Raw genomic sequence first — 132,227 nt, 5'->3', positions numbered from 1 at the left:
GGACCCGCCCCTGAGTACATATTTTTACAAACTTACAAACATTGCAAATGTAGTATATTACGTTATTTACATAGCATAGAGTGACCTGTTTGAGTATTTGTCTGTTGGTTAAAATTATTTTGGTATGACTGTTTTATGCAAATAGGTATGCTGTTTCACTGAACAACACCGACTTTAAAATAGATTTTCAACAGTTGCTATGCAATTGTTATTGTTGTGCAAATTTCACTTATACATGTACTTGCTTAATTGATTGGTTATTTCTGTTTGTTTCATATTGAATGTATCTTAAGATTTATGTAATGACAGTGTATTTCATTGTAGAACCATCTGAAAATAAAGATGTTATTATTATAACTATTATTATAAAAAAAACAAATGTCCACCATCCCTGAACAATAATGCCACCTGTACAGTACAGTACTTGCGTGTTTTCAACTTTTTAAAAATTGAGAAAAAATCATTAATATGAGCGCATATTCAATGTATACCTTTTTTCAAAACTTGTTTTAATTAAAATTCGTTTTGCCAAGAAAGGGTTAAGTCATCTTGTACATATATTAGGTTACTGCTCGGAGCAATAAGTCTTCCGGTCTTTCATAGTTTCAATTGCATTTATAAAACGTACTTTCATCAAGGACAATAATAGAAAATAGACAGTGAACACCACAGTTTCACAAACAATTTAAGATGAGTAATCTTGTTTGATGTATATTATGTTTGTTTTTTATCAAACCAGGCCCTGAGCTTCATCCACCCGGTTATCGTTTTTTTTAGATCGGTTTCAAAAGAAATTTGTTCATGAATATTTCTCGAACATGGCGGATGCTGGTGCAGTTCAGACATATTTTTACATAACTGGAATGCTTGAAAACTGGAATGGGATGGCCTCCCGTCCGACATGATATAATGAAATAAACTAAGGAACGTAACTGACCGTCGTCATCGCTGGAGGTTGCATTGCCGCTACCACCTGTGGTGGATGTATCGTTACCGCCAGTCGGAGAAGCAGTGCTGCTTGAGCTGGCAACTGGGAATAGAGATACGTTCGGAATTTTACATTTTCATGTTAACGCTATATACTGGACACAATTCATGCACTTTATTTAAGGACTGATCGCATTTTATCTTGCGTTTATGCTGTATGAACGCAGTACGGCACACAAGCAAATTCCATTAAGCGCGGCTAGCCCCAGGGCTATTATTATTCCTACTGGGGCAATTATCAACCAAAAGCCATGGTCAGCCATGTATTATTCTACAAATATTATTCTATAAAATTTGGAATATCACTTACAAAAATGACGTTTGTGATTGGTCAAATGAGGTTTTATTACGATAACATACATGTGACGTCGAGACATGTGACGTACATAACACTGCCGCTGTTCCAACAGCCGAACTAACGCTACGTTCAATTGTCTTTGTAGCTTTGTAGGTGTATAAATTTAGAGACATTTTGCACATAATGAGATAATGAGTGTAGATATAAACATTGAATATTTTAGAAGAAGAAGATGGATGGATGGATGGATGGATGGATGGATGGATGGATGGATGGATGATGGATGGATGGATGGATGGATGGATGGATGGAAGAAGATGGATGGATGGATGGATGGATGGATGGATGGATGGATGGATGGATAGATAGATAGCTATATTAACAATAACGTGGTGAAGCGCTACACGTACCTGTGAGTTGCATCGCCGCAAACGTCAAAATGAACAGGTAGACACGTGGCTGTAAATTAATAAGAATAAATCTTATACGAGCTGACATTCATATTTAAGTTCGGCAAGAGGAAAGTATAACATAATAAAGAAATTATATTAACTAACAATAATTTATTAAATTAGTTATATTTCCTGCTTAACTATATATGTTTCCTGCAGCATGCTATACATCCAGTGGTAATATGCCAAAAGAAAGTTTCATAATAATAAATATATGTATGTATACAGTATATATTATCACTATTTATCAATTATTATTTTTGTATCACTAAAATAATATTCGCTTTAAAATGCGCTGTATAAAATATATCATAACTGCTTAAAATGTTGAAACTTTACCTTAAACATCCTGGCGTGTTTTGGGATTAGATTTTGCCCATCATTATATATAACAGGCCAGCCCAACAACTGATAATAAATTGTCCTGTTTTTACGGCTAAAATAGGGGACGTTCACAAATACATGTCGCCAAATGTTGGAGTTTCAGCTAACCACAAAAGAAGACATAAATATTACTGGTAATTTCCAAGTCAAGTTAAGAACGCTCTATTGAATAGCTCAGACTTCTTTATGTGGCATCCTGACCAATACATCTACACAAAACCACTAGCGGACCTCTAAAATCGTCAAAGTATACTTTTAATTTTAATATAGGATGAAAAGGGAATGGAATACACCTAAAAATGCACCATTTAGGATTAGAAGTTGTTTTTTTTCTGTTGGGAGTACCCCAAACCGCCATGCAAATACATTAAACCATATCAATTTCTGTTCTCGGTGAGGGGAGCAAGTCAAAAGGTTACGCTCATAAGTTACGACCCCTCTAACGTGAAATCCTGGATCCGCCCCTGAATTAAAACAGTATTCTTATTGGTCATTGCAATGTTGCTTATTTGTTCATCAACATTGATGTTCAACGAAACTTCTTTAAAGCCCAACATTCGGAACTTCTCGACCATTTTTATCGAAAACAACCTCGGATGTATTCCGGTACATCAGTAGAAGTAGTCCGTAAATTTTTGAATTATATTATTAATTAAATGCCGTGTTTAGCTTGTATTTATTGATCTAAAGTTAAATTGATTGTCAGTCAAGTGTATTATTGCAAACAAAATTAAGATTCCCAAGGTTAGAGTCATTAAGTTTAAGTGCTAAAATAAATTACTACGCGAGCTACTTGCAGCTGACTTAAATATACCGATTTCTGTGTACATGTATGTAAACCGTCCATATACATCCGAGGTTGTTTTCGATAATAATGGCCGAGGAGCTCCGAATGAAAGCCCAAGAGAACTCCATTCGGAACTCCTATGCCATTTCCCACCGAAAACAACATCGGATGTGTTTGGCCGGTTTACAATGCCAGAAATCTTTACATATAACTACGCTGCAAGTAGATCACGTAATAATTTCAATTTAGCAGTTAAACTTTATGACTTTAATCTTGATAATCTTAATTATTCATGCAATAATACACTTCACTGGCATTCATTTTAAACTTAGATATACAAAAAATACACGTAAAACTCTACAAACAATTATAACCATTATTTAAAATTTAACGAACTACTTCTACTAATGTACTAGCATACATCCGAGCTTGTTTTCGACGGAAAATGGCCGAGGAGTTCCGAATGAAGTGAACTCCTCTTTAAGATTATTATTATTATTATTATTATTATTATTATTATAATTACGTCGTAACGTGGTGAGGCGATTACTGGGGATCTGAGTTTTATGAGAGTTATGCGTGTATAGTCTGTATGTTGTTTTGTGGCGCTAATTTTCTCTCGTTTAGTTGCATTCGTAACTTCTCGTTCATGTCAAGCAGGCCCGGGATATACCTTGTAATATATTTAAGGTTATACCAGGAGATTAGTTTCTGCAAACACTTCGACAAACCTGTTACCAAAATACTGTTTGACAGTGCTCCATCAGGCGGCGGTTTTGTGAAAAGGTGTGTTGTAGTGTTTTAAGAAACTAAACTCTCAATCAAACTCTAGTAAAAGACCTAATGCGGGGCAATGTAAGCGGCGTGGACAACGCCATGTTTCATTTGTATGGTGAATGAATAGTAAAGTAATCTTTGTTTATACTTTATAGTCTTTATTTGAAGCAAAACATTGCCTTCCGACGTAGCATTTATGACGTAATTTATCACATGGTATACATATACTGATATATCATACTCTTCCATATATGTATGTATGTATTTCTTTAGACCTAGCGGTCAATGATAACCCGTGAAAGTGCAAGTATCTATTTCCAACGGAGTCCTTTTTTGCTTTTGCTGAAGGGACAGCACGCGGAAGAGACAGTGATGGGATACAAGGAAGTCCGGGTGCGATACCCTAGCTCTTTTTCGAAGAGACCCCTTGTTCTTTTACAAGCTCGGTGTAAAACACCGACACACGGGATACAACCTGGGTTAAACCAGTACTGAGTACACCACTTTTCCAAGCACTACCCTTTAAATGCCGAGCGCCAGGCAAGGGAGCTACTTGTACACATTTTAACGTCTTCCTGTATGACGCGGCCAGGGATCGAACCCTCGACCTCCCACTCCGTAGGCGGACGCCTTAACCACTAGACCACAGAGACGGTAAATCTGTACCAGAAACGTAGTTACCCATGAATATAGGAAGGCTAGACGAGTTCAGATTAATAATAATGATGTCAGTGTTAATTACTATTAAACGAGCATAGTCCAGGACATTTAACGTCTATGCTAGTATAGGGTTAATCGGAGGGTACGAAATGACTATGGTATGAAATGACTAGCTCCCCATGCTAGTATCCGAATTATATATATTTAGAATACAACCTTCATTTTCAGCCAATGATATTGCAGATAGGCAACCATTAAGTAGTAGACTTAATCATTCAGACTTTCGCGCGTGTATAAAGGTCCGCCTAATGTCAATCATCCGGTACGCACTCCCTACGTCAGAGTTTGCGTTGACAATGTATCAGCCGCTGAGGTTTTATTCTATTATAAAGTCAGTTAGATGACATGAAGTGAATTCTTAATGATTAAAAATGACTCGTTCGCTACGCTCACTCCGCCCATTCTTAATCATTAAGAATTTTCTTCATGTCATCGAACTATTCAAACACACTTTTTGATCGACCCTTTTAAGAGGAAAGGACAAGTCTATACATTTACAGTGGGGTACAGGAAATTAAAGGATTTGATGATTTAATTAATCACAAAGGGAAATTTATTCCGCCTTATCAAGACTGTCAAATGACATCTCACGTGCCTTTCACATTAAGTCCAAGCTTTTATCAGATGAACGTTCGGGGTTTTACTAAACGATTAACTTTCATGATATAATGCAAATCTAAATGCATTTTATGAAAGCATTTCTTTAAGGAAGAATTAATAACAATTACATCAAAAGAATATCAGATACGTAGATCTATGCTGGTCTGGTCATTGGATAACAAAACCCATCATTTGAACAATACCGAACATTCCAATTTTCATGAATCATTTCACTTCATTGTAGATGTAACATGCAGACTGTTTAATAGCGAGCTCCAAATAAATCAAAATGTTTGATAATTGGCCCCCGTAAACAAATTAGGGAAGGTGGTGAGTCGCGTGTTTTGGGAAACATCCCGCGGTGGAAATGGATTTGTATATCCGAACAAGTATGCCGAAAATGGATGCGAACATGGCTACATTCTCGAATAAGAAAAACATTCTATCGTGGCTTCTGTTGTTTTTATCAAGATATATTTTAGCCAAAAGGTTGCCATTCGTATTGAACTGAAAACTCAACTACTCCATATATATGAAGTTTCGTGTGAAATTCAACAAAAGCAATCAAAACACGTATTGTTTTGATTTAGCAAGTATAAAGTATTATCTCGACATTTTAATTACTATCTGGTACAGTTTATCTTTTGTATTGTAATTTGACTGGTGGGGGGGGGGGCTATATGGGAAATTTCCTTGCTGATAGTGCAAGGTCACGGTCCTGAATGATAATTAAAATACATTGTCAATTAATTATTTAACCCACTAGCGGATCCTGGGGAGGAGGCGCAGTCGGCGCACCACCCCTAAAATCGCCCAAGTTAATGTTTAGTTTCAATATAGGACGAAAAAAGTAATAAAATACGATCCAAATGAACCATTTCGGACAAGAAATTGTTTAAAAAAAAAATCTTGTGGAAGTAACCTCAAACCCCCCTGCAATCAATTTTAACCAATAAATTTCAGTTCTGAGGGACGCCCCTTAGTAACACCCATATTAACTCAATATGCTCGATCCGACCCTAAAACCAAATAAAGCAAAGGCCCGTATAGGACCTTTATTGTTCACCTGATTACCAAAGCATTTACAGGAAAAGACTAAAGCACACCGCACAATTGGTACTCCTCGGCCATGTTCCATCCAAAACAAACCTTGGATGTATGCCGGTATTTCAATGGAAGTAGATCGTAAAAATTAAATAATAGTATGAATTAATAGTAGTGTTTTATTCATTAAGTTTTAACTGCTTAATTGAAATTATTACGCGATCTCTTTACAGCGTAGTTAAATGTATATTTCTTTTTGAAATTGCAAACCATCCGAGTTTGTTTTCGATGGAAACTGTCCGAGGAGTTCCGATTGGCACATAGCGTTCTTCTATATCTAACGAATACGGCGTATATATATATTCACTGTTAGATGCACAACTTTCTTGGTCCTAATTACGTCACACAATATAAACCCCAATTTTCTTTCTAGATAAACCTGTCGAAATCAAACGATTGATAACAATTGGTCATCCCAAGTGAAGGAAATCATGACAAAAACATCTTCTAGTGCCTTAATCCATGAGGATCTCCTTACTTTCGGTAACAACATGTGATTTGTCTTTAAAAAGTACGTGCTATCACTAAGAAAAATGTATGGATTTATCAAATCGCTTGTTGAGAAAGCATTGCCTAAATTTGATCAATTGTTCCCTTAACAAGAAACTAGCAGCTTTTATTCATACACAAATCAGGAACGTGACAAAATTTTAATCCCCCCAAATGGCAGATAGCCATTAGTTTTTTGGCCTGTATGGAAAGATAGCCTTGGATACATGTACATGTGTGTATGTAACATATTTTAATGATGACATACACATCCTTTTAATTAAGTTTTGAAATAGAAACCTGCAATATTTTAAAGAGAAAAGTGTGTACATAGAAATGAGTCACTGCAAGGTGGAGAGGATGCCAACTCGTCTGTGAGCCTTTACGTTCTTTTGTTATTGATCAGAAACGGATTTGAGCTGGAGATTACCACGACCTTGACCTTTGACAATCTGGCCTTAAAGGCCTTAATCTGTTGGTCATTGCCAACATGTCTACCAAGTTTGAGATCTATGGGCCTTAGCGTTCATAGATAATGACCGGGAATCGGATTTTCAGCACAAGGTCACAGCAACCGTGACCTTTGAAACACAAACCTATAAATAAATAAGGTTCACTTCCAGGTCAGAAACCGTGGGGAGAGATATACGGTCGTACTACAGTTCCTTCCTTTGGGGCATAACAACCCATATAAACACGGTATATGCTGATAGGTTCAAGACAATACAACAACATTCTAATGAAGTTAGATGAAAGCTGTGCAGCTGACATAGTGACCTACTTACGGATCCTAAAACAAGGGATTAATTAAACCCCACGAAAGCTAACTATTTAGACAAATACAATTTTGCAGCATAATGTATGTTACTAAAGGAATAAAGTATGTGCTGGTGATAAATAATCACACTTGCTCGACCTAGTTTTTTTATCCCCGAGATGACCCATATCCGCACTGGTCCCTAATATCAAGCTTAGAACTGATGCAGTTTCTTGAAAACTGGATAAACACTTATGTCTTTATGAAAGAAATAAGAAACTTTAACAAAAACATGTCTTAATATTTGACAACATTTTTTATCCGAGATGATCCATATTCACACAAAGCCAAAATATCATGGTGATACATATTCTGACCTGAGTTAATGAAGAATGGTTCAACACTTAAGTTCAAGAAAGCATTTTTCTCGATTTCCTAAATATCATGCTGACAACCTGTTTCATGAAGATGAAGATCGCATAAAAGCAGTTCCATCTATGACGCATAAACCCCCAATTCAAAGTAAAATGTTAACTACACATGAAAGTCTTTATTTCGCCAATCTTTAAACAATCTTTTCCAAAACAGATCCGGCTTATAAACATTATATTAAAATTAAAATATTAACACCATGTTCATTTTGTCCCAAGTCCCATTTTGCTTGGGTAGGCAATGGACAGTACCCCACCATGTTCATTTTGTCCCAAGTCCCATCTTGCTTGGGTAGACAATGGACAGTACCCCATCATGTTCATTTTGTCCCAAGTCCCATCTTGCTTGGGTAGGCAATGGACAGTACCCCATCATGTTCATTTTGTCCCAAGTCCCATCTTGCTTGGGTAGGCAATGGACAGTACCCCACCATGTTCATTTTGTCCCAAGTCCCATCTTGCTTGGGTAGACAATGGACAGTACCCCATCATGTTCATTTTGTCCCAAGCCCCATCTTGCTTGGGTAGGCAATGGACAGTACCCCATCATGTTCATTTTGTCCCAAGTCCCATCTTGCTTGGGTAGGCAATGGACAGTACCCCATCATGTTCATTTTGTCCCAAGTCCCATCTTGCTTGGGTAGGCAATGGACAGTACCCCATCATGTTCATTTTGTCCCAAGTCCCATCTTGCTTGGGTAGGCAATGGACAGTACCCCATCATGTTCATTTTGTCCTCAGTCCCATCTTGCTTGGGTAGGCAATGGACAGTACCCCACCATGTTCATTTTGTCCCAAGTCCCATCTTGCTTGGGTAGGCAATGGACAGTACCCCATCATGTTCATTTTGTCCCAAGTCCCATTTGCTTGGGTAGGCAATGGACAGTACCCCATCATGTTTATTTTGTCCAAAGTCCCATTTGCTTGGGTAGGCAATAAACAGTACCCCATCATGTTCATTTTGTCCCAAGTCCCATCTTGCTTGGGTAGGCAATGGACAGTACCCCAACATGTTTATTTTGTCCAAAGTTCCATTTGCTTGGGTAGACAATGGACAGTACCCCATCATGTTCATTTTGTCCCAAGTCCCATCTTGCTTGGGTAGGCAATGGACAGTACCCCATCATGTTCATTTTGTCCCAAGTCCCATTTGCTTGGGTAGGCAATGGACAGTACCCCACCATGTTCATTTTGTCCCAAGTCCCATCTTGCTTGGGTAGGCAATGGACAGTACCCCATCATGTTTATTTTGTCCAAAGTCCCATTTGCTTGGGTAGGCAATAAACAGTACCCCATCATGTTCATTTTGTCCCAAGTCCCATTTGCTTGGGTAGGCAATGGACAGTACCCCATCATGTTTATTTTGTCCCAAGTCCCATCTTGCTTGGGTAGGCAATAAACAGTACCCCATCATGTTCATTTTGTCCCAAGTCCCATCTTGCTTGGGTAGGCAATGGACAGTACCCCATCATGTTTATTTTGTCCAAAGTTCCATTTGCTTGGGTAGGCAATGGACAGTACCCCATCATGTTTATTTTGTCCAAAGTCCCATTTGCTTGGGTAGGCAATAAACAGTACCCCATCATGTTCATTTTGTCCCAAGTCCCATTTGCTTGGGTAGGCAATGGACAGTACCCCATCATGTTTATTTTGTCCCAAGTCCCATCTTGCTTGGGTAGGCAATAAACAGTACCCCATCATGTTCATTTTGTCCCAAGTCCCATCTTGCTTGGGTAGGCAATGGACAGTACCCCAACATGTTTATTTTGTCCAAAGTTCCATTTGCTTGGGTAGGCAATGGACAGTACCCCATCATGTTCATTTTGTCCCAAGTCCCATCTTGCTTGGGTAGGCAATGGACAGTACCCCATCATGTTCATTTTGTCCCAAGTCCCATTTGCTTGGGTAGGCAATGGACAGTACCCCACCATGTTCATTTTGTCCCAAGTCCCATCTTGCTTGGGTAGGCAATGGACAGTACCCCACCATGTTCATTTTGTCCCAAGTCCCATCTTGCTTGGGTAGGCAATGGACAGTACCCCACCATGTTCATTTTGTCCCAAGTCCCATTTTGCTTGGGTAGGCAATGGACAGTACCCCACCATGTTCATTTTGTCCCAAGTCCCATTTTGCTTGGGTAGGCAATGGACAGTACCCCATCATGTTCATTTTGTCCCAAGTCCCATTTGCTTGGGTAGGCAATGGACAGTACCCCATCATGTTTATTTTGTCCAAAGTCCCATTTGCTTGGGTAGGCAATGGACAGTACCCCATCATGTTCATTTTGTCCCAAGTCCCATCTTGCTTGGGTAGGCAATGGACAGTACCCCATTATGTTTATTTTGTCCAATGTCCCATTTGCTTGGGTAGGCAATGGACAGTACCCCATCATGTTCATTTTGTCCCAAGTCCCATCTTGCTTGGGTAGGCAATGGACAGTACCCCATCATGTTCATTTTGTCCAAAGTCCCATCTTGCTTGGGTAGGCAATGGACAGTACCCCATCATGTTCATTTTGTCCCAAGTCCCATCTTGCTTGGGTAGGCAATGGACAGTACCCCATCATGTTCATTTTGTCCCAAGTCCCATCTTGCTTGGGTAGGCAATGGACAGTACCCCACCATGTTCATTTTGTCCCAAGTCCCATCTTGCTTGGGTAGACAATGGACAGTACCCCACCATGTTCATTTTGTCCCAAGTCCCATCTTGCTTGGGTAGGCAATAAACAGTACCCCATCATGTTCATTTTGTCCCAAGTCCCATCTTGCTTGGGTAGGCAATGGACAGTACCCCATTATGTTTATTTTGTCCAATGTCCCATTTGCTTGGGTAGGCAATGGACAGTACCCCATCATGTTCATTTTGTCCCAAGTCCCATCTTGCTTGGGTAGGCAATGGACAGTACCCCATCATGTTCATTTTGTCCAAAGTCCCATCTTGCTTGGGTAGGCAATGGACAGTACCCCATCATGTTCATTTTGTCCCAAGTCCCATCTTGCTTGGGTAGGCAATGGACAGTACCCCACCATGTTCATTTTGTCCAATGTCCCATTTGCTTGGGTAGGCAATGGACAGTACCCCATCATGTTCATTTTGTCCAAAGTCCCATCTTGCTTGGGTAGGCAATGGACAGTACCCCATCATGTTCATTTTGTCCCAAGTCCCATCTTGCTTGGGTAGGCAATGGACAGTACCCCATTATGTTTATTTTGTCCCAAGTCCCATCTTAGACACACCCTGTATGCTCAAGTGTTCGCAAGGACTTTCGAACATTAGGCCCAGTTACCTAAATGTTCATAAAATCAATGTCCCCCCACCTTATAAAAATACATGTAAATCAATTGTATTCAAGATATCCAAAGACACTGCAAGCCTGTCTCTGACTTCTCAAAACGTTTTAAGCTTAACAGACTTCAGTAGTTTATCTTGTTAAATACAATTTCTTACATTAACCAGTTATATTTTTTTGTTTTGTTTTATCAAACAGTTAACTTCAATAACTGTCAAATAAAAACCAAAAAGTTACAAATTTCACAAATTATATAAGAACAAAATAGCATTAAAGGTTGTTAACCGATTTAAGTAAATTTGAAAAATTGGCCCAGTAAATAGAGTCATTTGACTTCACTGAGCAGGCAAGATGGCTAACTGCATGGTTCATATCATGGTTTCACTGATTAACTTTTATACCAGGATAATTTTATGTCCTATTGGCGTATGACCCAGTTCAATTATGAAAACAACAGAAAAGGACAGAGAGTAATCAATAAAATACAAATTTTATTTGAGCGTAAGTTACAAAATGCTTAATGTTAAATGAAGAACTTCTTCAATCTATTGAATATAACAAAATACATCTGATAAATGAATATGCATCAAACTGCGACTGCCACAGAATAATCTTTACATTTTCATAAATTGAATTTAAAACACAGAAATACTTTTCAAAAAGTCATGTCCATTCAGCATAAATTGCAGACCGAGATAAAAGTTGCACTCCATCCTTTGGGTAATTCCATATATATTAATTCACTTTTTTTCTATGTATATATGGGCTATAAAATCATATTCATCATAATTATATGGGAGAATATAATGTGTTCAGTTGCAATCTTTAGCATTTATAATACTACAATCTAACAAATTGTACACATATCAATTTAGCTGTTCTTGACACAAACGAAAGCTTACATTTTTCTCTGACAAGAAGACATGTAAAAATGAACACATTCGGCTTGAAACAATGCATTGATTGGGCATTTACTTTCAGATTGTTTGGTTTGGTGCATTAAAAAGTCACTGGATTTTGATGCACAACCGTTGGTATAGCACACACGTTTCTCAGTCTAATCACTTCCTGGTATTAAATAGTTCATTCAGTATTTTCCATCATTTCATTGGACTACAATGTTCTGTTCATCAGTTGTATGGGAAACATTGGCACATACATGTAGTTAACAGTGTTTGTTTTATTCTGAGTGAAAGCCTCGTACTAACTGTCCTTGCTTGATCCTGCCTCTATGTCTTTACTGCATCTGAAAGAATCAAGTCAATGTTTTGTTTACTGTGTGATGTCATTGTACACCATTCAAATAAACATAAGCTTATACCATGTATAGCCTATTAATATTATCGACAAAATAAGAAAACAAACTGAAATTATTTGTAGTAATACTAAACAAACAGATATGTACATGGGGATCATATGCCATTTAAATTCTATACTGGTAGACAATAGTGGTTACTTAAGGATTGACAGCAATTTTTCATAGGTTTCTGCTTTATGAACGCAGTAGGGCACGCGATGAAATTCAATGAAGTGCTTTTTGCCCTTCTGCATTCATACGCATAAACGCGAGAAAAAATGCAATCAATTCTTTATAATTTTACATTATAAATAATAATTCATTACGACTAAGAATAAGCATTATCTTCTGCAATTAAGTATCTATTCTTAAAGAAATGTAACTGACAACAAACGTTTGTTTTAAGGAAAAGCTGATTTTTGCTACTTTGTATATCATCGGTTTAATATTTGACATAGCGCTAATCCAATCGAAGGGCAATATTGAAATAAACAATGACGTCATAACCCCTTGCATTTTATACAATATAAACGTCAAGTTCTGAGGACTAGACGAATGTAAATATATGTCTATAAATATTATACATCTTGGATTTGCAATGTCGTAAGGGAACTATTTTACATGTACAAATAAACATCGCTATTCCCAACACTGTTTATCTGAAATATTGCTATTCCGAAATAATTTTTTGGGTCCCTACGATTTCGGATTAACAGTGTTCAACTGTATACCACTAGACATAGAAGAATGCTTTTGCTCTCAGTGCAAGAATGTTCTAGAACCTGATTTAACAATAGTCAATTTAAGTACAAGCCCTCACTGGTAAAATATTAACTGTGCTAGCTTAGCAGATAAATTTAAACAATTTGAGTACATGTACTAGGTACAAATCATAATTTGAAGCGCAAGCTAAATCCTCTTACAGACTAAATTAACCAACACTTGACTATCCCCAAATACCCACCCTGCCTCACTAGATCCTGTAATTTCTACATCATCACTGGGTTGAGCATTCTCTTTGTCCACTTTTGACTTTCCAGGTGATAGGAAGGAACCAATTCCTTTCTGCCAGTCAGGGGTGGGGCGCTGGATTGCTGGGTTTCCACCACCATATTTAGCATTTTTACCTGAAATACACATAAAAATATGATTTAATAACTACTACAGGCACAGCATTTCGAACATCAGAGAATTATCAGTTTTAGTAATGATTACCAGATGATCACAGTGCACTGACTGTATTTAATATATTACAATTGTTGATCCAGTAACAATTTAATAAAGGACCTGGATGAAATAAGGGATTTGTAATTCCTTTTTTGTGATATCTTTTGTGTATGGTCTATGAACTTGTTGTTTTACTAATTTTTTAATGTTTTATACATCGACGATCGTATACATTACAGAAATAAATCTTTTTTATCATATTTGCGAACTGCAAAATGACAGTTGAATTTTAACTGTACTCTTCATATCAGACTTCACTTGGAATGATTCACATAGTCATATCAATCAGGGTAGCAAAGTATGATTTCATCAGAGCTCCAGATAGATGGGTGAAAAGGTATTACAAATTATGAAAACCTAATGGATTTTCTATTTTTCCATATCAAAACAAATTGGATTTTGTCTAATTGTCTGTCTTGTTGATATGTTAACCATATCCACTTAAATATTTATTGATATCATTTTGAATAATTACTAACATTTACTTACCTGATGGCGATGCACCAGCTGAACTTGATCCTGCTCCACCAAGTGCTTTTCTCGGAGCACTGCCTCCAACAGCTAAGGATAAACAAACTTTTATTAGAACTCCATCATTCAAAGGGTTCAGGGTTGTCAATAAGTTTTTGTTGAACAGACTGAAACAGAAAAGTAGGCGGCCAGCTAGGGGGATCTGTGGGCTTTATCGATAGCTTCATAGATATGTAATTCTACGTACCGTACTCGTAATGTAGGGTCATTTATTTTCATATCTGTTGCTTGTTTAATTGCTATAAATTAATTTCCATGAAGTATAACCATCGCTAAATACATTGCACTTAAAAAAAAAACTATGTAAGTATAATGTTACTATTTTAAGAATTTTGAGATATCGCAAAATAAGGTTATTGGTATCAAAGATGCGTAAAACGTTGACTGCGCAGATTTGTGGGCATTCCTGTTTTGTTTTCCTCTTGGAAATTTACACAATGCTGCAAGTTATAATTAACTACCAATAATACAACTATATTTTATTGATCACGCGCCTGACGTCACGGTTCAGAATCGTGTCAAAATGTCGGCAATGTTGGATAAAAAATCGTCTACTGCGTCTACAAATTTGCCGAATCATAATATAAGATAATGAATCAGATTATCGGAAATTTTTAAACCAGTCAAGGCGATGCTCTAAATATCAACAAAAGATGTTATAGGCGAAAAGGGCCGTTTTGAGAAGTAAGGATCATTTATTACCAAAAAAAACCTCGCGATCATATATTTTTTTCTTGGTCCCAGATTTACAGATATCGGGATACTTGATAAACAATTGACACATGTAAGTGTTTTAAAATATCTAAACATGTTTTTTGGCATAATGACATAACAAAGTATGTTTTTAATAGTAGGCAATAATATTTTCGTAGAAATGTGAATTTATAACAGAGATAATTTCAAAATTGTAGCCGCGAGGATTCTCTGCGCAAGGACCATTCACTACTTTTTGCTGGGATGGTGGACGTCATGAGTCTGCCATAGTGAAAAATATCGTCAAAAGACTATTTGATGGCCATTTAGGTGGACTAGACACAAGGGGTCCACATGCATGCCATATCCCCCGGAGGGAAAAAAATCCCCCGAAATTTCGACCCATCCCCAGGTTTCCCGTAGGGGGATAAAAAAACCCCCAGAATTAAAAAAAGTGTGTTTAAAATTACGCAAATTTATCACAGGGTTTAATTATATATATATATGCCTGTTTACAGTTATAATGCCCTTCCTGTCCTGAAGCTTAATTGGATTATCAACTGATGGTGTGTTTTAACAACACCTTTTGGTTGACACTTAATAAATCAGCAGGGCACATTTCATGCATTGTTTTGATTGAAACTGACAGAATTTGCGTAAGAAATGTCAATTAGACTGGTCAGATAAAAGGTCGGTTTTCATTGGTTTAACTTTAATTTTTATCCAATCAGATAGGATGTAACAAATTAAAGAGTTCTTCAAAACATGTGTCATTGTCATCAAAAGGATTAATAATTTAAAGATGACAGTAAATTATTCGGTAAAGAAAAGGATTAATATAACTAATAGATAATGCTGTTCTTTGTTATGCCTCACTTACATGTTAACATACACGACATTGACCTTCATCGCAAATATCGGAAAAAACAGAACTTCAGAAGAGAAAGTAGACAATACGGATGAAATGACTTTTATTTATTTATTTATATGGCAGGGTTCTCAATAAGTTTCAGTTTAACCGTCTCAAATAGTAAAGTAACCGACCAGCTTCTACTTATTCTACTTAAAATTCATTTAGTTTTCCAAATTTGAACCGGCCCAATTGCCATTTGAACCGTCCATTTTGGCCGGCAGCCGCTTCTTATTGAGAACACTGTATGGTGATGTTTTTATTTTTTGATGAATGCCAAAAGAAGATTATGAACTTAAACAATAAATTATGCATTTGCTTTTTATCAAAAACAAACAAATCTGACTATTTGGGAATTGAAATGAAAAATTATGATCATAGGCAGCAGATTTTGTATCCAATTTTAGAAGGAGGTAAGCCCATTAAATTGTCTCTGAAAGTGAAATATATTTTTCTATAAACTTTATATAACTTTATATAATACTTTATTAAAGTATTATATTTTGCAAGTGAGTGCTTTTATTATGCAATTATAATGGCTGTGCCTCATAAAAATATAGATGAAGTGCTGGAAAAAGGGTTAAACGAGGTGAATTGGCACGTGCGCCATGACCGTAGTGCTACATGGCGATGATGAAAATCCCCTGGTATGTGTCCCAAATCGGTCCTACTAAGCATGCCATGGCCAAACTGTTCCAAGCGATTTAAAACAGTGCCCTGAAGCCTTGTATGTGCCCTTCATGTATATATCGTTATGTTTTGACAGAATGAAATGAAGAAAAGCCGTCAAACTCATAATTATAAGTTGGATATTTATTTTTTGTGTACTGAACTAATATAAACATTATCTGGTAATATTTCTTGTTTTTATGATATTTTATAGACGCTATATGCTTTAACCAGGAATCCTGATCTGAACAACTACCCACTTTTGATACTATACAATTTGTACGTGAAGGATTTGCCATATCAAAAATCTAAAAAAAATCCGTCAACTTACAATTATTTGGAGTACCAACTAAGCTAAACTGTCGGCTGGTTCTTACTGACACTCAATCCATTACCACTTGTCCACCTCCACTATTTTTAGAGCGTTTTATTCCTTTCAAAACGCATAGTGATAGCCTAAATAAAAAAGCCAAAAAACAATGGGACTCAAGTGCTACTATATGTTACAAAACAAAAAACCGGTCACCTACAGAGCTCTTCCATAGCTACAATAATGAGCGATCAGGGATACTTTTTTATTATTTTGACATTTCATGTGTATCCCTGTAACGCTACAACTCTCTACCATTTAACACTGGAAGAAACAATATATAGTAATAATATGCATCGATGTTGAATAATAATGATATAATTGTTCGAAATGTACCTGACAGTGATCTTAACTGGGTTTGATTTGTCGTTAGAGTCGTTATTTTCACATAAATATACTCTGGGTCACGAAATGAGCGTAGCAGGCCACCATTTTTATACATGTTGATTTTTATCGAATAAATTTGTACCTATCCGTCAATGATGGTTAACCCTGTGCGCAGTCACAGTTATCCTCCCTTTTCTATGTATTGTGCAGAGCAACGCAACAGTGTTCAAAAATGGTGATACCTAATCATCATCATCATCATCATCATCATCACGAACATCATCATCATCAACTTCTCCCAACTTGACCCATCAAACACGTTAGCTTTCAGCGCATTGAAATGGTTGCATTTTTAATAGTGTTATTTAACCGAGCCTATTAACGACCAAAATATTCGAAATCCTCTAACTCGTTTCATACATGTACACAACCTGTCAGATTTGTCCTAGATTTACAGATTAATGGATACAATCGATGCATGTAAGTGCATTATGGTATCTGAACATGTTTTTTCGGCATAATGACATAAATAAATGTGTGTTTGATAGTAGGCAATGATATTTTCGTAGAAATTTGAATTTATAACAAAGATAATTTAAAAATTGTGGCCGCGAGGATCCTCTGCACAAGGCCCGTTTGCTACTTTTTGCTGGGATGGTGGACGTCACCAGTCTGCCATAGTCTAAAAATTGTCAAAAGACTGGTTGACGGCCATTTAGGTGGACTAAGCTCTTCCAGGGCTCTTCGCCGACTTTATTTCTAGAAACCTCTCGTTTACAAGAAAAAAACGCTCACCTTTCCTTGAACCAGAGGATCCACCACCACCGTCTGCTTTAGTGCGCACCATTTTGTTTTTAAAATAACGCAATGTTGTTAAAGATCAAACTATTTCAATTTTTTTGTCTCTCTTCCCGCGTATATCGGCGTCTGAAATCTTTCTAACTTGTAAAAATTGAAAAACGCGCTCTGAGTTTATTAGTCAAAACGGCAAATTGCAATCCGAAAGAGCATCAAAATATATATTTCACGAGTGGTGTAGCCACGTGTGAAGTTAGTTCATGTGAACGGATACTAAGACATTTATAAGTTGAATGGTACAACATAATTATAAATATTAGTAAGTGCAAAAACACAAAGAACTATTTTATAAAGTGCTAGTATCTTGTCTTCATCTGTCTTAATATAATCACGTGGCACTTTGGATGACAGGATCTTATACTTTTGTGGAACTAGTTCAATTACACTTTCAACACGAATCCGGCTGTTGGCAATCCCGCACGTTTTCTCCACATCAAAGGCACTTTCCCTTTTGCAAAAAAGCCCCAATCAACCCAAATGAGGTATCCGGGAACAAGTGTTTCAAGTATGCCAGAGTTTTCAGTAATTGTTTCATCATTTGATCTGCCATCATCTAGCCATTTGAGGGACGTAAAACTGGGGTCCCGTGTGACAGTGCACTGGTGCACGTTAAAGAACTAGGGTAGCTCTAACCAGGGTTACATTCTGTCTGTGCACTATGCTCCAAAAACCTAAAATGACTAATAATCTTAACGTAGCATTCGCCGAATGGGCAAGGCCCGAGCGCTCGTATAAATAAGCTGACACACCACCGCCCACATGCTGTGTCCGCCCGGTTAGCTCAGTCGGTAGAGCGTTGGACTGTTAATCGGACAGCCCGGGTTCGATTCCCGGGCGGACCAGCTAGGTCACTTCTGTTGTGATTGGTTATGAAATCCTTTCTACGACAATTCGCACTGTACCACTGCCCCTGGCATGTACAGAAGTTGTCAGTTCCTTGCAGAAGTGAAGGCACCTAGTACTGGTTCACCGCCCAGGATAGGTGTGCGGTGGTTGAACTGTCACTCTGGGACCCTTCAATGTGCTCACGCCGGGACCCGGAGTATAAACTACTAACACCACCACCGCCCACATGCTTTGAGATTTGAAGGTATTTCCATAAACACTTCAAAGCAGTCAATAATCACAGATGCTTTTGTTCCAAAGTGAGTTCTGATACTCATTGGCATTGTTTTCCTCAAGGACTCTCTGTCAGGCCAGTGGATGAATGGCCATATTCAGGACTTGAATTATAACTTACTGAAAAGGGAAAAATGTAAACCTCTTTATAACATTTGTGATAACTCTGGCCTGGAAAATATTATCTCTGAACCTACATGCTTTGAGAAAAATTGCAAGTTGAGAAAAACTTATTGATGTCATCTTCAGCAATGCAAAGTCTTTCACGTGTAAAATATTAAACTTTAATTGCAGTCTAAGCGACTGTCACAACCTCATAGCTACTTGTTTAAGAGAACAAGGTGAGCCATTTATGAAAAAGAAGGTCACTTTAATCTTTGGGGACATGGGCGATATTTATTGGGCTCACTAACACCTATTGAATCAAGTTGTTGACGAGCATGCCCCAGTAAAACAGAAAACCCCAAAAAGGAATCCACCAGCTTATATGAACTCTAGGTACCGTAAACTTATTTACAAGGCTCGTCAAGCAAGAAACATCTATAACAGAAATCAGAGCATAGCCAACTGGTTAAACTAAACTAAGTTCGTAAATATCAAAACCAATGTGAAAAGAGAATGTATAACCGTTTATTTCAAAGAACAGTGTAGTGGAGGACCCGAATCTAAGGACTTCTGGTCGACAATCAAACCTTTTCTCTTACAGAAACCCGCAAATAAATCAGATAATCCAATAATACATAAAGACAACATAGGGAATATGGTTTCTGATCAAAAACTAGTGGCCAATAAAATAAACTAATTTTATATTAATATAGCCGAAAATATTGGAATATCTTGAACTCAGCTTGAAGATAAATTCCCTTAGTCTTGACAAAATAAAGGAAACTGCCAAATGTCACCTGACTTTCACTTGACCCCTGTCACCGATAAAGATATTTGAAAATGCATTAAATGGTTTAATCCCCCAAACTGGTATAGATATATTTCTTCAAAAATTCATCATTGCTGGCAAAGATACTTTACAGGTTCCCATCCGAAATATGGCCAATGGAATTATTAGCCAAGGATCATTTCCAAATAGTCTTAAGCTAGCACAAGTTACCCCTACTTTCAAGAAAGATGACCCCTTTATTGAAAAGAACTATAGACCAGTCAGTCTTTACCATCAATGTCCAAATTATATGAGCGGGTCATAAGTGAGCAACTGATTAGTCGTTTTGATAACATTTTGTTATCCTCTACTGGCAGCATTCAGAACCACATTCGGATATCAAACTACCTTGTTAAGGCTGGTGGAAGACTTGGAAAAAGCCCAACATGTAAGTGCAGTTCTAATGGATCTCTCAAAAGCATTCGACTGCCTGCCCCATAATCTCATCTTAGATAAGCTTAATGCATATGGCCTCTCAACCCCAGCATGTAAATTTATGCACAGCTATCTTTCAAACGGAAAGCAACGTGTCAAACTTGGTTAATTTACCAGTGAGTGGGACTCCATCCTGAAAGGCGTACCACAAGGATAAATATTAGGACCTTTAGTTTTCAACATCTTCCTAAACGACATTTACTTTATAAATAATGCAGCTAATTCAATTATGCAGGTGACAAATACTCTCTGTGTGTGATAAAAATCTTGATGTTGTTAAGATCACTCTTGAAGAAGAATGTTACATTTTGATAAACTGGTTTACTTCCAATCAAATGCAGGCTAACCCTGACAAATTTCAAGCAGTTTCAGTTGGCTCCGAAAGACTGTTTAAGAAATAAAACAATTCAATATACATTGTACTTAATCACACCATTGTTTGTAAAGAGCAAATGCAACTTTAAGGTGTTGAGGTAGTTTATTAAATGTTGATGCCCTGTTTTCTAAAATGTGCAAAAAAGCAGCTAAGCAATTGACTATTTTTCAAAGACAGAGCAAATTTTTGACAACCAATACTAATTAAGCTTTTTATCTTTAAATCTTTTATCAGATCCAATTTCAACTACTGTCCTGTCGTTTGGCATTTTTGTAGCAAGACCATCACAGAAAAATTGGAAATGATTCAGTACAGAGCTTTAAAAAATGTTTTTAATGATTACACCTCAACTTACGAAAATATTCTTCATAGAGTTCATTTACCAATTACATTTGAGCAGGGTAAGATACATTGCTATTAAAACTTACAAATGTTGGTATGGTATCTCACCAGAAAATGTTCCAAACCTTGTAACTTTTTAGACATGCAATTTTAATCTAAGATAAGAAAACTGTGTAGATGTTCTATTAGTAAGAACAAATAAATCTGGGGAAAACTATTTCCGCTGCAAATAATACCTTTTCGCTTTACTAAATAGAAGAAATTGAGAATAATAAGATGTTTCACTGAATATATTTTATCCTTTGTCTTCACGGAAAAGGACGGTTTTGTTTTCAGTGGGATGGCTTACACCCACAGGAAAAGATATGGCATCCAAATACCAGAAAAGATTTCAGCGGACTTTCTAAATAAAATAACAACTTAAATTAAATAACATGGGCTAATATCTATTTATGATTGTTTCAAATCTATATTACATCTGTAGAACACTTACAACTATGTGTGTGTTTTTTTCGGCAAGTATTTATTTTAGGTGTTACGACTTCATTTTTTCTATTAACATTATTTTACAATAAAAGGTGTAATATCAAAATAACATGATAAATATAATACCTCCTCTGAGCAATAATTTCCGAAGATTTTTCCTATCAAGTTTTTTACCAACTACACATCGATGTACAAAGCTGTTGTTCCCTTGTATATTTTGCTACTTACAATTTTGCTATTTCAATGTATATGATTACCCTTCAGTTATACTTTTTGAAAGAACTAACCGCTTGTGGTATATCAACTAGTGGAACCGTGCGCGTGTGGACTGGCCGTACATCCGGGATAACTTGATGGTGTTATCACTGTTTTGATGCTCTAATCCAATTTTACTACTTGAATGTGTATGCATGAATATGATAACGAACGGCTTTTGTAAATACTTGCTCCAGTATGTGTTCATTTTAACATATACGCTTTCATTTCAAGGTCACAAGCTCACTGTTATGTTTTATATGTTATGTATGTCTGTTATTCATGTCGGAAATTAGCCCATTGAGCTCTGTTCTTGTTAACACATACCCGACTTTAATTTAATAAAGATTCTTCAATCTTGTATCTTGTACATCGCTCACTGATTAAAAAAACACACTCTCGAGACAGCTGAGTCTGATACACCAAATCGAATCGCAAGACCAAGGTTTGAAGTGTTCCGATGAAGTTTCATTAATACTATTATAAGCTGCTGAAATTTGATAAGTGCACCTTTGTGGGTCAGTGTTATGTCTATGTTTGGTATACAACTAAAGAGTTGTTACAGATCATTCACACACTCAACTGTGTAATGTGTTTAATAGGTGTATGTTTGGTGTAAGGTTACCTGAAGAATCGTTACAGATCGTCCACACACTAAACTGTATGATGTGTTTAATAGGTGTATGTTTGGTGTAAGGTTACCTGAAGAATCGTTACAGATCGTCCACACACTAAACTGTATGATGTGTTTAATAGGTGTACATGTATGTTTGGTATACAACTGACGAGTTGTTACAGATCGTTCACACACTCAACTGTATAATGTGTTTTGCAGGTGTATGTTTGGTGTACAACTGAAGAGTTGTTAAAGATCGTTCCAACACTAAACTGTATAATGTGTTTAATAGGTGTACATGTATGTTTGGTGTACAACTGAAGAATTGTTAAAGATCGTTCACACACTCAACTGTATAATGTGTTTAATAGGTGTACATGTATGTTTGGTGTACAACTGACGAGTTGTTAAAGATCGTTCCAACACTCAACTGTATAATGTGTTTAATAGGTGTACATGTATGTTTGGTGTACAACTGAAGAGTTGTTAAAGATCGTTCCAACACTAAACTGTATAATGTGTTTTGCAGGTGTATGTTTGGTGTACAACTGACGAGTTGTTAAAGATCGTTCCAACACTAAACTGTATGATGTGTTTAATAGGTGTACATGTATGTTTGGTATACAACTGACGAGTTGTTAAAGATCGTTCACACACTCAACTGTATAATGTGTTTTGCAGGTGTTTGTTTGGTGTAATGTAAACTGAAGAATTGGCATGAATAACGTTTTTATTTTCAAGATTTTCATTTTGCAAATGAAGTGTAAACATCAGTATCAATATAACAATTTTCAAATGTAAGGACAAAATTACATATCCATAATGAATGTACTATATCTACAAATACAAAATCAACCATTAACAAAGAACACTATAATACAATTATAAAAGGAGCAAAGGAGAACTTTAACATAATTCTAAGGTCCAAAGATAATTCTTAAGAAAAAAAGGTCTGAAATTCTTTTCCAGATTAAAAGAAAAGAGCACTAACTATCAAATTACACCCATCCTTATTTGGTGATATTAAGTGGTTGTACATTAAACCAAATTTAGAGATATTAATTTGACGATATTAAGTGGTTGTATATTAAACCAAATTTAGAGAATGGACTCTGTAAAGACTGCATTTACCAATTCAAGGGCCATAACTCAGGAGTGAATGAGGAGTATCTTTTAAAACGGGCATATAAAAATTCATGCGAATGGACTGATTTTATTCTTTTGTTTTAATATTTCCAAATTCTTAATGGTTCTTGAAAAGGACAAATATGTAATTAAATAAAAGATATAGGCGAGGAACTTTTTAGACTTGGGAAAGCGAAAATGAGGATGAATTTTTTCAATAGCCTAAATATGCAATCTACTAGCATTTTCCATGTGTTATCTCCTTTCTCTTCTACTTCTTCGAACGTCCTGTCTGTTCCTGTCAGATCTACAAGTATCTGCACTAGTCCCTGAAGTTGAGCTGATTTTTTCTGCTGGTCCCTGATTTAGATCCCCGCTAAGTCTGTACAGGTTGCAGATAAATTTTCCAATTGTTGGTTTCACAAAATGTACAATAGTGTCCAAATCAAAGCACGTGTTGTTTTCATAATCCTGAAATACAAATATTTTGTTGTTGAGAGTGGAAGGAGCAAATAAACACTGCAAAATCTCGACCTTATCTTGCTGAATCTACCTATATATCACATGGATTTCTGTTTTATATGAATATCATTGTAAATGAAAAAAATGCAAAGATGCATTGTACATACACATTTTATTTAATTTTATTGGATATTCATTTCAAATAATATTTATAAGAATAAGAGTAATCAAAACTGAAAGCCCCCATCAGCAAAAATTCTGATATAGTTCATGTACAAGAAACACAAAATAAACAAAATATTTTAGTTTATAGTAATCACTTTTAGCTTGATTGTGAAAAAAGCTGAAACTTTATAGAATCACTCTCAATTACGTGTATGCTTCCTGGCTAGAAACCAATACTGATGTCACTTTTGAGAACTCATGAGAAAGTACTCCTGTTGGGGATCGAACCTACAACGTCTTAATTAAGAGGCAGAAACCTACACGCTAGACCAAACTCTCTAAAATTGAGTTTGAAAACCAATGTACTGGTTCGTGTTACAACTTACAATATCACAGGATTCCCTCATGTCGAGTCTAATCTTTCGAAGGAGGGCGTTGCTCTGGTTGTCATAGAAACACACCATGTTGGATGGCTCTGGGCGTAGTTGGGTTGCAGAGGTCCATGTGAGATCAAGGTCATCTTCGTAATCAATGTTATGTATTATCTGTGTTGTAAAGAGGTAGTATTAGTGATATTAATTTTATACCTTTCGGACAAATTTTGACTATTGACATTAAATTTTGTGCATGTTAAAAATGAAAGAAAAGCATCTGATGAACCATTAGATATACAAATTCACAAGAGATGTTTGTGCTTTATGATGCCTTAGTGCTGCTGTGTAAGCAATATGTGGAATATTTAATAAAGGTGTTTAAGAGAAATGCATTAATTATTAATGATTTAACACAATTTTCATGGAAATGAAGGCAAACATTTCAAACTATGACCTTGACCTTTAACCTTATGATCTCAGAAACAATCAGAATTATCTGCTGGTCATCTGAGGGCAACCTACCAATGATGTTTGATGGTCTTATGTCACACCGATCTCAAGTTATTGTGTGAACAGTTTTTATAAGACTGTTGACCATGACCTCAACTTTTGACCTATTGACCCAAATAAAATTGAAGCTTGATTTTCCTTATTCATTGCATTAAAAAGTTATTGTGAAGACAAAGTTTTCATAAAACTGTAATATTTTTTCAGAAATTTTTCATTAAATAGATTAAGAAAAAGAGATTTAAGTTCATAATAATTAGTTTAAATGTATAAAGTCAAATTCATTATACAATGATTGTGAAACAAGTATTAAACAATAATGTATATTAATGACTTTCGCTGGCACTCGATGTAACATTAAGCAAACGTATGGTCTTGTGTTGTGGCTAAAAACCGGAGGTAACTCAATTGTCCTGATTGGTGACAACAAACCCAACTCACATACACCTAGGCCCAGGTTGCCTTAGTGGGAGGGGAGTGCACTAACCTCTGTTCAATGACACATTTTATAATACAAAACAAAAGATAACAAACCACATCAGTTTCATAGCTAATCTCATCCTGAGACTGTGACCTCTTTACTGTTCGACCAGATGATGTCATCATAAGCCTCTCCTAGAAAATATAAGAAAGTTAGTAAGCTGTTGAGAATTACTCATCTTAAAATTCTGATACATACTTAATTTTCTGTTTAAATAATCAATCAGTATTACTAAGTAGTATGGAAACAACAAGAACTGAAATTGGTAAAGAAATTAAAATTAACTAAATTTTATCCATTCTACATATCCATTCTGTACATTTGGCCTTTTCTTGAAACAGGTACATCAATTCTGCTTTAGAAAAAAATAATACACTTTTGGTACATCATATTTTCTGACACTATTTTATATATAAAGGTGCTGCATATGAACACCAATGCTAGTCTTCTATTTTTTTAAGTTGAAACTTGGGCATAAACTTACATTATTAAAGCTAGAGTTATGGGCCTTGCTGTACATGTGTGTATTGTCTCTGGCATCATGTATACCAAGTGTCAAATAAACATCTTGAGCTCTACCAAAGTTAAAGTGTATACACGAGGCTACACATCAAAGCTAAAACAAGAAAGCATCTTTTTTCTATGAAAAACAGAGTAAAAAATATGAAACCTGTTTTGGTGGTCTATGGTCAAGAACTTGGTTTTCCACAATCTCGTATTTCCCTGATGTCTCTGAGAGTTCCTTTATCTCCAACACCCTGGAAAGTCAAATTGTTTGCTAGATAGAAAATCAAAATAAAATCTTAGTTTCAGTTTATATACCAGTAAATTGATGAAGAGTGATCAAACTGATCATATGGAATTCACTTCTGCACGTTTGTCATATATGGATATAATGTTTAAACTTACGTTGACATATATACGTATATATGCAACTGAAAATGAAGTATTTTATGGCTTTTACAAATATTAAGTACACTTATGTACTTATGACACTTATGGCCAATTCACAAAAACGATTTGTTTCTATGTGTACAACATAACAAATTGATCCATAGTGAATTATGGTATCAGCCTATCATGTAATGGGCAATGATTTTGTACACAATGACTGACAATTTTGTAACCAACTCATAGGTACTTGGTACTCGTTTTAACCAATATGGCATCATCTATCTGGTATCATGGTTAGAGCCACAGATTATCTGACAAATTCATTTAAATGTCTCCATAATCATGCATTGGAGATGTTTCATTAACAAGAGCACTTCAAATGGATGCCAATGCTCATCTGTTTTTCATTTTTTTAGTTGATCCAGAAGCACTACACAACAGCAATAAAAATCTGAATTATTATCATTGATACTGTAGGCTTAATGCCTCAAGTTAAAGTTTTTGCACCAAACCTTTTAAGACAATCAAGGGAGATCACTCCACAGTTATTGATATCACAGTTACTGACCTTTCAATACATGTTGGTATTGCCACCGATAACATATGCACTCCAAGAATAAAATATTTGCATAAAAGTGACAGAAGAACAACAATTGCTTGACAATTATATCTTTTTTCAAACAGACAAGCTTTATGAGGCTATAAAAAATACATTCAAATAAAACCAATGTTAAACCCTTCCCACATTACCTGATGCTTCCTGATGCTGTGGCCATATAGAGTATTCTCCCTGAGTTGTCTGGATGAAATTGACACCAATCTTGCTCCAAGTCAACTGTATCATCCACCAAGGTGCCATTTTGAGCCTGTTAAGACAATGATACAAACTCAGGGCTCATCCTAGACAGAAATTTTAGGGAGAAGTGAGAATGGGGGAGGGTGCGGGAGGGGGGGGGGGGTCCCCCCCTGCATGTCGGAAAATTTTGAGATTTTAAAAGTCAAATGGTGGGTTCTGGTGTGTCCTGGACAGCTTTTCTATGCATTTAAATAGGTGTAAAATAAATAGGTGTTTAAAATGTTTTCAAAATAGTCATACTGGTTGTTTTTAGTTGGAATTAATTTGTTGTATATACCTTTAAAAAAAAAGTCAAGTTTCAAACATTTTATTACATGCAAACCTATCATGCACACATACATATATATCAGAATTTAAATACATGATAAATAAATAAAATAAGCTTATAAATACAAACAAAACTAGCTGAAATCAAACAACATGACATCAATTGTAAAAAAGAAAAGAAAAAAAAAGGTCAATATATCATCACATCATAGTTCTCAAAACAAGAAGCACTATACACTCGATCAGTCTACACAATGTAGGTCTCAAGGTGAGATTCATCAGAGAAGCACTATATGATATACTAACAGTCTACATATGATATAGTTTTCTTTGTTTAGCACTTTTCCACTTCAGTAGGGCTCTATTGAAATCAAACTGATTTAGGGGTGGTCCATCCTCCCTGATTCTCATCAGAGTGTCCAGGTTCTTGTTATTGAGCGAGGTTCGAAGTCTTGTCATTATGCGATTCTGTGTGGAGAACCCACGCTCACACTGTACACTACTCATGGGGACAACTGCACAGCACTTCAGGATAATTACAATGTTAAGTAGTTTGCTGGCAAACTTACACATACACACTTGCGTAATATCCAGTAGTCCAAGTGTAGTGTAGGCCTTGGCCACTAGTCTCTTGTACTCAGAGTACTCAGACAAGCACATCTCAGGACTACCTATGAACGGTTTAAAGTGTTCAACAAGGCATTTAAACTGGACTAATCCATACTTGGCGATTGACACAGAACTGGCAATATTGCTTGGCACCAAAACACTCATACTATCCACAATCGGTATGTCCTGGAAACGGTCCCGCACATTCTCGACAACTCTGGATATATACTGTGGTCCCAGTCTCCCTAACAGTCCTTTCTGTTGTCTTAGCTCCGGCTTGAATCCTGCCTCATCCTGGCCCTCCAGTATCTCCTCCGGTTCCTCCTCAGGCTCCTCGACAGGATCAAATCCATCAAAGATGACGTTGCACTGTATAGTGTCCAGCACATTCCCGCTCTCTGACTCACACACTGGTCTGTCATAAAAGGTCTTCCCATCGACTTCCTTCACAAAGCCTGCAAGTTTATCAGTGAAAGCACCATCACACTCAATTAAGTCCTCTAGGCTTTCACATGTGGAACTCACTTCAGTGTTTACAGTGCCGAAGTCTAGGGACTTTTGATTGAAATTTCAATGACATTCGGGTTAGGAATGGAAGGACATCCATTAGTAGATGAGTAAGGGCGATGAATCTGAACTGAGACACCTCATGAAGAAGGCCTTTCACTGTAGGTTCTGTAGTGGCATCAGCCTCTAGGCACATGACTAGAGTAGGGTAGGTCCTGTAGATTGCCCTCACAGCTGCCTCAAGACTCAGCCAGCGAACCGAGTGGACTTCAGCAAACTTCAACGTGGGGAGGTTCAGTACTGTCTGTATGTCTCGGAAACAGTTCGAGCGCAGGGCAGAGTTGTGAAAGTACCTGAAGACATTGGTGACCGTCCTTGAGAAGTATTTACTAGGTTTAACACGATTGGCTGTTTGTCAATCGAGCTGACAGGCGGGAGGGGGAGTCGCTCTGTTTTGACAAGCGTTAGTTCTTAGCGATATCGACTTCTTGATCTTTGAAAAAGTCGGCGAAGTTGACTTCGCTTTGATCTTAGAAAATATTGAAGTCGCCGCGGGCAGGGCGACTTAATCACCTAAGTCGCCTGGTATGATGAGCCCGGGTACTATACAAACATTCATTGAGAATTAGAAACTGTGATAAAATCAGAAACATACGAGGGATGATCTAAAATAACAAGGATTTTTCATGTAACTTCATGTAACTTCATGTAACTTCAAAATTATTCATGCAATTTGCTTCTTATGTATACAAAACAAATTTCAAATCTGCTACCACTATGTAAAGTTTCATCAAAATGTTTTTTTTATTGATGGTATTTTTAAAAAAGTCATATCAGGGTATCTGGAGAACGTCAATGCTGTGTTTTAAAGTCAAATTCAGATAATGTTCAGGGTGATTGAAACTTTTCAATATATCCACAAATTGTCTGTTCTCCCACTTCTGCATTATGTAGTGATTCCGTTTATATGTTGGTTCCATGTATTCTATTAAAACCCCAGTACTTATAGTACTTTGCTCTTGATAACAGTTTTCTTAGTTGTGTATATTGTGTATGAAATACAATCCTTATTTGCTTGATTCGAAAAAAAAAAACCCAACAAATGAAGTCCAGTCAAACAAGGTGCATAATGGCCTTTGGGCCAAGAGAAGGCAAGAGATCGTTAGGTCAAGAATAGAAAGTTTTACCTGGAAAATAAAATAAACATTGCCTGAACTGAGGCTATTAATTTTGAAATATGTAACTAGCTATTCAGAAATATCAATTTGAAAGATCAATCGTATGATATCATTGATATGTGTGTTGATATATTTTAAAAGATGAGTCCTTTGTGTATGGCATACAATCTTCATTTGCTCCATTTGAATCAACAAATCTATCAAATGATGTCAAATCTAACAATTATTCTTTTTAATCACAGACATGCCTAGAAAAACAAGTAAAATGCTTTCAAAAACTTCAGTATCACATGTTGTTAACAAATTTCAAACTGTACAGAAAATGAATATCTGCAGAACAGAGGGTTAATTCACTGAGCAGAGTACATGAAATTTACATGTTTATTTCATGTACATACATTTACCTGAACATTACAGAACACATTACCTTTCATACATGTACCTTTAATTTATCTTTGAGTGAGGCGACTTGGAAAACCCCCCTTTGACCCATTGGTGAAAAGATACAGTGCCAGGGATGCCCTCCGATCTTGACGTCATGGTGAAGGCATTGGACCTCAAACAATACTGGTGGACACTCTGTAATACAGCAAGGTCCTGTTTCAATAATTTATCTTAGTTGTAAACCTTACGCTGTTAAAGAGTGCTTGGGGACACCTGTAAAGCTACAGGCAGAATCTATGCAATAAATGTCCTTACAATATTTTTTATCAAAGTGCAGTTAACACCTTAACAGGGTTACGCCTAGATTTCAATGGCCTTACGATCTTTATTGAAACCGGCCCCAAGACAAAAAAGTAGTGCCATGCAATGTGCTGAAACAGTTATATACTGTATAATTTAAATCGTCAATGGTCCTTTTATGCAATTTCTATATAATAACCAATTTTATAAGTTCTTAAAGGCCTAGTTTAAACCCTTCTATAAGTGACCCCCCCCCCAAAAAAAACGTAGTATTTGTACACAACCTCTGTTAATTGATCTTAATCTTATTGCCTAATTGTCTTATCAGATCTCCAATCTGAGTATCCTGCTGTGCAATTTTCGATATTTTATTATAAAAATGGACCCTAAATGGCCCTGAGCCAATAAACGAATACACAGGAAATTGGCCCCTTCTGTGACACCAGTGCAATTAACAAGAGATGCACAGCAGGCCCCAATTTCTCGAAACTTCTTAAGTTTAACAAGCTTTAGTAGCTTATTTTAAATGGTCAAGACACATACTTAAATGTCATTTTGGTAAATGAAATATGGATATTTGTGAACATCATACAAGAAATTTCTATTAAAGTTTGAATAACTCTAGATGAAGTTAAAATTACACAAATTATAGATAAAGAGAAATAGTGAGATTAGATTAATCCTGTTATAAGGGACTTAAGAAGTTTCGAGAAATTGGGGCCAGGGGATTATCATGCCAAACAGGCCTTTATACGGGAGCAATTATGTATTGTAAGCAAAATTACTTTTACATTCAAATGATTAAATAGTGTGATAATCTACCTATAGCATGGCTTCATCGTAATTATTGAAAGTATTTCATCACAAATGAACATGAAACACAAATAGTGTACTAGTATATATTTTAAAGGAAAAAACAATAAATATACAAACAAGACCTGTCACAGAGACAGCACACTCGACTTTTCCACCCAGTTTAAGGATTGCAAATTTTTGTTGAAACATGCATGGATCACTCTTAAATTAGATATCATGCAAAACCTTCGACAGAATTTCCAAGTTGAAAAATAAACGGCCATAATTTGCATTATATGCAAAAATAAAGTTATCTTACTTAATCAAATGAGTATGATGGATGGTTGAGAACTCTTGTATAAATTTACAATGCAATACATGAAGAACCTGTACGTGCTGAGAAACTGTATAACTAGTATGTGTGCTTAAAGCCCAATATTTTGTATTATAAGCAACAGTGTTATCTTACTTGATTAATTAGGTAGGTTGGATGTATGGGAACATATGTGTAAAGTTTCAATCAAATACATGATGTATTTGGTGAGACACTGACTTAAATGAACTTCCATGCAAGACCTTAACCAAGGTGTGACACCGACCCTAGGATGAGTAGTATAGCTGTCTTTTTTCTTTAAATATTCAAGCTAAAAAATGAAATTTAGTAAAGAATGATCTAAAAACCATGGCCAACTTGTAATGCATCAAGACATGACAACTTTCTCTTACCAGTTATTTTGATATTCATAGGCAATCCTTCCAAAACAATTCCATTGGAGCACATTCTAGGTGAGTCAAGGTCATGGTCATACAACTTGTACTGAAACAACACGCAGAAAGCAATAATACTTTAAATATATTAGAAAGTATATCAAATGACTTTTTATTTTATTTTTACTGATAAAATATAACTTATACTTTTGAAATAGATCTTGGAGAAATTAAGTAATAGTTACAGAAATTAGGTAATAGTTACAGAAATTAGGTAATAGTGACAAGACTTTTTAAATTATTATTTAAAAAAAGAAAAAGAAAAGGCAAATACTTAGTAAACATGACACTGAACTACATTGTTTGAGCCCGCATCCTCTTTTGTGAGAGGTGAACACCTATACAACTAGACCACACTCACCCTGGTCAGGATTGACCATGACCATTTGTGTTGGAGGTGGACACCTATACCACTAGACCATTTTCACACAACGAAGGGCAAGCCTTAACAGATCATTATACATATGCATAAAAGCTTTATACATTCAGCATAGTCAAATAGCCGTCAAACTCACATGCTCATTGATGTACTCAAAGCTGAAGAATCTAATGATTCCTTTCCCGTACATGACAAACAGCATCCCGTGAGACAGACTGGCACTTATAATGCCAGGTCCAAACACCTGAAACATTAGATATTTAGATTATACTAACTCTTTTTAGCTCAAATGCAAGCATAACTAATAGTTTAAAGAACCACACTCAAGTCTGTTTGCTGATCAAATACCAGTACTGACTACTGAGTTTGAGAGGCCACGGGAAAGTTCCCTTGGTTTGTATAGAACCTGATGTCTTGGGTGAGAGGCTAATATATATTCATCTAGATCCCTCTTACCCCTTTATTAAATATTTATCTGTAAAGTTTGTAGACAAGATATACATGTATATGTAATTTTATACAACATGCAACTCGTAGTTCATGAAATACATACTGGGGTACGGAAGACCTTAGGTTCAGTTTAGTGAAAAACAGGAAGGCGAAAATTGACCTTGACCTTTAACTTACTGATCTCGAATCAGTTGGGGTCATCTACTAGTCATGAACAACTGGCATATCAAGTATGAAGTTTCTGGATCCTAGCGTTCTCAAGTAATTGAGCGATATAAAGTGTGATCTACGACTGACTGACTGATTGACAGAGAGAGCAAAATTCATTAGAGGAGACATATATACCTACTTACTGAAATGGAGTTGAGCACAACATGTAAGTTTTTCACATCAGTAATTAATATCTATACATAAATGTGTTTACAAGAACAAGTGAAAGTGTTTTTTAGGATGTAAATCATTAAAATTAATCTGATCTTGTAACCTACCCTTTTGTCTACTTCAAACATGCCAACAAATGTAAGCGGGAAAGCATCGAAGACAGCCATTACTATCGAGCTTGTCATCAGATTACCTGTCTAAATTGAATGATGAACAAAGATGGATAAAATTGTCAATAACAGTGTTTAACATTACATATGACTCAAGCATTGCACACACACATTTCCTCATCTTTATCTAGAAATCGTAAAAAAATGTTGGTGAGTCAGATGTGTGATACATGTGTGTGTGTTACATAACAGAATTTGGTAATTTCTCATATAAAAATATATTTAATTTAAAAAAAAACATGCTAAAAACTGAAATTACAATTATAACTGTAACAAATGTTCCACTCAGTGTATAATAATGCAGCGACCCAGTACATAGACATGTGGAACAGTGGTGACAGTGAAAAGTGTCCAAGTACATACACTAAGTAAGTTACAATGTGGGACAGTAGAACATGTCATACGCATGTACATACAATTCTTTGAAAGCGAATGGACCTCTCTGGTGAAGAGGAGACAGACTTCACCACAAACCTTCTGTTGGGGTCTATCCACGATAAGTATCTAAAACCAAGGATTAGAGTGTGACTTTTCACAAGCATTACCATGTATATATAACCCCTTTCTTCCATAATTAAAAGAAGAAAAGAACAACAATTATGACCAACAAAGAGTCTTTAAACCCTTTGGGTCACAGGTATTTTTGCGAGTTTGTCAGGAAATATCAAACTATTAATTACTTTTTCTTTTTTTAATGAAGGTAAAAATAAACTTTAATGAAGGTAAAAATAAACAATAGGACTATTTTAGAGTTTGGGTTCACTTGTGCTAAAACATTTGGTCAGAACACACATAGAAGGTAATCATGACGTCCTTCTGACTTCAGATACCTTGTTTTCATACACTGATGAACTGCAATACAAAAACATTTAATTCTTAAGTAAAGCATAACAATTATCAGTACATGCACACATACATACCGGTACTTTGTGCTATATTAACAAACTTACTTAAATTTGACCAACTGTGAAAGGAAAATGTCCTTGAGAAGTTGCCCTGTGTCAAGGTCATAAAAGCAGATACTTTCCCCTTTTCTGGCTGATTGCAGTGTGACTAGGCAGGGGCGGTTCTCAAATTCAGTGAAATTGTCCTGAAGCAAGATAAAGGAAACTTTAAGTAGGCACATTGTATGATTTTTTATTTGATAAAAGCACGCACAATAATTTAGATACAAAAAAACTTTAATTGGTCGTTTATGTAGTATGAGGCTATGGTAGCCTAATTAACTACAATACATCATTTTTGTTTGTTTATGTATTACACTGTTTTAATGAGAAGATTTTAAGTATTAAACTCATACACTGTGCTCCTGAAACAACAATAGATATGAATAGTTCTGGGGACCGCTTCATCCAGATGCAAAGGAGCAGATCTTTCAACAATTAAGTGGCCATGTCATCAAGAATCAAGATAATGCGATACTACATTGTTATAACGAGAGACTAAGTCATTATATGCCTAGAGGTCATTATGATGTGATTATTTATAAGTAATTATTATAAGATACTAAGTCGCTGTAACAAGAAAGTAAGACTTATTAAAATAATAATGCTTGACACTTCCTTATATAAGTTTCTGTACACTAGAATCAATATGAAAAAAACTTAAATTTAGTTATCACGATTGTTGATGAAAGTCTCCACCGTCATGCTTTCCCAACATTTTACTTACATGGAAACATCTATATATCAAAGCATCTTCCGTCTTCCCTGTGTCTGTCTTGGGAAGTTTGTACATCTGTCTTGGAATGTTATCTCTTCCATATCTTACATTAAAAAGAAGATCGGTTTCAAAATAAAAATGCACGAGTATGTTATAAAAAAATAAGATCAATTGAAAAGCAAAAAGTTAAAGCTCTTATTACAGAATTTTAAGCAAAAAGTTGGAAAGCTCTATTTTGTAAAAAGAAAGCAACCTCAAAAAGGTAAAAATATAACTTATAAATAACAGTATACATTACTTTTTACTATTCTTTTTTATTAATTTTTACCCAAAATGACAGACTTTGTAGTTGTCACTCAGTATTCTTCCACTGAAAATACAACATAACAATTTGAACTAGATTTTTAACATCTATATTAAAGTTACATTCATTATTATGTCAGGTTACACAATCCAAGCTACTGCACTATCATCATTATGAATTATCATGTACATGGCACAAGGTATTTACATACTATATAAAGACAGTTTACAAAAAAAGTAATCTTTCAAACGATGTACAACTATATAACACATAAAACTATTTAAAGTAAATGACTGTCTGTTTAATTAAACAACACTCTGAAATTTATTAATATACAATAAATAATTACTTATTAGTTTCACTTTTCTTCAGAAACCACTGGATAACATTACCCTTCATATTTAAAAAAAAAAATCTTTCAAAGATGTACAAGCTTTTTTAAATACTATATAAAGTAAATAACTGTCTGGTTAAAAACATTCTGAAACATATATACATACAATAATTACTTATTAGTTTCACTTTTATTCAGAAATCACTGGATAACATTACCTTTCATATTGCCAAGCTTTATTTGAAGATCGTGTCCACACTTTCGTGAATTCTCTATTCCCCTTAAACAAGAAACAATATAACCTTATTTTAGTGATTCTGACATCATGACAACATTGTACAAGGTAACAAGATTTAAAACACTGAAGACGTAACATCTATATCCTGGAAAAGACAGCTAAGAGCCCAATACGGCGGGGCCTTTGGCATCCTTTCAACAATCGCACATGTATAAACCAATACAGAAAGAGCTAGGTCCATCTAAGATTCCACAGGGAGTCAAAAAGCTTGAAGCTCTTTTTTTTCCATTTTGAAGCCACTGACTTTATTTATTCCTCTGTATGTTCAAAGGTCCCCCAACAACATTTACACTTATGAAAAAGAAAAAAGGATGATATATTTTGTGTATAGAATTATTTTAATGAAATATTTCTATTTAGTCATTGTTTACAAGCACTCAATAACTATATCCATTTGCCATATGCTTAACATGAAATGAAATATTTAATATTAAGGTATGAAAAAGGGAATCATGTACATGTATGTTATCAAAGGTACAAATCTGAGAACCTTTATCACTTCAATTGTGTTAACTTACAAAATGGAAAAAAGTAATAAAAAAGGTTAGTTGCACATTGCATACTGTTGTGGTACAGTATATTGTTTTTCAAAGATATGCCTGATCAAAAGTAATGTTTTTTAACCCAAGCTGAACATGTGACTGTGCTGAAGCCTCAACATTTCATGATCTGCTGCAATGTATTTACGTTATTTAAAAAAAGAAGGGTATTATTAATGTAATAATTTACTCACCTTGCAGATTAGTGTTCTGAGACATCTAAATGTATTTCTTCTATAGGTGTCAGCACCAATTTCTCGATTCCGAAAGGTAAACACAACATTCGTCATATTTGTTTATAATTACTATCATGATGAAATTAAACATAAGGGAAGTAATCCATACATTGCAAATTTCGGGTTGCTTATGTTCGTAAAGTTGTTTCCCTTGTTTGTAAAAGCGCCATGAAGAAAAATAACGTTTCTGAGTGGCTGGTTATTATTGTATGGGGCGTTTTCCACTTCAGTTTATTTTTAGTAAGGAAACTACATGTACTAGTATCTGACAGAAGAATATACGACAACATTGATGAAAACAAGATGGACATTTCGAAAATAGCGAAGCAACTTGTTAAGTCAGTAGCGTCAGCAGAGGTATAACTATTTCCTTTTACATTTTATCTAAGTTTGAGAAGCTTTTGACCTTTTATCAACACTTTTCGTCGTTTATCAAAGAAAATGTTACATAACTTTAATATAAATGGTATATACATGTACTGTGATATGTCATGTGCCTCTAATATATATATATATATTGCATTTGATTTTCCGGCGAATGGAAGATACAAATTGAGATGCAATGAGGTCCTGATGCTATACCCGACTATCCTAGCTGTTTTCACTTACAAATTAGTTCTTTTTGCTTATTAAAACAATATGAATATCCTATAAGCGTAGAATATGAATGGCAAATACGCTATATATGGCAGCAGTTGAACCTAAGCAGTCGAAATATATTGGGTTGGTGTATTTCCCAACAGCTTATCCTGGAACATTATTTTGATCACTGTAAAGACAATAACACCACAGCTTGTCTTAGATGCTACCAGTCATTATGTTCAAGGTTGTTAAGACCCTTAATCGCTATACCAAGATAAGTTAAACTTACAAGTTACACACCCACAGTTAGTTTCAACAAGGGGTCACTGCAGGACGGTACCAAAGGAGTTATTCTTCCCCCTTTGGATGCTTTCAAGGCTGGGATTGCGGCTGCCCTAAAGTTTAACAAAAATACCGACTTTTTATCATGTGGATAAATCTATCTGAATACATGGCCCTGCATCAATACTTGAAGAAGTCTGGCTGCTCTGCAGGCTCCACTTCAGCTTACACTCCCTGTCAGTGTTTACAGGAACATGACATGGCGGACATGTTTCCATGGTTAACCCACTAATATATAATGCAAAGTGCCAGATAAGGGAGTCATTGCCATCTGGGACCACCAACCATTTTCATATTATGCTCTTTGGTATGACAAAGTCAGACAGGTCATTCAATCAGGGACCTTCAAGTTCAAGGCCTAAAAAAAAAATTGTTTGGTTAGGGTTACATCCTTTTCAAAAATAGGTAGGGTAGGTAGGCATTTTTTTTTTTATTAGGCTACATTTAAGAATGTTATTTTCATCATTGGAGAATGGTGTTAAAGTTATCTCCTGTATAAGCATTTAAGGTTTTAAACTACACATTGAAAAGCAATTAAAAAAAAAGAAAAAAAGAATTTTTTTTTTTTTTTTTTTTTAGTTTTTCATTTTTTTTTCAAACTGACTATAAAAACGGTAGGGTCGGCGCCTATTCCGTAGGTAGGGTTGGGTAACCCGAACCAAATGTATTTTTTTTTTAGGCCCAAGCACTTAGGTTGACACTGTACCATTTACACAGGTTGCTCTCTGACTCCGAGTGGTTGTCAAAGTTTAATCTTTTACCTTTCAGAATGTGAAAATTGGTTCATTCTGGGAGAATAGCACATGCATCATCGTGTTCCTGCGTCGGTTTGGATGACCCTTCTGTCGCCTTAGTTCAAGGCAAATCTCCGAGTTGAAACCTCGGCTTGATGACAACAATGTTCGCCTTGTTGGAATCGGCCTTGAGGAACTTGGAGTAGAAGAGTTTGTGAAAGGGGAATTTTTCAAAGGAGGTGCAGTATAATTTTTCTTGTTAAAATAAAGAAAAGGATGTTACAAGTATAATATGTGTACCTTTAGTTTTGTTAAAAATGAAACATAATTTGAACAAGTAGCTAAACAGATTTTGAATGAATTTGAAAGTTATTCCCTTGTGTTAGTGTAATATGATGTCAAACAGATTTTTCCTTTATTTTTTCATCTTCATTTACTACACCTTGAAGATTATCTGGTTTGATTTTGCTTTTATAATTTTTAAAGTCAATCAATATGAAGTCACCTACATATTGTGACTTGACAAACCACAAGGAATTTGTAAGTCTGAATAGTGTGGCATCATCTCTCAGTGTATACAGTATTATTATTTCTTTTCAGAATTGTACATAGACATGAAAAAAGAAGCATACAAAGCACTGGGCTTTAAGAGGTACATATATATACATGTATATATACATATATTACAATTATTTTCCCAGTAATGTTGTGATGAAATCTTAGATTTAAAGGCTAAGAGTACATAGAAGAATAAATTTCAATTTTGATATGCGTCATGTATATCTTCTTAAATGTCATAAACATGACAATGCAGATAAAACAGTTTGAACAATTAATCTGAAAACTTGATTAACTTTACTTAACTAATTGTTGTCTTAAATTAATGCTTGATCCAATAAGCCTTTTATTTTTTTGAAATTGTTGATAAGTGTTGGGACAAGTGTGAGGTTGGGTACCTATATACAAGTTCCCTCATCCCCATCCTCCCAGGGATAAGGTACCCATTCACCAATCTTGCTTACTGTTCCGATATGGTTCAACCCCGCATTAAGGTATTTTGATGCATATGTGGTCTGTCTGTGTTGTTTGTACATTGTGTGTCTCTCCTTCAGTGTCTGTTGAGTCTTGGCCTTGTGCCTTTAAATGGGATCTTTGTTAAATCTTACACTCCTGACCTTGTCCCTGTATCTTCCATCAGAAACTCTTTCTCTAAACTCAATTTTACATTACAGTTCTTCTGGTTTTCAATGATCTTTTGGTAATTTTGCATGGAGTGTGTTGAAACTCCTTAAAAATGAAAACATCATTGGTCAAAACAAAAAATTGTGGGATAAGCTATCCTTGTTATTAATATGAATTACTGATACAAGAGGTTTAAACCCATTAAAGTACACAGCCCCATGTGATTAGTAAGGGTTTGGGTTAGTCACCATAAATGAATAATGATTTGCACTTGAAAACTGATTATGTACTCTAAATGAACTTCTTTGTTTTAGACTAAACATCTTCAATTTGTGGCCATCAATCTTCGGCAAGAAATCACGGGAAATGAACAGTGAGGTACATGTACATAAACTCAAAATTACCAATATGTAATGTCTAGCGAGTAACAGTGTGAAGTGCTCCTAATGCAAGACATCAGGGGGGCGATTCATAAGTCGCTACTTGACCCTGTAGTGGACACTTGAATTAGAACAAATTATTGTTTTTACAACCAAATAGACTTGAGTGTGAAAGTATGCTTGTTCTACTTCCAGTATATTACCATAAGTTTAGTTTAATAAGTGACGAAATACATACCCTTAATAGTATATATCAATTTGTAAGGGCCGTTTTAGGTTTGGAAACAAATTTTGTGTAACAATGAGACATTAAATACAAAACTAGTGTTGCAAGTGAAATTTATGAGAAACCTATTAAAACTCTCTCCCTAAATGATTAATATGATATGTTACAATATTAAACAGGCTTGTTCATGATCTGGTAGTAAATGGAAGCAAACCATATTGACACGTATTGATGGGCCCATAGTTAGAAGCAAACTCTGTTAACATTCATTGAAGGATTGGAATAAGAATTGAACCATATTAAAGCTCATTGATAGGCCTGTAGCTACAAGAAAAACATATCAACATATTTATTGATTGGTGGGTAGATATTAGCAAACCATATTAACGTTCATTGATGGATCTGTAGTTAGAAGCAATGCTAGATTATGTGTATTTTGAAGGAAATGCTATTATGTTCTTTATGATTTAGAATTATTTTGCATTTCCAGGCGAAGAAAAATGATGTTGGAGGAAATATGGCTGGGGATGGGATGCAGAATGGTGGGGTGCTGATTGTGGAGAAGGGTATGTTTCTAGTTCTTGAGCTCAGTCTGGTACACTTCCAATGGGTCTTAACAGGCCAATGTCTTGAAACTTCTTATTTAAAGCTTAACAGGCTTAAGTAGCTTATTTCAATAAGTCAAATTACATTCTTAAATTGGACTTTAATTAATGAAAAATAGTTTGTGATAATCATGAAGATAATTCCTATCTAAAGTATAAAAACTCTTAAAGAAGTAGATATTACTCAAATCATTATAAGACAAAAAAGTGAGCTTAGCTTAATACTGTTATATGGTACTTAAGAAGTTTCGAGAAATTGGGCCTGGAGTAGAAAGTCAAACCAGACTTGTTTAACTATTAATGCCTTCCCGTGGTGGTATTCATAAAACAAGTCATTTAAGTTCCTAATTTTTTCATAGTCAAATTAAAAGAAAAGTTTTAGTGTTTTTTACATGAAGGTATGTATTTTGAATCAAATCAGAGATAATATGATTTTCAGAAGTTATTATTTCATATGATAAGCGAGATACGAAAATGATTTAAGTAAGGAACTGACTTAAGAGGTTTTATGAATACCACCCCTGGACTGGAGATGTGTCTTATACAAGCCAAAAATTGATCTGCATTCAAAATAAATTTATCTGATTACTGTTTACCCCGGTATACATGTACACCAATTTGTTATCTTTTTTAAAGGAGGCAAATTGTTGCTTAGCTTCAAACAAGAGAATGCTTCAGACCATGTGGAAAACAGTGAAGTCCTGAAAGCACTGGGCTTATCAGCTGAGGATGGGGCCTCAAGTGGGGGTGAAAAAGGTGCTGAAGGAGGGGCCACAGGGGGGCCAAAGGTTGTGTGCGAGGAAGATGTGTGCAGACTTGAAAAGTAGATACACGTAACATTGTGTTCAGTGGATTTAATATGTAGATCGTCAGTGTTGAGAAAGTTTTCAAAGATGGTACTATTTTGCTTTTTATGTACATTTAGTGAATGAACAAACTATTATGATTGTAAACTCTGTGTTTGGTATACATGTACTCATTCAAAATACACATTCAGCATCTAGAAAGAGTTGAAATAAAAGTTAGTTCTGTTTTATTTTTAACAAGAAATGTGACTTAAATTGAAAGAAACAGTTTTAATCAAATCTGTTGGAAATATACAGTAATTCAGTGTAATATATTTTTGAAACATTTCTTAAAAGCAATCTAGAAGTAAAAATAATATACAAATATTTTACTTATTAGCTTGGAAATATGAGCTGCATTTAAAAGTAAATTACTGTTTTGTTACATGATACTGCATGATATATAATGACGTCATGTGATAAACTGTTTCCAGTCTATAAAAAGACCGGTCAATATGGCTTTTTATTCTGTGTTCAAAATTTGCTCTTTGTCCAATCATGGGCTGTTTATTTATAGATCATGTAATAATAGCTATTTTTTTCTAATTAGGCATAATCAATTTACTGTTTTGAATGCTCATTGTTTGCAATTTCTTAAAAAAAGTCTTATATATACCAGTATACAGAGTTCGCAGTATAATGTAATACCAAGTTTTATGTTAATAAAATTGATCATGATAAGGCTTTGAAGCCAGATATTATATAGCATTGACCATTATAATGATTCATAGTATAAATCATTATAATGGTCAAACCTATACTCTAACATTTGGTCAGCTCATAAAACTCAGTGTATGAATTTCATACCGTTAGGAGTTTTATGAGCTGACCAAATGTTAGAGTTTCCAGCATGTTGGTGCTCATTGGTTATAGGCAAAAGCTTTAGTTGAAATGTCGGAACACCAACTTACCCAGTATACTATTTTCTAAAATAATGCTCATTTTATCTGCTGGATAATAATCTATTGAAATTTCATTGAATTGTCTCCCTTTTTGTATGATCACAGGGCTTGGTAACACTGGTCATGACCTGCTTTTATTGTAACGCTTAGGTAGGTGTTGTTAGTTTAATTATTATTTTTCATTAAACTTTTGACAAATATATAATGTATATTAATATGTAAATGTTAAGTTTCAAATTCCCTTGATAATTACAATTGTCTTCATAAGATGTGCCGTGTGATGCTAATTTCTGTAACCAACTTGCTTGGTGGAAATTTGGTTGATGTTTGCCTTCTTAAGACCTTTGTAAATTGTTGATGTAAATTAGAAATTAAATTGATTGTTTTGGGCATTATTTCATATTATATTGATTTTGTAATAAACCCAATGGACACGGTTTATTTTTTATTTTATAAAACTGGTTCAAGAGTTACACTGTGCTTTTGAAAGGTGACCTTATAATTTCAAAATATACTGGCTCAAGGGGCACTCAATGCTATTGCACGGCGACCTATTAATAGCAATGATTCTAGTTCAAAGGTGGCATAAGGCTATTGAAAGGTGATCTAATAATATCAAATCATACTGGCTCAACAGTGACTCAATGCTATTGCAGGGTGACCTTATGATATCAATGGTACTGGTTCAAAAGTGGCATAAGGCTATTGAAAGGTGACTTAATAATTTCAAATCATACTGGCTCAACAGTGACTCAATGCTATTGCAGGGTGACCTTATAATATCAATGGTACTGGTTCAAAAGTGGCATCAGGCTATTGAAAGGTGACCTAATAATTTCAAATCATACTTGCTCAACAGTGACTCAATGCTATTGTAGGGTGACCTTATAATATTAAGTGGAACTGATTCTAGGATGACATCAGGCTATTGAAAGGTGACCTAATAATTTCAAATCATACTGGCTCAACAGTGACTCAATGCTATTGCAGGGTGACCTTATAATATTAAGTGGAACTGATTCTAGGATGACATCAGGCTATTGAAAGGTGACCTTATAATTTCAAATCATACTGGCTCAACAGTGACTCAATGCTATTGCAGGGTGACCTTATAATAGCAATGGTACTGGTTCAAAAGTGGCATAAGGCTATTGAAAGGTGACCTAATAATATCAAATCATACTGGCGCAACAGTGACTCAATGCTATTGCACCATGACCTTATAATATCAATGGTACTGGTTCAAAAGTGGCATAAGGCTATTGAAAGGTGACCTAATAACATCAAATCATACTGGCGCAACAGTGACTCAATGCTATTGCACGGTGACCTTATGATATCAATGGTACTGGTTCAAAAGTGGCATAAGGCTATTGAAAGGTGACCTAATAAAGACTAATAATAATAAGACTAGCTCAAGAGTGACATTATGCTTTGGAAGGATGACCTAATAATATTAAGTGGAACTGATTCTAGGATGACATTAGGCTATTGAATGGATATCCTCAAAGTTGACATTATCCAGATTTTTGCTCTTGTACAGAGAACAATACAGTGTTTTGTTCAAGCATCGCATGATATGTTGCAATATAAATGGAATATCTTTAAGATACGTGCTTTAATATTTCCTCTCTTGTCACCACGTTCTAGAAGTGTTGTTGTTTTTCGTGAGAACATGAAGATTAGATGTTCTAGATTTATATGAAGAACATGTACATGGCTACTTGTATCATATGGGGACTCTTTTCGATCTGATCCATACCTGACAGGTGATATATGTAAAGACAAGAGCATGCGTAGTGACACAAATGCTTGTTTGTATTTTTATCCAGTGAAACAAGGGACAAAACTAGACGATAATTAAAGCTAGATTTAAAAGCCTTTATAAACATGTTAATAATGTCTCTGGCAAGATGTCTCAGTTAAATATACTACTCAAAATTTGATAGGGATCATGTTTTTAGCTCCACTGGCCTAAGGCCATGGAGCTTATGTCGTCACAGATTGTCCGTCGTGAGTGCGTGCGTGCGTGCGTGCGTGCGTAAACTTTTACTTTAAACGACATCTCCTCTGAAACTGATAAGCGGATTTCGACAAAACTTCACAGGAATGTTCCTTTGGTGGTCCTTTACCAAAATTGCTCAAATGGTTCCGGTCCATTGCACAATATGGCCGCCAGAGCTAAAAATAGCAAAATCTTTAAACAACATCTCCTCTGAAACGGTTCGGCAGATTTTGATGAAACTTGACAGTAATGTTCCTTGGGTGGTCCTTTATTAAAATTGCTCAAATGGTTCTGGTCCATTGCACAATATGGCCGCCACAGCTAAAAATAGCAAAATCTTTAAACGACATCTTCTCTGAAACGGATAGGCAGATTTTGATGAAACTTGACAGAATTGTTCCTTGGGTGGTCCTTAACCAAAATTGCTCAAATGGTTCCGGTCCGCTGCACAACATGGCTGCCAGGGCAAAAAAATAGAAAAACCTTTAAAGAACATCTTCTCAGAAACCGATGATCAGATTTTGATGAAACTTAACAGAAATGTTCCTTGGATGGTCCTTTATCAAATTTGCTTCAATGGTTTCGGTCCACTGCACAAGATGGCCCCCAGAGGTAAAAATAGAAAAACCTTTAAACGACTTCTCCTCAGAAACCGATGATCGTATTGCAATGAAACTTGACAGAAATGTTACTTGGGTAGTCCTTAACCAAAATAGCCCAAACAGTTCTGGTCTGCTGCACAACATGGGCACCAGAGCTAAGAATAGAAAAAAACGTTAAACTACATCTTCTCAGAAACCGATTATCAGATTTTGATGAAACTTTACATAAATGTTCATCGGGATGCCCTTAAACCTAAATTGCCCAAATGGTTCCGGTCCGCTGCACAACATGGCAGCCAGAGCTAAAAATAGGAAAAACCTTTACACCACTTCTCCTCAGAAACCGATGATCAGATTTTGATGAAACTTGACAGAAATGTTCCTTGGGTAGTCATTAACCAAAATTTGTTAAATGGTTCCAGTCCACTGCACACCATGGCTGCCAGAGCTAAAAAATAAAAAAAAAACTTTATACGACTTGTCGTCGAAACCGATGACCTTTTTTCGATAAAACTTGACAGAAATGTTTGTTTGGTGCTCCTTTACTCAAATTGCCCAAATCATTTCGGTCCACTGCACAACATGGCAGCCAGAGCTATTAAAGTAAATTTTTTTTTTAAATAACTTCTCCTCAAAAATTGATGATTGTATTTCTATGAAACTTGACGAAAATGTTCGTTAGGTGGTCTTTGCTTGAACCTTTTGGCCAGTGGAGCACAGGCACTGATGTGCCTCTTGTTTAATATAAACTACATACGTATTTCAAGAAAACGATATATCAACACTAAATGTTATCAAATGGCATTGTTTCAGGTTTCAAATGTCATAAGATATCAGTACCAAACCAATTTCGTTCGAGCGTAACAGACTCCTAAACATGATAGGGGTCAAAAGCAGGCGTATATCAGGTTGTCAACAAATTTGGAAAGTCAACAGAATACCTTTGAACTTTTCTTAAACCAATGTTAGTAGCGTGTGTGATGTCCACGAGTGTCAATAACAGCTTGACATCACCTCCGCATGTTGCTGATAAGCCTCCGGAGCTGTTGCTGAGGGAGTCTGGCCCATTCCTCCTGGAGCGCTGTTCTGAGCTGATGAACCGTTGTTGGCTGGATTGGACGAGCAGAAACAGCTTTCTGAAGCATGTTCCAGGCATGCTTGATCGGGTTCATGTCGGGGGAACGAGCTGGCCAGTCCTTTCTCTCGATGGTAGCATTTTTCAGAAATTAGTTTGTGATGTTTGCTCTGTGTGGGCGCGTATTATCATCCATGAGAATGAAATCAGGACCGATTGCACCTGCATACGGTCGAACATAAATGTCCAGGATCTCGTTACAATAACGAACAGCCGTCAACGTACCGTTTTCAATTACGAGTAAGACTGTTTTCCCGTGCATGCTGATTCCGGCCCATACCATGACTGAGCCCTTGCCATGACGGTCATGTTCGGCGACACAAACAGGAGCAAAACGTTCATTACGTCCCCTCCACACTCTGGAACGTCGATCTGTAAAGTCATTACAAAACTTTGACTCGTCTGTAAAAAGCACTGTGGTGCATTCGTTTAACGTCCATCCAACGTGTTGACGTGCCCAGTCCAAACGCTCCTGGGTGTGGTATTGGGTCAATGGGATGCGAATTGCCGGTCGTCGCGCCATCAAGCCAGCACTTTGCAAATGATTTCTGATGGTTTGCGTTGAAACTCTTACGTTTGTGGCCTTCTGGAAGTCATTACGTAACGAAGTGGCGTTACGAAAGCGGTTACGTCTGGCTAAAACTGTAATGTAACGATCCTGAACGTCAGATGTAGCCTTTGCACGACCACCACCATGTCGATGTTGAGCATTTCCATTCGTTTGATAACAATTCCACATCATGCAAACTACACTTTGTGACACATTCAGGTGTTCTGCCACAGTCCTCTGAGACAACCCTGCCTCCAGCATTCCAATGCCAACATGCATTTCATCAGGAGTTAACGTCTTCTGTTTGGCATTTTGAACACAATGTGGTAGATGATCCGAGCAAAAATCGAATACACGAAGCGAAAAACAAGAAATGACCACATGTTTAAGTTGTTACTTGTATGCCAAAAAGCCTTATTTCGTGAGTATGCAGTTTTCCGTGCCGCCCGTGCACGCGCTGGTAGCAATACAATCAAAATCATCGAACATTCTAGAGGCCTACGAAGGGATAAAACTAATGCTTTGAAATTAAATAAGCATGCTTATTTGGTTAAGTTTTTACAAATAACTAATCAAGTGATCCTTATCAAATTTTGAGTAGTATATCTTCAATGGTTTGAGTTGTACCCATGGTTGAAATTTTCAGATGACCCTGACAATTACATCATCTTTAATGATACTAATAAGCCATGTTCATATAGTGTAAAAGTTTTTTATTGAAACAATCACAACAAGTCTTTGACATGTAGACAAAATATAATGTTAAAGTTACACTCTTATTCAATTGCATTACATACGCATGTAAAACAAACATAAATTTTGATTGATAAACCTTTAACTGCTTACAAAACAATGCATTTATGGAAAATATTAATTTCTCATAACAAGATTGTAACTGTGTATTTAATAGCTGAAAACGCAAAAATGTTAAATGATTGGTGAGTGCTAAAAGATTAACTGTGATCTACTATTGATTCATAGGGAAGAAATCCTGAGTTTTCTGCAACTTTCTTTCAAATTAAATCGGTTTCCTTCAGAAGAACTATTTTCAACATTTATTCATCCCTGATATATTAAAAAAAATATATAAATTGTGGTAAATCTTAATTGAGAGTAAGAGTGCATCATTAAGAGAAGTAATTTATGATATGAGGCAAGAAGATGAGTGTAAGTACATGGTACAGTCCAAATGTCCAATTATACTAGTACAACAATTAATACAGAATGAGTTCAACTCACAGTAAAACAGGTTTACTTTAAAAGCATTTTGCCATTTAAATTCTTAAAGTGATAGAGGATATTTTCTTTTTTTAACTTGTTCTTATGATGTTATATTATAGGTAAATCCAATTATTATCTTGTGCTTCAAAGAGTTTTTGGTGAATAGTGTACATCTGATGTATAAGCTAAAAATAAAATAAGTCAAACAATAATTTGCTGACGGCTGTTTGAAAGGACAACAGTATATGAAAATAATACCCAATATATTTAAGAGATATAGTTGTTCTTACAATATAATGCAACAAAATAACAATAGTCTGACAACAAACAAGAAATGAGGACAGTTAAATACATGCTATTGAGCGATATGACACAAAGTTAGTGAGTGAGTTCATAAGTTATATTAAGTACTAGGTGTTTAGCTAGGTTTTTAATGGCCGGGTGCTGCATAAGAGGAATATGGGGCATACTGAATCTGGCTAGGAAGAACCTGAATTATGAATTTGACAGAAAATGTTTGAGGTTGTGTTAAATTGAAGTAATATCAGGGATTAGAACTGCAAAATAAGTTTGTATTATACAAGCATATTATAAGTTAAAATCAAAGTAACAGAATTATCTGACAGACTTAGGGTGGACTATACCAAAAAGCTTGCTACCAAAAAATGACAGGGCTCTGCACCCTGCCTAACTCTAGCTAAAGACCCAAGTACTGATTAAATCATGCAAAGTTTATAATGGTTAAAATACATGGGCTTTACAAACACATATGTAAGTTTTTTATGTTAGTAAAATTATGCTTGTGATGTTTAAACCTAGAACATTTATTTTACTTATGTGTAATACACACCACATACAGTTATAGCTAATGTAAGTTTCACTGATGTTTGTCAAACTTGATGGATAGGAATCCCTTTGATGTTATAAAAACAGCAAATCAATTAAAAGAGACAATATAACCCTAAAGGATGTCCCCTGGTATTTGGGGAATGGGTAAGACAAACACTGTGTATTAGAATTTCTAAATTATTTACTGATAAGCTGTTCTGGACCGAAATTTAAAAAAGGTGCAATTTTTGTACATATTTTTAGCACTTTTCTGTTACTGAAATCCGTCCGGCAAAGTCAAAAACGGTCCAGACCGGCAAATTATCAGTCTGTAGAAATCCTCGAAAGAACATGTATTAAGTTGTTACATGTAAGATTTGGAGATGGTTTAACTGACACACCTCCTTCATGTTGCGCAGGTGTAAAACTATTTAAATCATACATGTATTGTTAAATTCAAACACACAGAGATTTAATCTTGATAACGTTCTCTGGAACTGTCATATTTGTCAATAACAATGTAGTTCCTGGTATGTTAAAGCATAACATTTCATTAGGTCAGTTATATGTGAATTGATCTATGCTTTTTCAACAATAAACTTCTTGTTCAAATGAACAAGAGGCCCAAAAGGGCCTATGCTCTACTGGCATGGCTTTTGTGGTCATATCAATCCAGAGCATGTATGTATGGGTAAAAGGCAACAGACATATAGCTTATGTTTTGTGTTTGGGTTACCTGAAAACGTAGCACGTTCAACATCTGAGCCCAGAAAGTATTGTAAGCAGATTAGTTGCATGAACTATTTTAATATGTGCCAAGTAAAAGTCATCTGACAAAAAAAAAATGCTTTCAAAACTGTACTCATAGTAAAATTTTCTGTAGTTTTAAAAGTTAAAAAAAGTTGGTCAAAAGGTCAAAATCAAGGGCATCCTAGGACAACATTGATCAATTTGAACAAACATTCACAATCAATTGTGCTGAGATGGATGCACGAACACACAAAAAGATTTTCAAACCTTTCCAGATTTATGTTTACCAAACCTGTGAACCCAGGGTGTGGCCAGTAACGACACCAGGTGCATAACATTCACAACCAATTTTGTTAAGATGAATGCGCAAACTACAGAACCTAAAGCTAAAAAATGGCCTTTGGGCTTTCAACAAGAACAAGGCAGAGTAATTCACAAAATCAACTGCAGAAGCAAAAAAGCAAATTGTCTCTCAAAATCCTAGACTTGCAAATTGTCTCCCTTAACTCTAGACTTGAATTTACATGTACATGTAAACTTGGCTAAAAATAGAATTCGCTCATGCAGACCTGGCTAAAAATAGAAAGCATTTCTTTAAAACTTTCATGGCCCATAATCTAGGCATTCATGGGCAGATCTTGCTGGTTTTCGAAAGGAACCGAGCTGATATGGATATCTAGATACTGTACAAGTTTCATCGCGATACAATCAAAACTGAAGACTGTATCGTGTTCACAAGCAATTGTTTACAGACGCACGACCGCACGGACGCACGGATGCACATACTACGTACACATTACCATCGCATAAGCTCTTCTGGCCTTTGGCCAGTAGAGCTAAAAATCATAATTGCATTAATGATTATAAGTGAGTAATTACATTGAAACTACAGTCTTTATAACCAGTCTTCTCAGGTCTTCTAGTCAACTGTAAACTGTTCAACAATGACAAAAACTTAACATCGTACTTTAATTAAAGCCCAAGTTGGAATAAATGTTATCCACCTTTTAACCAAATATTAAAAGACACATATTAAATATCAATCACTATTGCTCCTTCACTCCTCAATTGTCATCTACCACACCAGGAAAGAATAGCAGTTTTTTTGTGAGTGAGGACTCAAATCTGGCACACTGTGTGGCGTCCCGGGGGGCTAGGAGTCCTCGATCTGTCGATGTCCGCCCTATAGCTACAAGCCGATTGACCTGAAATTAAAGATTTTATGCTTTCAATTTATATTTTAACTTTCTGAACAGCACATTACATTACTTAGAAAAATGGCTTAAATGTCAATGGAGAAGCATATTGTAAATATTTTGTCTATTTCTAATACATGGTTGTACAAGTTTTCAAAATTGCAACACATAGATATACCAGTGTCAGTAGATCGAGGATAGATTCTGTTGCAGCAAACTTTTGGAACACATAGATCACAGCCTGAATAAACCATGACCCAAACTGCTCATTCCGGAAGGACACAAAATCTGAATTACAAATTTCATTCACTTCAGCTATCATATTTAATCATGCAACAAAGAAATAACAAAAGTAAGAAAGTATAGTTGCAGTAAATATGTCATCCTTGCATTTGACTCCCAGATGGTTTGGCTTTATGTGGCATCAAATAAGAAACAAAGTACTAGTTATTACATTTAAGAGGGTTTACATATCTGCTAGCTGGTAGCAGTCTGTACAATAAGCACAATCTTAATTGGTATAACTAATAAAAAACATTAATCAGGCTAAAAAATGGTTTGATTAGGGTTACATCCATTTCAAAAACTGGTAATGTAGGTAGGACCGGAGGGAACTGAAGATTTACCCACCGTCCATCTGTCCGTCTGTCCACAAAAGTCTCGGTCCTGGGATAACTCAAAAAGTATCACAGTTAGGTTCATGAAACTCAGTATGTGGATAGAGGGCAATATATCAAAAGTAGATATGGGTGATCTGGTAGGTTTAACGGGTATGGAGATTCTCTTGAGACACGCTCATCTTTTTCACAAGGCTTTAAACCGGTAGGGGACACTTGGCGCCAACTGCGCTCTTGTTTTTATTCGGTTTTATATATTGTCATCATTGGAGAATGCTGCTAAAGTAATCTTCTGTTAAAAGCTTTCACACACACCCCCAAAAAATCATTTTTTACCAACTGACTATAAAAATGGTAGTGTCGGTGCATATATCGTAAATGTTTTTGTTATTTTGGTCTACATTGAGTATTGGTTGGAATAGCAAATAAGCTATCTGCCTTCCCTTTTGTCATATCTTCATAAAACTAACATACCAGGATGAGTGGCACATGCCACCAACATGTCCTGTTTTGAGGGTACACTTCGTTCCTCAGTATTGCCCATCACCGCATCAGTTCTGTCAGTCGGCTCCACAAAAACCTGTGGTCGAGGTGGTTCGGGGCCTGCATCTGGTTGACATCCATCTTTGATGCTCACACTCTTCTTAAACTGTCTGGATAGAGTTGAGAGATCCTGGCCTAAGTCCCCTGTTTGGCCAGACGTGCGGTCCACTTGGTCTTTCAGGAAATTAAAATGCCATGTATGTACATATATACAATGCTACAATAATCTTGTCAATTAAATGCTCAAATGTGTGGTTATCTGCACAATGTGTTGGTGAAGAATAATCTGCATCACGTTAAATACAGTTTTATACATAAAAGTTAGGAAATGAAATTATAAAACATATGTAACATATGTGGTAATATGATTATGATTTTACTCTCTGTATCTTTAGCCATATCTTTTTTTTAACATAAACTAGACCTGGGGCCATTAATACAGACTCAGGCTTAGAAAAGCACTTTTATTAAATATTAAAAACATCATCTAAATTCCATTAGTATTACAAAAATAAATATTAATATTTGTACAATTTAAAAAAGGAACTAAATTTAGCAAATTTCATCATCAAAACTCAAATAGAAAGAAAGCAACAATGAAATGAACAAAATATTTGCAGTATTGCCTCTTGAATCTCACTTCAAGACTTGAGACTGTTTGTAACCATGGCTACAGTTGTACAAGAACATAATTTACCTCCTTGACAAGCCTGTATAAAGAACAACTTTGGTTTCTGCATGAGATACGGACAATGTTGACCATCAAAGTACGATGTTACTTCTTCCAGTGTGATGACTCCTCCGTCTGTCCCATATATCCCCTCCCGCGTCCCATGGCTGCATATCACACATACGTAACACTCCATATCTCGTAGGGACATATTCGATGATTCTTGAAATAAAGCAGTGGACATTTCCTGAAAATTATAAATAAAGAAATTCACATCTATTCTTTGGCCATTTTCTGTGTCATTGAAAAGCACAGAAAATCAATATAATGAAAGACCAATTTTTAAAATTATTTGCAAAAAAAAAAATGAAGTATATTTATTTTTACAAGTTATCATTGACTTTCAGACAACTTTGCTTATATTCATAGAGAGCACTCTCAAAACAGGAAAACAATTATGTTTGCATCATCTTGTTCTGTTTCACTTTCTATAAATTCAAGCCCTAACTTTTGAAGCTGGTCTGATAATAATACACAAAACATGCATTGAAAACTTTGTTTCAAGTACCTAAGGAATTTGACAAGAAATCTTAGGATACTGACAAGCAGTTGCATGACTTACATCCTTCTTAAGATCTTTCTTAACATCAACTTGAAAGTGTAGTTGTTGAAACAGCTTTTTAAGGTCTTCTACATCCTTTTCTGTGCCGTAACGGGTCCCCAGTTTACTCCTTGCCACACCTTTCTCATCAAGTTCCGTAGCATAAAACATTTTGTTCGATATAATGAAGCATCTTCCTCTGATCTGCTTTTTCATGTTGTACACCTAAAGTAAAGATGATAATTAAAAGAATAAACAGAATAACCATAAAACTACATAGTGCATTACATTTCATAGTTGGCACATCATTTAGATTGATGTAAACCATGAAGCTACATAGTGCATTACATTTTGTAGCTGGCACATAATTTAGATTCATGTAAGCCATGAAGCTACATAGTGCATTATATTTTGTAGCTGGCACATCTTTAAGATTCATGTAAACCATGAAGCTACACAGTGCATTACATTTTGTAGCTGGCACATCATTTAGATTCATGTAAACCATGAAGCTACACAGTGCATTACATTTCGTAGCTGGCACATCTTTAAGATTCATGTAAACCATGAAGCTACACAGTGCATTACATTTCGTAGCTGGCACATCTTTAAGATTCATGTAAACCATGAAGCTACACAGTGCATTACATTTCGTAGCTGGCACATCTTTAAGATTCATGTAAACCATGAAGCTACACAGTGCATTACATTTCGTAGCTGGCACATCATTAAGATTCATGTAAACCATGAAGCTACACAGTGCATTACATTTCGTAGCTGGCACATCATTTAGATTCATGTAAACCATGAAGCTACACAGTGCATTACATTTCGTAGCTGGCACATCATTTAGATTCATGTAAACCATGAAGCTACACAGTGCATTACATTTCGTAGCTGGCACATCTGCACATCTTTAAGATTCATGTAAACCATGAAGCTACACAGTGCATTACATTTCGTAGCTGGCACATCATTTAGATTCATGTAAACCATGAAGCTACACAGTGCATTATATTTCGTAGCTGGCACATCTTTAAGATTCATGTAAACCATGAAGCTACACAGTGCATTATATTTCGTAGCTGGCACATCTTTAAGATTCATGTAAACCATGAAGCTACACAGTGCATTACATTTCGTAGCTGGCACATCATTTAGATTCATGTAGCTGGCACATCATTTAGATTCATGTAAACCATGAAGCTACATAGTGCATTACATTTCGTAGCTGGCACATCATTTAGATTCATGTAAACCATGAAGCTACACAGTGCATTACATTTTGTAGTTGGCACATCATTTTGCATTACATTTCGTAGCTGGCACATCATTTAGATTCATGTAAACCATGAAGCTACACAGTGCATTACATTTCGTAGTTGGCACATCTTTAAGATTCATGTAAACCATGAAGCTACACAGTGCATTACATTTTGTAGCTGGCACATCTTTAAGATTCATGTAAACCATGAAGCTACACAGTGCATTACATTTCGTAGCTGGCACATCATTTTGCATTACATTTCATAGCTGGCACATCATTTAGATTCATGTAAACCATGAAGCTACACAGTGCATTACATTTTGCAGCTGGCACATCTTTAAGATTCATGTAAACCATGAAGCTACACAGTGCATTACATTTTGTAGCTGGCACATCTTTAAGATTCATGTAAACCATGAAGCTACACAGTGCATTACACTTTGTAGCTGGCACATCATCATTTAGATTCATGTAAACCATGAAGCTTCATAGTGCATTACATTTTGTAGCTGGCACATCATCATTTAGATTCATGTTAACCATGAAGCTACACAGTGCATTATATTTCGTAGCTGGCACATCTTTGAGATTCATGTAAACCATGAAGCTACATAGTGCATTACATTTCGTAGCTGGCACATCATTTAGATTCATGTAAACCATGAAGCTACATAGTGCATTACATTTCGTAGCTGGTACATCATTTAGATTCATATAAACCATGAAGCTACATAGTGCATTACATTTCGTAGCTGGCACATCTTTAAGATTCACGTAAACCATGAAGCTACACAGTGCATTATATTTCGTAGCTGGCAAATCATTTAGATTCATGTAAACCATGAAGCTACATAGTGCATTACATTTCGTAGCTGGCACATCATTTAGATTCATGTAAACCATGAAGCTACACAGTGCATTACATTTTGTAGCTGGCACATCTTTAAGATTCATGTAAACCATGAAGCTACACAGTGCATTATATTTCGTAGCTGGTACATCATCATTTAGATTCATGTAAACCATGAAGCTTCATAGTGCATTATATTTCGTAGCTGGCACATCATTTCGATTCATGTAAACCATGAAGCTACATAGTGCATTACATTTCGTAGCTGGCACATCATTTCGATTCATGTAAACCATGAAGCTACATAGTGCATTACATTTCGTAGCTGGCACATCATTTAGATTCATGTAAGCCATGAAGCTACATAGTGCATTACATTTCGTAGCTGGCACATCATTTAGATTCATGTAAACCATGAAGCTATATAGTGCATTACATTTCGTAGCTGGCACATCATTTAGATTCATGTAAACCATGAAGCTACATAGTGCATTACATTTCGTAGCTGGCACATCTTTAAGATTCATGTAAACCATGAAGCTACACAGTGCATTACATTTTGTAGCTGGCACATCATTTAGATTCATGTAAACCATGAAGCTACACAGTGGCACATCTTTAAGATTCATGTAAACCATGAAGCTACATAGTGCATTACATTTCGTAGCTGGCACATCATTTAGATTCATGTAAACCATGAAGCTACTTAGTGCATTACATTTCGTAGCTGGCACATCATTTAGATTCATGTAAACCATGAAGCTACACAGTGCATAATATTTCGTAGCTGGCACATCATTTAGATTCATGTAAACCATGAAGCTACATAGTGCATTACATTTTGTAGCTGGCACATCATTTAGATTCATGTAAACCATGAAGCTAAATAGTGCATTACATTTCGTAGCTGGCACATCTTTAAGATTCATGTAAACCATGAAGCTACACAGTGCATTACATTTCGTAGCTGGCACATCATTTAGATTCATGTAAACCATGAAGCTACATAGTGCATTACATTTCGTAGCTGGCACATCATTTAGATTCATGTAAACCATGAAGCTACATAGTGCATTACATTTCGTAGCTGGCACATCTTTAAGATTCATGAACACCATGAAGCTACATAGTGCATTACATTTCGTAGCTGGCACATCATTTAGATTCATGTAAACCATGAAGCTACATAGTGCATTACATTTCGTAGCTGGCACATCATTTAGATTCATGTAAACCATGAAGCTTCACAGTGCATTACATTTCGTAGCTGGCACATCTTTAAGATTCATGTAAACCATGAAGCTACATAGTGCATTATATTTCGTAGCTGGCACATCTTTAAGATTCATGTAAACCATGAAGCTACACAGTGCATTACATTTTGTAGCTGGCACATCTTTAAGATTCATGTAAACCATGAAGCTACACAGTGGCACATCTTTAAGATTCATGTAAACCATGAAGCTACATAGTGCATTACATTTCGTAGCTGGCACATCATTTAGATTCATGTAAACCATGAAGCTACATAGTGCATTACATTTTGTAGCTGGCACATCATTTAGATTCATGTAAACCATGAAGCTACACAGTGCATTACATTTCGTAGCTGGCACATCATTTAGATTCATGTAAACCATGAAGCTACATAGTGCATTACATTTTGTAGCTGGCACATCATTTAGATTCATGTAAACCATGAAGCTACATAGTGCATTACATTTCGTAGCTGGCACATCTTTAAGATTCATGTAAACCATGAAGCTACACAGTGCATTACATTTCGTAGCTGGCACATCATTTAGATTCATGTAAACCATGAAGCTACATAGTGCATTACATTTTGTAGCTGGCACATCATTTAGATTCATGTAAACCATGAAGCTACATAGTGCATTACATTTCGTAGCTGGCACATCTTTAAGATTCATGTAAACCATGAAGCTACATAGTGCATTACATTTTGTAGCTGGCACATCATTTAGATTCATGTAAACCATGAAGCTACATAGTGCATTACATTTCGTAGCTGGCACATCATTTAGATTCATGTAAACCATGAAGCTACACAGTGCATTACATTTCGTAGCTGGCACATCTTTAAGATTCATGTAAACCATGAAGCTACATAGTGCATTATATTTCGTAGCTGGCACATCTTTAAGATTCATGTAAACCATGAAGCTACATAGTGCATTATATTTCGTAGCTGGCACATCTTTAAGATTCATGTAAACCATGAAGCTACATAGTGCATTACATTTTGTAGCTGGCACATCATTTAGATTCATGTAAACCATGAAGCTACATAGTGCATTACATTTCGTAGCTGGCACATCTTTAAGATTCATGTAAACCATGAAGCTACACAGTGCATTACATTTCGTAGCTGGCACATCTTTAAGATTCATGTAAACCATGAAGCTACATAGCGCATTACATTTCGTAGCTGGCACATCTTTAAGATTCATGTAAACCATGAAGCTACATAGTGCATAACATTTCGTAGCTGGCACATCGTTAGATTCATGTAAACCATGAAGCTACATAGTGCATTACATTTTGTAGCTGGCACATCATTTAGATTCATGTAAACCATGAAGCTACATAGTGCATTACATTTCGTAGCTGGCACATCTTTAAGATTCATGTAAACCATGAAGCTACATAGTGCATTACATTTCGTAGCTGGCACATCTTTAAGATTCATGTAAACCATGAAGCTACACAGTGCATTACATTTCGTAGTTGGCACATCTTTAAGATTCATGTAAACCATGAAGCTACACAGTGCAAATTACATTTTGTAGTTGGCACATCTTTAAGATTCATGTAAACCATGAAGCTACACAGTGCATTACATTTTGTAGTTGGCACATCATTTAGATTCATGTAAACCATGAAGCTACACAGTGCATTACATTTTGTAGCTGGCACATCATTTAGATTCATGTAAACCATGAAGCTACATAGTGCATTACATTTTGTACATCATTTAGATTATATCATTTAGATTCATGTTCAGTCTGCAAAATAACATTTTTAATTTGGGAGTCATTTGTTGAAAATTTGAAATCTGAATAGTTCCAATGATGAATGGGTTGTTGTTTTTTTTAAAAGAATTTCCTTTCAGAAAGTCAATATTGCTCACAATGTTCTAAATTCTATACTGCCTCAAAGTCATTTGACTATTGAATGCTCTAACTTTAAAAACTACAAGTCTGCTTCATGTTCCAGTTGTCTTGGATTTCCAGACTACTTGATACATGTATTTCACAGACTGTATGCAACAGGGTCTGAACCTCAGTAATTCATAGTCTTCTAACTAATCTTAGATACACATTAAAGCTTAAATCATTTATATTTTACTACATACATTAGGGTTTCTCCACTGTGTTCGTACTTGGTCTCCATAAACATTACATGGTTTTACTTCAATTGGTGCTGTCATGTGCGCCTCGCTTGGCCATTCTAAAGAAAATAGAGAAGCCACTGATGTGATTAAAACTGCACACTCAGCCATAAAACATTAATTTTTGGACAGAAATATTCAAAATCTGCGATCTGATCTTTTGTCAGCAGTCTAATGTCACTGGTTTGCAGATATTTACGCAAAAATTGGCTCATTCTAAGACAAAAAAATGAATAAAAAAAATGGTGAATCTGTGAGAGTGCAGCTCTAAAGCCTTTGTTCTACTCTCGTCTCATTAGGTAGAAATACCATTTTTTATGCTCATTTCTTTCAAATTTAACTTGGTATCTTTCATACGAACCATTGTTTTGGAGATTAATTTATCCTTTTTGGAATATTAAAACAATATTATTATTGTGGTTAATATTATCTTGGAGTAAGAGTGCATCTTTAAAATCAATTGTTATCCCCCCCACTACCTGTTGGCAAGGCAACATCCTCCTGAGGAATGGCCACACCCCGGCTATGCCCATCCCCCATCCCAGATCCGCTGAGTCTTGCTGCTAGGTCAGTATTATCTGTAGCATGCAACACTTCAAGAAATATTCCAAAGGCTCTTGGACCTCTTTTTGGAACAGTGTCGATAATTTTCCGAACTTTGTCATTTGGTGTTTTTTGAGCCTGAAATATAACAGAATAAATCAGACAATAATACTTTCCCCAAACAGGAATGAATGATTCCCAACACAACATATACAGTGTTCTTATTACCATTTTTTTGAAAGCAGAATTCTTATTCATTCTGATAGGTACGTTTAAACACATTGATTTGTCTTAACTCTAGAACAAATCAGATTTTAATTTTGCCCATGCATGTGTAACCAACCCACACAATCTATACATTTAAAAGTACTCGTTCATGTTTTATAGGGTCAGACATAAAAATATTGTGTGAAATGGGAACAACGGCTTGTAACTATGATAAAACTTTATCAAAAGTTCAAATAATAGCTCTATGATTGACAGATATTTTTAAATGAGACATAAAAAAGCTCCATTATATGAAAAAGTTAGGCTATATTTATTAAGTAATGTTAAGCTTAAAATGACAAAAATAGTTTAATGACAAAAAATAGTTTTTAATGAGTATGTGCCAGTTGCTGGTTGTTGAATGGTACTAAAACAAGTTTAAATACATTAATATAAAAAAATAACAACAATTGTCACCAATATCAAACTGTTGGCGAGACCCTTCAACATTAAACCATAATCTTGTATTTTTCAGAGATATATGTTTAACAGAGATATGTCCATCAATGTGCCTAACATAAAAAAACGGTATGAAAATTAACAAAGGTCAATAACTAAAACTGCAGCCAGAGTTATGGCACTTCTCATCATTGAGGTCTATCTGTATACATATGAAGTTTGAAGTCAATACCTCAGACTTTTTAAGTAAAGCTCCAGACAAAAATAAATAAGTGTATTACAAATGAACAAAGATAACAGAGGATAATACGGCTCCTGTGCAGTTCACTTCTATTCAATGTGCTTTATCTGTATATGAAGCTTTAAGTCAATATCTAAAAGACTTGTTATGCTCCGCACCAAAAACAAATGAAAATTAATAAGATAAATTACAGATAGTAAAAAATTCTGCACCAAGAGTTATGGTTCTTGTGCACTGTACTTCCCCTCAATTAGATCTATCTGTATATAAAGGTTATTTAGTCAATACTTCAAACTTAAGACCTTTTAAATTATGCAGACCAAAGGGCAATAACTAAACAAATACCACAGCCAGAGTTATGGCTCCTGTGCACTGCACTTTTCCACATCGAGGTCTATCTGTATATTATGACGTTTGAAGCCAACACCGCAAAGACTTCAAGTTATGCTTTGAACATGATAGCTTGTGCCCACACTCACACACACACATGCCTACTGTTACCAGCCTAAATCCTCTTCACCTTACAGTGGGGGAGATAAAAGCCCAAGGATGCACATGCTTGTCTCCATTAAGGCAGAGCCGTGCTTACAAAAAGAGACAGGGTGCACAACCCTCCTTTAACTCTATGGCTAAATCCCTACAACTCCTTACCTCAATTTCTTGCCTCATGCCTTCTGTAAAAATATCTCGCTCAAACAACCTCTCTGCCACCTCTATCGGGTTAGCTATGCTGTCTATTATAAATGTCCTGTTCTTCTTCAAGATATCTCTGTGTGACTGATCCATCGTGGTCCTTCAGCAGTTGTATGTACCTTTAACAATTTGGATATTTTATTTAAAGATCATGTCTTAAATATTCGTGAGTCTGAGAAATATACTAGATGTTCTCATACAAAACAAAAATCTATTGAAAGCCTTTATTATCTCATTTCTATAATCTTTAGCTTACTTGGTTAGAGAATAGAAAGCCAAAATAATTCATGTAAAGGGACACTTCCATATGTGATTGTATGCATTAAAGACCACTTGGAAACATATAAAAAATAGATGCTAACATGTTTAATATAATATATTATATGTTGTAGTTTAAAAGTTCAGATAACATCAAATGATTAAATCTAGAAGAGAAAATGCTACATGTCAAGATTGTAACATATCTTGGTGGCAGTGGTGGGATTATGATGTTTCAGAAGGAAATTTTTATTTATGTATTTGTTACACTTTAATGTGATCTAATATATATATGCGATATCTGCCGTAATGCTTATGGTTTGGCTTGACAACAATTTTAACACTACAGTGCAAGCTCTCTATTTCAATTAAACATAGGCAGGTTTCAACTTCTGGACCAGATTGAGTCATTTTTTTACCCTTGTCATCTTGTAGACTTGTACCCTCTATATTTTGGTCATTTCATAGCCTAGCCATGGTAATTTTGTACCCTTCTGAACAATTAACAGATAAAATTATGAGTTGCTAATTGAGCTTGCACAAGGTGCATAGTCCGAATAATTGTACATGGACGGATTATATATGGTGAATCTATCAGGGATTTAACGTCTATTATTTTAGACGTAAGATATGAATAACTATAACTTGATGGGTCAGTCGGATTCAAAGTAATCGAGTCCTGCGAAATTTATTATGCATCCTGCAATGTTGTGTTTTATGTTTAAAACACATGTATTACTGACCTGACATTCCTATAATTTTAGTAAAATAGTTGTTACCATATTTAAACAGAACAGAAAAAACTGAAGAACACTATTGTGTTCGTACAGCACAGTCGGAAGTTACAACCTCATAATCGTCATTGTCCTTATGAAAATACCATAGATGACTCACTGCTGACATAATGATGACTGGCATAATACCCTTATTACTGATCAGTTCACAGTTGACAGTAGTTTCATTTTAAAATACTGCACACAATTTTAAAATTTCTAAACCGATCAACAATAAATACAGTACTGTATTAGTCTAAAATAATAGACGTGTTATACGGGATTCTTCCAATCCCTAACGTCTAAACGGGAATGTGCAAAAAACGGGGGTGTTTTAAAAATATTGAAATTGTTTTAAGTAAAGTATTTTATGGTTGAAATTGATCATAAAGAGTTATATTCATATTTTACCATGTAAGTGAAATGTTATTTTGCACTAAACAAGCATTTAATGCATTAAAACAAGTTGTTTACCTTTCCAATAAAACGAAAGTTGACTGACACAGACAACAATTATGCGAAGGGGAACAACTCGATACAATCGTAATAACTCGGCCTCCTCCGACAAAGCTTCGAGATAGACCTTGTTATACAATCGTAACAACTCGGCCATGGCCGAAATGTTCCGAGCGATTTAAAACAGTGCCCTAAAAGCCTTGCAGGTGCCCTTCATGTATATATCGTTATGTTTTGACAGAATGAAATGAAGAAAAGCCGTCAAACTCATAATTATAAGTTGAATATTTATTTTTTGTGTACGGAACTAATATAAAATAACATTATCTGGTAATATTTCTTGTTTTTATGATATTTTATAGACGCTATATGCTTTAACCCGGAATCCTGATCGGAACAACTACCCACTTTTGATACTAAACTACGTGAAGGATTTGACATATCAAAAATCTAAAAAAAATCCGTCAACGTACAGTACAATTATTTGGACTAAGTACTGTATATGTTTATCGATCATCTGATATATTAAAAAAATATACTGTTTTGTTGTTACTTACCTTATTAATGTATAGTTAGTCAATGACTAAAGCAAAACTTCATAAAAACATCGCAAGATTATGCCTAAAACCCTGCGAAAAGGAAACAAGAAACTTCTTTGATTTGCGATTTCTACATGAAAAAATAATATTTTAGTCTCCTTAAAAGAGTTGCTCCCCTTTGACCGGTAAAATGTGTACATTCTCATTCCTCTGTTTCATCAAAAGTATACTTTAAAAGCACAAAATGTTATTGCCAGCAGTTGCTTTTGTTTGCTTCGTAATTCCCTTCGTCGTGGTACTATTCAAAATCACAAGGTAATGCCTATAATCTTTCGAAAACTTTAAAACTTTTAGCTGTTCGGATTGAACATTTCGGACATATATATTGGACAATATTGAAATTGTATTTAGAGAAGTATTTTTTATTTGAAATAGATAATTAAGATTTATATTCATATTTAACTACGTAAGTGCAAAGATATTTTGCAACAAACAAGCATGAAATGCACAGCCATTCAATGGCTTCATCTGTTCATGTATAAAGTTGTTATAACTTTATGAGATATTTGGTTTGTTACTATGACATATATATGCACGAATAAATCTATCTATCTATCTATCTATCGTTGTTTTTAACAGTATGAAATGGAGAAAAACACATCAAACTCATAAAAATTGGTTAATTTTTTTTTTTGTGTGTACGGAACTAATATGATATAACATTATCTGATAATATTTCTTGTTTTTTATGATATTTTATAGACACAGTATGCTTTAACCTGGAATCCCTATTGGAACAACTTTCCACTTTTGGTACAAAACAATTTGTATTTGTACGTGAAGGATTTGCCATATATATCAAAAATCTTAAAAAAAAATATGTCACTGTACAATTATTTGGAATAGACAATCATTAAGAACTAAGTGCATACTTTGTATGCATTAATAACAGCATTTGTAGAAGTAAACCACCGATAAGTGGTGGAGCTGGTGTTGGTTGTGTGCATGAAATGTCTTAATCTTTTAAAAGTTTGTATCAGTCTCTTATTTTCCACAATTTCCCATGTATGATTTAACAATGTTGTACATGATTATTGCAGACCCCGTTTTCCAGCCAGAGTCAACTGTTGGTTTTGTGGGGTAAAATCTTCTGTTCCGTACAGTAACAGAAACTCCTGGGACTGCTCCAAGTGTGAACAGTATAATGGGTTTGATAAGGTATACATGTTTAATAGGCATGTCATTGGTACTGTTAGGAATATGTTTTAGAAGTAGCCTTACAGTTACGTGAGTGTTAATTCCTGGGATTGTATAATAGCTAAATAATTAGGAAATATGGCTGTTTTCATGTATCGATGTTTCATGCTTTCTGTTCTTGATGTGATTATTAATACAAAACAAATAAAAAAAATTGGTATGATAACACATACATTTTTTCATCCCAGAAAAAGTCGAATACACTACTTGTATGTATTTTGAGCAACGTGGGTAAGAGTAAACCAAATGCGCTGTAAGTGATAGTTTAACAATTCAATGGGCCTTTGTTAAAAACTTTGTTAATGTAATCATTGTAAACGTACAAATCATTAACTGAAGTTTAATGAATACACTTGTGATCTGCTGTATTTCTAACAAGAATTTAGGAATTAATTTCAGCTGTACTTGTTTATATTCAAATAAGTCAGCACATCAACTTTTCATGTTTAAAAATAAACAACAATGTTCTTTATCCCTTTGTTAACTTTTACAAAGTTCTGAACAATCAGCCCAGTGCCATTCAATGTATGGTAATGGGTAATTCTTATTATTCAGTATTCTTCATATTTTTATGACTTTTATCACAGGATGGGAATTACAATAAACCAATCCTAGCCCAATATGATGAGAAGTTGAATCGACCATTCAAATGTAAGGAGGCAGAGTTTCTGGGAGGTCATGACCTCTTGTGTGACAGGTGCTCACAAAATCAGCTGCTCAAGGTCAAGCAGCTGGCTAACTTCACTCCGTATGATGAGGTTAGTTCTAGCCTTGCAATGTTCTCAAATTGCTCACAGAATAGTTAAGTAAAGCCTTCCTTTTAATTTGTTTAAAGAAAATTTGCATGATCTTGCTTATAAATAGAAGTGGCCACCTTTAAATGTTATTAATCAATTCATCTGTTTTTCAAAGCAAAACATCCACTTTTCATCATAATGTTTTTCATCATAATGTTGATGTTGTTAATCATTGTTGGTGATGATATAACTTAAAAATATTATCAAACTTGGTACTATACATGTGCACAATGCCAGTACATTATGCCAGTAACTCCTCAAAATTTGAACAGTTGCTCAGCATTGGCATCTGCATTTGGCACTCTTTGATCATCGGGACCCCAATATATCAAAAATACTGAAATCCTTTCTGAACCTCGAACTCATGATACAACATTGTATGGTTCAAATTTTTATATCTGTATGAGAATGACGATAATTCTAGTTGAAGTGCACTTGAGCAATTGCTAAAAATAATAAGTTGTACCCAATTGTTTTATGCAATATATTGTCATTTGTTTCCGAAATTACAGAAGAACTTTAACGCAGAAGTGGAGGCATTCAGCAGACATCTGGAGAAAGTTTACCGCCTTTGTCAGCAGTGTGAGATCAATGTCGCCCAGGAGCTTGAAACTCAGGATGAGGCTATAGCCATGCGTCTCAGTCACCTGGATGACTCACAGAGGAATCTGATAGGATTAAATTCTTACAGAGAGGAGCAGCAAACTTTATTGGTAAATAAATTATTATGATCTTGTCTGTCATAAAAAGTAAGACACTTATATTTGTCAGTTTGGTTTCGGTATTTATTTTTTTCTGGGAATTAGAAGTCTCAGATCATCATTATCATAAAATGAAACTTAAAAGAATATGTGGAATTTCCGACAGATTTCTCAAATTATGGTACATGTTTTTGTAAAAAATACATAGAATATGTGCTGGGGAAAGTTTAATCAAGATGTTTTAAGTGATTTTGTAGCTAGTAGAGACTTTAGACAGAGGAACTCCCCTGTTGAAAAACTACTTGGTATTAACTCACTGATAAAATTGGCGCCCCTTGTTTTTTTTGCCCAAGATGCATTAATTGCATTTTTGTTCTTCAATTTATTGATATGATAATTATCTAATCAGTCACACATGTACTTTAGAATAATATTATATTCAAAATTTCAGCATTCAAGCTACCGAGACCATTCATGGAACAAGAGTATTGTGGCCAGTGTGGTGTTACATGGTGTCTCACTTGGATGTGCTGTCTTGCTAGCTGCCAGAGAAGTAAGTAAACCTTCAATAGCACTTAGGCCAAATAAAAAATAGGTCTGTTTCAGGTTACCCGACCGACCCTATTTTTTTCCGCCGTCCCTAACCTATTTTTCCCTGAAAAAAATGTGATTTGGGTACGAAAAGCATTTGTTACGAAATGTATACGAAAAGTTGACAATATTAGAGTTGGATTTCTGATTGTATTAACCGTAATTCACCTTAGAGTTCGGACACCTTAAAAATAATGATTTTTTTCGCTGTCCGAATTCATCGAAAATAACCATTGTTACATTTTATCTCCATGTATGTTAAACCTGCCTTTTTTCTTCATGTCTGCATTTTACCACTTATTAATTTATCCATAGTTATCGATGGTTATAACGCCTTTAGGTGTTACTCCTTCATCAAGTTAATTAAAATCCCATTCAACACCATTTTATACATGCACTGAAATGAATAAACACCTTCTATCAGCTTAAGATCAAACAGTCACACTGTGTGACATCACATAACTCACAGTTATACCCACGAGGATCTCCTGTTATGCAGGATTAATGCGTCTGGGTGGTGTTTTCGATTGTAACTTAAGTATTGCATTTCTAACTTTAAATCATCACATTAAATCATTACCTGTATCATTGAATGTGTTGTTTTTTATTGTTCTATTGATGTTTCAATGAGTATTACTGTACGATTGTTGCTTCATAGGGTCTATATTAAAAGTGTGGTACAAGTTTCAAAGTTTATTGGCGGATCGTTTTACAAACATGTCATGTCTGTGTTTTCTTAATCCCTTGATTGCCCTTGTTGTTTCTTTAATCCTCCATTACATATATCACACTTCCTTTTCAACAGGCAATAAATCGTTTAGGATGGGTAGTAACTAATTAACTTGTCACAGTGATGTATACGGTGAGGTAATCTATCCAGGCAAATACATTCTAAGGATAAAGATCAATAATCTTTGTCTGTGAGACTTAGTAACTGTAAAAGTCACTTAGTAACTGTAAAAGTCATAATCGATGTCCTTTGGGTGTCCGAAAATTAGGTAGTCACTACGCAAAATAAATTATTTTTGAAATTAATAATGGGTGTCCGAATTTTTAGTGTCCAAACTCTAAAGGTGAATTACGGGTAGTTTGTGCTTGTGTGACAGGTATATTTCAATTCTTGAACTTTATTTTCTTGTCAGATACAAATGTGTCAGATACTGATTTCGGATTGATATGTCAGACTTAAGGGTGCAATTTTGGCAATAAAACCTGCATGTTACTTGTTCTTCAAACCAGAACCTCCATGACCTCTTGACAGCATTGAGGTTTTCTTGGCTGATGGCTTATATGGTAAATTTGCTGTCCCACTCTCCATGTAATTATGTAACAGGCAGGTTAGCATACTACAGTGGGTGATTGAAAGCAAAAGGGTGCATAAAGAAAAGTAAAACCGTTCCTGGAAAGTCTTTAATAATAAAAGAGTGGTGTACCATAACTTAGTTGAAATCCAACCATCATTGTCAAAGTATTTAACCAGACAAATAAAGATTGTTTCCTTTGAAGCATGGAACATGTTTAAAAGCTGCTGATAAACCTAAAAATTGATGACTTTTATTTTTGGTACAGTCTGAGTCAACAGTTACTGAAATCGATATATCGAAAAAAATAAAAATATTCCGACCTACCTACCCTATTTATTTTTGGCAGCGTTACCTGAAACGCACCTATTTTTTATTTGGCCTTATATGGGAACAAGGGAATATGTATCATGTGTTGTAAAGATACTAGTGGAATATGTGCACATATATGTCTTACAAATTCCCATGATGCTATCTTATTATCATAAATTGGATTACAGTTAAGTAAATGACAAACAGACAAAAAAATTGTGTCTTGTCAATACTTGGTACTTGTACGGCACAAAATATTTGTTAAATACATAGAAGCTTTTATTATTTGTTTGGATTGTTTTCTTGGGATTCTGATTCTGTTCCAATTTCATTGTATGCTCAGAAAATCAGAATGCCATCATGGATATTGTCTCAAGCAAACATTTTGTCATACTATTAACATATGTAACTGTACACATTTGATCCACCGTCAGGTTGACCTGACTGGTAAAGCTGACTGGCAGAAGCTGCTACTACCACTGCACCCATACCTACTGTGGCTGGATCTTCATACTCAAACAATCACTGCTGTAGGGCTTACATCTTGTATACTGGCGAAACTCATCCTTGGCAAATACAGGTAAATAGTACCATTTGTAATGTCGGTTATTTACAGCTTTGCTATATGGGTAAAACATGGATGACCATTAATTTTAACTGGCTATCAATTCAATACTGATAAGATTGTTAGAAGAAACAGTGAAATTATCTTACCTCTGTTTGTATCCTGATTACCTATCCTGGCTGGACTGGGTGCTAATGTTTGTGTGTGCAATGTTTCAGGTAGCACATGTGAAATGTGCTCGGCTGCCCAGTGTGGTTAGTACTGCTATTGTTTGAGACTGGTTACCTGTGTTTGTGTCTTAAATACCTATCGAGACCTTCTCGCTGGCTCGACTTGTCACTAATGTTTTGTGTGTAATATGTCAAGGTTCACATGGTTGATGTGCTTGGCTGCCCATTGTGGCTGGTACTGCTATTATTGGAGACTGGTTACCTCCGTTTTGTATCTTTATAAACAGCTGGACTGGTTGCCAATGTTTGTGTGTGTAATGTTCCAGGTTACACATTGTTGATGTGCTTGGCTGCCCATTTTGGCTGGTACTGCTATTGTTGGAGACTGGTTACCTCCGTTTGACATCTGATTACCTGTTATACTTCCTCGCTGGACTGGTCGCTAATGTTTGTGTCTGTATTGGCAGTCTAGTCACTAACAGAAGGAGGAGAAACCAGTCTGACATCACATTGACAAGGTAAATGTTGCTGTATTGCAAGTACTGAGATTACACCAGATTTTTCTCGGAACGCTTATGTAAACAATGGTTCAATTGTTAAGAGCTTTATTAAATTTGTTTACAGCATTGTTGTTAACTTTCAAGTTTTACACTTCTCTGGAAGATTAATTGACAGACTTACGATCTGCAGTTCTATTTACACATTGTGATACAATTGTTTCAGCTCTGCCTGTTTCATTTAAATATATGTGCTCATCATAGAATAGATTACGTTTTAAAGATAATAACAATGTTCATTCAACCCATTGTTTCATAAAATAAAAAATATACATTTATTGAATTATATGCTGGTACTGGTAGTTGACAACACTTGTAGCAATTACACAGATAGATATACAGCTTTAAAAAAAATGAGACTCTTAATAAAAATATGGGAACAATATTGTTAAGTGGTATGATACTGTGCTCCAGTACGGTATTTGTTTTCAACATAAATACACTAACCCATTTGTCAGGGTATAATAAAAATATTGTATGCTCAGTTTTTGAAATATTTTTCAGACAACAACTGGACTCCAGTTTTTCTGACACAGCTAGCAGCGTTTCTCCTTTATCATCCGTTAGCCAGTTTCACAGTGATGTCACTGATAGGTCTGGGCAAAATGAAAGGTCAAGGTTAGAATGTGATGATATGTCAGGGTCAAGGTCACCTGATTATCCAAGGTCAGAAGTCAGAAATATACAGGACAACGAGGTTACCACATCCAGGCCTCAAAGTAAACGACAGAGAGTTATGAAATCAAATGAGCCAAATGAAAATGGCCTTGACCCAAACATTAAGGTGAAAACTGAGCCAGGTTTAGATGAAAGTGTACATGAAACTACATTTGAACTGCATGCCTGCAGTCTTGGGGAACCAGGCTTAATTCCAAGGAACAACTCTGGTAAAAAAGACTTCCTTTATTTTGAAAATACCCATATAATGTATAAAAAAACAACAACAAAAGAAACAGTCACCGACATTACATTTTTAGATGAACAAGTCTGAATTCTGCTTAACATCAATTTTTATGCCCCCGAAGGTGGGCATATTAAAATCGCACCGTCCGTCCGTCCATCCGACTCTGTAACTTTCCCTTGTATGGACAGATTTAAAATAACTTGCCACATGTGTTCCACATACCAAGACGACATGTGGCGTGCAAGACTCGTGTCCCTACCTCAAAGGTCAAGGTCACACTTAGTGTTTATTCACAATGGAGGGCTGCATATAAGGACATAGAGTATAGGTTGTCGTGTCCGGACTGTAACTTTCTCTTGTATGGACAGATTTTAAAATAACTTGCCACATGTGTACCACATACCAAGACGACGTGTTGCGTGCAAGACCCGTGTCCCTACCTCAAAGGTCAAGGTCACACTTAGTGTTTATTCACAATGGAGTGCTGCATATAAGGACATAGAGTATAGGTTGTCGTGTCCGGGCTGTAACTTTCCCTTGTATGGACAGATTTTAAAATAACTTGCCACATGTGTTCCACATACCAAGACAACGTGTCGCGTGCAAGACCCGTGTCCCTACCTCAAAGGTCAAGGTCACACATAGTGTTTATTCACAATGGAGTGCTGCATATAAGGATATAGAGTATAGGTTGTCGTGTCCGGGCTGTAACTTTCCCTTGTATGGACAGATTTTAAAATAACTTGCCACATGTGTTCCACATATCAAGACGATGTGTCGCGTGCAAGACCCGTGTCCCTACCTCAAAGGTCAAGGTCACACTTAGTGTTTATTCACAATGGAATGCTGCATACAAGGACATAGGGTATAGGTTGTCGTGTCCGGGCTGTAACTTTCTCTTGTATGGACAGATTTTAAAATAACTTGCTACATGTGTTTCACATACGAAGACGACGTGTCGTGTGCAAGACCCATGTCCCTACCTCTAAGGTGGAAGATACACTAAGTGTTTATTCACAAGGGAATTCTGAATATAAGGACATAACAGTGTAGGTTGTCAAGTATGGGTGGTATTTTTTTATGTTCAGAGGCAATTTAAAATAACTTGCCATATGTATTTGACACCTAAAGGCAAGATCAACTTTTCATGTACTGACCTTGTTCGTAGGTCAATGTCACATTCGGGGGCATTCGTCACATACAGTGACAGCTCTTGTTTTATCAAGCCCTGCTATATAAAATTCAAAATTTGAGCAACCCAGGAGATATTTTACCTGTGCAGGGCTTACGGCAACGCTTGTGTTAATTTTGACCAACAAAGCAGTACAAATAACATTGATTTTATGATGAGTTGTAAACATGTAATCATTGGTATTTCACAGTGGGATTTTCTGTACTTCAGGCTTGTTTTCAACTGTGACACAGTCTACCACAGGAAGTAGCTCAGACCAGTCTACAAGAGGAAGTATTTGTAACCAGTCTGTACTGGATGGCCTGAGGTCACAGAGTCAAAAGAGGCCGCTCATTTCTCCTGCTTTGTTTTCTCATGCTTCAAGAATGGAAAGCCATAGTAAGTCTGCAGGAAAATGTTGTATTTAAATTACCGGTACCGTATTTCTCTGACTATAAGGCGACCCGCTTATAAGACGACTCCCTAACTTTGCCCATGAAATCTGGTGCTTTTGTCAGACTCGTTTATAAGACTGGGTTGATTATTAAAGCAAATCCAGTATTTCAATTTCTCTAAGTCTGTGATAATGTTCAAACGAAACAGTCAAATATCAACCAAATTTGTTCATTTGCTTGAAGAAAAATTGCTGTACATAAAACTATATAAAATTATATTGTATGCAATATTCAGAAAAAAGAAGAACGACATTTGCATGTTAACATGATTATAAGGAAAATGGACTTTCTTCTTCATGTTGTTTAAACTGTTGTTTTGTAAATATTCAATACTTATCTTCATTCCAGGAGGTTCACCAAACTTGCCATCAACCTACCAGCCAAGCCTGTTTTTTGTTAATTCTCCAGATTTTCCTACCTCTTTTAATCTCCATGGCAACAACAGTCTTCATAGCAACCACTCATCAGTTTCCCAGTCCTCTGCCTTTACTCCAATGAAGACTTCCAGCAATCATGATCTACCTCACACCCCAAAACGATCATCTACTCCTGTGTCTTATACTTTTGGTCAATCACCATTCTCCCGTTTGCCACACCGCAGTGATAGCTTTTCTCAGCTTTCATGGGCATCAACTCCTACTCAAGGAAATTCACATATCAGGTCAAGGTCAAGCTTATCTGCTAGAAGAAACAACTGTATGCCCAAGAGGTACTCCCCAGTGGTAAGAAGGGCGGAGATGTCAGATCATTCCGATGAAGAGCTGGATAATTTGACTGACTTCACATCGGTGACTCAAAGATGTAGGGTACACAGCACATCTGGCTCAATGCTTCAGGAAAACAGTGGTAAGAACAAGTTACATGTACCTTAACTTTAAGTTGTCTTTATCAAAGCTTTTGCATACAGCATGAAGCTTTTGTTGTAATAATTTTTTAGCTCACCTGTCACGTAGTGACAAGGTGAGCTTTTGTGATCACTCTTCGTCCGTCGTCCGTCCGTCCGTCCGTTCACAATTGCTTGTGAACACAATAGAGGTCACAATTTTGACCTAATCTTTATGAAACTTGGTCAGACTGATCATCTCTATAAAATCTAGGTCAAGTTCGATATTGGGTCATCTGGGGTCAAAAACTAGGTCACTAGGTCAATTAGTAGAAAAACCTTGTGAACACAATAGAGGTCACAATTTTAGCCTAATCTCAATGCAACTTGGTCAGAATGGTCATCTCTATAAAATCTAGGTCAAGTTCGATATTGGGTCATCCGCGGTCAATAATTAGGTCACTAGGTCAATTAGTAGAAAAACCTTGTGAACACAATAGAGGTCACAATTTTAGCCTAATCTCAATGCAACTTGGTCAGAATGATCATCTCTATAAAATGTAGGTCAAGTTTGATATTGGGTCATCCGCGGTCAACAACTAGGTCACTAGGTCAATTATTAGAAAAACCTTGTGAACACAATAGAGGTCACAATTTTAGCCTAATCTCAATGCAACTTGGTCAGAATAATCATCTCTTATAAAATCTAGGTCAAGTTCGATATTGGGTCATCCGCAGTCAATAACTAGGTCACTAGGTCAATTATTAGAAAAACCTTGTGAACACAACAGAGGTCACAATTTTGACCTAATCTTTATGAAACTTGGTCAGACTGATCATCTGTATGAAATCTAGGTCAAGTTCGATATTGGGTCATCTGGGGTCAAAAACTAGGTCAGTAGGTCAATTAGTAGAAATACCTTGTGAACACATTAGAGGTCACAATTTTAGCCTAATCTCAATGCAACTTGGTCAGAATGATCATCTCTATAAAATCTAGGTCAAGTTCGATATTGGGTCATCCGCGGTCAATAACTAGGTCACTAGGTCAATTAGTAGAAAAACCTTGTGAACACAATAGAGGTCACAATTTTAGCCTAATCTCAATGCAAATTGGTCAGAATGATCATCGCTGTAAAATGTAGGTCAAGTTTGATATTGGGTCATTCACGGTCAATAACTAGGTCACTAGGTCAATTAGTACAAAAACCTTGTGAACACAATAGAGGTCACAATTTTAGCCTAATCTCAATGCAACTTGGTCAGAATGATCATCTCTATAAAATCTAGGTCAAGTTCGATATTGGGTCATCCGTGGTCAATAACTAGGTCACTAGGTCAATTAGTAGAAAAACCTTGTGAACACAATAGAGGTCACAATTTTAGCCTAATCTCAATGCAACTTGGTCAGAATGATCATCTCTATAAAATGTAGGTCAAGTTCGATATTGGGTCATCCGCGGTCAACAACTAGGTCACTAGGTCAATTAGTACAAAAACCTTGTGAACACAATAGAGGTCACAATTTTAGCCTAATCTCAATGCAACTTGGTCAGAATAATCATCTCTATAAAATCTAGGTCAAGTTCGATATTGGGTCATCCGCAGTCAATAACTAGGTCACTAGGTCAATTATTAGAAAAACCTTGTGAACACAACAGAGGTCACAATTTTGACCTAATCTTTATGAAACTTGGTCAGACTGATCATCTGTATGAAATCTAGGTCAAGTTCGATATTGGGTCATCTGGGGTCAAAAACTAGGTCAGTAGGTCAATTAGTAGAAATACCTTGTGAACACATTAGAGGTCACAATTTTAGCCTAATCTCAATGCAACCTGGTCAGAATGATCATCTCTATAAAATTTAGGTCAAGATCGATATTGGGTCATCCGCGGTCAATAACTAGGTCACTAGGTCAATTAGTAGAAAAACCTTGTGAACACAATAGAGGTCACAATTTTAGCCTAATCTCAATGCAACTTGGTCAGAATGATCATCGCTATAAAATGTAGGTCAAGTTTGATATTGGGTCATTCACGGTCAATAACTAGGTCACTAGGTCAATTAGTACAAAAACCTTGTGAACACAATAGAGGTCACAATTTTAGCCTAATCTCAATGCAACTTGGTCAGAATGATCATCTCTATAAAATCTAGGTCAAGTTCGATATTGGGTCATCTGCGGTCAATAACTAGGTCACTAGGTCAATTAGTACAAAAACCTTGTGAACACAATAGAAGTCACAATTTTAGGCTAATCTTAATGCAACTTGGTCAGAATGATCATCTCTATAAAATCTGGGTCAAGTTCGATATTGGGTCATACGCAGTCAATAACTAGGTCACTAGGTCAATTATTAGAAAAACCTTGTGAACAAAATAGAGGTCACAATTTTAGCCTTATCTTAATGAAACTTGGTCAGAATGATCATCTTAACATAAGCTAGGTCAAGTTCCATATTGGGTCAACCCAGGTTAAAAACTAGGTCACTAGGTCAATTATTTTTATTTACCGGTGATATTTGAACATAAATGTCTATGTTTGAGAACTTTCAGCTGTTTCATATATCTGATAAATATGATTATCATTTTGCAAGTGCAACTACCGACTCTTAAATAATGTCTATTTGGATTTTCTTGTATCATTCTATTTATGGCAGATATTAATTGTTCTTATTAAGACTTACAATCACATTGTATAAATATTTTTGGATTTATTATTGATTTACATAACCATACGTAATTCTACTAAATTTTATTTCCAATTTATAATAATATCTTTTTAGATTTTTTTTATGAAATTGCCTTTTTAGCTCACCTGTCATTTTGTGACATGGTGAGCTTTTGTGATCGCCTTTTGTCCGTCGTGCGTCGTGCGTCGTCCGTCAACAATTTACTTAAAAGACATCTCCTCCTTAACCGCTAGGCCAATATTAATAAAACTTCATAGGTTCCTTGGGTTGTCTTCTATCAAAGTTGTTCAAAGAATTCAATTCCATACAGAACTCTGGTTGCCATGGCAACCAAAAGGAAAAACTTTAAAAATCTTCTTCTCTCAAACCACAAGGCTTAGGCCGTTGATATATGGTAGGTAGGATCACCAAATGGTCCTCTACCACGATTGTTCAAATTATGGCCCTGGGGTAGCAATAACAACGTAACGTCGTTTTTTACACTTCCCTATTCTGCACAATGCTAATACCACTCCTCACTCCAATGGATATTACTCCTGCAAACATTTATACTTACTGCCGAAAATGGTACCAAAATAATCATGAATAAATTATCTATCAACTGTAGTACGGGTTTTATCTAATTATGTGAAACAAAATAAAACGAGCAAAAAGTTTCACAAGCATTTTTTTGTAATATGTCGTTTTTCTGCCGGTCTTGGGACGTTTTGACTGTCATTTTATACTTTCGATTTCGGATATTTTAAGAATTGTTTTGATTGTCAATGACTTTACAAGGATACATTGACGTCTCCTGCATCGGTGAGTATAACTTTAATGAATTATTATGTATATTTTCTGCTTTTATTTTGACAAAAACTGAAACAGGGGATAAAACATGCTGAATTATAGGTCCAAATCGAAAGAGAACAACAATGCATCATCGAATTTCTGAAAATTCATTCATTTATCTACACAGTGATGCTATCCATTTGATTCAGTAATCTGTCGCATTTTTCCGCAAGGGCTATTTATAAACACATCGTTTCTGAGAGTGGCCAAAAACAAGAACAATTTGATGACTCATAAGGCATGCAACCTTAAAAGCCGAGAGTATCCGAATTAACCAGGAAGTAATTTTTGTTTACTTTTTAAATGCCAACCTCTGTAAATAGTAATTTATTTTTAGTAAACATTGAGGTAGGTTTATGCATATCATTGTTTTATTATATTTAGAATGCTATTTATAAGGGGTTGCCAATTCTTTTGCATGAACATGGTTACCATGGCAACTAATTTTTTGTTTGCCTTTAATCTTCCTATTTATTATACTATTGTAAAAATGCAACAGTCAAGCAGTGAATGGAAGAATGTAAATGTTCTTTGTCTTTTACCTTTTTCAAGCTCATTCTTCAAAATATTAAGCAATTTTAAAATTTCTTAAAAATGGACGTTTTTTCATCATTTTTTTAAAGTAAAATAATTTGCTTAAAACTTTGTTTAGGTTCTGATATTTAGGAATGTGTATTAAATTTATAGAAAATAAACAAAATGTGTTGTTTGACATTATTCATTTCATTTAAATTCCGAAGTTTTGAATTTGACCTATTTTGGCAGAAAAATTGATAAAAATGTAAAATTAAAAGGGCCATAATTCTGTCAAAAATTGATGGATTTTGAAAAAATGTGCATATTTGAGTTTATAATGACATAACCTTTAAAATGATATATCACTTTAATATACCGCATTAAATTATTTTTTTACGTTGTTATTGCTACCTGGGGTCAAAATTGGCCACGTCCCGGGGGTCATGGGTTTTCTCTATATGTTTATAGTGAAAACTTAAAAAATCTTCTCCTCTGAACTTACTTGGCCTAGAGCTTAGATATTTGGCATGATTCATCGTCTGGTGGACCTCTACAAAGTTTGTTCAAATTATGGCCCTGGGGTCAAAATTGGCCCCGCCCTGGGGGGTCATGGGTTTTCTCTATATGTTTATAGTGAAAACTTAAAAAATCTTCTCCTCTGAACTTACTTGGCCTAGAGCTTAGATATTTGGCATGGTTCATCGTCTAGTGGACCTCTACAAAGTTTGTTCAAATTATGGCCCTGGGGTCAAAATTGGCCCCGACCCGGGGGGTCATGGGTTTTCTCTATATGTTTATAGTGAAAACCTTAAAAAATCTTCTCCTCTGAACTTACTTGGCCTAGAGCTTAGATATTTGGCATGGTTCATCGTCTAGTGGACCTCTACAAAGTTTGTTCAAATTATGGCCCTGGGGTCAAAGTTGGCCCCGTCCCGGGGGGTCATGGGTTTTCTCTATATGTTTATAGTGAAAACTTCAAAAATCTTCTCCTCTGAACTTACTTGGCCTAGAGCTTAGATATTTGGCATGATTCATCGTCTAGTGGACCTCTACAAAGTTTGTTCAAATTATGGCCCTGGGGTCAAAATTGGCCCCGCCCCGGGGGGTCATGGGTATTCTCTATAAGTTTATAGTTAAAACTTCAAAAATCTTCTCCTCTGAACTTACTTGGACTAGAGCTTAGATATTTGGCATGATTCATTGTCTAGTGGACCTTTACAAAGATTGTTCAAATTATGGCCTTGGGGTCAAAATTGGCCCCGCCCCGGGGGTCATGGGTATACTTGATATGTTTATAGTTAAAACTTCAAAAATCTTCTCCTCTTAACTTACTTGGCCTAGAGCTTAGATATTTGGCATGATTCATCGTCTAGTGGACCTCTACAAAGATTGTTCAAATTATGGCCCTTGGGTCAAAATTGGCCCCGCCCGGGGGATCATGGATTTTCTCTATATGTTTATAGTGAAAACTTAAAAAATCTTCTCCTCTGAACTTACTTGGTCTAGAGCTTAGATATTTGGCATGATTCATCGTCTAGTGGTCCTCTACAAAGATTGTTCAAATTATGGCCCTGGGGTCAAAATTGGCCCCGCCCCAGGGGGTCATGGGTATTCTCTATATGTTTATAGTTAAAACTTCAAAAATCTTCTCCTCTGAACTTACTTGGACTAGAGCTTAGATATTTGGCATGATTCATCATCTAGTGGACCTCTACAAAGATTGTTCAAATTATGGCCTTGGGGTCAAAATTGGCCCCGCCCCCTTGGGGGTCATGGGTTTTCTCTATATGGGTTATAGTGAAAACTTCAAAAATCATCTTCTCTGAACTTACGTGGCTTAGAGCTTAGATATTTGGCATGATTCATCGTCTAGTGGACCTCTACAAAGTTTGTTCAAATTATGGCCCTGGGGTCAACATTGGCCACACCCCGGGGCTGATGGTTTTTCTCTATATGGGTTATAGTGAAAACTTAAAAAATCTTCTCCGAACTCACAAAGACAAATAACGTCTTAATTTAAACTGGATAACATATTTAGTACACATACCAATTTTCAATATGGGCCACATACAACAATTAATTACAAATATACATATATAGATACACACGTAAAATCAAGTAGTGACAAGAGCTTAGATATTTGGCATGATATACCATCTAGTTGACTTGTACCAATATTGTTCAATCTTTGGCTCTGGGGTCAAAAAATGGCCCCACCCGGGCGGTCATGGGTTTCCTTATATATGTATATGATGAAAACTTAAGTAATCTTCTTCTCCGAAACCAAAAGGCGAAGGCCTTAGATATTTGGTATGAAGCATTGTTTATCGGACCACTATTAAGATTGTTCAAACTTTAGCCCTGGGGTCAAAATTGGCCACGCCCCGTGTTCATAGGCTTAGGTTTTCAATATTTGTATATAATGGAAGAATGTGCAATATATGACAGGTGAGCGATTCAGGGCCATTTGGCCCTCTTGTTATGATGTATTCATGGATGGAAATTTATCTTTGTTAAAGAAATAAAACAGTGGCATTAAAGGTCAAGCAATGTTATGAATAAAATATTTTTTCTGTTAAAATCTCTTATTTTGCTAACAATATTCTAACATTTAAGTAATGTTATTGCTTTTTCAGCATCAGTTGGGTGGAAATCTGGCCTGTTTGGGTTTGTTCTGGGAGGCAGTCTGGTTGCCAATATCATGTTGGGGCTGTTTTCGTGGCAACAAACATTGGACACGTGAATGTGGGGGAAATATCAATGTGTAGAACATGGCCATGTGGACATAAACAATCATGTTACAGATGACAATGCACTGTTGTTAACAGTAATGGAGACTGTGATGTGATGGTCAAAAGAACAAATTGTACTTAGGACTTTTCAGAAAGGTTTCAGGGAATGAATTCCATTCATTAACATACAAATGTTTGAAATTGGGATTTTAAAGTGCTAGCATATTTCAAATTTATAGAAAAATTGACATAGAAATCTTCTAGCTTTGGTCTATTGTTTATCAGCGTGAATGAAAGCTTTTGAACATTTAGATTTCATTTTGACCTGTGAATGCACCTGTATGTTCCAAAATTCTGGGAAGGGGAGTTGAATACGACTGATACATTTGAAAGCATATATACATTTGAATACCATAACTACATTTGGATACCTTACATACATACATTTGTATATCACAAATACATTTGAATACCACACACACTTTTGAATACTACACACACATTTGAATACCTCACATGAATTTGAATATCACACATACATTTAAATATTGCACATAAATTTGAATACCACACACACTTTTGAATACCACACACACATTTGAATACCACACACACATTTGAATACCACACATACATTTGTATATCACACCTACATTTGAATACCACACACACTTTTGAATACCACACACATATTTGAATACCACTCATACATTTGAACACCACACATGAATTTGAATACCGCACACACATTTGAAATAACACATACATTGAAATACTGCACACACATTGAAATACCCTGCATGCATTATAATACCACATATACTTTGGTATATCACACATACATTTGAATACCGCACATAGATTTGAATACATACATTTGAATATCACACATACATTTGAATACCACCCATACATTTGAATACCACATACATTTGAATACCACACATACATTTGAATACCACACATACATTTGAAATAACACATACATTGAAATACTGCACACACATTGAAATACCCTGCATGCATTATAATACCACATATACTTTTGTATATCACATGAACATTGAAATACCACACATACATTTGAATACCGCTCATACACTTCAATGATGTGATCAACCTACTTTTTGTCTCATTTATTTATTTAGATTAAAAGAAATCATGTCAACTATTCTCATGTTTCATTTTAGTCTTAAATTTGTATAAAGTGATTCATTTTCAACTTACAGGGCAACATTTGGCATTAATTGTACACTATAACATTTGATTAAGAGAATATTTTATAGACATGTACATGTGTGTTTTTGAAAATAAATATTTTCAACCTATTGTGTGCACGCATTGTTGGGTTGCATCTTGTGTGATTGAACTCTTTCATACAAGTTCATATTTAGCTTGTCTGTTATGAAGAATAACACTGAAGTTATTGTGATAGCCTTAATGTAGTTCTTGTTTTCGGGACATCGTACAAAAGTAATAATATTGGTCAAAATTCTAAAACTATTCAAGATATCGAAATGAAACTTGGTACACATGTAAAGCAATGGCCATAATTATTTAGCATTAATACTTGTCAAGTTACGCCTCTTGGACTGAAAAACAAGAGCCGTCGTAAGACAGTGCGCTCGACTACGCCGCTTTGACTTGGAATACAATAACGATGTAATAATACCAAGTTTGGTCTCTTTATGTCAAACCTAACTAAAATTATTTGATACATAAGGTGACTTTGATGCTGCCCTCCAACCAGCCCGCCCAAACTATGACGCAAGTCATTCAAATATCTTGATTTCCCATTATGAAAATGTGGTTAAGAATATACAAATATGCCTTTCAAAGGAAATTAAAAAAAAATCAAGGGCCATAATTTGTATTTAGGCTTAAAACAGAGTTATGTTTCTTGTTGTAGGATGGCCGTAAATAATTTTGAATTTTATGAAGTGCATTTAATGAACAGTATAGAAGTTATTTTATTAAAATCCCAACTTGCCCTTAACTTTTACTTGCCTAAAACTTTAACCTAAGTCAATCAGGGGCCATAACTTGTATTGAGGATATGGATTTATGTAACCTCATTGGGTGATGGTCCTGAACAATTGTGTGAAGTATTAAGTCAATTGAATGAAGGGTATAGAAGTTATTAAACAATATCCCAACCTGCCCTAAAACTTTAACCTAAGTTCCATAGTCAATCAGGGGCCATAATTTGTATAAAAGATAATATGGAGTTATCTAACCTTATTATGTGATGGCTCTGAACATCTGTGTGAAGTATTAAGTCAATTGAATGAATGGTATTGGAGTTTTAAGTGAAAATCCGAACTTGCCCTAAAACTTTAACCTGCCCTTAAACTTTAACCCAAGTCAATCAGGGGCCATAACTTGTATTTAGGATAATATGGAGTTATGTAACCTCATTGTGTGATGGTCCTGAACAACTGTGTGAAGTATTAAGTCAATTGAACAAAGGATATAGAAGTTATTAATAAATATTCCAACTTGCCCTAAAACTTGAACCTAAGATCCATAGTCAATCATGGGCCATAATCTGTGTAAAGAATAATGTGGAGTTATCTAACCCCATCATGTGATGGCCCTGAACCACTGCATGAAGTATTAAGTCAATTGAATGTAGGGTATTGGACTAATAAGTGAAAATCCCAACTTGCCCTAAAACTTTTAACCGGACGCCGACGCTGGGGCGAGTTAAGTATAGCCCACCTATTCTTCGAATAGTTGAGCTAAAAATCATTCCAACTTACCAGTGTTGGCAGTCCCTCCCTCCACATCACTCTTGTTGGATACACATTCTTATTCTTACTGACAGAAATGAGATTTACACGTGTGAAAGTAAGTGTTGGTAATGCTTTACACATATTGATACTTCAATATTACCCTAAACAACAGCCTCATAATAAATACAAACATAAATGTTATTTGGAATGAGATTAAAATATACAAAGTGAAAGCGATCGATCATGAAAAGAAAATGCACCAGTTGTACAAGTGCGGCCGATTGTGTAAAACTGGTTATTTATTTTGTTTGGTTATAATTAGCTAAAATGTGTATTGATACCCCGGTAGGTCATTATTCATCAAATACTTACAGTTAAGTGTTGACCAATCAAATGGCTTTAATGTGCAAACAAGACAAAAGATAGCCTAAGATAACTTATCCAATTTTATACAACTGGATGAACAACTGTCAACAGTTTTCCCATTCATAGTTGCCACCAATCACTTCCATTCATGGATAATAGTATTAGGGCGATTCATAATGACGGGTTTTTTTTATGAGTCTCTGTGGTTGTTGAGTGTCATGTGATGTGACAACACCCTTTGCATTATTATATGCTGGGGACTAAAAAGATTGGCAGACAACAGTCGCATGCACTTGAAATTGATGTCAAACAAGCCAAAAACTTGAAAAAGCACCCTATGTTATGGTCCTTCAATACATAGACAAGGTAGAGCCCGGACAAGACAAATACAATGAATTTGGACGAATAACCCTTCATTTTTGAACTTTGACCTAGACACGAGTCTGCACGTGACTCAATGTCTACTTATCGTAACCATTTTAAAATCCTGCAAAACATATCTAAGATATAGCCGGGACTAGCCAAAACACAAGAAATTTTGATCGATCACCCTTCAGTGTGCATACATGCCATATCCCCCAGCAGGTAGAAAAATTCCCTGGAATTCCAACCCATTCTTGGTCTCCCGCCGGGGGATCCATATCCCCTGGAATTAAAACAAGAGGGCCCTGAAGGCCCTGTATCGCTCACCTGATCAATTCAAGTGTGAAATAAGTGTTTTCAGGACAAGGGCAATTGTGACAGGGGGTTAGATCCTTCCTAGTGACCAAGTTTTTTTTCAATATTATGGATGATTTTTTTAATATCACGGATGACCCAGTTGCAAACCTTACCTTTCTGTAATAAGTACATTCTGACCTGGTTTCATATTGATAAAGTAGAAAATATGGCCTCAACAGTGTTTTAACAATGTTTTCTATGATTTGACCTTGTGACCTAGTTTTTGAACTCAGGTTACCCAGTTTCAAACTTGACATAGACTTCATAAACTCAAACATTCTGACATAGTTTCATGGTGATCAAAGAGAGAATGTAGCCTCTACAGTGTTAACAAAGTTTTTCTATGCTTTGACCTAGTGGCCTGGTTTTTGACCTCTGATTACCCAGTTTCAAACTCTACCTAAAGGTTATCAAGAATAACATTCTGATCAAGTTCCATGAACATATGGTCATAAATGTGGCCTCTAGAGTGTTAACATGCTTTTCATATTATTTGACCTGGTGACCTAGTTTTTGACCGCACATGACCCAGATTTGAACTTGGCCTAGAGCTAAGCAATATAAACATTCTGACTAAGTTTCATGAACATACAGTCATAAATGTGGCCTAGAGTGCTAACAAGCTTTTCCTATGATTTGACCTAATGTCCTAGTTTTTGACCACACATGACCTGGATTCAAACTTGACTTAAAGATTATTAATATAAACATTCCGCCCAACTTTCATGAAGAAACAGTCATAAATGTGACCTCTATAGTGCTAACAAGCTTTTCCTATGATTTGACCTGGTGACCTATTTTTTGACCGCACATGACCCAGATTTAAACTTGACTTAAAGATAATCAATATTAACATTCTGATCAAGTTTCCTAATGACACAGTCATAAATGTGACCTCTAAAGTGTTAACAAGCTTTTCCTTTAATTTGACCTGGTGACCTAGTATTTGACCGCACATGACCCAGATTTGAACTTGACCTAGAGATTATTAATATTTACATTCTGACCAAGTTTCCTGAAGATACAGTCATAAATGTGGCCTCTATAGTGTTAACAAGCTTTTCATTTAATTTGACCTGGTGACCTAGTTTTTAACCCCAGATGACCCAATATCGAACTCATCCAAGATTTTATTGAGGGTAACATTCTGACCAAGTTTCATTAAGATTGTGCCCAAATTGTAACCTCTAGAGTGTCAACAGTCAAATTGTTGACGAGGGATGACGACGGACAACGACGACGAACGACAGACACAGGACGATCACAATAGCTCACCTTGAGCACTTCCTGCTCAGGTGAGCTAAAAAAAATAAAAATTCTTTCATTTTCTTTTTTCTTTAAAACTAGCTCAAGGTTGACAGTGGAAAGCATCCATAATATTATGAGTGTGAAATTCCATGAAGGACCATGATGACTTAGTCCAAAAATTATTGAAATAAGAGTGTGTTTCTCTGTATTCATTTTTATATCATAAATGTAAATATGTATATTTCACTGCGTAAAAATCCCCTGGTGTAATATCAAAAACCCTCAAATTCAGACCAAAATCCCCTGGGAAGCCGCTCAGAAATATGGCGTGTATGAGTGTGACCTCATAACTTGAGGGACAGATGTAACACGCAGTTTTGATCATGGTGAATGTATGTGCTTAGATTTTTTTTTATTGCCGATGCATGGCTGAGTCACAGCTTGTACCAGCAAACATCGGATGGACAGCAGGATCTACATGCATCCAACTTTAATTGTGATAACTTTCAAGTTCACTGCAAGCGCCATACATTGTTGTAATGCTCCAATATTGTACGACTGGAATAGAAATGTATAGTAGGGAAAGTACAAAAATTGAAAACAACAATAATACATTGACCATCTTTATTTTCACAAAATGAACACATTTTATTACAAAGAACTCAAACCAGTTATTCAATTTGTATACAATATATACTTTGATATATGGAAACAAATTAGATAAGCATATCTATTTCATTAAAATGAATTACTGGTCGATATATATGAGATTGCTTTCATGTACAAGTATTTTCATACAAGTACAAAAGTACAAAAACTAAATGTATATAATTAATCTTCTTTTGAAGAAATGTTCACATATAAATGTGTATGTGAATGCCAGTAAGAGCATGCAATTTATGATAATTTCTTGCTTTATATGATCAAACTATAAACTACTAGTAGTCGTTGACAAAAATTGTACACAACAGATCTGCCTTTATACATGTACATGTAGCTTTCATATAACACTGAAGAGCTTAGCAAGATGAATGCATATGAAATAGTGTCGAGGACATTTGATTTAACTGATTTGAGCAATATAGGTTGCAGATGACTGAAATGAATTTCGATCTCGCTGCGTAGATAGTAAAATATTCTGTTTTTTAATGCTATTTTTTGGCCAAATGTCAATTGAAGAGGTGTAAGTTAATAATCATCTGAGAAACAAGGTCGTGACATTACTCAAAAAATGTTCAACCCAGCGCACTGAACATAACAGCAGTAAAATAACAATGTTTCACTGAAAAGCATAAAAAACCTGTATACAATGTATTTTATTCTGTTAAATTTTAAAACATGCATGCATCTTGAAACATCAATGCTGCCAAAAATATATACAAAATATGAAAACAAATATATTGTATTCAATAACAAGTCAAAACCAAAAATGTGGTATGAATGTTATACAAGTATATACACGATGTATGACAGAGACAGACACTGTGTTAATCGGAGTCTGCTTTCCTGTACCAGAATCTAGCCCTGTTGTCATCACTGGTGGTCACAAAGGCAGGACCTGTCGGGGAGTGGTTGATGCAACGGACAATACCATTGTGACCTGTAAAACATTGTTACTGCTATAGTAACTATCTTTTTATGACTAAGCTATTCCATTTAAGCATACATATACAGGTTTTGATATTTTGAACATTCAACTTCGAAAGTTTTCTCCATAATTATGAAAGTTTTGGTACTTCCAAGGAATCAATTTTGAAAGTTTCAGCCCATTTCTCTGGAGTAATATACATCCAAACTTCCTTTAAGGGAAGACCTGTTATTCCAAACTCATACTCACCCACATGACACAACCTGCTGCCTTACACTACAGAATGATACGTACATGTAGTCTGATCAAATTACAGACTATGGTAAATTTTGTCATTCAATATTGATTGGCTGAAACAATACGCACAAAACCATACTGTAATACTTTGCAATATATGCTATTCCCCTCACTGAAGACAAATCCATCAAATGACAAATGTCACTCAACAAAATAAATGTTTTCTAAAAGATATGAACTACATGTACTAAAATAAATTAAGCACACCCAAGCTAAAAGCAAGGAAAATTGACATTTGGACATTTAAAACTAAGGCATCAAACATAGAACAAAATTATAGGTATGTTTGAAAGTTTGCAATTTCAATAAAGAAATATTAAGAGGATTTTACAATTTAGGAAATACAGAGGTATAACTGGTTTGGGTCGGAAAACCCGTATTTCATTGCTCTATTATTGTTTAATAACCAATTTACTAGGGTATTATTGATTGACAAGCTAAACTTCTGTAAGAGTCGTAATAAACACTTACCAAGTGAAAGGAGGCGCTGTCTCTCTGCATTTCTGGAATCCCAGCAACACAGGCTTGTTGTTTTTTCATCCGGAAACAACACTGAAAAAGTAGAAAAATCCATATTACAGTTACACTTTCCATATGAAAGCAATTTAAAAGATTAATGATAAGAAACAAGAAAAGTTATCTGTTATAAGTACAGTTGAACCCTGTTGGCCCGAACTGCCAGGGACCAGAGAAAACACCTCAAGCCTTAGGAAATTTGATCCAAGCCTGAAAACTTTGATTCATTTGAACAAATTCAGTCCGTTGAACATCCAGTTCAAGCCAAGAAGGAAAGCAAGCCTAGCAGGTTTGAACCAACAGGGTTCCACTGTAAATGATGAAAGTGAAGGTAGAGCAAAAGAGATAAATAAAAGAGGAAGCATATTCAGATAAAATTCCTCAAAGTTGATTAATCAAACCGAAACACTTCAGTAATCTCCAGTTCACTACTTCAACAGGTCCCAGAATATTGAAACCTCATTTCTATTCAATGGCATAGAGGTTAAAGAAGCGAAACAATATACGGGAAATACAGTCCCAAAATTGCCCCCAAACTATCATAGTCCTTTGTATGGTTCCCAGACACTTCCCACCCCATCCCCCTTACACCCCTTAAAAATCCTCTCTTAATGTCCTCTCCCTGTTACCAGTCTTAGGTTTGATTCCATGTTCTTGCCTTTTTATGGTCTTCAGCCTGATAATGACCTGAGGGTGAGATAAAGCAACCCCCAACCAAGTTTTGTATTTTGTATCCCTTACCATAGTCTTCTGTGTGGTTAAAGCAGCACTTAGTCCTGTGCTCCTGTTTCCCCATGGTTCCAGCTCCTGTGTAGATGATGAGGCAGCGATTAGTTGAGAGCTCCCACAGTTTCACCATGCTATCTTTCCCACTTGACAAAATGTACTGTAATATAACAATAGGGCTTTCACATCATTTCAGTTTTATTTTCATTTTACCTCACAACAATATATACCATAAGTTCACATTCAAATTAAATGTTTTTTTCACAAATAAAAGCCTTCTACTCAAATTCTATCATCAGTACATGTAGATGATAAAGAACAATGTATGATTGGTTGTCCGGTTAGTGCAGTGAATAGAGCACTTGCTTCTCACCAAGGCGACCCAGGTTCGATTCCTGGGCGCATGTGAGTTTGGTTGGTGGTCACCAAGCCGGACAAGTGGGTTTTCTCCGGGTACTCCGGTTTCCCCCACAGCACAATACCACACTCTCGTGCAACATTGAGCCAACGAGAGTGACTTTAAATTAACAATGTAGAGCTCAATGGTTGCTCGATGGTCAGTAAAACAAGGAGCACAACTTAATCATAATTAAAGCTTTACATGTGAATCAAGCTTCTTTTGAATATTTTGAATGGTTTTGGAGATGTGGCCAAGGTTATGACAACAGCAAGGCTATGACAATTCCTACACTTTCTTTCTTTGTAAAAACAAAAAAACTAAAAACAGCAAATTAGTTAATTGCAAGAGCCTTGCAGTGTTGTTGGTATTTACTGCTATGCTTTTACATGTGCCTTTTGGGGACTGTTTTAAACTCATATGACACATAGTCCCAAACAATACAAGAATACACATATCATGCAGACCAACCTTGGAGTTCCTTGTAAACTGTACAGAGCAGACTTCCTCTCCATCATGGGCGTTTTTAAAGGTGTTGATACACAACCCCGATACAGAGTCCCATACTTTGATATTGCCGTCCTTGGAACATGATGTGTATAGGTTGGCATTGGGACTGTACTTGGCCTGAAACATATTAACTGTGATGATTTTCCAACCTCTGGTTTTCTAGCAATTTTCAATAACCTATAAATCTAGCAATAAAAGGTACCGGGGTACATGTATTTTTATCAATGTTTTGTAAATATTATATAATTTAATTGGTTTTCTTGTATTTTACACATTTTCTTTGAAGCAGATATTCATTAAAATTAAGGTTTCCTTGATCACGTCTAAATACTTTTCTTAATATTATTACAAAATTTTACCCCACTTGTAAGCCAAAATATATAAACATATATATATAAGCCAGCTTGTGTTTATTTTAACCTTTGAACAAAAATGAAGGGAACAACATTCTTCTTCAGATATCAACAAATGTAAATTTTATAAATTCAAAATCTCTCAGTAAGAGTTTAATAACATTTATCATAAATATTTTAATTTATTATTTTTAGACCAACTTTGTTTATTTTAGTTAACACTAATTTTCAAATAGTAAAAGTTTGATTATTTAAATCAATTGTTGCAAAATATGCTTGGAATTATTTAGGACACCAATTTTCAAATTGATGATAACTGGTGTAAAAAAGTATATTTATGGAGCGGACAATGTAAATACACTTTTGTCAAATCAGTGGTCATAATTCTGTAGTGACTGGTTATTAAACTGAGCTGATATTTTCATGTCAAGTTTATTGATGATCAGACGAGGGGAACTCGAGTAACAGCACAAACAACTTAAACTTTGTGTTTTTTTGTGTTATTCAAAGGCAATAACTCTGAAGTAACTGGGGAGCCATAGATGATTATCAAACTTGGCTGAAATGTTCTTCCAATAAACACATTGTGTAAGTTTGGTGATGATCAGATGAAAGTACCTCAAATTACAGACCTATGATAAAGGTAAGTATATATTTGTGTAATTTAAGGGTGATTCAAGGGCCATAACTTTTAAAGTGTCTTAGGTGACCTGATTGGTTATTGACCAAAATATTTTTCTCATACATAAATTGAAAACATCTCAAATTTCAGCATGGACAACTTTGTGGTAGTCGCCAACCAGCTGCAGGTGAATCCATAATTATACATGTACATCCCTGTTTTTTAAAAAGGTGTATAAAAAGTGATGCCAGCAACTAAAAATTTATTTCTGTGCCCTGCAAAACAAAGTCTAAGAAACTATTTTCCAAATCTTTATCTGATTTTCTTACACAAGTGACTGCCGCTGTGTGTTGATCATTTGGATTCCTTCCAACATAGCAGGAAAATGTCTTCACATCATACATCCGCACTGAAATGGAAAAAATATTAACAGACGGTGACACAAATTATAATAAAACAGTATTGAACATGAAATGCCATGCCAAACGTTTTGTTTTGTTGTTTAAAACAGGATTCAAATTTAACGTGTACAGTGAACCATAGTTATTTATCTTTCTACTATCCAATGAAAATGACTCATCTTAAATTCAAAAGATTTTCCAAATTAAGTTTCCAATGTCAATGGCTTATTCTGTAAGTATTATAAGAAGTATCAGACAATATTCAACAGTTGGATGAGAAAAATGTTTAAATTATTAAACAAACCAAACCAATTATTTCTAACAAGACACTCACATGTTGGCTGACTTGTTCCGACCAATAAGAAGTTTCCGCTTGGGTGGAATGCCACAGTCCTAACTTCTGCAGCCTCCTGAAAAACACCAGAAGGAGTTGTGATCTGAATGTTCATGAATATACAATGTGAGCTGAATGCAACACTTTGATAAGTCCATAATGTATTGTTGAATGTTTCATGTTAGTCAAATGAGTAATATACCATCTTTGGATTATTTTTTTATCAATTATTTTTTATCAATACTAAGACGTTTGTTGAGTTATCACATACTTTTTGGTTTCATGCATGGGTATTATGATCATTTAACATTAAATATTATCTAAGTGTAAGATTGGCCTAGAGGTTAAGGTGTCTGCCTCTCATGCAAGAGAATGTGGGTTCAATCCCCATCAGGGTAAGAGATTCCTAGTGATTAATGTGCCTGCCTCCCACACAAGAGAGCGCTGGTTCAATCCCAATCAGGGTAAGATTGCCCTAGTGGTTAACATGCCTGTGTCTCACGCTAGAGATAATGGGTTCAATCCCCATCAGGGTTTGAGTGCCCTAGTGGTCAACATGTCTGCCTCCCACAAAAGAGATAATGGGTTCAATCCCCGTCAGGGAAAGAGTGGTTTAACATGTCTGCCTCTCAGGCAAGAGAGTGTTGGTTCAATCCCTATCAGGGTAAGAATGGCCTATAGGTTAAGGTGCCGATTACTATACACCCTTACCTGTATGCTCTTGTATGCCTTCTTCACGGAGGGTTTAGAGTACTCAAAGAAGCGAACACTGTGGTCCTTACTGCCGGAGACAAGAATCTGGTGATGGGGGTGGAAGTCAAGTGTTGAGATCTCCTGAAAAACAAAATATATATGAACATGATAGAAAAATGCAACTGCAGTAAACAAATGTGCCGATTATTATGCTATCATTATTTAGGTTTTTTGTGCTTGGGCAGACGTCGGCATTTTGCATTTTTGTCCATTGATTTTTTGTCAAAGTCACCTATTTATTTGATCAGCAGTAACAGGCAAGAATTATTAGTAATACAAACAATTACTAATACCTGCATGGTCATAACTTACAAAAGGGTGGTTTTCCATGGCAGTTCTTTATGGCCTATTGAAGTATCCCCTGAGGAATCACTTTCGTGTGAATGGGCCTCTAAGGCTTATAAGAGTTAACAGTTAAAGCCATTAACTACTTACCCAAGCATGGTCATATAATGTATGTATAACATGGTTGTTCTCTGTATAACTGGGTTGTTCTCTAAGTCCTGTTTGGCTGCCTCCTGAAGTATCACCTCCAGGGGTGTGGGGTTCTCAGGCTTACAATAATTAACAGTAATAGCCACTAGCTACCCAGCGTGGTCATAATATGATATATTATGTTGGTATAACTGGATGGTTCCCCACGACTTGTAGGAGGGCTCCTGCGCAATCACCTCCAGGGGTGTGGGGCTCTCAGACTTACAAAAGTAAACAGTAATAGCCACTACACACGTACAACTGAGTGGTTCCCCATGGCCTGTAGGAGTGGCTCCTGTGGAATCACCTCTGGGGGTGTGGGGCTTATATGCTTGCAAGAGTTAACAGTAATAGCCACTAGCTACTCACCCCAGCATGGTCATATAATGTACGTATAACTGGGTGGTTTTCCATGGCCTGTTGGGGTGTCTCCTGAGCAATCACCTCTGGGGGTGTGGCACTCTTGGCCAACATACGCTCTACATCCAGAATCTGGAGCATAAAAGATCCATCATATAACACATAACTTAGTTAATATCCATCTATTTATTTACTTTAAAATGTTGATTTGTTAAGCAAATAATAAACTGAAATCAAGTCACTCTCAAGTCAGTTACCTGTGTAGAAACCATAACTGGTGTCCATTCAGAGAGGCATGAGTAAAAGCCCCCAATTAGGATCAGCTCATGACCTCTTGGGTGAGAGGCAGACATTTCTACATCAACCTCACTCATTAGTAATTAGTTTGTGACTCATCTACATGTAAATGTAAGGTTTTAGAATTTCATAGATAATCATGTATTTCTGTGGTTAAAATTATGTCATGGCCATGTTACCTTGATTGAAGTATCCTCCGATCCTGTTGCAATCAGCTGCCCTGCAATGGTAGCATATATACATTGTAAGGATTCCCTTACAGATGATACCGGCGGAACAAAAAATCAAAAGAGTTTGTTTTGACTCTGAGAAATACTATTTAAGAATTAAGTTTCTACATGTTTATATCATTAAAATGGATAATTCTCAATTAAAGACATCCACCGATCAATTGTGAAAACCATTGCAAAAAAAAGCCAATTAAACCTATCAATGTTCATAACTTGCGCGTCATCGTGTATTATTTGGCGAAAATAGTCTTTTACTGGTAAACAATGGATTTATGTACTGCTATCAAAACTTACAGACTGACTCAGTGCAAATTGAGACCCGAAGTTGGCAGATTGTATAATCTCACAACAACTGTCATTAAATTTCATAGAGTCAGTAATGTTCCTAGTGGGGTTTACTTCAGAGGGTCTGTACACTGTGTATTGTTTGCAACGCAGTCAGTACTGTTACATCGTCTGCATGTCTGTATATTGGGCATTTAGCTAACAAAAAATAATGTTTTTTGTTTTTATCAGAGTACTCAAGTGTCAAATAAGTATTCAAGTACTCGGATGATCGATTCAGTACCTGGGTACTTTTTGCCATCCCTAATATAAACATGTATAAGTCTGCAGTTCATTCAGGCTTGCAAGCTTATGCTAAATTTGATCACTGTTAAAAATTACCATAAATATTCAGTACATGTTGTTGTTTTTTCTGATTATCATTTTTTGATACCAGTGATAATGCTAAATTTTATGTGTGCCAGTACTACTTGTTTGCATGCCAAAAATCTAAATGTAACATGTATTTCATTACCAGTCGGGTGGAAAGTCGCCACTCTGCAGGCACTTTTGTGTGATGTGACATAGCATGTTTCATACAGCGCTGCCTCTGCTGATATTGTCTGAACTGAAATGAAATAATACAAGGCTAACATGACAGACTTGGTATATAACATAAGCCAAATCTTAATACAACATGATGATGTTAAAGACTAGGAGACAACCCGAGAGCTTAGCAAAAGACAGGTGTAACTCCTTCTGTTCTTTATTTCGAGCTACAACTGCACTGAGTCACATCAAAGAAACACAAGATAGCACACAATAAATATACTTCAACATCACTAAAATCAATCTTCTGAGTAAAAGTAAAATCATGATTGGGTTTGGCAATTAAATAGATGAAAAATTAACTATTAATTGATATTTAACTGGAGAAGAAGATGTAAAACCAGGAGCGGGAATCATAAACCTCATATATTGTCAAGATCACGACAAGCCAACAGGGGTATTCATAAACATCATACATGGTCAAGACCATGTTAAACCAGGAGTGGTAATGGTAAACATCATACACGGTCAAGACCATGTAAAACCAGGAATGGTAACGGTAAACATCATACACGGTCAAGACCATGTAAAACCAGGAGTGGTAACGGTAAACATCATATATGGTCAAGACCATGTAAAACCAGGAGTGGTAATGGTAAACATCATACACGGTCAAGACCATGTAAAACCAGGAGTGGTAATGGTAAACATCATACATGGTCAAGACCATGCAAAACCAGGAGTGGTAATGGTAAACATCATACATGGTCAAGACCATGCAAAACCAGGAGTGGTAATGGTAAACATCACATATGGTCCAGATCATGTAAAACCAGGGGCAGTATTCATAATATCATAAATGGCCAAGACCATGATTGTAAAACCAGAGGAGGCATTCATGAACATCTTAAGTCAGTATCTCACTGGTCAAATGAGATAATTACCTCATAATTTCTTAAATACTTTAATTTCATTGACTTTATTAAAAACTACAGACATCATTGTTTAAAACACTCATACTTTTCTTTGAATTTGAACATAACTTTTTTAGGAAATCACCTTAACTTAAGTTAAGAGATGATATTTAATGACTACTAAGGACTGTGAAACTTAAAAGTTCTATAAAGGTAATTATATCTCACCATCAGTTTCAAACTCCAGATCAATTCCGGACCCAGGGGTGACAAAATCTGTCTTGAATGCCTTCTCACCAGTCTCCTCTGAAAACAAGACAAGGGTATTACAGGAATTGACATACGTGTATGCTCCCCGTCGGGATACAGATTCTGAAGGAAAGCGTGAATTGGAAAAAAAGGCTTTTCAACTAACAAAAATTACATTAGGCAAAGGAGTTTGTGATGGATAGAAACATAATCACTTCAGTTTAATGTTGAGTGGATTTGTGTTGAGAAATCTTGAAAGCATCCTCTAATCCTTTGCATAGTAAACAAGAACTGTCACAGAGACAGCGCGCTCGACTATTCCGCCGCTTTTCGGTGTATGGATTGAAAAGTTTTGGCGAAACATGCATGGATCACTGTTAGATAAGATTTCAATGCAATACATGTCATGATGTGCTGAGATATTTACATAAATTGAAATGGAAAATATTTAAGGTAGTACGCAAACTTGAGTACCTCCTCCTGTGTACAGGTTGGGGACATGATGGTGAACAAGTGTGCAAAGTTGCAAAGCCATATCTTAATGGACTTTGAAACTATTTGAGGTGGTACGCAAACTGTAACATAAGTGGTTAAACCGACGCCGACGCTCAGGTGACTAGGATAGCTCTCCTTATTATTTGAATAGTCGAGCTAAAAAACAGACAAAAAATTTGAGGGTTGAGAAAATTGCAAAATACAATCTTTTTAGGACTTTGTAATGGTAACACAAGGAAACAGAGTTGTTGGTGGACTGGAAATCTCTTGTTTTATTTTGATGTGATGGACATACAATTTATTATGAAACTTTAGATTTCTTTCTATGAATGCAAGGAAAATGGTTATTTCACTTTGACCTAAAGATGACGTCACTTTGAAAGTAGATGGATGAAACCTGTGCACTTCACTTTGACTCAATGTGCTGAATAATTATTTTTTTGAAATCCTTCCCAAGGCCTAAAAAAAATTTTTGTTTGGTTAGGGTTACATCCTTTTCAAAAATAGGTAGGGTAGGTAGGCTTTTTATTTTTTTTATTTATTTTTTTTTTTTATTAGGCTTTATATAAGAATGTCATTTCATTTTTTTTTTCAAACTGACTATAAAAACGTTAGGGTCGGCGCCTATTCCGTAGGTAGGGTCGGGTAACCCGAACCAAATGTATTTTTTTTTTAGGCCCAATGCTGTAAATGGTTTAATGACCTATGACCCCTTTGTGTGCCCTCAACCTTGATGAAACTTTCATCACATCACATCGGGTTCATAGGTCAATACCTTTCAGAAAGGTAACTGGAACATGCGCTCTGAAAGTGGGCTTGTTGTGGCGATTATTTATGCCAAAATGTTTAAAATCTTTAAATCGTTTGAGTAATGAAACAGACAGGAAAAAGGGGACAAACTGACTGGCAAAGTGGCAATTTTAAGAAATCTTTGGGGTTTCATGAAAACATGTCTGTACATGTACAAACATGTACATCACCACATTCTTTAATCTTTTCTATATATTTTCTAAGCCATTCTTGTTCATTTCTAGACAAAATTGGTTCATGAAACATTTTTCCCAATCAGAGAGGCATTTTCCAAAAATGGTTGAAATAAAACACTGCAACTGTACCTTCTTCAACTTTAAGTCCCAGTTTGATCACCTTCAGCAGTCTGTCAGATGGTGGGCAGGCTGGGTGAGCCTTTACGAGGTTTGCTAGACTCACAGCTAATTGTTGGTGACCATCATAGAACAGCTGACTGAAATTATCAGTAGAATAGTTGTTACTGGTCTACTTGTGCATAAATGTCACTGTGTAATGCACCAGTCAATTGTAACCACCACCCCAAAGGTCAGGGAATAGCGGGGACATTGACTTTCGGTCCAGCCAAGCCTGGGTAAAATCCCTGCCATACAGACACAAACTGATGATAACATACCCGCAAAATGCACCACAGGGAGCTTACAGTACACTCAACGAGTAAGACCAACTTTTCTCGATCACTCTGAGGGATAAAGTCGATTGTCATGGATTTCCTCCAAGTGAAAAACTGTTGCCCTCACTACCCCCCCCCCCCCCCCAGTTTCTCCGAGTGGCTGGTTTACCGCCAAGTTTAATATGAACGACAGCATTAGAAATTGTCCAATTTTATGACCCTGTGGCAGAACTCCACGTCTTATCAGATAAGCAAGAAGTCATTCTTGTTCAGAAGTTAATTTTTTCTATGGTTATTTACATTGTGAATCGTAACAGATTCTTACCAGTGTTTAATTTTTATTTGTGTCCGTAAATGCCAATTGAATATTGTTTTGACTTGTTCAAAATAAACATTGAATCATTGATGTATTGCCATTTATTGTATTTCATCATAAAACAGCCGACATTTTACATGATTCTGAACCATGACCTCTGACGTCAAGCGCATGATCAATATAATGTAGAATATACTATTTATTATTGGTGGTTAAAAATAGCTATGACGTTTAAGGGAATTTTTCACAGAAAACGAGGCAAGAAAGCCTTCAACCATGACAATGCTATGTCGGCGACAATCTATAGTGGGTGTCCAAAATCGTTGTCGCTAATGTTACTTCTGGTAACTACGTATTTTTTTGTTTTGTGGTAAACATCGAGTAAATCAAATGTCAATATTTTCATTCCGGTCTCGTTGAAGTTATCTTAAAAATGAAGGTCACTTCGCCGCCACAAATGTGTAGAATGTAAACACTTTTGCTTACAAACTCTACCAAGATTACAAATAGTTATTAATTGTTTATATATTTCACAAAATCTTCTTCAATAACCTGTCTCAGTGGTGTAGTGGGTCCAGTCTTACCTGAAAATACTGGGAATCCCTGATCGGTGCATTCTGTTTTTGAAACCATTTTTTGAATCGTTTGTAATTAACTAATTTACTTTTTTATGTAAAGCAGTGTTCGACACTAACGGGGTCCCGGGATCCCGAGGACACCTGAACTTCGAAGTCCGGTATTCCGTCGGGACACTTAAATTGTTGACTGATAAACGCTAAATATCAATAAATAAGTAGCATTTAATTAATTTATTACCTAAATTCGGGCTCCCCTAAATTTCTTGACAGCACATGTCAAAACGATATTATTAATTATCATTATCGGACTCATCAAAGCGAAAGTATAGCTGACTATAGTTACGTCATGAATCTATAAATAAACAGGTCATTTCACAAGGCGCATGCAGGTTAACGCTTCCGTTTTGTTGTTTACATTTTAAACAAGGTCAGAGCTGACAGAGATTTATTATCGGTAAAATACTTATGTGGAATTGTTTTGCTTATGTGTCAGAACCGCCCAAAAAGATGCCAACTCTGGTGATACCTTTTATATAATATGATACCACCTTTGAGTATTTACAGTAACTTTACGACACAAAAGAACAACATCCTACATTCAGCATTCTTTGTTAATTGGCATTCAACTTATCAATATTCTTTGTTAATTTTAAAGACATATATTTCATGCTTTGATAAAAAAATAATAGAAATAAAATTTGCAGGGTTTTATTCATTAATTCAATCAATTTATAAAATTTTATGACTTTTTGGCGCGAAAATTAACATATATACACAATTTTTGGTCGTCTGCTCTTCCAGACTGTTGGGCAGTCTGATTGATTTATCAACAGCTCTACTAAATATTGATTGGAGTTTTCACAAGCCAGATGTAATATTCCTACAGTTTCTTAATGAAAAGCACCGACATTTGACAAGACCCTGAACCATGATGTAATTTATGCGTATTTTTCAAAAATCTAAAAATAGTAACAACATCAAGTTTTTGTTTACATTGTATCCATCTCTGTTTTTGACTGAAAACAAAAGGGACTAAGACATTCTCCCGCTTTTGAACCCAATCTACCAACTTAGAGACCAAAATATACCTCACTGCCATTCAGTGCTACTAATCTGTCATTACATGCTGCTGAAAACATGTATAATATGGTGGTGTATACTTGCATTACAAATTGAAAAGTAAAAGGATGTTGAATTTAATATTAAAACAGGCTCAACAATGAAAAAAATGTAAAAAGTGGAAGGAACTCCTAATTTCAGGAAGGGACACCTGATATCAAATGTTGGTGTCCCTTCGGGATCCCTTGGAAAAATGGTTAGTGTCGACCCCTGTAAAGGTTTTATGAAATTAAGTTATTCTAATGAAACGTTCAATATAACAGGTTATTGAATGTTAAGCTGGTTCACAACTATTAAGTATGCTTTTACATAGATGAAATGCTAAGATAAATTACATGATACTGTTTGCATTATTTTGCAATTGATTTGCATTTATAAGGAATGTGTTGAGTTCTTATGTTTTTCGTTAACCCTTTCCCTCATGTCAAATCAGCCATATTAGGCCTGCCACTGCATGGCTTATCAGTACATTGATAACCAGTAGCCAATAGATAATAAGCCCCTATAAGTACCCCTACTGCATAGGAGATTACCGTAAATGACTGGGTATAAGACGATAGGGGGTATTAGACGCAGGGAAAAAAATCTGTGAAAAATCCGAGGAAAAAACTTTTAATCTATGTTTTTGGTTAAAAGACGCATAAAAAAAAATGTCAAAATCGTCCGACATTTTCAGCCATGGTAATGTTTGTTGAGTGACAAAAAAAATTTTTTTCGTGAAAATGGCGATGGTTATCTTTAAAACCATACTGTCAAGAATGAAAAGTTATGTTAAGCAAAAAATATTTTGACAGTGCCCAACTTTGCTTTTTTATATGTAAGTTTGATTATTGTTTAATTCAATTTATTATTCAAAATAATATTGAATACCGTAATTCACAAGAGTTCGGACACCATAAATTAATTATTTTTTTCGCTCTCCGAATACATAGAAAATCATTTTTACATTTTATTTACATGTTTGTTTAACCTGCCTTTTTTCTTCATGTTTGCTTTTTACCTCTTAGCAATTTATCCGTAGTAATCAATGGTCATAAACTTATTTATTACGCCTATAAGTGTAAATCCTTCATGAAGTTAATTAAAACACCATTTTATACATGCACTGAACTGAATAAACACATTCTATCGGCTTCAGATCAAAGAGTCACACTGTGTGACGTCACATAACTTACAGTTATGCCCACGAGGATCTCGTGGAGAGCATGGACATTGCTATGCAGGATTAATGTATAACTGTACGATTATTGCTTCATATAGTCTATAAGTGTGGTACAAGTTTGAAAGCTTATTGGCAGATCGTTTTACAAACATGCCATGTCGATGTTTTCTTAATCCCTTGATTGCCCTTGTTGTTTGTTTAATCCTCAAATAAATATATCACACTTCCTTTTCAACAGGCAATAAATCGTTTAGGATGGGTAGTAACTAATTAAATTGTCACAGTGGTGTATACGGTTAGGTAATTTAGCCAGGCAGTGTAAAGATAAAAATCAATAATCTTCGTCTGTGAAACTTGGTAACTATGAAAGTTATGATTGATGTCCTTTGGGTGTCCGAAAATTAGGTACGCAAAATAAATTATTTTGGGAAATAATTCTGGGTGTCCAAATATTTAGAATGTCCGAACTCTTAGGTGAATTACGGTAACTTTAATCGAAAAATATTTTTGTTGAAATTATAAACATCTTACGATATACCGTATCCCGATCTTCAACTGCCGTTTTAACCCGTATATACTCGATCAATATGACGCGAGTAACATCCCTTTCTACATAAATCTAAACAAACTCTCGGCTTGAAATTGACCTCAGAAAAAAAGTTCAAAAAATTGTTACTGGGTATTATACGCAGGCATTTTTTTGCATCAAAATCTGAGGAAAAAAGTGCGTCTAATACCCAGTCATTTACGGTATTGGAGAATATTGAAAAATTGCCCCCTATGCATTTCTATCTTATTTTTCTAGTATTTCTTTTGGTTTAATCAATTATAGTTCAATATAAAGTTTGTAGGTAAAAGAATTTCCAATCCAGTGGTATAATTTTTATTCTGTTGTCTAAATTATTTGGTTGAATATTTATAGAGAAACACAACTCCTGTGAAAAATTGAAGATGTTTCAATTGATTTCATACTATATACTATATTTCCATTGACACCTATGCATAACAACTTAACTATTTTGTAGTATTTCTTTTGATTAAAATAATGTTAGAAATTCAAATAATGAATATAGTATTTGTACTGTATTAAATTTCGAATCTAGTGATCATAGTTAATTAATCTAAAAAGGTTTTGACAATAAACAAATATTCAAATCACAGAAATCATGCATTGTTAAAAAATAAACACAATTTAATTGGGCAAACTACAAATGCTATTTCAGATTCATTGTTCTCATAAATAAAATTTGCATGTCCGTTGTTTTGAAATAAATTGAATAAAATAATTGTAAATATCAAAATAAAAGGCTGGGTCTATTACTGGCAGTTTTAAAAACTTTGGGAACATACTAGATATTGCCCTCAACAAGCCGAACAACTCAAATTTTTAATATTCAGAATCGCTATTTAAATTAAATTTAGTGATTCCGTAATAATATTGTAATTAAAATCTGTCAACACAAGGCAAAAAATCACGGTCCGAAATGCATGGATAATTACGACAACATTCTTGTGTATTTATCGAGATCGAGTGAACACGTGTTTTAACAGCTGTCAAACTGGGTCATATCACATATAATTTTATTATTATCCGTGTATTCACAACAAAATACTAACTTTGATTAACAGACGTAAGGGGACATTTTTATTACCGGATTAACATTCCATTTTTGGAAACAGAAGTGACAAATGACATGTGTTTATTCAAGCCAGACTCTTGTTTACTACATCGTAAATCAGCCATTTTGACACATTTCTAAACCATGATAGGTGACGTCATTAGCGCGTGATCAATAGGATATATTTATATGATTAATTATTGGTAGTTTTAAATAGCTAGTGACGTGTATAGGGATTTTCCATTAAAAAAACGAGACAAGCACGCGTCAAGCACGCGCTGTGAACTTTTAAGGCGTGTTTGACCTCTGTCTCTTTTAGTCGCGATTTTCCGAAAATTTTGAATAGTAACATTATCTTTTTTCATTATTTATATACTTATCGATGTTTATATTACACATAAATGCATTTGTTGCGAAAAAATAAGCAACAGATATGTTAATAAATGACCGTAAATAAGCATGGCACATTTTGGAACAATCATGCGGGAATCGATAGAGGGGCATTTTGGAACAATCATGCGGTAATCGATAAAGGGACAATTTGGAACATTCATGCGGGAATAGATAAAGGGGCAATTTGGCACAATCATGCGGGAAAGGGTTAAGTTATAAAAGGCAGAAAGAGGTTAAGGAAATTTACTTTCTTTTGCAAAATGCATGACCAAATCATTACACGTATAGATTCCAGGTTTAACCATTTAAATGATCATGATGATACTATGTATAAAGAATGTATTCCTTACGGTATTATAAACTTTCGATTATTGTCCGAACTATTGGCTGTGTTCGTAATTCTTCGCTCGACTGATCACCCTCCGAGAGCCTTAAATTCAAACTCTTCTTGGCTCGACTAATCACCCTCCGAGAGCCTTAAATTCAAACTCTGAGGAACACGAAATGTCAAAAAAATCATTCATTGTGTTGGCCACCATAGCGAAAAATCCGCTGAGGGAACACGTATAGTGGGTTCAACTCGTTGAGTGAACTGTAGGTAAGGCCCATGTCCCGGCTATATTTGGCGCGAATACAAAATCACCGCCTTTTGGCCCGTCACTAGGAAGGTAAAAGCACGGCCCATTTCCAGGCTATTCCCAGGGACCTGGTGGAGGAGGAGGGGGGGTGTTACAATTGACTGATACATAATTTTGGCAAGTCGAAATAATTTGAGAAAATAATTTACCTTAAAAATATTTTAAACTCTGCAAGACTGAACCAATTCAATTTTATAAACAATAGATCAGCCATATCTGTAAAGGTGCATCATAGTAAAAAAAATAGCCCATCATAGGGCAGCTCATTTTATTTTCCTGTACTGATGGGGAGTATTTTCACGAGCGTCATCACTCATGTTCGACAATGTAAACCATATGTTTATTGCATTACTATAAGCATAACTTTTGTTAATTATAATTGTTACCTTATTACAAGTCGGTATAACAATTCTCGCTGCTTCACCTCCATTGTGAAGCAATTTTTCTGCAACAAACTGTGTGCGGGATGTAGGCAGAAATCTTCATCAACACCGGCCGGTTTTAGTTTGTTAATGCACACATATTTATTTATTTTTAAGCTAAAAGTTGATAAAAGACGCAATAGTCTTTTATTTATTTAGATTTAAAAAGGTGCATTTGATATAAGCAAAATTTAATAAATTAACTTCTCATTTCATAATCTCTGTGTGCATTGGACTGACAGCCAAGAAAAGACAGAGTTACAGGTCCTGAAAAAAGGTCGAATCAACTGTGCATCAAAAATGCCTGTTTGGAGTTCTTTACGAGCCCCGGCAGCAGTTGGTGCTCGCATGCTGTTAAACAATGTCAAACACGGAGCACAATTATCAGCCCCAGGTTAGTTTTAGATCGTCCCTTTTTCTATAAACGGAAAACTAAGTCCAACGTCTATGTTGAATTTGGTGGGTGGGGTAGTTTTTTATTTGATGTTTGATTCCAATTTGAGTGTTTCTTCACGGCCGTTTGAACTGCCGTGCTGTACAGTCAACGACATAAGTTAAGATATATTTGGAAAAGAAATAACATTAGTTTTATTGTGTGAAGTTAAGGGTAGCCATTAACGTTCAGCGAAACTTATTTTTTACTGAAGTTTGCACATTTTTTCTGTCTTTGTAATGTCACAACGTTCAACTTTATTTCTGATGCCAAAAATATAATGCACCAGTCAGTTGTAGCCACGGCCCCCCAGGTCAGGTGAATAGCTGGGACTTTGACTTTCGGTTTAGCCAACCCCGGGTAAAATCTCCGCCCTGCGGGTACGAACTGATGGTTAAACCTCAGCCAAATGCCCCCGCATCCCAGAGACTCTATATAAGGCCCAATCTCCGCTAAATTCGGCGCTATGACAAAACCACCGCGGTCACCCAGCCCTGCGGGGGCAACTGGAAAGTAAAAACACGGCCCTTTTCCCCGGCCATCCCCGGTATACCCCCCGACTAGTCCAAATAATTGTACGTTGACAGATTTTTTTTAGATTTTTGATATAGCAAATCCTTCACATACAATTTGTTTAGTATCAAAAGTGGGTAGTTGTTCCGATCAGGATTCCGGGTTAAAGCATATAGCGTCTATAAAATATCATAAAAACAAGAAATATTACCAGATAATGTTATTTTATATTAGTTCCGTACACAATTTTTTTTTTATCCAACTTATAATTATGAATTTGACGGCTTTTCTTCATTTCATTCTGTCAAAACATAACAATATATACATGAAGGGCACCTGCAAGGCTTCAGGGCACAGTTTTAAATCGCTCAGAACATTTCGGCCATGGCCGAGTTGTTACGATTGTATAAAGAGGTCTATCTCGAAGCTTTGTCGGAGGAGGCCGAGTTATTACGATTGTATCGAGTTGTTCCCCTTCGCATAATTGTTGTTTGTGTCAGTCAACTTTCGTTTTATTGGAAAGGTAAACAACTTGTTTTAATGCATTAAATGCTTTTTTAGTGCAAAATAACATTTCACTTACATGGTAAAAATATGAATATTACTCTTTATGATCAATTTCAACAATAAAATACTTCACTTAAAACAATTTCAATATTTTTAAAACACCCCCGTTTTTTGCACATTCCCGTTTAGACGTTAGGGATTGGAAGAATCCCGTATAACACGTCTATTATTTTAGACTAACCCCCCGACCTGGGGTGCCGTGGTTACAATTGACTGGTGCATAAGTCATTATACAAGATAAAATTCCCTTTTAAAAACAGTTTGGATTATGATTATTTATATTAGCCTAGCCAAAACCTAATATTGTTGTAAAAAAAAGGAAAATATTTTAAAGTTTGCTAACTGGTGACTATGGCTGAGCAGTTAATGTATCAGACTCTAAATCAGAGGGTCATGGTTTGATCTCTGCCTAAAACTTTGATGATGATAGTACTGATAACCCAGGAAAGGTAAATGGTTCTTAATCACAGATACATTGCAGATTTTAAAACTTTACCTATTTTCATTGATAAAAAGCTCTTAAGTGCTAATGTTACACATTCTTGATCAACAATGATCAATGCCACATAAAATAAAGCTTACCTAGAACCATTTAAGTTATGCACCCATACCCATAGTTGTTACAATTAATGCAAAGGTAAGTGCAGCATCGTGGTCTATCATTATAATTGCACTTTAATTGTTCCTATACATGTGAACTCAACCAGCGATAGGTAAAATATACCGCTTACCGCTTTCCCATCGAAATCTACCATTATTGAAAGCTCTTCTAAAAAAAAATATTTTTATCAAATTGGCCTTAATTTTTTTTTATAAAACTCAAAATTCTATCCACCATGCTAAAATACCATATTAATCCGTCACTTTAAAGAACAATGAACAACTTGTCAAATCACTTCACACTTACGTGGAGATCGTTGCTAAGTTACCAGTATGGTACACATGACCACTAATCAGCATACTTCGTTTATTGGCATCCTTCTAATCAGCATTTTAGTAAATATCAAAGACATTATAAAACTTTCAAAACATCAAAGAAAACAACATTTCCAAGGTGTTATTAATTATCTACAGTGTATAAATCATTAAGACATTTTGGCGGGAAATTTGACATAAACAGTTCTGCAGTGTTCTGCACTAATACACTCCGACCTGTTTTGGCAGTCTGATTTGATTTTTTTAGCAGCTCTTCTGAATAAAAACTTGTTTTTACAAGTAAGAGGTATTATTCCTTCCGTTTCTCAATCAAAAACACTGACAGTTGACAAGTCTCAACATGACATATTTTTTGCGTATTTTCTGAAAATCTAAAACAGTAACAAAAATATCATGTTTGATTGTTTCCATCATTTTTTTTAGTGAATATTAAAGGAATTAGAAATTCTACTGCTTTCAAACCCAAACTACCGCTTTTGAGACCTAAATCTACCTCTCTGTCATTGCCAAAGGTTCACATACATGTCTGTAGTTCCTGATATTCAATGGCTACCATTTCATGTACATATTCAGGGTCAATAGGCTTCGGTTGAACCGTCTCAAATAGTAAAGTAACCCACGAGCTTCTACTGATTCCACTTAAAATTGATTTAGTTTTCCAAATTTGAACGGACCAACTGCCGTTTGAACCATTCATTTTGGCCTGCAGCCGGTTCTTATTGAGAACACTGCATATTTTTTTAAAACATAAAGTCTTGTTTAAACATAAAACACAGACCATTATTTCAAGTCAAAGACTATAGTTTATCAATCTTCTTTTATTTCAGTTCGACAGATGGGCGGTGGAGAAAACAATATTTTCATGGTTCCTTCACGCTACATAACATATAGATTCAAGGATGACGTGGTTAGTATACACTCTCTGCAAAATGCACAAGCAAAGGTTTAAAAAACTATATCCCTGCAAAGGAAGCCCAGTGTTACCTAGGGCTTATGCATTAACCTTAAATACTTATGTTTTGATATAAACCAGTGAATTTCTTTTATAAATTTATGTAAGGTATTGCAATAGCAATTAATATAATTCCTTTAAATAGATTTTCTGTCAAATTCATGGTGTTCAAGTTCTTCACAGCCAGATACAAGGTGCCATTTTCGACCTTACCATCCTGTCCTTTTTCTTAGTTTTCTTTTCATTTTTAAACCTGGCTTAAACCCTGATATTTTATTATTTATTTTCAATTTTAATCTGTATTGTGTTTCTTTTTCAGCATTTCTATGTGGCCTTAGGAGTAATCCCACTTTTTCTGTTTGCTACATACTGTAACGTTGTCATAGGTAAGTGCTGTAACGTTGTCATAAGAAAGTGCTGTAACGTTGTCATAGGTAAGTGCTGTAACGTTGTCATAGGTATGTGCTGTAATGTTGTCATAGGTAAGTGCTGTAACATTGTCATTAGTAAGTGCTGTAACATTGTCATAGGTAAGTGCTGTAACGATGTCATAGGTAAGTGCTGTAAAACTGTCATAGGTAAGTGCTGTAACTTTGTCATAGGTAAGTACTGTAACGCTGTTATAGGTAAGTGTTGTAACGTTGTCATAGGTAAGTGCTGTAACAATGTCATAGGTAAGTACTGTAACGCTGTTATAGGTAAGTGTTGTAACGTTGTCATAGGTAAGTACTGTAACGCTGTTATAGGTAAGTGTTGTAACGTTGTCATAGGTAAGTGCTGTAACGCTGTTATAGGTAAGTGTTGTAACGTTGTCATAGGTAAGTGCTGTAACAATGTCATAGGTAAGTACTGTAACGATGTTATAGGTAAGTGCTGTAACGCTGTTATAGGCAAGTGTTGTAATGTTGTCATAGGTAAGTGCTGTAACAATGTCGTAGGTAAGTACTGTAACGCTGTTATAGGTAAGTGTTGTAACGTTGTCATAGGTAAGTGCTGTAACAATGGCATAGGTAAGTACTGTAATGTTGTCATAGGTAAGTGCTGTAACGTTGTCATAGGTAAGTGCTGTAACATTGTCATAGGTAAGTGCTGTAACGTTGTCATAGGTAAGTACTGTAATGTTGTCATGGGTAAGTGCTGTAACATTGTCATCGTTAGTGCTGTAACATTGTCATAGGTAAGTGCTGTAACGTTGTCATAGGTAAGTGCTGTAACGTTGTCATAGGTAAGTGCTGTAACGTTGTCATAGGTAAGTACTGTAACATTGTCATAGGTAGTGCTGCAACGTTGTCAATGGGAAGTAAATGAACAGTAACACTGTCATAGGTAAGTACTTTAAAAGTGTCATTGGTAGGTGCTGCAACATTGTCATAGGTATGTATTGTAACATGATTGTATTAGATATAAGTGCTTTTACTTTGTCATCTATAGGCAAGTACTGTAACATTGTCTTTTGTAAGTACTGTTATTTTGTTATACATGTAGATAAGTGCTGTAACATTGAAGTGTTGTCATTGGTAAGTGCTGTTACATTGTCTTTTGTAAGTACTGTTATTTTGTTATACATGTAGATAAGTGCTGTAACATTGAAGTATTGTCATAGGTAAGTGCTGTTACATTGTCATATGTATATACTGCAACATTGTATTAGATAAGTGTTGTAATATTGTCAGTTAAGGTAAGTCTAAAAATAAATGATGTGCTTCTTTTGCCTTGAAACTTTTCTTTTAAACCAGTTACAAATTGTTATGTACAAAATAATTTTTTAGATGCTTAGAATTTATTTTGTATAATTTATTTGTAGAACATATGAAAGCTCCATTAGAAATGATAAGAATCACATTTATTATTATAAAATTTAAGGAATTCACGTTCTTTATGAGAAGGGGTAACACATACATGTTTTTCATGTTAAAAATTTCAATTTTGCCATATCAAAACTTTGGGTTGATGAGTCCGAGTAAACAATGATATTTAAAAATCCGGCATTTGCAAAACATCACTTTGTCTATAAAAAAAATTATGATGAATATCAATGCATTGCAAATAAGCAAATCTTGCCAAAACAAATAACACTCAGGAAAATATAATTTTCTACATTTTAATTTGTTTGGTTTATTATTATTATTTATTATTATTATAATTATTATTATTATTATTATTATTATTATTATTATTATTATTATTATTATTATTATATATTTCATATGTTTTAATGTGATTTCAGGTCCGGCAGAACTCAAGGATACACCCGAAGATTATGTACCTGAGAACCATGAATATCTCAAGGTGGGTGACCAATATTTCAACAATTAAGGTAATCTGTCCATCATTAATTCAATAAATTACTACTGGTAAAGTTTCATTTTTAAAGAATTTTACAAAATATTAAGTTTGAATATTTCTAACTGAGTGTTATTTTTTATGTAGACATGTCATTTAAGAATTAAATCAATAAATTTGCCATATAATTATGTTTTGTTACCACCTTTTAATATATATCTCATCATAATTGAAGCGACACTGGTATTTTTACAAAAGTAATCCATGCAAAAATACAATGGTTTATCTATTGCAATTAAACATTGAAATAATCTTGAAAAATATAAGAAAATGCACTTTCCCATCATTTCATTCTGATAATGGACAGCTTTCCTCAAGTAATATTCCATTTAAACCTATGGCCCATCTTAGGAAGGCTAAAGAAAGAAGTTCTATATTGGAAGGTTTGCTAAGTTTAAAAATCAGAATGGGGGATGGTCCAATCTGAAAGTGCCTTCCTGGGCAGGTTTTTCAATATTGGTCTTAATTGGAACTACATGTAAGAACAATGTAGCCAATCCGACTACTTGTTATTAATCACTGACCAATAGAGTAAATGAAGTCAATGATGTATGACCAGAATATTAACTTAAGTTACAAATTACTATTCTTATACTATTGCTTGGCATCAAATTTTTGAACAAGCCCTGCTAAATAAATTTGAGCAAGCCCGGAAGACATTTTACAAGTGCAGGGCTTAAAGATTAATGTATATATATATAAAATCTGTTTTAAAACACACTGTGTTAATTTCGGCCAATGCACCATTGGGGTGAGATGTATGTTTGAATGGCTCTAGAGCAAAATATTTATAAGAGAATTGAATTGTGTGCACCATGAAGACATACATCCATTTTGTTGGTGTAATGCTATGAAAATAATTATGAGCATGCTTGGGGCAAAACTTAAATACAAATGTATTTTTTTTAAACAGATTTCATATATATATATATATATATATATATATATATATATATATATATATATTAATCTTTAACCCTTAAGCTGCTGATGGCGATTTTAAAGGCTTTGCGAACAACTTGGAACCAGACCAGACGCCGAGTAACTTGGCGTCTGGTCAGGTTCCAAGCTGTTTGCCACTCAGTCAATATATCCCCAAAGTTTCAAGTAAATTGAAAGAAATTTAGAAAAAACCAGACGACATTTTTGAGCAGACGACAATTTACCCAGCATGCAAAGGGTTAATAGACCATGCTATTTTTATCAGGGCCAATCTTCAAATTTTAATTTGTGTGGAAAAATGCATTTATAGGATGGTAAACATTGCTGTGTCTGCTGCCAATAATCTGTTCTACAATCGGGCACACATCTTTTGTTAAAATCAAATACATTTTTTTCATATATTTTGTATTTTGAGATGTTACAAAATAATTCAGTTTCAGAGTCTTAGTCTGAAACTCTGACTTAATAAGACATTAGTGAACATTAAACCAGATTGCTCTCTCACTTTTTTTAACTGAAATTTTCGTTTACATCTACCAGTATTCTTTTTCAGTCACCAGTGTCTCGAAAGCTGTGTGAGATTTTGGGCCCACTTTGGCCCAGCTATGAAAAACAATATGAATCAGGGCTGTACTGGACTTATGTTGCGTTACAGAAAGCAAAAGTTAGGTAAGAAACTAGGTGATAAATAGGCTCAAATAAAATAAAACTTTAAATGGAAACTAGGTGCCTGTGTTGAAATATGTCAAAGAAATAATTATTTTTTTCATAAACACATACAGATTTTGGTGTTTAAGCATAAATGTGTGTATTTTGATTTACTTCAAAAATTGAATTAAATAATAAAAACACCTGTATTAAAGTACTTTCCTTAAAATAATCTCAGCAATATTAATTGTCAAAATATATTTTGGTAAAAATTGTCTGAAATCGTAATTGATACCAGTTATAGATCATATTTCTTAACAGGCATCGAATCATTGAACTTAAACACATCTAGAAGAACTTCACTGTATGAGACAGACACCTCTATTACTAGACCACTCTCTACCCTGTTTTATAATTTCAGAGAGAAACATCATTGTATGAGACAGGCACGGTAACTATTAGACCACTTTTGACCTGTCTCTTATTTCAGAGAGAAACATCACTGTATGAGACAGGCACCGTAACTATTAGACCACTTTGACCAGTCTCTTATTTCAGAGAGGAACATCACTGTAAGAGGCAGATACTTTAACAATTAGACCAGTCTCGACCCTGTTTTTACACTCGGTGAGGAACAATCACCGTATGAGACAGATACTTTAACAACTAGACCACTCTCTACCCTGTTTTTAATTTCAGAGAGGAACATCACCGTATGAGGCAGACACCTCCATCACTAGACCACTCTCACCCATGTCTTTTATTTCAGGGAGGAACATGACTGTGTGAGGCAGACACCTCCATCACTAGACCACTCTCACCCTTGTCTTTAATTTCAGGGAGGAACATCACCATATGAGGCAGGCACCTCCATCACTAGACCACTCTCACACTTGAATTTAATTTTAGGGAGGAACATCACAGTATGAGGCAGATACCTCTATTATTAGACCACTCTCACCCTTGTCTTTAATTTCAGGGAGGAACATCACCATATGAGGCAGACACCTCCATCACTAGACCACTCTCACCCTTGTCTTTAATTTCAGGGAGGAACATCACAGTATGTGGCAGATACCTCTATTATTAGACCACTCTCACCCTCGGTTTTAATTTCAGGGAGGAACATCACAGTATGAGGCAGATACCTCTATTATTAGACCACTCTCACCCTTGTCTTTAATTTCAGGGAGGAACATTACCGTATGAGGCAGCTTATGAAGGAGAGGCAAGATCAGAGCAACTTCTACTTCGTGCCCGCATACGATAAATTCAGTGATAGAAAGGAAGCCCACAGATACATGAAAGAAACGTCTACACACTCTTAATTGGGGCTGCGTAGAAACCAAATTTTATAGGACAGAAATTAAGGAGAATGGTGTGAAATTTTGAAGAATTGTTGGCATTAGATACTTTCTGTTTTGAGAATGGTTAAGTATAAACTGTATATATTCTTTAAAAAGTCTTTACAGGTGTTAACAAGCTTAGTTTGAAATAATTCAAAATAGCAGTGACCCATTGTTGTGTTGAATTTACTGCTTGTTTATTGTTTTGCTTGCAGAATAGTCTAGGTCACTATTGCGTACGCTGTTACTATTCCGTAAATTCAAACATTAGAATATTTATCTTGCTTTTTGAGGAAAAAGAAACGTTTTTTAAGTTTTGAATAGTGGCACTAACATCAATGAGGAGCAATTTTTCTACTCAATTACGCTTATTAAAAATTATAGAAATGCATTTAAATTCTGATTTAAATAATAATCTGGTTTTCAGATGGGAATGCCTTCTGTCTGTCTCAATATGTTGTGTAGAGTGTGTGCAAGTTGTTTAGAGGAAAAACTGTGAAAAATAATACATGTTGTTTGTTTTTCATTGCACAAATTGTGTTTTAAGAAGGTTTAGAATTTTTAAAAGAAATAATGACTTGTCATTTATACTGCCCATTGAGGAACCTCAACATGCCAAGGTCATTGTTACAGTACAAGGTCAATGGTTATTTTTGGCATTGACTGTGTCAGCTTCATATTTTTTGCAATCCCTTAATGAATTGCAATGAAACGTGGTCACTCCTTAATGTCATGTGCAGAACCCATGAAAAATGCTGTGTCAAGGTCACAGTGAAGCTTTGAGCCTTAAGGTCATTAATATTTCTTACACCCTTTAAAGAATGGTATTAAATGGAAATTAGGTAACATATCTTTTTTATTATGTGACATGTACAATCCATTTTGAATGGCCTTATAAGGGTCACAGTTGTTGGTTACAATGAGGACTAGAAATTTTGATTTTGTGTAATCAGAAAATTCACCTGTTTCAAAAATATAATACACGTAGTGACCTTAACCTTATATCTACCGACCAAAAATAATACTAGCTTGCTATATACTAAATTTAAACACTGCACAACATTCTTATTAAAAGGTTAATAAATAATAAGTCGAAATTGTTTCCAAGTTCTTTATCTTTTGGACTCTAAATTAGATTTATAAACAAGTCTCCTCTATATGATAAGTTTCATTACCACATTTTATTCTTGACTTCATCTTCACCTAACCTACCTTATACCTGCTAAAAAAGTTACTACACGACATAAAATACAACTAAAACATTGATTGGAAATCCGTATTTATATGCTCGTTCATAGAAGGGAATGGAAAGTATTATAGTTTTACCTGCGACGTATGGGCTGGTTGGTGGACGATCTCGGCGTCCAGTTTGCTGTCCGATCAATCATTTTAGAATCCTTTACCCAATCATTATCAAATTTCATCGTCTGGTTTGATATTCAGCCATGCCTGCGCCTTGGTCATTCCAGAGTAATGGCCCTTGAATTGGCAATAACTATATTTACAGTACCCGCTCTCTTAATTTGTCTTAATGTACAACAACTTATCACGGAACTTGGTGTCATCGAATTAAGACGGACGTATTTTGTGACGGTTGGTCCTCCTGTTCTATTTTAAAGACATGTACAGCGCTCTTGACATTGATCCTTCTATCCTCAAAAGCATCAGTTATACCAAACCTCATCACCACATGCCAATTCTAACAAAAAATCATTTATTTCCAAAAATTGATGTTGACCCCACGGCCTTCAATTGTAAATTAATCTACATCTTCACTTTAGCTTTTCATATACCGAGGTTCTACACTTTAAGTGAATCTTAATTCAAGTCATTGAATGGAAACCGGTTTTCTATTTTTAGTAAAATCGACCTTTACCCCACCAGCACAAAGGCAATTTAAGCCTTTGTCTTCACGTGAGCTTTCTACGCAACACTTATAAACCTTATACGTCACTTGTAACCAAAAAGTATTTGAGCGGAAACATTTTTCAATATCTAGTAACCGTTACCTTGACCCAAATGCAAAGCCCTATGTACGTCATCATATAAGCTTGTTACACACCATCAAATATTCCGATATGTAATCATGAGCTGCAACCATTTTTCTTTTCCAAATTACAAGGACCTTCACCATTACCCAATCAACCCCAAAAAAGCAACCTCCAGCTACATTTTGTACTTAACAATACTAATAATCCTATACATTAAAACTTACGTCAATACGTCAATTCAAACAACAGTATTACTATTAGAGCGAAAACCATTTTTTAAGCAAAAGTGACCTTGACCTTGATCTCACTAACCTCAAACGCAACTACAGACATAGTTTTCGTTGACATTTATCTTGTGAACTTATAGTTATTATTGCACCTGTTATTGGCGTAGACTTCTGGTGCATGATATACACATTTAGGCTATTTGCTCTGCATGAACTCGTACGACAATTTAATCGCATGTATGACGTTTGTTCTTTCATACAACCTGTCACGTCTCATTTAGTTCCAAACACTACAACCAAATATATATGCCGCCTATGGAACGCCACAACTGACTTAACTGCCTGATTTGACCTTACAACTTGACTAGCAGTCGTTACAGCATGTGAGGCTTTCACATTGATATGCGACACTTATATTTAAAAAAGTGACGGTATTATCAATTTTATAAATGAATAAATATATATTGTTGAGCCTGCTGTGGTGATTTATAAAGCATAAGTTCCCACCCGGTTGGACAGTTCACTCGTCTGAGTAATTCAATCAGTCAATATTTACACATTATCGCAATTTCGAAACAACGGTTTCGAGGTTTTTAGTTTCAAGACAATATAACTGTCGCTTTCAACAAATTATCGTGGACAGTGTACATGTAAGTATAATCGAATCATTGTCGCAATCAGCACTTCCAGTGCTTTGATTTAAAAGGTTCTCAAAACATTGTCCTCGCTATTCCGACATGTGCAAAACACAGCTTGCATAATACCTTTCAAGTGAATCAGAAAGCGAAAACGATCCACGAAGGCTCACATTTGAAACGTAATGTAAGCCATGGATTACCCGTTTGAAAGTCCCAAATATAACTGTTTTATAAACAGCTTGCTTCGTATTATTTCTCAAGTTAACCAGCTTTATGAAATTAAACGGAAATGAGGATTAATCAAGCATAAGTCTAGTTCATGGTCCGAGCCGTGCACATAGGGCACACATTTACACGTTTAAGTTTATGTAGATACAAAAGAGGACCCTGACGCGAGCTTTGCGATGCAGAATTGCGTTCGCCGTTCTTGTAAAAGTTCCTGTTCAAATTTAAAACTTCTGTGAGTTGCAAGCTTTCGATTCTACAAAGATGTTTCATGTATAAACATGAACTATTATAAATATCTTCAGTTACTTTCACCAAGAAAACACACGTCCGAACCGGATTAAAACTAAAGAACAAGTGAGAAAGGCGCCAATATAAGAAGGACAGACAACTGAACCTTCGGCTATGAGAAAATATTTCCTCCCTTTATAATTATTAAATTTCCTAAAATTTGTTAATTTTTTAAAAAGGAATATCATATCGGATATAATCCATTCCTGCTGGTGGGTTCTAAAAAGGGTTCTCTTCCTGTAGGCATAGGTAATATTAAAACTACAGTGTTAAAACAAACTGGAGACGTTTGTCCAAAATAAAACATTTGGCGGCCTCACAATTTTAATGTCCTATCAAGGATTCGGCCGTACAAATACAAGTTCCACAATTTGTTTTAAAACAGAAGAATGTTATTGTCAAAGTTAACACCAAAACCTCTGCCATGTAATTGCATAATCTTCTTTATTAGTATGCATTTTGTATTTTGTTATGGTTTCTGTCGAACCCCGTTTTCTCCAGCTCCAAAGGACCGGCGATATTACCTCGAGCCTCAGAAAATTCGAGCCTACCGGGAATGCTGATTACCATTAGTTTGCGGTATAATGAAGTCGGTCTATTTCGTCGAGTTCGAGCCTGTTGACGAAGTGCTGGAGCCGTGATAAAGGGGCCATTCATATCTAGTTAATTTTATCTACAAAGCATTTGGAACTCCTCGGCCATTTTTATCGAAAACAACCTCGGATGTATTTGGACGGTTTACATACTAAAAAAGCGGTACGTTTAAGTGCGCCGCAAGTAGATCGCGTAGTAATTTTATTTAGCAGTTAAATTTTATGACTTAACTCTTGGAATCTTAATTATGTTTGCAATAATACACTTCACCGGCAATCAATTTAAACTTAGATCAATAAATATAACACTAAAACACCACATTTAATTAATGATATAATTCAAACAATTACGAACTACTTCACCTGATGTGCCGGCATACACCCGAGGTTGTTTTCGATAAAAATGGCCGAGGAGTTCCGAATATCTACAAAGATGCGAACAAACGAGGCAAATGTGAGTTGCCAAAATTTGCTTCACTTAACCTACCTTTTACCTGCTAAAAAAGTTTCAACACGACATAAAATACAACTAAAACATTGATTGGAAATCAGTATTTATATGCTCGTTCATAGAAGGGAATGGAAAATTATAGTTTTACCTGCGACGTATGGGCTGGTTGGTGGGCGATCTCGGCGTCCAGTATGCTGTCCGATCAATCATTTTAGAATCCTTTGCCCAATCATCACCAAAAATTGTCGAAAACTGGCATAGACTTGGTATCGATGTGTACAATGCATTGAAACTAATTAACTGAAGTACCACATAGTTTACAAATATTTTTTTATTTCGCAGTTTTTTCGTACTTTTCCATTTAAAAAGATTATTAGGTATGTATACCTAGTAGAATTCATTCTTATGCGGGATTGGCTAGTCGATGTTATCACGTGATATTACAAAGTTAGATATATAGCTTTAATATTCCAGACGTTCAGGGTAAGCCTTCGTAGCAAAGTAGATACAAGACTGGACTGCAATTTTGGCGACACCGGTTTGAACCTGGTCTCCGACTCGATTTTATTTTACATTTTGGTATTTTTTTACAATTAAGATATCAAGGAGTAAAACATTTTATTTAATAATTGTCCTGAGATTCGTTACAGATTCTTTTTTTGTTTGGTGCCAATCTGGTGTATAGTCCCTTTAAAGGTCCGCCCTCTGCCAATCATCCGATGCCCTCTGGCCAAGTCATATTTTGCGTTTACTAATGAAGTTGTATTCAAGTCAGCTAACATTTTGGCTAATCCTAACTTATTTAAGCTAGATTGCCACGCAAGCTGAAAGCTTATAAAATCTACCTGGATTCTGTTGCCTGGGAAGAAACCAGCAATGTTGTCCTTTTTTGGAGGCCATGGAAAAGTATACCCGGATTGGGCTTGAACCATGCAACAACCGTGGATTGGGGCGGACACCTTATCCACTTGACAATTTCCACCTTTCCACAACTTCCCCAAATGGCATTGCGAAGGATGTGTCCTATTCAAGCAATTTCTGTAGGCTTTTATATAGAACGGGAAAATATCTTCTTTATTTAATCCACCAATGCCATCATGCGATATTTTATTCTTCCAGATTGGCATTTATATTGATGCCGTTTTTTCCATTTTGCATTTCTTCTTAAACCACCACCTAAGCCAAACTTTACAAGGATTGATGAAAAATAAAAGCTTATATAAATGTTGAAATACTACTACAATATTGATTTTTTTGTTACCACATTCATTCTTTACTTATTGCTTGTACAAACATGCAGGACTATTTTGGCTAAAACCAGTACTTGTTGAATTATTAACCAAATTTTGAAAATAGCACGACACAATACCTCGTATGCCATTTTTAATTAGAACAAGCCAGGAATTCAGAGCAAGAAGCTTTTTGGTACTATACTGCCCTTAAAAAAATAATAACAAGACTAAATTAAATGTCTGCCATTCATGGGCACAGTAAAATGTCAACATTTGTTTTCTGCACCACCGCAAATGCTTATATATATATAGTAGAATTTAACATTGAATGAAATATGTGCTTGTTATTGCGTTGAAACCCATTTCGCCGCACTACTAGCATTACCAGTGTGTGTATATACCACGTGGTAAATGACGTCATATATGCTACGCCGGAAGCCAACATTTAGCTTTAAATAAAGACTTAAATCAAAGATAACTTTTTCTTTAAGGCCTACAAAAATAAAAACATTTGGTTCGGGTAACCCGGCCCTTCCTACGGAATAGGCGCCGATCCTACCGTTTTTATAGTCAATTTGAAAAAAAAAATGAAAAACTAAAAAAAAAAATGCTTTTCAATATGTAGTTTAAAACCTTAAATGCTATACAGAAGATAACTTTACACCATTCTGCATTGATGAAAATTACTTTCTAAGCCTTATAACCCCCCCCCCCCCCTACCTACCCTACCTATTTTTGAAAAGGATGTTACCCTAACCAAACAATTTTTTTTTAGGCCTAACTACACCATTTTAAATACAACAAAGGGCAGTCTATGTCGCTCCAAGAGCCCCATCTTTGTTTTAATACCGAAATTTGATAAGGTGATTAGTTTCATCAAAAACTTCGACAAACCTGTTTCCAAAATAATGTTTTGACAGTGCTTCGTCAGACGGCCGTATTGTGAACAGGTTTGTCGAAGTGTTTTAAGAAACTAAACTCTTAATCAAACTATGGTTTAAGACCGAAGGCGAGGCTCCGTAAGCGGCGTAGACTACGCTATATTAGTTATAATTGTTTTATTATTTGCTATCCCCCAATTTCTCGAAACTTCTTAAGTCCCTTATATTAACAGGATTAAGCTTAGCTCACTAATTTTGCTTTTCAATAATTTGCATAATATTTACTTCTTTTCGAGCTTTTATACTTTCGATAGGAATTATCTTTATGATAATTACAATAAACCTTTTTTTCTTTTATCAAAATCCAATTTAAGTTTGTATATTTGCTACTTGAATGAAGCCACTTAAGTCTGCTGAGCTTTTAAGTAGTTTTGAAAATTGAGGACTGTACTGATCTATAGTGATTCATATCAATATGTTGAACGTCTAAGAGATCAATATAAACAGGATTGGATGTCACAGTGTTCATTAAATGCGAAAGTAATGGATTATACACACTTTAAGATAAATTATACAGCTGAAAAATATTTGTTTTGAATTGATGTTAAGGAATATAGAAGTATTTTGGCGAACTTTCGCTCGTCTTCTCACAGTTTGAGATTGAAACGGGAAGGTTTTATAATTTGGAAAGAGCTAGGTTAGATTTTGTCCTTACTGTGTGTGTTAGAAAATGATTTTCATTTTGTTATTATATATCCTATATAGGCCAATCTAGGTAATATATGACATGAAGTGAATTCTTAATGATTAAGAATGGGCGGAGTGAGCGGAGCGAACAGGTCCTTCTTAATTATTAAGAAGTCACTTCTCACTGACTTAGAATACAACTTCATTAGCTGATACATTGTCAACGCAAAATCTGACGCAGGGAGTGTGTATCTGATGACTGACAGTAGGCGGACTTTTTAACACGCGCGGAAGTTAAAATTCTTAATGATTAAGTCTACTACGTAATGGTTGCCTATCTGCAATTTCGTTGGCGTAAAATGTAGGTTGTATTCTGAATTAGTGATTACTATTTGAAACATCCTTTATAATATACCATTATACCATTTGCTTATGTCGTCACAGCATGTTGAAACAATCAGAAATCTAGCAAAATAATATAGTATGCATTTTAAGAAAGAAATCAGTATTTATTAATGTTTAATTAAAACTGTATGGCAACTAGTAATATTGGACTTAGATGTTATTACATGAGAAATCACACAACTTTCGAAGAAACACTTTATTATATGTTCAACGGTACATATTTGTCAATTTAGACAAATTAGTACAATTCATCATATGATATGTCAATTATTATATATCACAATAAATCTTAAACATATTAAATATAAGTGAAATAAAAATGATATTTCATGTTTTGACTTTTTTTGAAATTTAATGTCACTCTGGTTCAACATAAATTAATATATGCACTTTAAATGTTTTTTGACAGGATTACATTTTTTATTTCTCTTATATTACTGCAACATAATATCGCTGAAAACGAGTTGCATCAAATATAGATATTGATATCGTCCGTGCCGTCGTTGCTTCTTTTCAACACAAACATTTCATAAAAACAAATCAATGTTATCAAAATACCATATACACGCGAACTTATATACCACAGGTGCAAATTTGAACACGTGGGATAAAAAATGCGACATATCATTATGGAAAGATGATACAACTGTTTCACAATGTACGCCATACTGACAAACACAACTACGCATTTAAAAATCAAGGTCAAAATCATTTGAACGTGAAAATACAAATATGATCAATATCGACAGCGCTGTTACTTATATCTACGTGTTTTTGAGAAAACAAAATCACATATATAACATTTATAAAATCACAGGCCGGGTTTAATTATATTGCATCTCTTTTCCGGTGTTAAAAGTCAAGTCAACCATACAACGTCCCTACTTTATCGCGACAAGTGCTTAATGATGTGTCTCATATGATTTATTTCATATGTTTAGCATTTTGGCTATAGATGATATGTCATTTAATGCTGAATAAATGTTATGTTATGTTATGTTATCATATGCTTAACAAGCAACATATTTTTTTTTTAGTTTCACGTCTGAGCCTATTCAGCCGGAAGTATCACCTTTTAAGTCTATCTTGTGTTTTATAATCTAATGAGTTAACAATGTAGTACCAAACAACCCAATAAACAATTTTCTTCAAGTCGAAACAGTATTTAGAAAGTCAAAACGTGTTTCTATAAGTCCACTGAGTTCCTCAAACCTCGTTAGGACGCATTTTTAAATTGTCTCCAGTAGACAAAATAGGTTTCCAGCAGTCCTCTGCATCCTTATTGTGGTTAAAAGCCGGCGCATGATCAAACAATCACAAGACGGGCTCTAAAAAGTCAAGCCAAACCTCATTCCACCTCATTATGGCTACCATCAACCTAAATCTGCCATACAGTCATCACAGACAGACTGTTCTCAATATTTATATAAAAAACTACAGAAACAAGCTCAGTAATCAACAGTTTAAACATAAATCCCGTTTAATGGCACAGGGTAAACGCTAAAGACATAGAACACACGAACAAAATCACAAACAAGAAACATTGAACAACAATCAAGTCGACTGTGTGTCCAATAAACCTTTTGTGCCACACAAACAATAAAGAGTTTCTATGAAAGGCTATTGAGTGCCCAATTGACAATACTTAATTCAGTTCCCTGTAAATCTAAATTCTGCTGCGATGTTTCAGTTCCCTGTGAATCTAAATTCAGCTGCGAAGTTTATCAAGTGTCAAATATACCACAGTAAGGCTCTTCAACATCCACCTCAGTTCCAAATAATCACAAATGCAGCTATATTTAAGTCCATCATGTGTAAAGCAAATACTCTAGCAGCATAACAATCGGTATTCTTATACACAGACGGCTTCTAAACGAACCCTTCCAGAGTCTGATAATTCCTTTTGTGGTTCCTTTTGTGCCTAATACACCACATGTTGTCAATCCATGATTAAGCTCATTCAGAGCCAGATAAACCCATGTGCTTTTCCCATTGGGCCTTTTCAGTACCAACTACTACATATTTTGGCAACCATTAAGCCCATTCAAAGCCAACAAACCCATGTGCAGCTCTATCATTTCGACAATTAATCATTGACATATTGGATTTGGCGGACATTTCGGATACACCCTAAGAGGGTCCTTACCTTAACCAATAACACTTTAGTTCACTTTATAATGTGAAAGATTCCATAAAAAGTCAGCTGATGTAGAAGAATACTCATTTTACATTTTGTCATCCCAAATTGGATACAAACATTGAAATTCGCGATATGTTTACACGTAATGTATTTACATGTTTAGAACTAGAACAACTATGTAGTTATACAGTGCTACATGCACCATAAGCAAACAGCAAGTCATTGGAGATTCTTTCCTCGTCTTCTGGGGCCTTGATATACTCTCTCCAGGCACAGGTTCTTCAACATATCGTCTGTAACTTCAACACCAAACGGATCGAATATGTCATCAGGAGAGAGCAGGATGTGTTCATCCTTAACACATATTCTCAACTCCTGGAATTTGGACAACACAGCTTGATGATTAACGCGCAAGGGGGTCAGGTCATCCATAATGAAGATGTTAAGTTCTTCCAAGTCAGACCAGACTTCGTATCACGTTTCCCATTTATGGTCAAATGGTGGGTGGGGAAGTATTGAAAAAAGTCAATTGATGAGTTTTTGAAGTAAAATAATCGATGAACAACTGGAACATTGTACCAAATTGTTCTCAGTGTGTTGATAATTTCAGATGTATCACCTATATACTATGGTAATCTAGTAAACACATAAAAGCCCCGTTAGTTGTTATTGAGTTTATAAAGGTCTGTCCACGCCCTATAATGACTGCTTTTTGGCTTGACCCGTCACATCCTTAAGTCATTCGGAACTCCTCGGCCATTTTAATCGAAAACAACCTCGGATGTATTCGAACGGTTTACACACTCAAAAAGTCGCAAAGATCGCGTAATAATTTTATTTAGCAGTTCAACTTTATGACTTAACTCTTTGGAATCTTAATTATGTTTGCAATAATACACTTCATTTGCAATCAATTAAAACTAAGATCAATGAATACAACTCTAAAACACTACATTTAATTAATGATATAATTAAAAGAAATACGAACTACTTCACCTGATGTACCGGCATACATCCGGGGTTGTTTTCGATAAAAATGGCCGAGGAGCTCCGAATGATCCTTAAGTGTGATTTAAAGAAAATTTTGAATGCAAAGGGGGAAATGAATGTAGACACATGTTTTATTAACCACAACTCTGTATTACGTTTTGATCAAATACGTGTATATTTTGCTTTTGCGGCTAATTTCCATAACATAACCCCTGGAAGTCCAGATAACGCTTAAACACTCAATGAAGTTGAGCGAAATAAATTTAGATATCTTTTTATTGAGTTGGTTTTTGTAATGGTAAGCATAATCGTCAATTTAGAATTGTATAATTTAAAATAAAAGCACTAGTAGTGTTTTTCGAGTGCAATTTGCGGATTGTTTTCACAAGTTTTACATCGGTCTACAGCCTTCGGATATCAAATGTTAATTCACGATCTAGTTACGCAATTCTTAAGTATCACAAATATATTTTAAAACCATTTTTTTACACACATACGAAAATTGTGACTATAATCAACACGATAATTAGTAATCCTTGCCGCGTTACAATCTGTTCAAAATAGTTTTTAATTGTTTATAAGTTATGATACTAAACTAAGATGTCAACCGAAGATATGTTTCGCCACATTCAGGACTTGAATCGGTACTTTTCACCGCTTAGTTTGCCATGAAACACTGTATATTTGCATGCAACGAAATAGCGTCCCTCCCTTGTTATTAAGGGGTCAAGTCCAACCAACGAATATCGCTTAGGAAATAATAAGGTATTAAATCACATATTATTATCATGCGTTAGTAATATTTGCGAAGATAAAAATGATTCTTTAATTCAGTGATGTACTTGGACTTAGAATATGTTTAGTATAAACAGTTCATAAATAACAAAATTTGATTTTCAAACTCCAAGTTACTTTGGTAGAAACATAAATGAGTTATATTCTGTATTTCTTTCATTGCAACTTTCCATCGAAACAAACATAATCGTTCACCGTACTTCGCAGTGTGGATTTTAGAGAGAAAAAAATACTATTATTGTTCGATTACTAGATTATTGTATGAGCACCTTTCTTTATTGGCCCGATTTCTGATCATCTTGGCTTCAACGATTATAATATAATAACATTTGAAATAAACTACAATGTGTTTTTTTTTGAGAGACTGAGAGAACGTGAAACAAATGGAGCTCGAATGTAGAAACATTTGTGGTTAGAACGCCTTGTAATATGCATGCCCTAGTACAAAATAGTGATACTAGTATGTAGATCTGCACGGTGTTTAATTATTGCAATGTAACACAATTTCTATATTTCAGTAAATGGTCAGGTCGATGGCGACTGACGTGTACTGTTTTTCTCTCGTACTGCGCTGTCGGCGGCATCTCATTTTCGATGAGCACCCTCTACCTCGACATTGAGGCTCGCTTCCAGCGGGGACGCACCGCTACTTCCGGTCTACTGACGGGCTTCATAGGCGTCGTCACCTCACTAGGTTGGTGTATCTTGTATCTGACTTTTTTAAGCTTTCTTACCATTTATTCCAGTAATTAATACGTATCAAAATATATTTATGCGTTTAACATTAATTATGTTTTATATTCAATTACAATTACCCTGTACATTTTATTTTGTAAATTGGTCTTTGTAGGACTGCTTAAATATGACACTTAAAGTAAACATGTGAATAAGAGAACGTTCAATTTATTGTTATGCCCAGTGTCAACTATTTTAAACGGTTACAAGTCCATAACATATTTGCGAGGCGAAGAAATTAATCTTAAACAGTTATTTGTACATTTACGAGTTTCTTCCTCAATGTGCGCGTCAGAAGGTCGGCATTATTTTTTTATAGAATTAGCTATGACTTATCACTAACAATAAAATAGACAACATTATTCCAAGAAGTGTTTTTTTCGATGAACCAACTATGCTCCAGTTGAGAGAGTCGACAGCTGCAAACAAACATGAAACGGTAACCTTAGTCTTATGCAAAAGTAATCACTTAGAGATACTTTAATGTCAGAAAAAAACGTCCTCATCTTCCAGGGATAGTAAGCGGCGCTCTAATTCGCCGGATAGGATTGTTCCGATCCTCTGTAATCGCCGCCATTTTGATTCCTACGAGCATATCGTGCAGCTTTTTTGCCAAGCGTCTTGAGCACCTGTATGTCAGCCTCGTTCTGGTTGGAGGTACTTATTGCGCGGGCGCATCGGCGCCCGGCGCATATATTGATTGTTTTAGAAGTGTCCCTGGTGCAATGGGCTTGCGCATGCGGCGTTTTCATTGTTTTGATCGCGCATGCGCCGTTTCTTACCGTCCGCTCGCGGATAATTCCGAAGCAGTTCGCCATTAGACTGGTTCCTGTTCTATTTTTGCAATAGAGGATTGGTAATCTTCTAATATGTGAAGCTTTGAAAATATAAGGCAAATTAAAACCAGAGATTTTTTTAAATAACTCTTTTGGAGAAAAAATATCATAAATGCACAGTTGTTGAGAAAACTTCTCTTTTTTATTTAAATATTTTTACATAAAAGAATAAACCACGAATGCGCAGAATGTATCTTACAATAATCTTAGAAAATCGGTGAACCAGTCTATTATCTGATGACCCGGTTATGACACGTACGGGTCAGATGCAAGCGTCCAGTACACTAGGGATATCGAGGTCAACACGCTGGCGGTTGGGGAAAGGTATTTTCATTTTCTTTTTACGTAGTGAACTGAAAACTATTGTTATTTTATATTTATCATTTTAAAAGCAGGTTTCGTGTCTTTCGATTTAAACAGTAGCACGTTTTTTTTGCGGTATTCCTACTTTCATTTTGGACAACATTTGAAGGCTTTTCCAAATTGCGTCATTAAAACCAGGAATGATAGCCGTCCAATGAAAACGCTTCTTGCATTTCAGATATAGGCGAGTGTGCGGTCAAGGTCAAAATTGCGAGAGGGTGATTCGAAGTGAAATACCGCAACAAAAACGTTCGATTTGGACATTAACGCGTCTAACTGAATGAGTCACAATGGTAGGGATGATATTTCAAGCCCTTTTTCGTAATGCATGCGCAAAGTTTGCATGTCAGTCTGTATGTAACGAGTTTAAGGTGATTTGTTCGTAGTCATTAAATTTTTGCATCGTTTTCATTATGCACTAGTTATTATTTTAGACTAAAAAGTCAAGCCAAACCTCATTCCACCTCATTATGGCTACCATCAACCTAAATCTGCCATACAGTCATCACAGACAGACTGTTCTCAATATTTATATAAAAAACTACAGAAACAAACTCAGTAATCAACAGTTTAAACATAAATCCCGTTTAATGGCACAGGGTAAACGCTAAAGACATAGAACACACGAACAAAATCACAAACAAGAAACATTGAACAACAATCAAGTCGACTGTGTGTCCAATAAACCTTTTGTGCCACACAAACAATAAAGAGTTTCTATGAAAGGCTATTGAGTGCCCAATTGACAATACTTAATTCAGTTCCCTGTAAATCTAAATTCTGCTGCGATGTTTCAGTTCCCTGTGAATCTAAATTCAGCTGCGAAGTTTATCAAGTGTCAAATATACCACAGTAAGGCTCTTCAACATCCACCTCAGTTCCAAATAATCACAAATGCAGCTATATTTAAGTCCATCATGTGTAAAGCAAATACTCTAGCAGCATAACAATCGGTATTCTTATACACAGACGGCTTCTAAACGAACCCTTCCAGAGTCTGATAATTCCTTTTGTGGTTCCTTTTGTGCCTAATACACCACATGTTGTCAATCCATGATTAAGCTCATTCAGAGCCAGATAAACCCATGTGCTTTTCCCATTGGGCCTTTTCAGTACCAACTACTACATATTTTGGCAACCATTAAGCCCATTCAAAGCCAACAAACCCATGTGCAGCTCTATCATTTCGACAATTAATCATTGACATATTGGATTTGGCGGACATTTCGGATACACCCTAAGAGGGTCCTTACCTTAACCAATAACAGTTTAGTTCACTTTATAATGTGAAAGATTCCATAAAAAGTCAGCTGATGTAGAAGAATACTCATTTTACATTTTGTCATCCCAAATTGGATACAAACATTGAAATTCGCGATATGTTTGCACGTAATGTATTTACATGTTTAGAACTAGAACAACTATGTAGTTATACAGTGCTACATGCACCATAAGCAAACAGCAAGTCATTGGTGATTCTTTCCTCGTCTTCTGGGGCCTTGATATACTCTCTCCAGGCACAGGTTCTTCAACATATCGTCTGTAACTTCAACACCAAACGGATCGAATATGTCATCAGGAGAGAGCAGGATGTGTTCATCCTTAACACATATTCTCAACTCCTGGAATTTGGACAACACAGCTTGATGATTAACGCGCAAGGGGGTCAGGTCATCCATAATGAAGATGTTAAGTTCTTCCAAGTCAGACCAGACTTCGTATCACGTTTCCCATTTATGGTCAAATGGTGGGTGGGGAAGTATTGAAAAAAGTCAATTGATGAGTTTTTGAAGTAAAATAATCGATGAACAACTGGAACATTGTACCAAATTGTTCTCAGTGTGTTGATAATTTCAGATGTATCACCTATATACTATGGTAATCTAGTAAACACATAAAAGCCCCGTTAGTTGTTATTGAGTTTATAAAGGTCTGTCCACGCCCTATAATGACTGCTTTTTGGCTTGACCCGTCACATCCTTAAGTCATTCGGAACTCCTCGGCCATTTTAATCGAAAACAACCTCGGATGTATTCGAACGGTTTACACACTCAAAAAGTCGCAAAGATCGCGTAATAATTTTATTTAGCAGTTCAACTTTATGACTTAACTCTTTGGAATCTTAATTATGTTTGCAATAATACACATCATTTGCAATCAATTAAAACTAAGATCAATGAATACAACTCTAAAACACTACATTTAATTAATGATATAATTAAAAGAAATACGAACTACTTCACCTGATGTACCGGCATACATCCGGGGTTGTTTTCGATAAAAATGGCCGAGGAGCTCCGAATGATCCTTAAGTGCGATTTAAAGAAAATTTTGAATGCAAAGGGGGAAATGAATGTAGACACATGTTTTATTAACCACAACTCTGTATTACGTTTTGATCAAATACGTGTATATTTTGCTTTTGCGGCTAATTTCCATAACATAACCCCTGGAAGTCCAGATAACGCTTAAACACTCAATGAAGTTGAGCGAAATAAATTTAGATATCTTTTTATTGAGTTGGTTTTTGTAATGGTAAGCATAACCGTCAATTTAAAATTGTATAATTTAAAATAAAAGCACTAGTAGTGTTTTTCGAGTGCAATTTGCGGATTGTTTTCGCAAGTTTTACATCGGTCTATAGCCTTCGGATATCAAATGTTAGTTCACGATCTAGTTTCGCAATTCTTAAGTATCACAAACATATTTTAAAACCATTTTTTTACACACATACGAAAATTGTGAATATAATCAACACGATAATTAGTAATCCTTGCCGCGTTAAAATAGTTTTTAATTGTTTATAAGTTATGATACTAAACTAAGATGTCGACCGAAGATATGTTTCGCCACATTCAGGACTTGAATCGGTACTTTTCACCGCTTAGTTTGCCATGAAACACTGTATATTTGCATGCAACGAAATAGCGTCCCTCCCTTGTTATTCAGGGGTCAAGTCCAACCAACGAATATCGCTTAGGAAATAATAAGGTATTAAATCACATATTATTATCATGCGTTAGTAATATTTGCGAAGATAAAAATGATTCTTTAATTCAGTGATGTACTTGGACTTAGAATATGTTTAGTATAAACAGTTCATAAATAACAAAATTTGATTTTCAAACTCCAAGTTACTTTGGTAGAAACATAAATGAGTTATATTCTGTATTTCTTTCATTGCAACTTCCCATCGAAACAAACATGATCGTTCACCGTACTTCGCAGTGTGGATTTTAGAGAGAAAAAAATACTATTATTTTTCGATTACTAGATTATTGTATGAGCACCTTTCTTTATTGGCCCGATTTCTGATCATCTTGGCTTCAACGATTATAATATAATAACATTTGAAATAAACTACAATGTGTTTTTTTTGAGAGACTGAGAGAACGTGAAACAAATGGAGCTCGAATGTAGAAACATTTGTGGTTAGAACGCCTTGTAATATGCATGCCCTAGTACAAAATAGTGATACTAGTATGTAGATCTGCACGGTGTTTAATTATTGCAATGTAACACAATTTCTATATTTCAGTAAATGGTCAGGTCGATGGCGACTGACGTGTACTGTTTTTCTCTCGTACTGCGCTGTCGGCGGCATCTCATTTTCGATGAGCACCCTCTACCTCGACATTGAGGCTCGCTTCCAGCGGGGACGCACCGCTACTTCCGGTCTACTCACGGGCTTCATAGGCGTCGTCACCTCACTAGGTTGGTGTATCTTGTATCTGACTTTTTTAAGCTTTCTTACCATTTATTCCAGTAATTAATACGTATCAAAATATATTTATGCGTTTAACATTAATTATGTTTTATATTCAATTACAATTACCCTGTACATTTTATTTTGTAAATTGGTCTTTGTAGGACTGCTTAAATATGACACTTAAAGTAAACATGTGAATAAGAGAACGTTCAATTTATTGTTATGCCCAGTGTCAACTATTTTAAACGGTTACAAGTCCATAACATATTTGCGAGGCGAAGAAATTAATCTTAAACAGTTATTTGTACATTTACGAGTTTCTTCCTCAATGTGCGCGTCAGAAGGTCGGCATTATTTTTTTTATAGAATTAGCTATGACTTATCACTAACAATAAAATAGACAACATTATTCCAAGAAGTGTTTTTTCGATGAACCAACTATGCTCCAGTTGAGAGAGTCGACAGCTGCAAACAAACATGAAACGGTAACCTTAGTCTTATGCAAAGGTAATCACTTAGAGATACTTTAATGTCAGAAAAAAACGTCCTCATCTTCCAGGGATAGTAAGCGGCGCTCTAATTCGCCGGATAGGATTGTTCCGATCCTCTGTAATCGCCGCCATTTTGATTCCTACGAGCATATCGTGCAGCTTTTTTGCCAAGCATCTTGAGCACCTGTATGTCAGCCTCGTTCTGGTTGGAGGTACTTATTATCAAGTATTTCCTTTTATATTAGTGAAATATATGTACCAATACTATAAATGTTATACTTAATACATGTACCAATAAAATCCATGTTTTACTCAATACATATGACAATAAGTCTCAAAGTGATACGTCATACATGTACCAGTAATATCCATGTTATACTAAATACATGTACCAATGATATCCATGTTTTACTCAATACATGTACCAATAATATTTATGTTATACTTAATAAATGTACCAGTAATATCCATGTTAAACTTAATAAATGTACCAATAATATCCATGTTATACTAAATACATGTACCAATGATATCCATGTTTTACTCAATACATGTACCAATAATATTTATGTTATACTTAATAAATGTACCAATAATATCCATGTTATACTAACTACATGTACCAATAATATCCATGTTATACTAAATACATATACAAATAATATCCATGTTATACTAAATGCATGTACCAATAATATCCATGTTATACTAAATACATATACAAATAATATCCATGTTATACTAAATACATATACAAATAATATCCATGTTATACTAAATACATGTACCAATAATATTCATGTTATACTTAATACATATACAAATAATATCCATGTTATACTCAATTCGTGTACCAATAATATCCATGTTATACTTAATACGTTTACCAATAAATCTCAAAGAGATACGTAATACATGTACCAATAATATCAATGATATACTTAATACATGTACCAAAGATATCCATGTTATACTACATACATGTTCCAATAATATCCATGTTATACTCAATACATGTACCAGTAATATCCATGTTATACTTAATACATGTACCAATAATACTTATGTTATACTCAATACATGTACCAATAATATCCATGTTATACTCAATACATGTACCAGTAATATCCATGTGATACTCAATACATGTACCAGTAATATCCATGTTATACTTAATACATGTACCAATAATATCCATGTTATACTCAATACATGTACCAATAATATCCATGTTATACTGAATACATGCACAAGTAATATCCATGTTAATCTCAATACATGTACCAACAATATCCATGCTATAATTAATACATGTACCAATGATATCAATGTTATACTTAATACATGTACCAATGATATCAATGTTTTACTTAATACATGTACCAAGACTATCCACGTTATACTTATTACATACACTAATTAATATCAAAGTTGTACTTGATGCATGAACTTCTTAATATCTACTATTCTGTTTTAAGGTTCGGGTATCAGTCTGTTCATAGTCGTTTGTATCACGATCATCAGTCGGGCGTTTACTGGACGCCAACGTCACGTCTGCCTTAGCATCCTTAGCACCGGATACGGGATAGCCGGTGTGTTCTACCCCTTTCTGCTGCCCAGACTTGTCGAGGTTTTCGGGCTCATGGGAACCTTTCTTGTGCTCGGCGGTGTCTTCCTTAATGTTTGGATTATACCCATACTCATTTATTGGAACCAGAAAAAGGACGTCAGAAGCCCCAGACATAATTATTAAAAATGGCAATGCAAATTGCGACAAGAAAGCTGTGAATACAACAAGGGCTTTTTATTGGCAAAGGGTAGTAAGAGTAGTTCTTGAAATGCGAGAAGTGTTTATTCTAGAAAATGTGCTCAATATGGTAGGAACGGGATTGCTTGTGGCTGCTATTGACGCATTACTAACGTTACAACTTGACCTAGCTACCTGGCGCGGTTTGTCTCCCGATGAGGGGCTAAACGCCTTCGTTGTCGTGAGAAGCTTAAACGTCATATCCGGTTTAGCCATCGCCCTTTTGATTCAGATTCCGGGATTCAGCTACTCATGTTTACTCATCGGCTCTGCGGTATTTGATATGACAGGAAACTCCTTAATTCTACTCTCATCTGGCGCGCCTCTGTATTTCCTATCGTTCGCCCTAATTGGTGTTTCCCTAGGAGGCGTCATAACGTCGTCTGTGATTGGACTAAAGATTATACGACCGGAGCTGATCTCGCAAGCGTCAGGGACGCTATATACCATAATGGGATTCCTGACGGCCGCATTTGGGCCTATTCTGGGTAAGAACAATTATAAAAGGCTGCCAGAGAACCTCTGAATTTATCAGTATCTTTTATTTAGCGTAATTTGCTACAAAAGAACAGGTCTTTGATTAAGTCGCCATGTAAGAACCAATCAAGAAAGCTTTACATCCTAGTCCATTATTTAATTAATAATATAACGTCAATTGTGGTAGCGACCATAAAACAGCTCTGACAACAATATAAGTTAAAATTAGCAGTAAAAATGACGCCGTCGCAATTTTCTAGTAATTATGACAATGGACCCGCAATTCAATGATTCCGGTTATATATATTATATCGTACTTTCAAATTTGTGAAGTTTTTAACCAAGTGCTATTTGACGAAAACGGTGAAAATGATTGTAACATCAGTTTGTTTTTCACGGATTTGCATAATTTCGTAGAACTAAACTTTAAGACTGACAAAATATCGGAAAGAAAGTAGCCAGAGTATAAAGATAAAATGAACTGCCTCCAACGAATTACTAAAATACTAGTTGCTAAATAGTAAAATTAGCGGCTATTGAACAGCATGACAAGAAAGAAAGTTTTCTAAATGAACTGAACTCTATTTCGGTTTCACTCGAGGACAGTACCAAGATTATCGAGTAGAAAATGTCAAAGGTCGAAGATAAGGTGGAAGCCACCGACTACGCGATGGATCTACTAGCGGACAAGGTCACCCATTTGGAGAAGGGGCTTGAAAACATCCGGGACAATGTGGCTTTTCTCAAGTCACAATCCATGAGGTACAACCTGGTGTTCACTAACGTCACATAGGAAACCGCTGAAGGAAAGGCCGGAGAGGCTACCGAGCGCACACTACGGCAACATCTTCAAGATGCACTAAATATCACTAAGGAGACCGCTAACTGTATAGGCTTCGAGCGCGTCCATAGGTATGTACAGGCGCGTACCCGTTTGTAACCGTGGCTGGACAATTGAGGACGATTGAGTCAAAGTTTAT

At 35.5% G+C, this 132,227-nt stretch overlaps 8 protein-coding genes across 9 annotated transcripts in view; 4 read left to right on the top strand and 4 right to left on the bottom strand.

Moving 5' to 3' along the window:
* Nucleotides 1–11,549: 11,549 nt before the first annotated feature.
* On the bottom strand, nucleotides 11,550–18,027 carry LOC128203008 (PCNA-associated factor-like). The gene is made up of 4 exons (XM_052904244.1): nucleotides 17,895–18,027; nucleotides 14,089–14,160; nucleotides 13,337–13,499; nucleotides 11,550–12,321 (listed from the first exon to the last, which is right to left on the bottom strand). Exons 1-4 carry the CDS (start codon nucleotides 17,944–17,946, stop codon nucleotides 12,279–12,281), a joined length of 330 nt encoding a protein of 109 aa, XP_052760204.1. The 5' UTR covers nucleotides 17,947–18,027; the 3' UTR covers nucleotides 11,550–12,278.
* A 5,238-nt stretch (nucleotides 18,028–23,265) lies between these two features.
* On the bottom strand, nucleotides 23,266–37,000 carry LOC128202878 (DDB1- and CUL4-associated factor 17-like). The gene is made up of 15 exons (XM_052904048.1): nucleotides 36,904–37,000; nucleotides 36,091–36,152; nucleotides 35,563–35,604; nucleotides 35,244–35,337; nucleotides 34,523–34,662; nucleotides 33,989–34,076; nucleotides 33,510–33,599; nucleotides 32,708–32,815; nucleotides 32,151–32,241; nucleotides 30,388–30,524; nucleotides 27,279–27,394; nucleotides 26,305–26,392; nucleotides 25,688–25,768; nucleotides 24,659–24,817; nucleotides 23,266–24,116 (listed from the first exon to the last, which is right to left on the bottom strand). The coding sequence occupies exons 1-15, from the start codon at nucleotides 36,997–36,999 to the stop codon at nucleotides 23,901–23,903; spliced, it is 1,608 nt and encodes a 535-aa protein (XP_052760008.1). The 5' UTR covers nucleotide 37,000; the 3' UTR covers nucleotides 23,266–23,900.
* Nucleotides 37,001–37,149: 149 nt separating this feature from the next.
* LOC128245660 (prostamide/prostaglandin F synthase-like) lies at nucleotides 37,150–43,182 on the top strand. The gene is made up of 6 exons (XM_052963874.1): nucleotides 37,150–37,302; nucleotides 38,638–38,842; nucleotides 39,204–39,255; nucleotides 40,100–40,163; nucleotides 40,882–40,957; nucleotides 41,633–43,182. Exons 3-6 carry the CDS (start codon nucleotides 39,218–39,220, stop codon nucleotides 41,821–41,823), a joined length of 369 nt encoding a protein of 122 aa, XP_052819834.1. The 5' UTR covers nucleotides 37,150–37,302; nucleotides 38,638–38,842; nucleotides 39,204–39,217; the 3' UTR covers nucleotides 41,824–43,182.
* Nucleotides 43,183–47,733: 4,551 nt separating this feature from the next.
* Nucleotides 47,734–63,285, bottom strand: LOC128203239 (caspase-7-like). Its single transcript, XM_052904548.1, has 9 exons — nucleotides 63,178–63,285; nucleotides 61,092–61,252; nucleotides 59,470–59,671; nucleotides 58,955–59,049; nucleotides 53,483–53,686; nucleotides 52,888–53,107; nucleotides 52,122–52,364; nucleotides 51,209–51,318; nucleotides 47,734–51,039 (listed from the first exon to the last, which is right to left on the bottom strand). The coding sequence occupies exons 2-9, from the start codon at nucleotides 61,224–61,226 to the stop codon at nucleotides 50,899–50,901; spliced, it is 1,350 nt and encodes a 449-aa protein (XP_052760508.1). The 5' UTR covers nucleotides 61,227–61,252; nucleotides 63,178–63,285; the 3' UTR covers nucleotides 47,734–50,898.
* Nucleotides 63,286–63,331: 46 nt separating this feature from the next.
* Nucleotides 63,332–80,222, top strand: LOC128203762 (transmembrane protein 201-like). The gene is made up of 11 exons (XM_052905304.1): nucleotides 63,332–63,474; nucleotides 64,260–64,377; nucleotides 65,004–65,174; nucleotides 65,726–65,926; nucleotides 66,366–66,467; nucleotides 68,553–68,698; nucleotides 69,180–69,371; nucleotides 69,915–70,297; nucleotides 71,717–71,884; nucleotides 72,289–72,786; nucleotides 79,443–80,222. Exons 1-11 carry the CDS (start codon nucleotides 63,404–63,406, stop codon nucleotides 79,547–79,549), a joined length of 2,157 nt encoding a protein of 718 aa, XP_052761264.1. The 5' UTR covers nucleotides 63,332–63,403; the 3' UTR covers nucleotides 79,550–80,222.
* Nucleotides 80,223–85,217: 4,995 nt separating this feature from the next.
* LOC128203060 (cleavage stimulation factor subunit 1-like) lies at nucleotides 85,218–102,769 on the bottom strand. The gene is made up of 13 exons (XM_052904315.1): nucleotides 102,568–102,769; nucleotides 96,052–96,179; nucleotides 94,421–94,498; nucleotides 93,265–93,357; nucleotides 92,415–92,455; nucleotides 91,948–92,070; nucleotides 91,063–91,185; nucleotides 90,352–90,427; nucleotides 89,946–90,025; nucleotides 88,603–88,758; nucleotides 87,750–87,894; nucleotides 86,964–87,044; nucleotides 85,218–86,207 (listed from the first exon to the last, which is right to left on the bottom strand). Exons 1-13 carry the CDS (start codon nucleotides 102,609–102,611, stop codon nucleotides 86,095–86,097), a joined length of 1,281 nt encoding a protein of 426 aa, XP_052760275.1. The 5' UTR covers nucleotides 102,612–102,769; the 3' UTR covers nucleotides 85,218–86,094.
* Nucleotides 102,770–102,816: 47 nt separating this feature from the next.
* LOC128246204 (NADH dehydrogenase [ubiquinone] 1 beta subcomplex subunit 5, mitochondrial-like) lies at nucleotides 102,817–111,791 on the top strand (the record flags this gene model as incomplete). Its single annotated transcript, XM_052964394.1, has 6 exons — nucleotides 102,817–102,997; nucleotides 105,880–105,959; nucleotides 106,324–106,390; nucleotides 108,232–108,293; nucleotides 109,843–109,958; nucleotides 111,127–111,791. Coding segments are annotated over 6 exons (645 nt in total), but the record flags the coding sequence as incomplete, so codon positions are not given.
* Nucleotides 111,792–130,681: 18,890 nt separating this feature from the next.
* Nucleotides 130,682–132,227, top strand: part of LOC128203034 (uncharacterized) — a 3,287-nt gene continuing 1,741 nt past the window's right edge. The window contains exon 1 of one of the 2 annotated variants that reach the window (XR_008255847.1): nucleotides 130,682–132,227. This exon is cut by the window's right edge and continues 204 nt beyond it. Coding sequence is in view for 1 of the 2 variants with exons in the window: in XM_052904282.1 (XP_052760242.1) it covers nucleotides 130,802–131,258 (457 nt within the window). In the remaining variant the exon portion in view is untranslated. The other variant, XM_052904282.1, reaches the window with a different exon arrangement.

This window comes from Mya arenaria, chromosome 9, assembly GCF_026914265.1.
Source record: "Mya arenaria isolate MELC-2E11 chromosome 9, ASM2691426v1".
NCBI lineage: Eukaryota > Metazoa > Mollusca > Bivalvia > Myida > Myidae > Mya > Mya arenaria.
This window is presented reverse-complemented; position numbering and strand designations above follow the sequence as displayed.

Bases quoted from the DNA above. Each gene is read 5' to 3' on its own strand.
- LOC128203008 (XM_052904244.1), bottom strand. From the start codon at position 17,946: ATGGTGCGCACTAAAGCAGACGGTGGTGGTGGATCCTCTGGTTCAAGG. The intron at 14,161-17,894 runs GTGAGCGTTTTT...GTTTATCCTTAG, and splicing joins ATCCTCTGGTTCAAGGAAAG to CTGTTGGAGGCAGTGCTCCG. The intron at 13,500-14,088 runs GTAAGTAAATGT...TGTGTATTTCAG, and splicing joins AGCTGGTGCATCGCCATCAG to GTAAAAATGCTAAATATGGT.
- LOC128202878 (XM_052904048.1), bottom strand. From the start codon at position 36,999: ATGACGAATGTTGTGTTTACCTTTCGGAATCGAGAAATTGGTGCTGAC. The intron at 25,769-26,304 runs GTTTCATATTTT...TATATTTTCTAG, and splicing joins ACCATAGACCACCAAAACAG to GAGAGGCTTATGATGACATC. The intron at 24,117-24,658 runs GTAAGTTGTAAC...TTTGTATTTCAG, and splicing joins TGAGGGAATCCTGTGATATT to GATTATGAAAACAACACGTG.
- LOC128245660 (XM_052963874.1), top strand. From the start codon at position 39,218: ATGAAAAAAGAAGCATACAAAGCACTGGGCTTTAAGAG. The intron at 39,256-40,099 runs GTACATATATAT...TCTTTGTTTTAG, and splicing joins AAAGCACTGGGCTTTAAGAG to ACTAAACATCTTCAATTTGT. The intron at 40,164-40,881 runs GTACATGTACAT...TTGCATTTCCAG, and splicing joins CACGGGAAATGAACAGTGAG to GCGAAGAAAAATGATGTTGG.
- LOC128203239 (XM_052904548.1), bottom strand. From the start codon at position 61,226: ATGGATCAGTCACACAGAGATATCTTGAAGAAGAACAGGACATTTATA. The intron at 53,108-53,482 runs GTAAGTCATGCA...TATAATTTTCAG, and splicing joins AGAAAGATCTTAAGAAGGAT to GAAATGTCCACTGCTTTATT. The intron at 52,365-52,887 runs GTAAATTATGTT...ATTTCCTGAAAG, and splicing joins TATACAGGCTTGTCAAGGAG to ACCAAGTGGACCGCACGTCT.
- LOC128203762 (XM_052905304.1), top strand. From the start codon at position 63,404: ATGTTATTGCCAGCAGTTGCTTTTGTTTGCTTCGTAATTCCCTTCGTC. The intron at 63,475-64,259 runs GTAATGCCTATA...TGATTATTGCAG, and splicing joins GTACTATTCAAAATCACAAG to ACCCCGTTTTCCAGCCAGAG. The intron at 71,885-72,288 runs GTAAGTCTGCAG...TCTTCATTCCAG, and splicing joins TTCAAGAATGGAAAGCCATA to GAGGTTCACCAAACTTGCCA.
- LOC128203060 (XM_052904315.1), bottom strand. From the start codon at position 102,611: ATGGAGGTGAAGCAGCGAGAATTGTTATACCGACTTGTAATAAG. The intron at 96,180-102,567 runs GTAACAATTATA...TGATAATTTCAG, and splicing joins TTATACCGACTTGTAATAAG to TCAGCTGTTCTATGATGGTC. The intron at 90,026-90,351 runs GTGAGTGTCTTG...TTTCCATTTCAG, and splicing joins CGGAACAAGTCAGCCAACAT to TGCGGATGTATGATGTGAAG.